Source organism: Pristis pectinata, chromosome 35, assembly GCF_009764475.1.
Source record: "Pristis pectinata isolate sPriPec2 chromosome 35, sPriPec2.1.pri, whole genome shotgun sequence".
NCBI classification, from domain to species: domain Eukaryota; kingdom Metazoa; phylum Chordata; class Chondrichthyes; order Rhinopristiformes; family Pristidae; genus Pristis; species Pristis pectinata.
The window spans coordinates 10,144,200-10,257,726 of NC_067439.1; the positions used below are offsets into that span (position 1 = coordinate 10,144,200).

General features: G+C 49.5%; 2 protein-coding genes across 2 annotated transcripts; both read left to right on the forward strand.

Moving 5' to 3' along the window:
• Positions 1-1,549: 1,549 nt before the first annotated feature.
• On the forward strand, positions 1,550-18,324 carry b9d2 (B9 domain containing 2). The gene is made up of 4 exons (XM_052044291.1): positions 1,550-1,797; positions 5,551-5,642; positions 12,461-12,586; positions 15,752-18,324. The coding sequence occupies exons 2-4, from the start codon at positions 5,555-5,557 to the stop codon at positions 16,063-16,065; spliced, it is 528 nt and encodes a 175-aa protein (XP_051900251.1). The 5' UTR covers positions 1,550-1,797; positions 5,551-5,554; the 3' UTR covers positions 16,066-18,324.
• Positions 18,325-39,309: 20,985 nt separating this feature from the next.
• Positions 39,310-92,240, forward strand: LOC127586254 (transforming growth factor beta-1 proprotein-like). Its single transcript, XM_052044057.1, has 7 exons — positions 39,310-39,987; positions 57,955-58,097; positions 71,033-71,147; positions 74,291-74,380; positions 75,642-75,780; positions 78,450-78,603; positions 85,607-92,240. Exons 1-7 carry the CDS (start codon positions 39,651-39,653, stop codon positions 85,763-85,765), a joined length of 1,137 nt encoding a protein of 378 aa, XP_051900017.1. The 5' UTR covers positions 39,310-39,650; the 3' UTR covers positions 85,766-92,240.
• Positions 92,241-113,527: the final 21,287 nt, after the last annotated feature.

The window sequence follows — 113,527 nt, forward strand, 5'->3', positions numbered from 1 at the left end:
TCTTGTCCCTTCTCCCATCAGGCAGAAGATGCACAAGTCTGAACGCACATACCACCAGGCTCAAGGACAGCTTCTATCCTGCTGTTGTAAGATTATTGAATGGACCTCTTGTACGCTAAGATGGACCCTTGACCTCACAATCTACCTCGTCATGGCTTTGCACCTTATTGTCTGCCTGCACTGCACTTTCTCTGTAGCTGAAAAATGTTATTCTACATTCTGTTATTGTTTTCCCTTGTACTACCTCAATGAAATGATCTGTATGGATGGCATGCAAAACAAAGTTTTTCACTGTACCTCAGTACACGTGACAACAATAAACCAATTTACCGACTTACAAAGATTCAGAAAACTAATTCCTGGGAAGACAGCTTTGCTGTAAGTGGAAACATTGGTCTTGTATTCTCTAGAGCTTGAAAGAATGAGATGTGATCTTATTGAGACTTACAAAATTCCTGCATGGCTTGATAAGGTGGATTCAGGAAGGATGTTTAACCTGGCTGAGGTGTCTAGAACCAAGGATCACAGTCTCTGAATAAAGAAGTTATTTAGGAGACAAGGTGAAATTTCTTCACCTTGAGGATGGGGATCTTTGGAGTTCTCTACGCAGAGGGCTGTGAAGGCTTGGTCATTGAATTCATTCAAGGTTGATAGATTTCTGTATATTAAGGAAATCAAGGAATGTGGGGAGAGTGCAGAGATGGATCAGGAGCAGTTCTGAAGAATGGCAGAGCAGGCTCCAGGAGCCAGGTGGCCCAGTTCTGCTCCGAGTTCTTGTGTTCTGAGGTCAGCCCAGGCATCAGAAGGTCCCACTGTGGGAAACGTACAAACATAAAAGGCAATTGGTAATTGGTTTATTATTGTCACATGTACTGAGATACAGTGAAAAGCTTTGTTTTGCAACGCCATCCAGACAGATCATTCTAAATGTAAGTACATTGAGGTAGTACAAAGGGAAGAACAATAACAGAATGCAGAATATAGTGCTAGAGTTACAGAGAAAGTTCAGTGCAGGCAGACAATAAGGTGCAAGGACCATGACGAGGTAGACTGAGAGATCAAGAGTTTATTGTACAAGAGGTCCGTTCCAGAGTCTTATAACAGCAGGATAGAAGCTGTCCTTCAGCTTGGTGGTGCATGTTTTCAAGCTTTTGTATCTTCTGCCTGATGGAAGAGAGAATAACAGGGGCGGGAAGGGGCTTTGATTATGTTGGCTGCTTTCCAGAGGCAGTGGGAAGTGTAGACAGAGTCCATGCAGGGGAGGTTGGTTAGCCTTATAATCTGTGAGTTTAAATGCATGGAGACAATATATCACTAGCAGGCGTATTTTGTGCAAAGACAGATTGTTGAATCTCGCCGTGCACAAGCACACTTCAGCTTTGCAACCGTGCCCTTGCACTGGAACGCCCCGAGTTTGGGAGCCCTCCAGCCAGGGCTTCCACACATTCCTCCTCCCAGCCTCTAGGCGGCTCACACCAGGCGCCGGATTGGCACCCCCATTTACCAGCAGTTCCTATTGGTTTAAGGCCATAAGCGCTATTAGCCAATTACTGACGGGGTTGTTGTGTTGTCCGGGTTTCAGGCGGCGGGGAAGGAGCCGCGGTTTAAGTAGCGGAGAGGAGGAGAAGGAGGAGGGAGAGGGGCAGTGGTAGGTCGGCATCAGATTGGCGCCGGCGCCATCCCCTGCCGGTGTGCGTGAGACCGGGAACCCGACCGGCAGCAGGGCGAAGAGACCGACGGGCGGAGCGTCGGAGCCTGCGATCTAGCCCCGCCCTCCGGTGCTGATTGGTAGATCGGGTAAGAGCTTCTCCAGCCGCGTGCTCTTATTGGTTGCTCAGCCTGTCAATTAGTCGGAGAGGCGGGGCCAGGCAGCTCGTGGCCCCGCCCCCAGGCCCAGTTTGTTTTATATCTTTAATTGTTTTATATTTCTTTGAAATTTCCAAAAACATATAAATACAGAACGTTAAAATCAACATTTCTATAACAAGTAATGTTACTTCCATGACTTACCCACTTACAAACATAAAGTGACTAGTTCCTGGTTTATTTTACACACACTTTAACTAGTTTGTGTGCAGTGGCAGGAGGGGCCTGAACTGTGGCCCTTCCCCACAGAGCCTATGGATTTTTATTTTAAATAATAACTTATTTTCAATGCTGATAACAATTTTAGATTCATATCTTCGCCGTCCAGGATGCACTTCAGCCCCTGCAGTGCCCACTGGTCCCAGAAGGCCTCCAGAGAGCCATTGGACACCACTGCTCCCTCTGTATGGATAGCCAGGCGTGGACGTATCCTTGGAAGGGGAACAGGTTATTGACTCATGTGGACCCCTTGAAGCCCCGTTGCCTGCACCTGTGAATGGACGCCTCAGGCATACATGGGAGCAAAACGACAAGAGGGTCCTCTAACTGACCCACTTTTCCCCCCCCCCCCCCTCCCCTTGCAGGTGGTGCCCAAATATTAGGAGAATGGGGCAGAAGTACAACCAGAACTTGAGGAGTATACCCTTCAAATACTCAAACCGGGGCAGCAATTTCTCACAGTCCACGTAAATGTGGAACACTGACTGCTCCGGGCCAAAGAAATGACAAGCAGCCTGGGAGTCTGTGAACCAACGAAGACCTGTTGCACAGCACTGCTCTGTGCAAGATTCTCCATTCCAGGTCCCCAATGTAAAAAGGGAGGGCTACCACATAGAGAAACTAACACTGGGAACTTCCCCCACTACCAAATGGCAGAAGGACTGGCTTGCCACATCAGGACGGCAGATGAGGGCAAGGAAATGGAAAGTGTGCAGGAATGGCATGGAGCGTATTCCCAAGAGACAGCTTGTGTTGTGTTGGACCGGCTCCCCAGGAAGGTTTCAGAGCCTGTGCCCAATGAGCATTTCCGGCTGAGCAGGGATCAGTCTGGTTGGGATTGTCCCACACCCCTGAGCCCTCTCAAATTCCATTGTGACAGGACTGCCAGGGGCTTTAGCTACAAGCCCAAGTGGTGTATAGCTCACTCCTCCACTGTCCGATCAGTCCCTGCATCCTGCTGCACGGGCGGGCAGCCAGCATACCTCCCTGCACCGGCAGGGGAGCACTGACTGGAGGCGATCATGAACTAGGCTCCGAATTGATCGTGGTAAAAGACGGGCAACTCCCTGTGGAGCATCGCGAATGACGTTAGTCACTGATACCTGCGTGATGTCCTGAAGCCGATGCTGATGTCTCTTGGGGAAGAAATAAGTCGCCAGCACGCACCATCTTGGAGGATGCTCTGTTATAGAGAGGGCCAACGTTGTGGGTGAATGGGGGAGGGAGCACTTCAGGGGATGTCTCTCTCTGGCAGTCCTCCCTCTTCACACTGGGGATCTGGGATGGAGAGTGTTGTACAAAGCTGTCCTGAGATCAGGCACTCCAAGGTAAATCCATGATCCATATATGTGGGTTTTGGGAGATTGCAGTCTCTTTGAATATTTAAGGGGGGGGGTTTTACTCTAGTCCTGGCTGCATGTCAGCCCTTGGCTCCTGATCTTTGGGCACCCAATGGAAGAGACGGGCCAGTCCAGGGACTTCTGGCTCAGGCCATGTTGGCCATTCACAGGTCCAGGCAATGGTGTGTTGGAGGATCTGTCCATCCCCGTTGCCTGTCCTTCCTCTCTTCTGAGGTTAAGAAGGTGCCTGGATGTCTCTGGTGGAGGACACAATGTCTACTGGTTTGCTTGAGGTCTTCTGCAAACTATGGGTGCTGCAGCAGCTGGCTTGTATTTCTGTTTCTTTATTTTGCATCGTACTCGGGACTTCGTGGGCCGAAGGGCCTTTTCCTGTGTTGTACTGTTTTATGTTCTATGAATGCCAAGGACAAGATTTGAATGTGTTTCATCTGTTGATTTTAGTAAGTTATTTTAAAACAAAACAAAAACTCACAAAATGGAGCCCTGAGTATAAAGAAAATAAGAAGCAGGAAGATTCTTCTTAACTGTTCTATCAAACAGTTGTAGACCATGTACAGCTTGGGTTAGATGTAGAGTAAAGCTGCCTCTACATTGTCCTCATCAAACATTTCCATGAAGGATCGATCTAATTAACATTGTTTATGAAAGTAATTTGTGCTATGTTCAAACACTAAAGGAATATGACTGTTTAGTTCCCACTCTTTAAAAGGTAGAGGTGCGAATTAGCTCAGCCAGAACATCAGTCTTTGATCACCATCGCTTAGATTTAAGGGCACACAGGCTGCAGAAGCTCTCCTCTCCACACAAGCTGGTTAGGGGTGAGTTGGTGAAGGACAATTGACCTGAAAGATTACATCTGATTTTCTTCTCCTCACATGCTGCCCAACCAGCTGAGCATTTTCAGCATTCTCTGCTTTTATTACAGAAGTGGGTTGAATCTGTTTTATGCTGGATTGTTGAAACCTACATGGGGAAGGAGGTGTGAGTGCTCACCAAAAGTTATTAAGCACTTTAAGAATGTACAACTATATGAAAAATATCATTGAATCAAAGAACCGTTATGCCATAGAAATAGGGCATTTAGTTCATTGAATCCATATTGTTTACTGACAGAGCAATCTTTTCAGTTCCACCTCACTGCTGTTTTCCAATAACCCTGCAAACTATTTTACTCAACAGCTTGTTCATCTCCTTTTTAAAAGCCCCAACTGTTCAACCAGACACATAGGCAGTGAGTTCCAGATCGTGGCCTGTGTGTGTGTGTGTGTGTGTGTGTGTTTGATGAGCAAAAGCCCTCAAACTTGCATTGCTGCACATGCCTCACAGTCATGGCTTGTGCGGAGAGGAGAGCTTCTGCAGCCTGTGTGCCCTTAAATCTAAGCAATGGTGATCAAAGACTGATGTTCTTGCTGAGCTAATTCGCACCTCTACCTTTTAAAGAGTGGGAACTAAACAGTCATATTCCTTTAGTGTTTGAACATAGAACATAGAAAACTACAGCACAATTCAGGCCTTTTGGCCCACAAAGCTGTGCCGAACATGTCCCTACCTTAGAAATTACTAGGCTTACCCATAGCCCTCTATTTTTCTCAGTTCCATGTACCTATCCAAAAGTCTCCTAGAAGATCCTATTGTATCCGCCTCCACCACCGTTGCAGGTAGCCCATTCCACGCACTCACCACCCTCCGAGTAAAAAAACCTACCCCTGACATCGAAGAAGCTTTCACAATTTGCTGCAGTGCATTCTATGGAGAGTATATACTCTTTCCAGAGTGCCCAGAAAGTGGAGGGAGTGGATGTTTCAGCAAATGATAGGATTCCAATTCAGTGGCTCACTTTGCCTTGAAGAGTGTGGAGGTTCACAAGTGTTGTAGCTTCACCCATTCAGCAAGAGGAAATTATTCCTTGTTGGTCATAGAAGTTTTAGAAGTAGGAGGGTTCTTTAATTTGGGAAAAAATAGATTTGTCAAAATTCAATTCGGGGTAATTTTCCAAGGTGAAATACCCTGAAACATCTGACCTGGGACCAGTGGATCCACGCAGCAGTGTTCTATCGGGCTGAGCGTGGGCTGTGTTTAAAAGACCAATGTTGCTTTTGTGCAGGAGGATGGCTGAGCTGCACATCATTGGACAGATCGTCGGAGCAAGTGGCTTCCCTCAGCACAGCCTCTTCTGCAAATGGGGACTACACACAGGTGAGGCTTTCATTGGGGTCGGTGGATGTTATGGAATGCAGTTTAGTGTTGATGCAAGCAGGATTTATTGAAAAACTTATTTATTTATTGATAAATTTATTGATAAACATTTATTGATAAAGACGATAATTTCATTTCTTATGGGCTCTTACAATTTTCGGGCACCTGAAAGCTTCTTACTGTCAATGAAATGCCTTTGGAAGTGCAGTCACTGACGTTAGGCTTTGCAGCGTGCTTTGCATTACATTTATATTTCTCAACTGGGTGTTCTAGTTCCTTCAGAACCTCCTCCTCTCAATTTTCCCCCATTTCTGCAGCAGACCACCTCAAGAACTGCACTCCAATTCTAACTGCCTGAATCGTCCCATCAAACACAGTGAAGGGACCATCCAGAAGCAACTTTTGGAGAGGTGGGAAGTTCAGAGTGTAGAGAAAACTTACTGGAATGACCTGTGTCAGAACTGGGGTTGTTCTCCTTAGAATGAAGAAAGTTAACAGTGACATACAGATATAGGGAGAACCAGCTTCCACTTAATTGGCAAAGGAACAGGGAGAAGCAGGGAATTTGTTTGACAATTATGGTCTGGAATCTGCTGCCTGAAGTAAATTAATTGAGAACATTTAAAGCAGGATTGGAGAAATAGCTGGAAAGGTAGAATATAGCTGGGATAAGAGGAGCTACATTGTAGAATTTTCCAGCTCACTACCCCTCTTCCCTCTTAGAGCTTACTTCTTTAACCAGTCTTTCAGTCATGGGCCTTAATGTCTCCCATGTGGCCCAGTGTCAGGATTATCCTTCACTTTACCACCTCTGGCCTAGGCAGGCCTATCCAAAACATGATTTAGTTCTGTGCATTTCTAAAAAACTTCCCAAAGTGGGAAGTTAACCTGTCATTCAGTGGCTGCATTTAATCGCACCCCCCCTCTCCTCTCTCCCCACCTCCTCCCCCCCCTCTCCTCTCTCCCCCCCCCCTCCTCTCCCCCCCCCCTCCTCTCCCCCCCCCCTCCTCTCCCCCCCCCCTCCTCTCTCCCCCCCCTCCTCTCTCCCCCCCCCTCCTCTCTCCCCCCCCTCCTCTCTCCCCCCCCTCCTCTCTCCCCCCCCCCTCCTCTCTCCCCCCCCTCCTCTCTCCCCCCCCTCCTCTCTCCCCCCCCTCCTCTCTCCCCCCCCTCCTCTCTCCCCCCCCCTCCTCTCTCCCCCCCCTCCTCTCTCCCCCCCCTCCTCTCTCCCCCCCCTCCTCTCTCCCCCCCCCTCCTCTCTCCCCCCCCCTCCTCTCTCCCCCCCTCCTCTCTCCCCCCCCTCCTCTCTCCCCCCCCTCTCCTCTCTCCCCCCCCTCTCCTCTCTCCCCCCCCTCTCCTCTCTCCCCCCCCCTCTCCTCTCTCCCCCCCCCTCTCCTCTCTCCCCCCCCCTCTCCTCTCTCCCCCCCCTCTCCTCTCTCCCCCCCTCTCCTCTCTCCCCCCCCCTCTCCTCTCGTCCCCCCCCTCTCCTCTCTCCCCCCCCCTCTCCTCTCTCCCCCCCCTCTCCTCTCTCCCCCCCCTCTCCTCTCTCCCCCCCCCCTCCTCTCTCCCCCCCCTCTCCTCTCTCCCCACCCTCTCCTCTCTCCCCCCCCTCTCCTCTCTTCCACCCCCCTCTCCTCTCTCCCCCCCCTCTCCTCTCTCCCCCCCCTCTCCTCTCTCCCCCCCCCTCTCCTCTCTCCCCCCCTCTCCTCTCTCCCCCCCCCCTCTCCTCTCTCCCCCCCCCCTCTCCTCTCTCCCCCCCCCTCTCCTCTCTCCCCCCCCCCTCTCCTCTCTCCCCCCCCCTCTCCTCTCTCCCCCCCCTCTCCTCTCTCCCCCCCCTCTCCTCTCTCCCCCCCCCCTCTCCTCTCTCCCCCCCCTCTCCTCTCTCCCCCCCCTCTCCTCTCTCCCCCCCCTCTCCTCTCTCCCCCCCCCTCTCCTCTCATCCCCCCCCCCTCTCCTCTCTCCCCCCCCCCTCTCCTCTCTCCCCCCCCCTCTCCTCTCTCCCCCCCCCCCCTCTCCTCTCTCCCCCCCCCCTCTCCTCTCTCCCCCCCCCCCCTCTCCTCTCTCCCCCCCCCCTCTCCTCTCTCCCCCCCCCTCTCCTCTCTCCCCCCCCCCTCTCCTCTCTCCCCCCCCCTCTCCTCTCTCCCCCCCCCCTCTCCTCTCTCCCCCCCCCCTCTCCTCTCTCCCCCCCCCCTCTCCTCTCTCCCCCCCCCTCTCCTCTCCCTCTCCCCCCCCCCCTCTCCTCTCTCCCCCCCCTCTCCTCTCTCCCCCCCCCCTCTCCTCTCTCCCCCCCCCCTCTCCTCTCTCCCCCCCCCCTCTCCTCTCTCCCCCCCCCTCTCTCTCTCTCTCCCCCCCCCCTCTCCTCTCTCCCCCCCCCTCTCCTCTCTCCCCCCCCCTCTCCTCTCTCCCCCCCCCCTCTCCTCTCTCCCCCCCCTCTCCTCTCTCCCCCCCCCCTCCTCTCTCCCCCCCCCTCTCCTCTCTCCCCCCCCCCTCTCCTCTCTCCCCCCCCCTCTCCTCTCTCCCCCCCCCCTCTCCTCTCTCCCCCCCCCTCTCCTCTCTCCCCCCCCCTCTCCTCTCTCCCCCCCCCTCTCCTCTCTCCCCCCCCCTCTCCTCTCTCCCCCCCCCCTCTCCTCTCTCCCCCCCCCCTCTCCTCTCTCCCCCCCCCCCTCTCCTCTCTCCCCCCCCCCTCTCCTCTCTCCCCCCCCCCCTCTCCTCTCTCCCCCCCCCCTCTCCTCTCTCCCCCCCCCTCTCCTCTCTCCCCCCCCCTCTCCTCTCTCCCCCCCCTCTCCTCTCTCCCCCCCCCCTCTCCTCTCTCCCCCCCCCTCTCCTCTCTCCCCCCCCCCTCTCCTCTCTCCCCCCCCCCCCTCTCCTCTCTCCCCCCCCCTCTCCTCTCTCCCCCCCCTCTCCTCTCTCCCCCCCCCTCTCCTCTCCCCCCCCCCCCTCCCCTCTCTCCCCCCCCCCTCTCCTCTCTCTCCCCCCCCCCTCTCCTCTCTCTCCCCCCCCCCTCTCCTCTCTCCCCCCCCCCTCTCCTCTCTCCCCCCCCCTCTCCTCTCTCCCCCCCCTCTCCTCTCTCCCCCCCTCTCCTCTCTCCCCCCCCCTCTCCTCTCTCCCCCCCCCTCTCCTCTCTCCCCCCCCCCTCTCCTCTCTCCCCCCCCCTCTCCTCTCTCCCCCCCCCCTCTCCTCTCTCCCCCCCCCCTCTCCTCTCTCCCCCCCCTCTCCTCTCTCCCCCACCCCTCTCCTCTCTCCCCCCCCCTCTCCTCTCTCCCCCCCCCCTCTCCTCTCTCCCCCCCCCTCTCCTCTCTCCCCCCCCCTCTCCTCTCTCCCCCCCCCTCTCCTCTCTCCCCCCCCCCTCTCCTCTCTCCCCCCCCCCTCTCCTCTCTCTCCCCCCCCCCTCTCCTCTCTCCCCCCCCCTCTCCTCTCTCCCCCCCCCTCTCCTCTCTCCCCCCCCCCTCTCCTCTCTCCCCCCCCCTCTCCTCTCTCCCCCCCCCTCTCCTCTCTCCCCCCCCCCTCTCCTCTCTCCCCCCCCCCCTCTCCTCTCTCCCCCCCCCTCTCCTCTCTCCCCCCCCCCTCTCCTCTCTCCCCCCCCCCTCTCCTCTCTCCCCCCCCTCTCCTCTCTCCCCCCCCCCCTCTCCTCTCTCCCCCCCCCCTCTCCTCTCTCCCCCCCCCTCTCCTCTCTCCCCCCCCTCTCCTCTCTCCCCCCCCCTCCTCTCTCCCCCCCCCTCTCCTCTCTCCCCCCCCCTCTCCTCTCTCCCCCCCCTCTCCTCTCTCCCCCCCCCTCTCCCTCTCTCCCCCCCCCTCTCCTCTCTCCCCCCCCCTCTCCTCTCTCCCCCCCCCTCTCTCTCTCTCCCCCCCCCTCTCCTCTCTCCCCCCCCCCTCTCCTCTCTCCCCCCCCCCGATCCTCTCTCCCCCCCCCTCTCCTCTCTCCCCCCCCCCTCTCCTCTCTCCCCCCCCCCTCTCCTCTCTCCCCCCCCCCCTCTCCTCTCTCCCCCCCCCCTCTCCTCTCTCCCCCCCCCGCTCTCTCCCCCCCCCTCCTCTCTCCCCCCCCCCCATCTCTCCCCCCCCCTCCTCTCTCCCCCCCCCCCTCCTCTCTCCCCCCCCCCTCCTCTCTCCCCCCCCCCCTCCTCTCTCCCCCCCTCCTCTCTCCCCCCCTCTCCTCGCTCCCCCCCTCCATCCTCTCTCCCCCCCCTCCATCCTCTCTCCCCCCCCTCCATCCTCTCTCCCCCCCCCTCCATCCTCTCTCCCCCCCCTCTCCTCTCTCCCCCCCCTCTCCTCCTCTCTCCCCCCCCCCTCTCCTCTCTCCCCCCCCCCCTCTCCTCTCTCCCCCCCCCTCCTCTCCTCTCTCCCCCCCCCTCCTCTCCTCTCTCCCCCCCCCCTCCTCTCCTCCCCCCCCCCTCTCCCCTCTCCTCCCCCCCCCCCCCCCTCCCCTCTCCTCCCCCCCCCCCCCCTCCCCTCTCCTCCCCCCCCCCCCTCTCCCCTCTCCTCCCCCCCCACGCCCTTGAGAAGATGCTGGTGAACTGCCTTCTTGAACCGCTGCAATCCTTAAGGTGTGGCTACACCCACAATAATGTTAGGGAGAGAGTGCCAGGATTTTGACCCAGCAATGATGAAGGAATGCTGATATATTTCCAAGTCAGGATGGTGTGTGGCTTGGAGAGTAATTTGCAGGTGGTGGTGTTCTCTTTAGATGCTGGTGGAGTACTTTCTGAGTGTGCATTTTCTCACCTGGTTTTCTTATTAGCATTGTCAAATTTTTGATTAATGCTCCCTCATGACTAGGATTGAATCAACAAATTAGAGAAAAGAGTTTGCATCCAGTTATTGTTTGTGAGATCTTGCTGTGTGCAAAAATAGCTGCCGTCTTTGTTCAGGTAGAAAGGATTACATTTGAGAGTAATTATTTCACTGCAACCTGCTTTGGGTTGTTTCTCAAGACTTAGGACTATATAAATGTAACCTATTAGTTCTCTGCAGTCTGCACCTTGGGCTACAGCAGTTTAATTATTAAGCTACTTGACAAGTATCTTTTGTTTAAGGGAATGCAGCAACCGTATTTTGAGCAAAGATTTTATGACTTGGCCAAGCTTTCAACCGTAAAGAGTGGCTTGAGAGATGATGGTGATTATTTTTAGGAATTTGGAGGGACTAGAACTGTACTGACAAGTTGTTTCACCTACTGCAGAGATGGGATGTGTCCGTGCCTGAAGCCGAGCAAGCTCAAAACTATTCTGCAGAAATAGTACTTTGTTGTGCATGGTGCCGATCTATAACGCAGGCTTCCTTGGAGAAGCTGGAAGCAGTTAACGATGGTTTTCATTAAAATGCAAATTAAGACCCCTGCAGAAGTGAATACTCTGGGATGTAGCACATAAGTACTGTCATTTGAGGCACATCCTATGAGGAATGCAGCAATTCTTGGGAGAATTGTTCAGCTTTGGATCTTTCCCACAGTCTGGGTGTGTGGCATACAAACTGCGAAATGATCCTCATCGTGATTCAGCATCATTGGAAGTTATTGGAAAATACTCTGGGGGACAAGATTAATCTACACTTGTAAAGGCAGGGAACGATCAGGGATCGTCAGTATGACTTTGGTGGGAAATTCTGTCAGACTAATTTGAGTTTTTGTTTTGCAAAAGTAACTAAATATATTGATGGGGGCAATGCAGTTGTTGTTGTCTGCATGGACTTCAGTGAAGTCTTTGGCAAATTGGAACCAAAGTTGGCTTTGTAATCGGAGACTGGAGTGATGGAAGGTTGCTTTTGTGATCAGAGGCTTGTAATCAGTGGTGTATTACAGGGATTGGTGCTGGAATCATTACTGTTGGTCATTGAAAATAATGATTTGGATATGAACGTAGGAGACATGAGTAGTAAATTTGCAGATGACACAAATGGGTGGTGTCGATAGGAGGGTAGTCTTTGGTTACAGGAATTGATCATTGATAAAATGGGCAGAGCAGTGGCAGAAGGAACTTAGGCCTGATAAGTGTGAGGCGATGCACTTTAGGAGGTCTACTAAGGGTACGACATATACCGTGAAAGGTAGGGTCCTAGAGTATTGAGGAACAAAGTGACCTGGGTCCACAAATACATAAGGTGGTCAATAACGCTTGCAGGTTGCTGGCCTTCATTAGCCTGGGCATAGAATATAAAAGCTTGGAGGTCATGGTACAACTTAAAACTTTGATTAGGTCACAGTTGGAATATTGTGCGCAGTTCTGGCCACTTTGCTACAGGAAGGACATGAATGCACTGGAGGGGGTGCAGAGGAGATTCACCAGGATGTTGCCTGGGACGAAGACTAGATAGGCTGGGTCTGGAGCAGTGGAGGCTGAGGAGGGGACCCAATAGAGGTGTACAAAATTAGGAGAGGTATCGATAGGGTGGATAGAGAGAAACATTTCCTCATAATAGAGATGTCGAAAATCATGGTTTAAGGTGAGGCATAAGAGGGGATCTGAGGAAATTTTTTTTCACCCAGAGGGTGATTGCAATCTGGACACACTGCCTGAAAAGGTGGTGGGGGCAGATAATCTCATAACGTTTAAAAAGTATCTGGATGAGTACTTGAATCACAAAGACTTAGAAGTTTGCGGACCAAGTGCCGGTCAATTGGATTAGTATAAACGTGTTACTTAATGGTCAGTATGCACACAAGGGCCTGTTTCTTGTGTTGTAGGATTCTATGGTTCTATTAACAGGATAGTAAAAGGCCAAGTAGATGCTTTCTGTTTTTTTTTCTCTCTGTGACAATCCCTGTGTTAGCAGTAACCTAGTCCAAATTCTGAGTGCTGTATTTATGATTGATTTCTTTCCCCCTGTAGGGTGTGCTTGGAAGCTCCTGTCTGGTTTAAAGGAAGGACAAACACAGGTGGACAACCCAGTAATCAAGGAGATGACTTACTGGTCCCATCCTATTGATGTGCACTATGCAACCAAAGGGCTCCAAGGTAGGTTTTTTCAAGCTGAATTGTGTTCGTATTTTGTCAACTCTGGGATTAGCAGAGAGCATGCAAGGTGGCTATTCAGCCCATAATAAGTGGCCCTTTGGTCCCACAGCCCTTCTTTCTACCCATGCCCCAGTTGTAGAGTCATAGTCACACAGTGCAGACACAGATCCTTCGGCTCACCTTATCCACACCAACTATCAAGTACTTACCTATACTAATCCCGTTTACCGGCACTTGTTCTGTAACCATCTAGGCAATTTAACTGTTCGTCTAGTTATTGTCAATTATTGTGAGTGTGTCTGCCTCCACCACCCCCTCAGGCGGTGAGTTCCAGATTCCAGTTGCCCTCTGGTTGGGAAAGTTCTTCCTCAGATCCTTTCTAAACCTCCTACACCTTACCCTAACCCTATGCCCTCTGGTTTTAGGCACCTCTGCTATGGGGAAACATTTCCTACCATCTCCCCTATCTATGCTGCCCATAATTTTGTACACCCTTATTAGGTTTTCCCCTGCCTCTGAGGTATTCCTCCAATCCCACTTTAAAAGTTCACATGGAATTCATTTCAGGCAGTGGATTCTTGACCATAACTCACTGCCAAACAAATTCCCCGCCCTTCACCCCTTTGGTTCTATGGACAATTGAATTTGTGTCCTTGGATCACTGACCATTGGAAACTCATTCTCTGTATTTACGCCCTTCATAATTTGTATGTCACTGTTAGGGCAGCGCAGTGGCACAGCAGGGTAGTGCTGCTGCCTCACTGCTCCAGCGACCCAGGTTTGATGCTGACCCTGTGTGGAGTTTGCATGTTCTCCCTGTGACCGCATGGGTTTCCCCCAGGTGCTTGCAAAGATGTGCTGGTTGGTAGGAGAACCCAGGTGGACATGTGAGAGTGAAAAGGTTGCAGGGAAACAAGTGGGGAGATGGGATTGTTCTGAGAACTGGCAGAGACTTGATAGGGTTCATATTTCATTTAAAAAAAAATGAGAAATAAAAATTTCCCCTTAACTTTCTCTTTTCTACTTGGGTCCAGATTCATGGCTGATCTGGACTTGGCCTCTGCTCCACTTTGCTCTCTATTCCCTGTCACTCTCAAGTCCACCAGAGACTAACAGTCTATCTTGGCCACAAATAAATTCAGTGATCTGATCTCTACAGTCCTTGGGGATGGAGAATTCCAAAGACTTATAGACCTTTTGAGGGAAAAAATTCCTCTCACATCAGCCTTAAGGGGGTGAACTTTAATTTAATTTAACCATTCCACTCGATTTCCTCGGTGCCCAGGAATCTAACCATTCTCAGGATTGAATTGTGCTCAAATTTGGGTCAAACGGACTAATTGGACAATTAAAACAACATCAGACTCACAGCTTTTTAGTAGCACTGCAGTGTCAAATGCAGCAATCTGCGTGGAAGTTTTTATCTATTCCCCTCACACTTCCAGTGTCTCATAGTTTGTTGAATTTTCTAAAAGAGGTTCAATTAAACTCATTGCATTATGTAATTGAACAGAGGTTAATGAGCTGTTGTTTAGAAAGGCCTGAGAGAAAGTTTGCAATTATTGCTGCTCTTTTGTTTCCAATTCTGACAGAACAAAACGAGCAGAGAGGAAAAAGTTAATTGGGAAAGACAAAACAAGTGAAGCTTTTACTGAGTTGTAAGTTTTGAAGTTTAGGTCTTTCTGCTTGTCAGAACTATTAGGGGAGAGGAGAGAATGGGAGGGAGAGTTGTCAGGGAGAAGGAAGGAACAGAGGGAAGAAGCTTGCAGTTTGGAAGGGGAAACCTTGTGGCAAATAATGAGGAAAAATGCTCCACGTGTCTCAAAGCATTGCACAGTGAGCTGGAGGCCATTGGGCCTGTCACAGTCGTGCCAACTCTTTTAAAGAACCCACAAATCCCGTTCCCCACTCTTTTCCCTGACCTCTGCATACGTTCCCATTTTAAGCCGAGATTCAGTTCCCCCTTTGGAAATGTTATTGAATCTGCTTCCTCTGCCCAGTCAGACAGCATATTCCAGATCACAGCAACTCCTCACGTAAAATCCAGAATCCCTCCCATACATCCTTCCTTCAAATCCCTGGCTTTTTGGAAAAAAAACTGTGTTCTTATTACTTTTCCCCCTCTGCTGGGATCTGATCAGCTGAAGCTCTGGTCTAGAAGTTGCCCAATGCTTAACATTCTGATGTATGGCGCCTGTCTGGTGGTAATCTGTCTTACATAAGAACCACTGGAAGACCATCAGTACTTTGGGCCCGTTCTATAGTTCAGTGAAATCTTCCCTGGTCTACACCTAACACCTTTGGTCCAAACCCCTTAATTCCAGTTGGTTGACAAAATCTCCCAATCTTAGGTTTAAAATTAGCCAAGTGTTTCCAACTGGGTGTTTCCTAATTTCACTCCTGAAGGACCTGCCTCTAATATTTCAACTCTACCTCCTGTTCCTAGACTCTGTCACCACTTGAAATGATTTCTCTCCACCTGTCTTCTAACTTGTTTACATCTGGAAGAATTTAGTAGTTTGCAGCCTGTTACAGTTGGCTTGGTTCCCTGGGTTAGAAAACCAGTCTGGGGTTCTGTTCCTGATCACCATCGCACTGGCTCTGTGTTGGAACACAGTGATGGAAGGAGGTCATTTAGCTTTTGAAGCCTATTCTGCCTTTTAACAAGATCATGATTGATCTGTGACCTAATTCCAACTATGCATCTTGTCCTTCAGTACCATTGGTTATCAATTAGATTTAAAATTTAAGAATAGACTGCCTATTAATTAGGGAATGTTCCAGGTGGTGAGCCAATGGTGGGGGTGGGGTGGTGGGCAAGGGGTGTTGTATTGTGGGTGCTGACTTCCCTATAAGCATAGAGAGCATTACAGCTGGATGCCCACACCCTTCCCTAAAAGCAGTCAAAGTTTTCTGTGCACATCTCTTGTACCAGATGTGTGATAGGAGAGGGTAGTGATTGGGCTAGGGTGCCTCCTTTTTGTGGTTGAATAGCTGACTGCACCATTGTTATGAGTGAGTGGGGAAGAGCGTGCCTGAGGTTCTGTGTCTCAGCGGCGGTTGGTACCTTTAGGAGGGGCGGGAGCAACAACAGGAGAAAGGAGGAACCCTCGCCATGGGCAGCAAACTGACCCTGTTGCCCTCTCTGCCTCGTGCCTGCCTCAGGCTGGCCCAAGCTTTTCCTGCAGGTCTGGCACCAGGACTCCTTCGGCCGGAGCGAGCTCTACGGGTACGGTTTCTGCCACATCCCCAGCAGCCCTGGCTTCCACCAGATAGACTGCGTCACCTGGCGGCCCCTGGGCACCTGGCAGGAACAGCTGTCCCAGATGTTTGTTGGCGGCGGTCCCCAGCTGAAACACAGTGACCTGATTTACACTGGGGCTGACCGCTACCGGCTCCACACTGTGGCTATGGGCAGCGTCCACCTGCAGCTCAACATCATCCTCCGCAACTTTGACCGCTACGGGGTGGAGTACTGAGTGGTGCGCAGGCACCGCCCCAGGGAGTGGACGTTGACTGGGCACAGGGATCCACCGCACCTTCCTCCTGATGCCTCTCGTCTGTGAGACCATCTTCCTCGTGTGCAAGATCCTCCTGCCAAACACATCTGCTTCACAGAGGTCCCAACTCCACCTCTGCTGCACGGGACTCTATGCCTGTCCATACAGATAAGAAATAACAACAAGTATAGGCCATCTGGCCCATCTAATCTGCTCTGTTATTTGGTAAGATCATGGCTTGTCTGATCTTGGACTCGGTTCCACCACCCTGTCTGACTGCCATAACCCTCAACTCCGGTTCAAAAGTTCGTCAGTCTCCGCCTCTACGGTCTTTGACCATCACAGCTCTCTCTTGGATAGGGAATTCCCGATTCATAATCCTGAGAGAAGGATTTCCTCCTCATCTCCATCTTAAATGGGGGATTCCTTATTCTGAAATTATGCTCCCCCCACTCCAGTTCTAGGTTTCTCCTCAAGGTGAAATATCCTCTCATCCTTAAACCTATCAAACCTCCTCAGAATCTAGTATGTATCATTAATACGCCTCTCGTATTTATGAACTCCCATGGGTATAGGCCCAATCTGCTCATTCTTTATTCATCAGACAACCTGTTTGTCCCAGGAACCGACCTAATCAACCTTCCTTGAACTTTCTCCAGTACAAGTATATCCCTCCTTGGGAAGGGAAAGCAAAACTGTATGGAGTACTCCACGTGCAGTCTCATCGATGAAAATAAAACAAAATGCAGATGCTGGAAAAGGAAAAAATGAGAAAATGCAGGAAACACTCATCAGGTCAGGTAGTATCTGCTGAGAGAGAAACAAAGTTCATGTTTCAGGTTGAAGACTCTTCATCAGAATTTGGATACAGAAAAATAAGTTGGTTTTAACTGAAACTAAAAACTTTATAACTAACTTTATTCTCTGTGTTCCAGTTCTGATGATGATCTTCGAACTGAAATTTTAATTCTGTTTCTCTTTCCACAGATGCTGCCTGACCTGCTGAGTGTTTCCAGCATTTTCTGTTTTTGTGTGTGTGTGTGGTCTCAATGCCCTGTATACTTGCAGTAAGATTCTCTACTTTTGTACTCCTTGCGATAAAAGCCAATGTCCTTTTTGCCTTCCTAATTACTTGCTGTAATGGGTATTGATGGTCCACTAATTAACCTATCCCCAGCATACTAACTGTTGCTGTGGGCTGGGACACATACTTTAAATCGATCCTGGTTCTTTCCAAGCATTGGTTCAATCCCCGGTTGTTGCATTTACTACTGCAAATTGGAATACTTTTTGTCAAATCTTCCCAAGTGCTGTGTTGGCTGCTGAGCAATGATACCGCTTGGGTCTTGACCCTGTTTGGCATCAGAGGGAGCCCACACAGTCTGGAATATCTTGGGCCTGGTGACCAACCCCTACAGAGTTTGTTGCCGGTCTGGGTGCTGATGTTGGGTGAATATTCCCTCTCTTGATCACCAGCAGTTGGCTGTGTGGCTCAATGACTTCCAACTAATGACCTTGTGGGTTGTGTCTTGCTCAGGTTATTGAAAATTCTAAATTAAACAGGGAATTGTGTGATTTTGTTTTTTACAAAGATCTCTCCAGTGATGTCACTGGACTGAGGCCTCCTCCTCCTCCCTTCAACTTGCACAGAGAAAGCTACCCATTGAGGTGAGGTGCATAAATGATGCCAGTGTACTTCATTGAGGGGTGCCCTCTGTGGACACGTACCCCTTTGTTGGGGGAATGTAACATGGCTGCTGATTTGATTTCACCCATGTTACTCCATGTTACTCTACCACACAAAGTCAGGATCTAACCATGGTGTAATTCAGAAAAATTAATCAATGTTGTGATCTGCTAAATAGTAAGGTCGGCTGCAGTGATTTAGTACTTGCGATTTGCCCAAAGCAAACAAGTTCTCTTTCTCTCCCTCCTGGCTCGACTGTGTGCTTTTATCTTCTGCCTCTATTCTCAGGGCTGCATCCTGATTTTCATTTTCGCGCTCTCGCTCTCCCTCTCCCTCCTGCCCTCACTTTCCTCTCTATCCTGTACCGTGCCTCCTCTATTACACAGCACTAGACCCATTGTTTCCATGTGTGACTGCTCTGTGCAGTAGAACTGTATACTGTGTAATGAAGAGTTTTTTTACCAGAAATTTATTACTCCATGTAAATTAATTTTTTAAAACATTATGTTGATGTGTCCATTGTACATAACTAAATAAATAGTCTTTTCTAAAAAAAAAGGATTTATTTGTTGTTTGAAGGATTGAAAGTTCACTTCACAAGTTGTGAAAGACTTGGGGGCACTGCTCAGGTCCAGTGTGAAAACCACCTTAAACTCCAAATTCAAGCCCCAGAAATGAAAATACAGAAGTGCAGCAGTCATGGGAACGCTGGGAGAACAATAGTTATGAGCTTCACTCTTTCCAGACCTACTATGGCCTTTATGCACGTGTCTCCAATTTGCATATATTCTTTGTTTTTCAAAATAACAATTTTTTTGTTGCTTTTAATAAAAATATCCTCAGTGCCCAGGATGCAGTGCAGATGCTCCAGTGCCCACCAGCTGCAGAAGACCCCAAGTGAATCAGTGGACACTGCATGGTACCCTCTCCAGGGACTCCTAGGCATGAATGTAAGCTTAGGAGAGAGGCAGACAGTGGGGATAGGAAGACTACCCTCGCTGCAATAAATGACAGCTTGGACCTGTGAGTGGCCACCTTGGTCAGGCCCAGGAGCAGACTGTTGAGGTCCTCCCAACAACCTACTGCTCCTCCACACTGGGAACAGAAAAATTAGCAGCATGGGGCTTAAATGCAGCCAGAACAGCCCTTTCAAAGACCACGATCAGGTGCAAGCTTGCACATTCCTTGTATACACGAAGCCCTGATTTGTCCTGGCCTCACTGCCTGGGATCACTACCTCAGTATAGCAACACTTTGTGCTACAATGGATTTTTTTTTTGTTCTAACTGTTCTTTCTTGTATAATTTATGTTTTCCTTGTGAATGTTGTGTATCTGATGCTCTGTGCTTGTGATGCTGCTGCAGGTAAGTTTTTCATTGCACCTGTGCACACATGGACTTGTGCATGTGACAATAAACTCGACTTTGACTTCGATCTGTGGATCAGGGTTAAACATCTCGGGTGGAGAGTATTGTGTGGGACTGCTCTGTGTAATACCTTCCACTCCATTTTCAAACAACTGGTTCGCATTACATTCACCTGTTACCAGGAAGGTGTCAGACCCTGGGTCCAACACGTAATCCCAAGTGGGTGGGTGTCAGCTCGTCTCTCTTGATAGCTGCAGCTAGACCACATTTTCTGTTATTTTTTGCCTTAAATGAAAATATCACTTGCAAGCTATGTATTAAATCTTCAAAAGGTAATCTGTAAAAGTTAGTCATTTACTGTTCTATCTTCTAAAGTAGTTTCCCAATCTAGCACAGACCACTTGCGCCTCCTGGTTTCTGACTGAAGTAATTCTCATCCTTTTTATAGAACTTTTGTAGAGTACATTGGTGACCTGGGTTCGATCCTGAGCTCTGGTGCTCCCTGTGTGGTGTTTGCACGCTCCCTGTGACTGTGTGGGTTTCCCCTGGGTGCTCCGGTTTCCTCCCACATCCCAAAGATGTGAAGTTTGGTAGGTTAGTTGGCTGCAGTAAATTGCCCCAAGTATAGGCGAGTTGTAGAATCTTTGGGGGGGTTGATGGGAATGTGGAGAGAATAAAATGCGATGAGTGCAAGGTTAGTGTAATGTGTGCTTGATGGTTGGTGCAGACTCGCTGGGCTGAAGGGTCTGTTTCTGTGCTGTACCCCTCTGTGACTAGAATTCCATCACATTATAGCCCCTCTTCCTAACTCCCAGGTCTGTTCTTACCTCTTTCTCACAATACAGTACTACATCCGAAGTACCTGTTCCATTGTCAGTCTCTCAGCAGGCTGATCTAGAAAACTACATACACTCCATAAAATCATCCTCCACACTATTAGAGCTGATTTACTTTACCCAATCTAGGTGTAGGTTAAAGTTTTTTTTGATCATTGTTTGCATGCACCAGATTAGTAGTCAGTCCTAAATTATCACCACTGCTTGTGGCCTTGCAGATAACTCCTAATGTTTTCTGTTCCTTGCTGGGGTTTTTTTAGCTCCACCTAAACTAATTCTACTTCTGAGCTAACATCCCCGGCACCCCCACCTACTGTTATTCCATTCTTTAACACCAAGGCTGTCCACCTCCGAAGACGTTTTGCGCCTCTCTTCTATGTCTACCTGTCTATGCAATGGTAATTAGATCATACCTATTTATTTCTATTAGGGCCATTAATTCATCTTCCTTCTCCTTGGATAGATACCTTAGTTGGCATGGATGAATTGGGCTAAAAGACTTGTTTCCATGCTGTATATGACTAAATGCTACATGTATTCTAATAGAGCAATTTTCTCTTTGTACTTTATCTCTAGTTCGAGACATACTTTTAAATTTCCATATAAAGCTCCTTCCTGGCAGACTCTGGTTATTATGACCTCAATCCAACACCTTTCTCTTTAACTTCCTAAATTTCCCTTTCATTCTTACTAGTTTGCAGGCGAAGTTTTCTCAGAGGTGGATGGCGGGAGAGTTGTCTCCCAGGACAGTGTGGGGTATCCTGTAGAAAGCCCACCATGTATCTTCCCTTCCCTGAGGACTGAGAGATTGTTAACTCTGCAGAGAGAAGCCCCCACCATGGCCGTCGATGTTGAGATCAGCTATTGTTACCTTCGCGTCAAGAGAACTTTAAGTCCTGTCTCCTCAGCAGCTCAGTAAGGACACCTCGAACCAAGGCACTGGATTGAGGCCGTGTTTGGAGATGGTACAGACACACCAACGGTTGCAGGTTCCCCTGGTCTTTTTAAGAAAGCCCAGAGATCACCAGTGGGGGTGAGGCAGGACATGATCGGGGGCACAAGGGTGTCCACCATCTTACTGGTGGTGAACTCTAAATCCTCCCTGGTGACCCCCAACCTCCCCTGCCCAACCTTGAATCCCTGCTGTCCTCTGGGCAGTCACTGCTGGTAGCCAACACACCCACCCTACACATCTTGGCCTTCTTCAGGCAACCTCCCTCCCTGCATCCCACCCCAGGGCAGGACTGGGCTCTGGGTCGAGGACAAGCCCATTTCTCTTCTTGCTCTTCTCCTTGTCCTGGGCACCCACCCACCCAAAAGGTGGAGGGACACCTAGCACCGTCTCCTCAACAGGGGCCATTTTCACCAAGGATTCCCCAATCCCCCACCCCTTCTCATAGAACAGAAGGCCTCTCCCCAGAGTTCATGGGCATGAATGTCGGTGGTGGTGGGAGTAAGACATTTAGCTCCCTGCGCCTGCCGTGCCATTCAATATGATCACGGCTGACTGCCCCAGGCCTTCTGCACCGCTCCCCATTGCCCTCAGTTCCTCAACCTTTCAAAAATGTATCTCCCTCCTCTTTAAAAGACCCCGACTGATCCAGCCTCCACAACCCAGTGGGGCAGAAAATGCCAGAGACTCACCACCCTCTAAGGAGAAGTTTCATGCACCTCAATTTTCAATCGGCACCCCCTAATCATGTAACTATGTCCCCTCACTTGTGACTCTCCCATTTATGGAAACATCTCATTCTTCTAAATTCCAAAGCAGTTTGTGATGGAACAATCCTCTGATCCCAGGAATTAGCTCAGTAAATATCTCCTGGACTGCCTCCAATGTTAATCTATCCCTTCTTGAATAAAGGAACCAAAGCTGTACACTGCACTCCATGTGCAACCTCACCAACGTCTTGTGCTATTGTAAAAATACTGCTCTATTTTTAAAACTCCATTGCCCTAACAATCAAGGCCAATGTTCATTTGTCTTAATTACTTGCTGCTAATTAATAAAGCAAATGGTATGTGCTTCTTGCACAGGAACTCCTAGATCCCCCTGTGTTCCATTTGTGTGCCATCATCAGATAGATGCGAGGCAAAAAAATCTCTCAGAGGGTGGTGGGTCTTTGGAGCTCTTTTCGCCAAAGGGCAGTGGAAGTAGAGTCTTTGAATTTCTAAGGCAGGGGGAGAGGGGTTCTCGAGAAGTGAGGGGTGTGAAAAGTTACCAGGGGTAGGTGGGAATGTGGAAACGAGGTTATGGTCAGATCAGCCCTGAGGTTAAGTGGCAGAGCAGACTTGATGGACCGAGTGGCCTGCTGCCACCCCAATTCATTCACTGGAGCGAGTGCAGAGAAGATTTCTGAGGACGCTGTCAGGGCTCGAGGGCCGGAGTTATAGGGAGAGATTGGACAGGCTAGGACTTTCTTCCTTGGAATGTAGGAGACCTGATAGAGGTGTATAAAATCATGAGGGGCACAGATTGGTGAATGCACTGTCTTTTTCCCCAGGGAAGGGGAACAAAAAACTAGAGGGCAGAGGTTTAAGGTGAGTGGGGAAAGATATACTCGGAACCTGAGGGGCAGCTACGTTCACTCAGAGGGGATGGGTGTATGGAGGTGCCAGAGTAAGTGGTAGAGGTGGGGTACAATGTCAACATTTAATAGACATTTATACAGCTACATGAATAGGAAAGGTTTAGAGGGATATGGGCCATCTGTGGGCAACTGGATCTAGCTTGGTGTGCACCATGGTTGGCATGGACCAGTTGGGGCTGAAGGACCTGTTTCCATGCTGTGTTACTCTATGACTCTCTCTCCAAATGGTTCGCCTTTTGATTCCTCCAACCAATTTGCATGTCCTCACACTTTCCTACATTAAACTCCATTTGCCAAGGTTCTGCCTATTCTCTCAGCTTCAGGACCCCCTTCTGGGAGACGGCTCCCATCCAATAGATGGGTCCTCGAATATCAGGGGCACCTCGAGGGACACAGAGTCTCAGGGACTCCATCATCAAGGAGGTAACTGTTTTTTCTTGTCATCTCCCAGGGCAGGGACAGCAGGGTTAGATACGGAATAAAGGTCCCTCTACCAATGTCCCTGTCCTACGCTCCCAGGGTAATTGCAAGGTGGCCATTCACAGGTCCAGCCACTGGGCCATTGGGAGGTCCATCCGTACGGATTTCCTGCCCCCTTCCAATGTTATGTCCGTGCCTGGGTGTCCCTGGAGAGGAAGTACGTGATATCTGTTGGCTCACTGGAGTCCTTCCTGGACTGGTGTGTCCACAGGGGCTGGTGCACATCCTGGACAAGCAGGACAACATTTTAAGTTTTGTTGATGCTTTAATTAAACATTTTAAACAAAAAAAAAAACATCCTGTGGGTAAAGGCCAGAAAAAAAATGGGTTCGATAGGACATTGAAGATGAACTCTAACCTTTGGCCTATCTCCGATTTGTCGTAATGATAATTTTAATTGAATGACCTGCCTTGCTAACCCTCAACCCAAAGAGAAAATCATTTTGTATTTCATCATGTTCCATCATTTTCAAAAAATCCAGTCTTTCTTTAACCATTTGTGCTTCCTTGGAAATAATCCCAGTATCCCAACTCTTTCTAAAAAAAACAAAAAGAAACTGGCTAGGATTCAAGTCAGGTCGAGTTTATTGCCATGTGCATAAGTACAGTGAGGTACAGATACGCTGAAGAACTTGCTTGCAGCAGCATCACAGGCACATAGGTGTAGAGGAGACACACTCAAGATAATTGTCTTCCTCTGTGCTTCTTTTCACCCGGATGGTCTCTCCGTTCCTTGCTAACCTCTGGGTCCACTCGGTTGCCACTCTTTCAGTCGGGGCAGAGGTGAGAGACAGCAGCAACACCCTGGGGTGCCGAGGTGGAATTGACAGCCCCGAGCTTGGGACAGCTCTTCTGAGTGCATCCCGCCTCTGTGCAAGTGTGGCTCCATACCCAGTTGGAAGATCAGAAAATGTGACAGACTGTTCCCTAGAAATGGACACCGAAATCTGTATCTAGCCTGTGCCCCGGGAGTGTGTGATGGAACAGTGTAGAGGGAGCCTCACTCTGTGTCTAACCCATACTGTCCCTGCCCTGGGATGAGATGGTGTAGAGTGAGCTCTACTGTGTATCTAGCCCATTCTAAGGTTACTCTCCAGGTTCATAACCTCAGCACCGAGATAATTGTGATATTTAATTGTTCTGAGTTTAGAATTGAAAGGTACAATTGAAAGGCAATATTTCCTATCCCATTCCAGAGACCAGGACACACATTCCGGACTGCTATCTCCGGGCGGTGCTGAGGGAGTGCCACATTGTTCCTGTGGCCTGTATGTGCCCCTGGTGAATGGAAGAAATCCCATGATGCTATTTATAAGAACGGCAGTTCTCGAGGTGGTGTCCCAGACTTATCGCTGAACAAACATGATGAGAAAGCAGACGGACTGGCATTTATCCCATCACTGTCCGTGGGAGCTTTCTATTCTCAATGTTCACCCCATTACAGGAAGGGTGCGGAGGGTGCAGAAGAGGTTCATCAGGATGCTGCCTGGATTAGAGAGCATGTGCTATAAGGCGAGGTTGGACAAACTTGGGTTGTTTTCTCTGGAGCGATGGAGGCTGAGAGGATAGAAGTTTATAATAACATGAGAGGCGTAGGTAGAATAGACAGCCGGTATCCTTTTACCAGGGTCGTAATGTCAAATACTAGAGGGCGTGCATTTAAGGTGAGAGGGGGTAAGTTCAAAGGAGATGTGCGGGGCAGGTTTTTTACACAGAGTGGTGGGTGCCTGGAATGTGCTGCCAGGGGTGGTGGTGGAGGCAGATACAATAGAGGCATCTACGAAGCTCTCAGGCAGACACATAAATGTGCAGAGAATAGAGGGATGTGGGCATTGTGTAGGCAGAAGGGATGAGGTTAGTTCGGCATTTAATTACGTTTAATTAGTTCGGCACAACACCATGGCCTGTTCCTGTGCTGTGCTGTACTGTTCTATGTTCTAAAGTGACAGCCAAGTTTCCTACATGCCAGCAAGGACCAGACGTCACGGTCTGTAAAGTACCTGCAGGATGTGTTGAGGTTGTAAAAGGTGCCGTGTTAATCCAGGTCTCTGGCCTGTGGGAGGTCTCCATCTCCTGGCTGATCCTGCTGGCATTGACTTTGGACCCTGGGAGGAATCTGGGGTGAGCAAAGTCTACGGTAGGGTACAGGGGAAAGTGGAATCCCCAGCACCGTCTCCTTCATCCTGCCTTCCGGGAGGTTCAGTTGGTCTGCCCCTTCACCAGCTGCCGGCCTGTGAGATATTAGAAGCTTCCTGAGTGAACTGGATGGACACAGATTGGTTTCAGAGCTGGAGGGAGAGTGTAGAAGAAAAAACAATTTTCACATCTCCAGTGAAAAACATTTTGAACCACGGGCTTGAAACCAGTAACTGTCCTGAGAAGATTCAGCTTGTCCACAAGGATTCTCCCGAACTTCTTCAGATGTGCTGTAGAAAGTATCCTGTCAGGTTGCACCTCAGCCTGGTACGGTAACTGCTCTGCTCTGGACCGACAGAACCCGCAGAGAGGAGTAAACACTGCCCAGTCCGTCACCGGCTCCTCACTCCCTTCCATCCAGTCCGCCTTCGCCATGCGTTGCTTCAGGAAGGCCGACAGTATTGTCAGGGATTCCTGCCACCCTGGCTGTTCCCTTTTCTCTCTTCTGCCTTCTGGGAGAAGATACAGGAGCTTGAAAACCCAGACGACCAGACTCAAGAACAGCTGCTTCCCCACTTCTGTCAGACTCCTGAACCAGTCACCTCTCTCACACCCCCTTTCCGGTGGGGCTGCCATGTTCTCGGACTCTTAATTATCTGTTATTAATTCTGTTGTCACTTTCGCGTTTCTTTTTTCAGTACTTCAGACTGCACTACAGTCTTTGCACCATTCTGTTGTTTTGCAGTCATCGCTGTATTGTTGTATTTGTCATTACCATGTCCACTGTTTACTCTGTGAGCTTCACGCGAGCAAGGAACTTCATTGCACCCTGGCTCACTATATTATTCTGGCTTTACTGATGTACCACTTTCCCTGAGGGTTCTGCAGTGAGCAGAGCTGCTGCCTCACAGCTCCAGTGACCCGGGTTTGATCCTGACCCCAGGCGCTGTCTGTGTGGAGTTTGCACGTTCTATCTGTGACTCTGTAAGTTCCACCCCACCACCCCCCCCCCCCCCCCGGGTGCTTCAGTTTCCTCCCACATCCCAAAAACTTGTGGGTTGGTTAATTATCCCCTTAACTTCCCCCAACGTGGGTGAGGGGAGTTGTTGGCCAGGTGAGAGAGAAAAACTTACAGGGTTACTCTGAGAGCCAGCATCGACTCCAAGGGCTGAATGGCCTAATTCTGTGTCACATGGAAAATACTGCTCTGTGTACTTTAACTTGCTCTATCTGACTTGCTTGCTCTCCTCTTTCACTAACCTGTCTCTCTCTCTCCATTTTGTTCTCACTCTGTGGAGCCCTCTCATTCTCTGGCACTGTTTTGCTCTCTGTCTGTCTACCCCCATACAGCTTTCTTCCTTTGTCTTGCTGTTTACAAATCTCTCACAAATTTGGAGCCCACAAAAACAAAAAAAAAGCCAGCTAGTGTGGTCTTGGACCTGGACTAGGTGAGACTATTGAGATTGGTCTTTGATGGACTGAATGACCTTTGTCTGTGCTGGACCATTGAACGTTTGTGTGTACATGCCTGTTTTTCCAAAAAGCCAAGGGCAGCCAACTCCTGGGACATTCTGGGAAGGGATCTTTCTTTTGTGCAATAACTTAAAAGAAATGATAGCGAAACAATTTCCTGTTTGTATCTCTGCAGTTATCATTTTCATCTGCACTGATCCGCTATCACCAATCACTCAGTGTTGCACGGTCAAGAGTTCTCCAGATTGTGTCTGGGCTGAGAGACCAGGTGCAGCAAGTCCCAGCATAAACACTAGGGGGCAATCACACACCACAAACCAGGGTGTACCACAAACCTTTCACTTCCTGAAGCCCCAGTTCAGGACATTCACTGCCCTTGCAGGGAAGAAACTTTAAATATTTGAATGAGGGGGTGACCCACGTAGACCCGATCATCAGTTGGTCTCCGTTGTTGCACTATTATGTTCTGCAGAACAGGAGGAGGCAATGAAGTTTAGATTCCAGCCTCCAGAATTCTCACTAAGCAGGTAGTGACAGGCAATTAAAGGGTGGAGAAATTCTGTGATCTCTCTTGTCCCTTTGTGCCCAGTCTGGTCATTGTTCATAACAGCAATTACAGCAGTTCAAGTGGGCAGGAACATAGGAAGCTGCAGAGAGTGGTGGACTCAGCCCAATACGTCACGGGCACGTCCCTCCCCACCATTGGTAGTATCTACAGGAGGCGCTGCCTCAGGAAGGCAACATCCACCATCAAAGATCCCCACCATCCGGGCCGTGCCATCTTCTCGCAGCCACCATCGGGCAGGAGCTACTGAAGCCTGAAGTCCCACACCACCAGGTTCAGGAACAGCGACTTCCCTTCAACCATTCGGTTCTTGAACCAACCAGCACAACCCTAATGCTACCTCATTATAGCGACACTATGACCACTTTGCACTACAATGGACTTCTTTTTTGTTGTTTTAATTCTGTTCTTTCTTGTATAATTTATATTGTTAATTTATGTTTTCCTTGTGAAATGTTGTGTCTCTGATGCTCTGTGCCTGTGATGCTGCTGCAAGTACGTTTTTCATTGCACCTGTGCACACATGGACGTGCAGATGACAATAAACTCAACTTTGACTTTGACAACACTTCTCTTTCCACATAAACTGCTGCTACTTCCACCATCTTCTGTTTTATTTCAGAGTTATGGCATTCAAGAATATTTTTCTGTTGTAGCATGCACACTATTACAGAGTCTATGCACTTCATGCTGTTACAACCCTTGTTTACATTACAATGCACCATGATATCTCAGAAGAGATTGCAAACTCTCCTGAGCTATTACAGTCCTAATTTACAATACTATTACAGCCCTTGTTTGCAATACATTCTAACTTACTACAGAGCTAGTTTATAATGCAATATAGCTAATTACAACTCATATTTGCAATGTATTCTGACCTATTACCATCCTTGATTGTGAAGCACCTTGCTATATATATCCATGTTTGCTCTGCAATGTTACAAATTGAAATAAAAGAAATACAATGCTGGAACTCTGCAATTTGAACAGAGAATGCTGGAAATGCTCAGCAGGTCAGACAGCATCTGTGGGAAGAGAAACAGAGTCAATGTTTCAGGTCAAAGACCCTTCATCAGAACTGGAAAAAGAGAGAAAACAAGTTACAGAGAAAGAGGGTGAAGGATGTTTAAATCAAAGGGAATATCTCCGGTAAGGTGAGGCCAGGGTTGCTGTGGGGATAAGTTGTAGAGGTCATTCAGTTAATGGGTTAATGGGGTTAGACAGAGAGTGAGAAAACGGCACAAAAGCAAAGAGGCCAGGGCAGTTAGTGAGTGAGAATTTAGATAAAGGAATGTGGAATGCAAAATGTAGGGCTGTGGGACGTGCCTAGTAAGTCAGCTATGCTAATGGAGAGAGAAAGACTGAGCTGATATCACAGATAGTTGACTTACTGAAGAAATGGCCAATCCAGACGGAGAAAGCGAGCTACCTGAAGTTGTAGAATTCGCTATTGAATCCTGAAAGCTACAATGTTTGTTTGCAATGCAGTGTGAGCTGTTACAGCCCTTGTTTGCGATGCACTCTGAGCTATTACAGCCCTTGTTTGCGATGCACTCTAAGCTATTACAGCCCCTGTTTGCAATGCACTCTGAGCTATTATAGTCCTTGTTTGCAATGTGCTCTGAGCTATTACAGCCCTTGTTACTACGCCTCATGTTTGCCATGTACTGTGAGCTATTACAGTCCTTGTTTGAAATATACTGTAACTTACTACACCTCATGTTTGTCATGTACTGTGAGCCATTATAGCCCTTGATTGTAAAGCACCATGCTATGATCGTTCTTGTTTGTAATACACTCTGCAGCGTTACAACTTTTGTTTGCAAAACAACCATTGTTTGCATTGCAGTGACTTATTACAATTCTTGTTTGTAATGCACTATGCTATAATGGTCTTTGTGTACAATGCACTGTTAGCTAATACAGTCCTTGCTTGCAATGTACTGTGGGCTATTAATGTCCTTGTCTGCAGTGGACCCTTTCTTTCTGACAGGCTGTGGCAGTGTCCCGATGTAAGTCATTGCTTTGTTTCTCCCCCTGCTGCCATGGGACAGATCTGTGGGTTTTTCTAATGTTTTAATTTTCACTTAGATTCTCTGTGTTGGTCACTTTGTCAGGACCCTGGGAGCTGCAGTCCCGTCTCTAATGCTGGTAGGTGTAACCCCCCCCCCCCCACCAACAAAAAGAGACAGGCCCTTCGGCCCTTCTAGTCCATGCCGACCCGATCTTCTGCCTCGTCCCATCTACCTGCACCCGGACTACATCCCTCCAAACCCCTCCCATCCACGTACCTATCCAAACCTCTCTCAAATGTTACAACTGAACACACATCACCACTTCGTCGGCAGCTCGTTCCAACATCAACCTGGGAGTCCGCGGTGTGGAATCTCAATGGGGGAGGCTGGTCAATGGCTCCTGACCTCACCCTTCCTCAGGGCGTCCGCACAGCCTGTCAACTCAGTGCTGGCCCTCACAGCAATCCCATCAGTTCCATTTTTTGTATGAAGGCAAAAAAAATCCTGCAGACGCTGGAATCTGGAACAAAAATCAGAACCCTGCCCCGATGCAGGGAACATTGACATACCCCTTCTGCCTCCACAGATGCTGCCCGACCTGCTGAGTTCTTCCAGCGTCCTGTTTCTCATTCCCTTCTGACCCACTCTCTCACATCCCCATCAACCCCCTTCCTCCCCTGAGTCCACCGCCACCCACCTTCACAGGGATAATTTACACTGCGGATGATCAGGGAATGTTTTCTCAGTTGTAGCTGTTACTCTGGACACCGTTGGTGAAGCGTGTACATGAATAGAGTGGAGACACACAGAGACCGCAGACGCTGGAACCTGGAGCAACACGCACACTGCTGCAGGAACTTAGCGGGTCAGGCAGCATCTGTGGAGGGGAATGGACAGTTGACATTTTGGGTTGGGATGGAGAATCTCCACCCAAAACGTCGACTGTCATTTTCCATGGATAGAGGGCTCCAGATAAACTGGCATCCTGCTTCCTTCCTACATCCTACTTCCTACACCCGTCTGCACTCTGGGTCTCCCTTTTCTCGCTGACCTCAAGGGGGATATCACCATCACACCCAAACCTTCCCAATGCCCCTCTCTGCACCTTCCCAATGCCCCTCCCTACACTTCCTCTTGGAAACTGCAGGCCCAGTTTTGAAACCAAAGAAGCTCATTAAATTACACTCTCTCTTACCCCCCTCCACCCCCCTCCCTCTCTCTCTCTCTTCCCCTCCCCTCTTCTCTCCCTCCACACTCTCTCCCCCCTCTCCCCCACTCTCCCCCTCTCTCTCTCTCTCCCCCTTCTCTCCCCCCTCCCCTTTCTCCCCCTCTCTCCCCCTCCCTCCCCTCTCTCCCCCTCTCTTTTCCCCTATCCCCCTCTCACCCCCCTCTCTCCCTCTGCACTTTCTCTCCTCTCTCTCTCTCTCTCTCTCTTCCCCCCCCCCCCCGCCCCCCTCCGCTCTCTATCCTTGGAACACCATTTATTCACCTGTAATCTTATATCCTCCTCTGGGTCCAAGTCAGTTATTACCCTGTGAACTATTGTCAGTCAGTTGAAAGTTCCTATATAAATGCAGGTTGTTGGTACACGATTATCACTTCATATTTTTGCTGTTTCTTTATCCTTGCTCTGGCCTTTGGACTCTTTAGTTGAGTTACTTTAGCTGTTGATATATAAAGGATCCGACCACTTCTCATGTTGCTGAACCAGAACTTCCTGCAGCACTCAATGGGCTGCACAGTGGCTCGGCGGGTTCGATCCCGACCTCCGGTGCTGTCTGTGTGTGGAGTCTGCACCTTCTCCCTGGGTTTCCCCCAGGGGTTCCGCTTTCCTCCCACACCCCAAAGACGTGCGGGTCGGTAGGTTCATTGGCCGCTGTGAGTTGTCCCTTGGTGTGTGGGTGAGGAGTGGGAGAAACTGGGGGGAGTTGATGGGAATGTGGGGGGAATAAAATGGGATTTATGTGGGGTTATGTTGTATCTGTCTGGGGCTCTATGATTCTTCCCCTGTCACTTGCTGTAACGACATCTACTTTCACATTATACCTTCTCTGTCACACTTCCTAAAATGCTGCATCTACTTCCTGTAACACTTACCCTGTTCATAATTGCAGTAACATCACACCTACCACTTGTAGCTCCACCACACTTTCTCCAACGTCACTCCTGTTTCCTAGAACACGACCCTGCCACACTGGCTGGAACATCACACGTCATTCTGTGACACTCTCCTTGACCGAGGTGACCAACCGGTACCACAGCACGGAGGTCCCCATTCAGTGTAGGACCAGCGCTCAGCCCCTGTGAGAACACGCTCAGAGCAGTCCTGTCCAGCGCCCTAGCGGGCTGGTGACCTTCGCCTCCAGCTCCTGCCAGTTTGCCGGCCAGGCTTCCTCAGTCACTCTCCAAGACGGAGGAGGGGCGTGGTGCTCCACGTGAGCGGTCTCACCTCCTCCAGCAAGGAGCCCACCCATCACTGACCCACGATGGGTCCTGAACGTTCCTCCCAATTGATCCGTGCAGAGCATGTGCACCATAAAGACCTATTGGTGCTCGCACACGTTCCTGGGGTCAACTATGAAGAGCACAACCATCGATGTAAGCCAAAAGGACAACCTCCACGGCTGGCTCGTGCAGGGACAAACCCGTCAGCTCCACCCCCGAAGACACACAGATGGGACATAGCTGGCCATACATGGGGCATCCCTGCCGCTCTCCTCCTCCAATGTGAAGGGGTGTTGCCAAGGACCCATTGAGTTTATCCAGGGAGTGGACAAACATCGGACCTGGGTGACGGCATGCGGTCTGAGTCCAAGCACGTGCAGTCCTGATAAGGCCTTTCCCTGGCCGAGGGAGAGAAAGGCCAGCTCGCTGGGAAATGGATGTGGTCTTGATTGTGGACTGGCCGGCAACCATGCAGAGCTGGATGGGGTGAATCACTTGGGAGCCCAGATGGTTGACAGCTCCCAGATAAAGGTCTTGCACTCTGTGCCGAGGTGGGAGATAGGCACCGGTTTCTGAAGGGAGAGATCACCCTCGGTAGGCAGCAGGATGATGACCGCCCTGCACTGTGAAAGCAACATCTCCCCAGTCACCAGGTTGAGTGAACTCGGCCTTTTCTCCTTGGAGCGACGGAGGATGAGGTGTATAAGATGATGAGAGTCATTGATCGTGTGGATAGTCAGAGGCTTTTCCTCAGGGCTGAAATGGTGGCCACAAGAGGACACAGGTTTAAGGTGCTGGGGAGTAGATATAGAGGAGATATCAGGGGTAAGTGGTGAGTGTGTGGAACGGGCTGCCAGTAACGGTGGTGGAAGCGGATATGATAGAGTCTTTTAAGAGATTTTTGGATAGGTACATGGAGCTTAGAAAAATAGAGGGCTATGGGTAAGCCTAGTAATTTCTAAGGGCCTGTATGTGCTGTAGGTTTTCTATGTTTTGATACGTTTTTCCCCCAGGACCCGTGTGTGGGCAATCCCCAGAATGTTTCAGAAAGCCCTGAGGAGCTCCACAGGCAGCCTGTTCAGCCCCAGGGACTTGTACCCGGGTAGCTGGCAGAGGGCACTGGTCAGCCCTGCCAACGTCGGTGGCCCTCCAATCGATCGTCACCTCGGGCTGATCATGGGGAGATCCTCCCGCAAAACCCTGCACACGTCCTTGCTGGAGGAAGCTAGCGAGAACAGGACCCCCTAAGCAGACCAACTCTCCTAATCCTTCCGGATCCGTGACGGAAGAGCCGTCGTTAGCCAGCAACTGCGCAACCTGCTTCCAGACACCCTGCCATTTTACTGGCGGGTAGAAGAAGGGCGGGGCAAGGTCCCAATTCGGGCAGGATCTGGACCTGCAACCTCATGCACGATCCTCGGGACCACTCGAGCTGCAGGTCCCTCAGCGCACCTTTGTACGTCTGTCATGGGGCCAGGTCCTCGATGGCTCGACCCAGATGGACTCACCGTCGAACACCTCCTTATCAGACTCCTGCCACCCGATTGACCCAATTCACAGACTCCTGTCTAGAGAACCAAAGGATTGGGAGAAAAGGATTTGAAGAAGGGTCCTGACCCGAAACGTTGACTGCCTGCCTGCTGAGTTCCTCCAGCATCATAGTGTTTTCCTCCTGACAAGAGATCAGCCAACATCTTACCAAAGTCACAATGAGGGGAAGCCCTCCTGCTGTCTTCTCCAGTCAGCCCAGAACCGACAGAATGAATCCCGGTTGTTAAACAAGTCCTTCCACCCACCATGTCCTGCTGACCATCAGCTACCTTTCCGCACTAACCCCATCTACCAGCACTTGGTCCATAGCCTTCTATTCGTTGGCGATTCAAGTGCTCATTCTACATGTTGTGAGGGTCTCCACCAACCTCCCCCCAGGCAGTACATTCCAGATTCTAACCTCCCTCTCTGGATGAAAAAAGATTTCCTCAGGTCCCCTCAAACCCTCTTACTCCCCACTGTAAACAGATGCACTCTGGTTTTAGACTTGTCAGTTATGGAGAAAAGTTCCTTGCAATCCACCAGAAAGACCTTAGGGCTTATGGCCTTGTTTACATGATCGTCCCCCATTGGATAATCACACTGTATCCCAGCCCTAAATTTAACCCGATCTATGCCTCTCCTTACTTTGTACACCCCTATTGGGCGCTCCCTCGGAACGTAGGGAAAAGAATAGCCTATCAAGTCTCTCCTTGTAACTGAAAGGTCCCAGCCTGGTGAATTCCCTCTTCTCCCTCTCCAGTGCAATCACTTCCTATAGTGTGGTGACCAGAACTGTACCCAGTACTCCAGGTGTGGCCTAACCAAAGTTTTATAAAGCTGTACCTTGACCTCCATGCTCACATATTCTTTGCTTGAGCTAATGAAATCAGCATTCTTCTCTTTGTATGTCTGTCCAGCTTATATACCTGTGCTGTCACCTTCATGGATCTATGGACTTGTTCACCCAGGTCCCTCTGTTCCTCAGTACCCCTAGCACCCTGCCTTTCATGGTGTAGGTCCAACTCATATTAAACCTCCCATTTTACACCTATTGGGATTAAGTTCTTCTGGTGGAGATCAAGCGAGCAGACACATTGAAAGAGGCGAGCTTGTATCACACTGGGCCTGGGGACGTACACAATGGTTGTCTAGACACATGCTGAGGTGAAGCCTGGCACAGACTTCTCAACCCTCAAGGTCTCCGGTTGAAAAGTCAGGGCTAACAAGCCACCCCAGTGGAAATCTAACTGTGGTGACTCACGTAGCCTCCCGCTAATCCTCGCCACTCCAGGAGCCAGATGGCTTTGTCTCCTGGGTTTCCTGCAGGAAGCTCACTGCCCATCTCTCTTGAACCTAGAGATTGTGAAGTCTGTGGAGTGACCTCCTGTTGCTGTTGGTGCTGAGGCAGGCTGTGGTGATCAACATGTCAAGAATACCTTAAATCCTGTCACTGACACGCTGTGGAGAGGGAGCGGAGTGCCTTGTTGCCCTCCACTCCCTCAACAGGCCAGCAAGGTGTCCCTTCAACCAGCGCTGCTCGATTCCTGCAACAGTCTTTTGGGGCAGCCACTGTAGTGTAGCAGTTAGCGTGACGCTATTACAGCACCAGCGATCCGGGTTCAATTCCGGCTGCTATCTGTAAGGAGTTTGTACGTTCTCCTCGTGTCTGCGTGGGTTTCCTCTGGGTGCTCCGGTTTCCTCCCACATTCCAAAGACGTACGGGTTAGGAAGTTGTGGGCATGCCATGTTGGTGCCGGAAGCGTGGCAACACTTGCGGGCTGCCCGCCAGAACACTCTACGCAAAAGCTGCATCTCACTGTGTGTTGCGATGCACATGTGACCGATAAAGGTATCTTACCTTATCTTGGAGCCACATCCAGGTCTCTCCCGTTCTTTTGGAGGATGGTGCAGGCACACCCCATGAGCAGCTCCAGTTCCGACCAGCGGTCGATGAGCAGCTGGACTTTATTACGGCAACCCCTGTTCCTCTCCGGTTCCTCGACAGGGGTGAATGAAGTCTTGGGAGGGGGCACGAGGGTGTCCATTGCATGCGTGATGTCCCCTGATCTGGCAGTGTGTGAGAGGACAGTGTAGAGGGAGCTTTACTCTGTCCCTAACCCATATTGTCCCTGCCCTTTTGTCTCCAAGAAACAAGTACTACAACATTACAACAAATCACTACAAACTACAACAACTAAACTTCAGCTAAGTTATAATATTACCATCCTGATCCAGGATGCAATTGGCTCCCTGCGTTGGCCAACGTCTGGGAACACCTCCATGGTGACCGTGGACACCACGTGTTCTTTTTTCCATACTCAGGCATAAATTAACTCCAGAAGTTGGCCGAGCAGTCGGCTTGGGCGGAGCCCTCGGCTGCCCGTCTCCGTGTCCCACGAGTGGCCAGTTTGACCAGGGTCTGGAGCAAGGCAATCCAGACATCCTCCTCCTGACTCGCGCCCCTCCGCACTGGGTGGGGCTAAAATGTAACCAGGAGCAGCCCCTTCAGAGAGGTAAATGGGGTCTGCAACCTCACACGCTCCATGTACATGTGACACACGGTCTCTTCCAGCCTGTGGAAGTGACAAGCGGCTGGGAGATCCGTGAAGCAACTTAAAAACTTGTTACAGGGCACCGCTCCACGTAACACCCTCCACCCCAGGTCCCCAGTGTACAAGGGAATATCCCCGCATAGAGGGGCCTCCACTGGGCACACTGTCCTTCCCCTTTAATTTTTAATTAACCTTATTACAAAATACATTCTACAATAGTACAAAACTACAACAAACACAGAGACAATAATAGTGACTTACACAGTTGCTAACACAAAACAATTTAAATTAAAATATTCCCACCTCTATCAAGGATGGTCCCGGAACGCCTCCGTGGTACCCATGGACACCGCATGTTCCCTCTCCATGGTTACCCGGGCACGGACATAACTCCGGAACATCTCTAGGCAGTTCACCCGGATGGAATTCTCCACTACCCGCTTCCAGGACCCACTGATAGCTATCTTAGCCAGCCCGAGGAGCAAGTTTACTAAGATATCCTCAGCCCTCCTTGCCCCCCTCCTTACTGGATGACCGCAAGTAAATAGGGTGGGGCTAAAGTGCAACCAGAAGGCGAGGAGCAGCCCCCACAGATATGCAAAAAGGGGCTGCAACCTCGCAAACTTCATGTACATGTGGTACACGGTCTCCTTCAGCCCACAGAAGTGACAGTCGGCTGGGAGATCCGTGTACAAACTAATAAACTTGTTACAAGGTACTGCTCTGTGCAGCAGCCTCCACCTCAAGTCCCCAGTGTACATAGGAAGGACACCCCCATAAGGGACTTCCACTGGGGATCCCCTTGCTCCCAGGTGGAAAGACCGACCGCCATGGTGTGTCGGGATGGTGGACAAGGGCTAGGAAGTAGAGGGTGTGGAGCAGCAGAGCATACAGGTACCTCCTACCTGCATCCCTGAAGGGTATGGTTGGTGCCAATGAAAGGTAGCTCAAGTTGTGTGGGGCTGGCTCCTGGATAAGATTCCGGGGCCACTGTTCCTCCCCTGGGAGTCTGTGACGGGACTGTGCAGTGGGAGCTTTACTCTGTGTCTAACCTTTGCTGAGTTTACTCTCCAGGTCGATAATTCCTGCACATTGAGAATGGTAATATTTATTTTAAATGAAATTGAAAGACATGTTTCCCATCCCATTCCAGAGACTTGGACACACATTCCAGGCTGCCATCCCCATGATGAGGCAGCAGTGCTTTGCCTGTGTGTACCCTTGATGAATGAAAGAGATCCCACAGTGTTATCTGGAAGACAAATACCTTTTATGACTCCTAGCCCCTGCCATTGTGCAGAGCTGTAAATCTGATAAAAAGTTGACAGCTTTAGTCCTGCACAAAGATCATCAGGAGACACAAGGAACTGAATTAAAGGTGGTGGAGTTACCCAGTAATAATTAGATGTATTGTTGGAAAATTCCTAATTAGGTGATGTGGTGTCTGAGATCAGATGGCAGTTCAGAAATACACTATCTGGGAGTTAGTGCCATGTCTGTCTCCACTGCGACCCAGTGGGATACAGAGAGGACAGGGATGGTGACTGAAGGAGGGTGGGTGAGGGAGGGCGGGTGAGGGAGGGTGAGCTGGGGAGGGAAGGTGGGTGAGGGAAGGTGACTGGGGTGACTGAGGGAGGGTGAGCTGGGATGACAGACTCGTGTGGCTGAGTGGGGCACAGACACATCACTGAGCACACTGTGAATGTGGCTGAGCGATGAGGCAGGCTGGGCCCCAATCGTGCAGCACCTTCTCCCGGAACCTGTCTCACTGCAGTGTCGGTTGGGCAAAGCTTTAAAACATGGTCCCATCTGATTCCTGCTGAAGGGAAGTCTCCCCACTGCCTGGGCCGACATGTATCCCCCCAACCAACACTTCAAACACATTAACTGCTTCCTGATGCACACTGGCAATAGTCATGGAGAGAGATTCAGCATGGAAACAGGCCCTTCGGCCCATCAAATCCATGCCAACCGTCACCCACCCATTTACACCAATCCTACACTAATCCCGTTCTTTATTCTCTGCACATTCCCAACAACTCCCCCCAGTTACTACCAGCCCCTACACACCAGGGGTAATCTACAGCAGCCAATTAACCTACTAACCCACACACCTTTGGTATGTGGGAGGAAACCGGAGCACCCGGGGCAAACCCACGAGGTTACGGGGAGAACGTGCAAACTCCACACGTCGGGATTGAACCCACATCTCTGGCACTGTGGCTCTACTAGCCCGTGGGATCTTGCTGTGCTCAGGTTAGCCACTGGATTTCCTGGGTATGATGGAAGACTTTACTTTGGTGGGTGGGGAGCAGAGGTTGCCACCGGAGGCTATAGAAATGCATGCTTCTTTTTGTAAGCTTGCTGGGTGTTAACCATTTTACTTAGAGTAGAGCATCAAAATAACAGAATAGCTGCTGAAAAAGAGGATCACAGTCGCTTGTCGGGTTTGATCCGCCAGGGTTTAGCTCTGTTGCACACCTGCTTCTCACATCTGCCCACACCTGGGGATTTTACTGACTCTCCATCAGGGTCTGATGGGATACAGAGGGGGTGACTGAGGAAACCAAGGTAGCTGAATGATCACTTCCACCAACAAGGGAAGCAAAATACTCAGCAAGCCAGGCAGCATCTGTGGAGGGGGAGTTGGGAGGTGGAGGGGAGGCTGAGGAGAGCTGCAGAGGCAGAGAGAGATGATGATATGGTCCTGTGCACTGTTCTGATGGAAGATAACAGACGTGAAACTCTAGAGACACAAAGGACTGCAGATGCTGGAATCTGGAGCAACACACAATGTGCTGGAGGAACTCAGCGGGTCAGGCAGCATCTGCGGAGGGGAATGGACAACCGGGACCCTTCATCTGGACCAGGTTCCAGCAAGGCAAGGAAGGCTGGTAAGTGGGTTAATGTAGATGGGCTGGCAAGGACAGGAAGGGCTGAAGGGGCTGTTTCTGTGCTGTATTACTCTATGTAAGATCTCCCCCGCCAATCCCTCAACCCTGGGATCCTGCTGTGCGCAAATTGCCACTGTGTTTCCCCACGTAACACATCCATCAAAAGCTCCAGGGACCCGGGTTCCATCCCGACCTCCGGCGCTGTTTGTGTGGAGTCCGCATGTTTTCCCTGTGACCACGTGGGTTCCCTCCCACACCCCAACGACGTGCGGGGTCGGTGGGTTAACTGGCCGCTGTAAATTGCCCCCAGTGTGTGTGGGTGAGGGGTAGAATTGGGGGGGGGGGTGGAAGTTGATGGGAATGTGGGGAGAGTAAAATGGGATTGGTGTGAATGGGTGGTTGATGGTCGGCACGGACTCGGTGGGCCGAAGGGCCTGTTTCTGTGCTGTCTGACTGCAAAACAAAACTTCACTGGCTGCCGGCGCTATAGAAATGCTGGTCTTCCGTTAGCCAGCTAAGTTTCTGAACTCGCGTGTTTTTACTCCAGTGCATGTATAGGCTGCAAGGAAATAGCTGTGCAGACGCCGAGCAGTGACCACAGCTGTGCACCCACCCATTTCCTGGGAGGAGCACTGACTGCCGGCTTATAAATTCTCAACTCCAACTCTCCAAAGCTCCGAGACTCGGGGAAGAATTCTCTATCGACCTGCTGGCCGCCTCAGCAGAGCAGAAAAGCGGTGCTGAATGACGCTGAGATCAAAACACCGGCGCAAAGGCAGAATCTTGAGCTGGGACCAGCGAGCTGATCGATGACAGCAGTGTTTGTGTGAGGCAGAGAGTTTCTGCAGCACTCTCTAAACTTAAACCAACTCTGGACTCTGCCGGCGTTCGCACCGTTTATTGAAGTCTTGCTGTTGTAAATGCGATTAATACAACCGGTCACAGAGTGAGGAAGTGTCACTTCCAGTTGTAATAACCCAGGCGAGGATGCAACTCCGGGTCCTCCTCAGTCTGATGCTGCTGTTCGACTCTGTCCCTGTCATCTTCTCCCTATCCACCTGCAAGACCATTGACATGGAGCAGATCCGCAAGAAGAGAATCGAAGCCATCCGGGGCCAGATCCTGAGCAAACTCAAACTCTCTAGCACCCCCAAGGCCGAGCAGGTGACGGTCACGAATGAGGCGCTGGCTCTCTACAACACCACCAAGGAGCTGCTGGTGGACAGGATGGAGGAGGCAGTCGCAGAGACCCCAGCGGACTACTACGCCAAAGAAGTACATCGGTTTGACACCTTGCAGGCAAATGGAGGAGCGGAGAGTGAGTAACGGCGCTTGGTCCTAATGCACTCAGATTAAACCGCCTGGGTCACTCTGCTCAAATGCTTAGTTCAAATTTGGAGTGTTTCACTTTTTATTCTCCCCAGGAGGAGAACTGCCTTTGACTGAATTATCTGCACTAATTCTCCTGGCAAAGTTGAATATTTCCCAAACTTGTCCTGCTCTCCCGTCCCTCTCTATCCCACTCCAGTTGCATTCAGAGAGAAGTTGCCCTCATCCACCTTCCCCACGCTCTGCTGGAGAGTCCTGTATTTGCTGAGTGCCTTCAACCTTCCTTCCCCAGATTTGGCAAGATCATATCCGCGTAGAGGTGCGGACCCGTGTCCCTGTCTCAGGGGTGGGGTGTGTAAATGTTCCCTCTCTCGGGGGAGGGAGGAGTTCCCAAATCCAGTTGGATCCCCATTAGGGTCCACCCCCAACTCTGGTGCTGGGACTTTGAACCCAAGGCCATTCTTCCCCCTCCACCTCGACTGCAGGAGGCTTCACGGTTAATGCCGATCCTGTTTCCTTTGTTCAACGACTCACGATTCACCGAGGGAAGAGGCGCAGAGATTACCCCCTGCTGAATTTCAGAAGCCCTGTTGTTTCCCTGTTCCTTACAATGATTGGTATACCAGCTATTCAGACACAGAGTCAGACAGACAGACAGACAGACAGATAGACACACAGAGAAAGACAGACAAACACTGAGACAGACAGACAGACACAAACTCACAGCAACACATTTGATAAGGAAAGTTACACAGCTCTGTTCCTGTGTGCCCCCCCCACCCCCCCCCCCCCCCCCCCCCCCCCCCCCCCCCCCCCCCCCCCCCGGATCCAGAATCTAAAACTTTTGTTCTACAGCTTTAATGCATAACTGGAGGGAAATATAGAATGTTATCTGAAAATATCCCTTATAATTTAAGCAACCCCCAGTTAAATCAGTGATGTTGTCCAGGACCAGTATGTGCAGAAGTAGGACTCACAAGCATTAAGAAAGTTGTGTCAGCTGCTTGCAGAGTGATGAAGGGTGTGAGGCGAGGCACACAGGCTGGGTATTGTTCTGCTGTATTTCTGGCAGAAAGCCCCAGCCTCTGGGATACCTGTAATTCCTGGGCTGGGCACCTTGATGTGTGAGTGCTTGTGCGGGGAGTGGAGGAGAAAGTCCTCCCCTGGCGGCTCACCCCTTCCTTTCCTACTGACTCCAAGAGTCCTCAAAGTCCCTGCATTATTTACCACAGCTGCTAACCCCTTCAACTCTCCTCACCACCCCCCCCCCCAAATATTCCAGGAAAATGAGATTACTTTCCAGTAGATAACACCCACCCCTCTATAACCCCTCGCTAATCGGGGTTAACACAGTCCTCCCTTCTCGGCTGAGAGGCAGGAACTCCTGGCTGCACTGAGGGTGGTTGGTGGAGCTTTGCTTAAATCTCTGGTAAAAGACTAAAACATTCCGGAGGTTATCTTGTAGTGTTCTATTATGGCAGAGTGGTTATGTTTCAGGGTCTCTGACTAATGATCTGGAGTTCATATCCTATCAGTTTATTTTGTTAATTATGTTCATCTGGCATTAACAAGCTAAGCGTTACTAATGGTGACAAGAAACTACTGTGTTACTGTGGATATGAATAACAAGACAGGAGGGCTGCCATCCCAGCCCTGCCTACTGGTGGTTTACAATTGACAGTGACTCTGAAATGGCCCTGCGATTAAAGACAGGCAATAAATACCAGTGGGGTACACACCTTGTGCATGAATTACAACTCAGCAGGCCGCTCAGCCCATCTTCTTCCTTCCCCTAATTTACGTTCTACTCAATCCTCCAGCCCTTCCAGAGTTATTCGACAACAGTGCATTATATCAGTGTGTTATCAAAGGTGGTGAGCCACATCGGGAGGTACGGGGAGGATTAGAAAATGTGCAGCCAAAGAGGCTGAGAATTCCAAAGGTCATTCCAAGGCTGAAGGGTGGTGCAGCGAGTAGAGCTGCTGCCTCACAGCTCCGGTGCTCCGGGTTCGATCCTGATCTCCGGTGCTGTCTGTGTGGAGCTTGCACGCTCTCCCTGTGGCTGTGTGGGTTTCCTCCGGTAGGTTAATTGGCCACTGTAAATTGGTAAATTAAATTGGTTTGTCACATGTACCAAGGTAGAGTGAAAAGCTTGCTCCTTGTGTAGATGGGATTCAAACTACAACAACTTGCCCTTGGGGTAGTCAGACATGCCGAGCCACATTAGGTGACCGAATCCTCGGTGGGTTTCGAGGAGAGATTTAGGGAGGGAATTGCAGAGATTGTGTGGACCGGTGACTGGGTCCCAATCACCAGAAGGGAGGGGTGAACAGTAAGAGTGCAGCAATCCTGGAGGATTTTCGAGCTGGAGGAGATTACTGAGGTAGGAAGGAGGGAGGCCAGGCAGGGATGTGAAAAGCAGGAAGAGAATTTTTAATTTGCTCCTCCAGGAAGCTTGGGAATGACTGTTGCCTTGAGTGAAGGTCTTTTGTTGTGTGTTAAACACCCATTACATCATCCACCCAGCTACAATCAGGAATAATCATTTGAAAAATATTTGGATACTCCGGATATGACATTCCAAACATTCAGTGGCTGTTGCTTGCCAATTCCGGTGAGAATACTGCAGCCTTGATGGGTGTGTGTGACTGGGATTTGTGTGTTTGAATGCATTTATGCATTAGTGTTCATATATGTTTGTATGAACGCATGTTCAACCATGTAGGCACATCACTCTTAAGTATGATGGTACATCTTTGCTGATATGTGTCTTCATGCAGATGTGGTATTGTTTATATTTGTGTGCGTGCTGTGGAGCATGTGTGGTTTTCTGTCTGTATGACTGAGTGCAGTGGGATTAGTTTGGGATTTGTGCAGGACTTTAGGGAGAGACAAGAGGCAGTGGGAGCTCTGACTGCTCCAGCAGAGAACGGTGCTGATGTGATGAACCCTCCTTTTCATGGCACAAACAACTGTTTCTTATGGAGCTGGGTACCTGCCCTGGGTGTATGTGATAGGACAGTGCAGAGAGAGCTTTTCTCTGTAGTCTGTCCTTGTCCTGGGAGAGTTTGATGGGACAGTGTACAGGGGGCTTCACTCTGTGTCAACCCTGGGACTGTGTGATTTACCCTGTATCTAACCCCAGCTTTACTCTCTATCTAACCCCAGCTGTCCCTGTTCTGGGAGTGGGTGAGGTGGAACAGTGTAGAGGAAGCTTTGCTTTGTATTTAACCCATATGCCCCACCCTGGGAACTCTGCCCCACCTCTCCGTACTCCGGAAGCCAATTTCCCTCTTTGTCTGACACAGAATCCACTGGAGAAACTCAGGGGGTCGAGCCGCATTTGTAGGAAGAAAAGAATCGTCCTTGATTGCTCCTCTTCCCCCCCCCCCCCAAACAGATGCTGCTCGACCTGCTGAGTTCCTCCAGCAGATTGTGTGTTGCCCCAGATTCCAACGTCTGCAGCCTCTTGTGTCTCTTTCCTTGTCTAAACTCTCTCCGACCAGTAGGAACCTCTGACACACCAGCCCCACACCCCTGGAAGGTCAGTCTATGTGTTCTTCTTACCCCAACTTTGCAGGTGACTAATTCTCTCCTCCCGAGCAGGAACCATCTTTGGTTCTTTCACTGAAGAACGCACCTCTCCCTGCAGTGGTCTGAGCTACTGACTTGTTTCTGTCAGGCCCCTCCCACCTTCCCCATTCATTGTACCGAGAACAGTTAATACAGGGTGCAAGTGCTGGAGTGTGGGTTTTTCCATGAACCTGGTACTCCTGGCTGGGTGCCCAGCAGAACCACAAACATTGTCAAACACGCCGAGCTGTGTATCTCACACATAGTCAGTGTTAATAAACAAGTGCTGCAATAACACCTAAAGTACTTAGGAGGTCAGGCAGTGGAAAGAGAAATTGAGATAACATTACATTGTCAGAACCTTTGACTCACCCCGGGTTTGTTCCCCTCATCTGCCCTCCCCACCTCCCTCCCTCGGTTCCAGGCTCCACCTTCCCCTCCTATCAGATTCCATCATCTGCAGCCCTCCACCTCTCACCTCCCAGCCTCTGCCACTGTCCCCACCCTCCCCTCCTCACCTGGATCCACCTATCGCCTGCCAGCTCCTGCCCCACCCCTTCCCCTCACCTCTTTATACCGGCTCTCTCCCCTCTATCTTCCAGTTGAGATAAAGGGTCTCAACCCAAAAAGTCGACTGACCATTACCTTCCACAGATGCTGCCTGACCTGCTGAGCTCCCCCAGCAGTTTGTGTGTTGCTCCAGATTCCAACATTTGCAGTCTCTTGTGTCTCCCTTTTACTGGCCCTGTTTACTACGGCACAGAAGGAGGCCATTCAGCCCATCAGTTCCATGCTGGCACACAACAGGGCAATTCTATCTGCTCTAATTCTGCCCTTGTATCCCTGAACCCCTGCAGTCAGAGGCTGTCAAATCGCCTATGATTTTTTTTTGCTGTTAACCTGCTCCAGATGTAACTTAGTGTCCATTTAACCTGCTGTCCTTGGGATGTGGGAGGAAACCGGAGCACCCGGGGGAAACCCACACAGTCACAGGGAGAACGTGCAAACTCACACACACACACACACACACACACACACACACACACACACAGCGCCAGAGGTAGGGATCGAACCTGGGTCACTGGAGTGGTGTTCCCAAAGCTGTGGTGTCCAGCTGGGGAAGGAGAGGATGGTGGTTCACCTGTAGCGTTCAAATGGGAGCTGGAAAAGCATCTGACAGGAAAGGATTCACAGGGCTGCAGGTCGAGGGCAGGGTTTGGGGCTGGCTGGATCGCTCCTTCAGAGAGCCAGCACAGACTCAGCAGACTGAATGGCCTCCTCTACCTCATCCAATCCCACTTGCCTTGATGTCACGCATGCAGTTAACATGGGCGCTAAGGCCAACAGACCAGCACCTACCTTTCATGACCATCGCTACATGTTACAGTTAATATAAGTGAGCTACACTTCTGAAGTGCAGTTGTAATACAACGACCAACTTGCACACAGCAAGTTCCCAGGTGGACCAATGTGATTCCAAACCAGAAAGTGTTTCAGTGATTTTTTTTGTTTGAGGGATGGCTACCCATCTTGTCTCTGAAGTAGTGATGGGGGAACTTGTGCACTCAGCTTTGGATCCAAATCCCACCCCAGAGGAAACAGTAAGATGCTCTCTGTGGGATACACAGCTTGGCATGGTCAACAATGTGAGCTTAGTGTCCTTGACGCCGGTCACTGGCTGTCTGCGCTCCCACCTCTGGGGGCTTTGTCTCTTCAGATGTGCATTGGATGTCCTCCAGCTCTGAGACGATCAATTGCCTAGACGAGTCGGAGACTCAAGTGCCCTTGTCTCATACAATTACGGGGCCGGTAGAAGCGAAAGACGAGGAGCTCAGTCTCTATATGCAGTGAGTGCCGTCTATCTGTGGAGTAAATAGTGATTTGTGTTATCTGTGTTGACCAAGAGATGTTTGTGGATGGATTTCCCAAATATTGACAGTTCACAGTAAGATTACACTTCAGCACTACAAAGAAAATTATTTAAGAACATAAGAAATAGGAAGAGGAGCAGATGATTCAGCCCTCATGCCTGGTCCTCCTTTCAACAGCCAATGGCTGATATTCCATCTCAGCACCATCTTCCCACATCTCCATACCCCTCCACTATCCAGAAATCTATTCACCTGTGTTTCAAATACAGTCAATGACTGAGTCTCCGCAAACCTCTGGGCTGGAGATCGCCAAAGATCTACCACTCTCTGGGTGAAGAAATGTCTCCCCAGTCCTAACCTGTCTAGAGTCCACAACTCAGAAACAGGCCCCTTGGCCCAACTTGTCTGTGCCAACCAAGTTGTCTAACTGAACTAACTCTACCCTCTTATTCTGAGGCTGTGACCCTCTAGTTTTAGCCTGGATTAGCTCCCTATTTCCAAGCTGTCGAGCCCTCTAAGCACTTTCTGTTTCAATAAGTTTGCCCTTCATTCTCAAAGAATAGAGGCCTAGTCTACCCAATCTCTCTTTAAATGATAGAGCTGCCATCCCAGGAACTAGTCCGGTGAATTTTCACTGCACTTCCTGGCGAGGCCCAAAATTATACACAGTGCACCAGGCCCGGTCTCACCAAGGTGTGTAATTGGAGCATGATATCTTTACTCTTGTACTCAAATCCACTTGCAATAAATGCTAATGTACCATTTGCCTTCCTAATTGCTTGCTTCACCTGCATGTTGGCCTATGGTGACAGGTGTAGTCACCGGTCGCCAGTCAGAGACGAGGATATCGGGTCCCTTTGGGCAGCACTGTCGCGCAGCGAGTGGAGCCAATACCTCGCGGCTCCAGAGACCCAGGTTTGATCCTGACCTGGGGTCCCGTCTGTGTGGAGTTTGCACGTTCTCCCTGTGACCACGTGGGTTTCCCCCAGTGTGTAGGTGAGTGGTAGAATCTGGGAGGTGTTCTCGGGGAAGGTGAGGAGAATAAAAAGGGATTGGTGTTGGTGGTCGGTGTGGACTTGGTGGGCTGAAGAACCTGTTTCCGTGCTGTATGATCTATGAACATTAATGTTTTGAATCTATCTCCATTCAGCAAGTGTTCTGTATTTCTGCTTTTTTCCAATGACGTATAATCTCCACTCTTTTCCATGTTGTACTCCACCTGCCATGTTGTTGCCCACTCATTGGCTCCACCATATCCCCTTGAAGCCTCCTTACATCCAAATTCCCACGACTTGGGCATTGTTCCATCAGCAAGCTTGGAACATTACTTTTGGTTCCCTCAGCTGAATTGTGAATAGTCAGGGCCCTTGAAGTGCTAAACACTTGCCAACCTGTGAAGGACCTGTTTATTCCAACTCTTTGTTTTCTATTGAATATTGAAAGGCCTGGATAGAGTGGACGTGGAGAGGATGTTTCCAGTAGTGGGAGAGTCCAGGACCAGAGGGTACAGCCTCCGAATAGAAGGATATCCCTTTAGAACAGAAATGAGGAGGAATTTCTTTAACCAGAGGGTGGTGAATCTGTGGAATTCATTGCCACAGACGATATCTGTGGATTCCACAAAGTCATTGGGTGTATTTAAAGCAGAGGTTGATAGGTTCTTGATTAGTAGGGGCGTCAAAGATTACAGGGAGAGGGCAGGAGAATGGGGTTGAGAGGAAAAAATATATCAGTCGTGATCGAATGGCAGAACAGACTCAAGGGGCCGAATGGCCTAATTCTGCTCCTATGTCATCTGTTAAGCAACTCAAAATCCTTGCCAGTATACTGCCTCCAATACCACCTGCTCCAACCTTGTTCATCAATCTCCTCTGTGGGATCTTGTTGGAAAGCCTTCTGAATACACCGCATCACTGGTTCCCCTCGTCTGCTCCAGATGCATCTTCAACGAGCTCCATTAGATTGTAGAGCTGCTGCCTCACAGTGCCAGAGATCTGTATGGAGTTTGCACATTCTCCCTGTGACTGTGAGTGTCCGCCCTGCGTGCTTTAGTTTCCTCCCACAGCCCAAAGATGCGCGAGTTGGGACGTTAATTGGCCACTGTAAATTGCCTCTGGTGTGCAAGTGAGTGGTCAAATCTGAGGGGAGCTGATGAGAAAATTCAGGAAGAATAATGTGATTAATGTAGGATTAGTGTAAATGGGTGGTTGATGGTCAGCATAGACTGTGGGCCAAAGGGCCTGTTTCTGTGCTGTCTCTCTGCGATTCTAGAGTTTCCGCTCCAAGTTGGCGCTGCTCAATCATATTACTTGCTGTGTCTTGATATTGCCTCCTTTAGTATAGATTCCATCATTTTCTAACTACTGAAGTTAGACGAACAGGTTCGTAGTTCCGTTTTCTCGCTCTCTCTCGCTCTCTCCTTTCTCAAATAGAAGGGTCCCATTTTCTTCCCAGTCTGCAGAAACCATTCCAGAATCCACAGGATTTTGGAGGCTGTTAACCAAAGCATCTGCTATTTCCATAGCCCCTTCTTTCAGTATTCTGGGATGTTAATCATCAGGTCCTTGGGGCTTATCAGTTTTCAGATTCATTAACTTCTCCAGTAGGATTTCTTGACTAATATTAATTTCTTTTATTTCCTCCTTTCCACTGTATCCTTGGTTTTCCGGTATTTCTGTGTGTTTTTTTTTGTCTTCTTCTATGAAGATGGACACCAAGTATTTGTTTAATTCCCCTGCATTCCCCATTTTAAACTCTCCCATCTCAGAATGGGAGGGCTTCACGTTTCCCCACACTAGTTTTTCTCTTTATTTGCCTACCTATGGAAACTCTCTCAATCTGTTTTTCTTCCTTTGTTAAACTTGTTCACCTGTTTCTGGGAGCTTCTCGGTCATTTATGTAGCTCAAGATGGCTGATCCATGCTGCCTCACCATCCCGTTATCCCCTCTCCCTGTCCTGGGACAAACCCTGGCTGTGCATGATTCCAGCTGTAGATCCGGGACCTTGTCCGATTTTGTCATTCTCAACATGGGAGCCCAGATGGCTATTTCACAATGGAGACCTTCGTAGCAAGCCTCCTGCCTGTGATCATTGTTTTCAGAGCAGTGTACCGGGTGGGAATTGAGCCTGTGCTGATATTTCTTCTTCACCCCCCCCCCCACCTCCCCAAACCCAAGACCACAAGAGTGTGTAGCAGCCCTTTTGAATCCTCCTTCCCCACCTCCCCTCAGCTAGGGCTACTCTTTGGGATCCCTCTTGCCTCAGGGCTAGAAGATTGTGGGTTCAAACCCTACTGCAGAGACTTGCTCTGTAGTGCAGTACTGAGAAAATGCCGTACTCTCCATGGTCATATTTATAGGAGGCAGCAGGCATTGCCACTGGCTCACAGCTCCAGAGACCCAGGTTCGATCCTGACCTCCACTGCTGTCTGTGTGGAGTTTGCACATTCTCCCTGTGACCACGTGGGTTTCCCCGGGTGCTCCAGTTTCTTCCCACTTCCCAGTGGGTTGGTGGGTTAATTGGCTGCTGTAAATTGCCCCCAGTGTGTGGATGAGGGGTAGAATCTGGGGGGGGAGGAGTTGATGGAAATGTGGGGAGAATGATTTACAGGGAAATACATGAGGAATGGGATTGCTCTGAGGAACAGCATGGACTTGAAGGGCCAAATGGCTGGTGTTGTAAGGAAACACGAGAATTACTTTCTGAGGTGACTCCCCACTCAGCTGAAGGAAAAAGACCTTGTAGCAGCATTTTGAAAAACAATGGAGGGACTGTACCTCCCTCATTCTGCCCATTATTTGGCACTCAGCCAGCCACACTGAAGTTTACGGGAGCTTGCTGTGCGCAAATTGGTCGCCACATTTCCTACGTTACCGTGGTGGCCACATAGGTGCTTCATTGACTGCAACACATTTTGGTACTCCCCGAGGTTGTGAATGGCACTATATAAATGCACATTTCTGTTTTACTATTGATCAAACTTGATCAACCTGGACAGGATTCGTAACACAGCACTAGTCGGGAAGGTGGATGAGGTGACGTGTGTGTGTGTGTGGTGGGCTGACCTAGTGATAACTGAGGGGGTGGGGGGGGGGTGAGATGAATAAATATGGGAAAACTCTCAGCAGGACGGGCAGCTTCTGTGGAGAGAGAAACTGAGCTAATGTTTCAGGTTGATCACCTTTCAACAGAACTGAGAAAAGTCAGACGCAAGGTGTTGAGGAGGGGGGTGGTGTTGGAGAGGATAAAATGTCTGGGTGGAGGGTGAGAGGGATTAACTGATAGAAAAGTGGTGATGCTGCAAGAGAGAAGTAATGAAAGGTCAAAAGGTCAGTCACGGAGGTGTCATTTGAGAAATGGAATTGCTATCTGACAGGATCAAAAGGAGAACATTACATACATTAAACATAAATCTAAGTAAAAATGCTGATTATCTGAAGTTGTTAAACTCAGCGTTGGGTTCAGAGAGTTGTATTGTCTCCAGTCAGAAGATGAGGTGCTGTTTCTTGAACCTAAGTTGAGCTTCGCCTGAACATTGTAGGAAAGCCAATGATAAGATAAGATCTTTATTAGTCACGTGCACATTGAAACACACAGTGAAATGCACCTTTTGCATAGAGGGTTCTGGGGGCAGCCCGCAAGTGTCACCACGCTTCTGGCGCTAACATAGCATGACCACAACTTCCTAACCCATACGTCTTTGGAATGTGGGAGGATACCCATGCAGACATGGGGAAGATGTACAAACTCCTTACAGACAGCGGCCGGAATTGAACCTGGGTCACTGGCGCTGTAATGACATTATGCTAACTGCTACACTACCGTGCCTGCTCTGAAATGGACAGAGTTAGAATGAGATGGCCAATTTAAAATCTCCTTACACTGTCAGCCTTTTATCTCTACCTTGTTGCTGAGTATCCTTGGAACTTCTAGAGAGGCTGAGGATTGCAGGATAGGAACATTAATTGGCAGGCAACTGCATCCCTGGGATATCCTTGTGATTGAATAATGGACACCCAATCTTCTTTACTTTGTACAGCACAAGAAGGCCATTTGGCCTATCAAGGCACTGAGGTCAAGAGTCAGGAAGTTATATTGCAGCTTCATAAAACTCTGGTTAGGCTGCATGTAGAGTATTGCATTTACTTCTGTCCACCCCATTATAGGAAGGATGAGGCGACTTTGGAGATGGTGCAGAAGAGGTTCACCAGGATGCTGCCTGGATTAGAGGGCAGATGCTATAAGGAGAGGTTGGACAAACTTGGATTGTTTTCTCTGGAGTGGCGGAGGCTGAGGGGAGACCTGATGGAAGTTTATAAGATTATGAGAGGCATAGATAGAGTAGACAGCTGGTATCTTTATCCCAGGGTCAAAATATCTAATACTAGAGGGCATGCATTTAAGGTGAGAGGGGGTAAATAAAAAGGAGATGTATGGGGCAATTTTTTTTTACATAGAGTGGTGGATGCCTGGAATGCACTGCCAGGGGTGGTGGTGACTATGAAAAACAGGCACATGATTACGCAGAGAATGGAGGAATATGGATCTTGTGTAGGCAGAAGGGATTAATTTAGGCACAACATCGTGGGCTGAAGGGCCTGTTCCTGTGCTGTGCTGTACTGTTCTGTGTGCTGTCCATGCTAGCCCTCACCACAGCAATCCCATAACGTTTATTCCACCCCCCCCCCCTCTACCTCTCCAACTTGCATCCCCTCTACCTCTCTCTCACATTTCTATCAACTACCATGTGGTTCTGTTTGTCACTCACCAACACTAAGGAGTAATTTACAGTTGCTAATTAACCTTCCAGTTCCGTGACATGGATGGGCAGGGGGGCAGTGATGGTGGTGGGAGGAGCCCAGGCAGTCACAGGGAGAATGAGTAACCACCACACAGACAGCACCGGAGGACAAGGTGGAAGCCTTCTCACTGGACTTGAGGCAGCACCACGCCTGTGTTTGCTGCCCCCACTGTGGAGAAGGTCACATCTGACTGACAAACACAACAGCCTCATCTGATCAAGCGAAGGACCCCGTTAAGGAAAGCACCTTTTTAAAAACTTGGAGAGTTTAGCCGCATAATAAATGAGAGCAAGTTCTAACCGTGGGGGAATTAATCCCTGACTGGTAGAGTTTCCTGAATTCTCAACAAATTTTCTTTGGTTTCTTAAGGCCGAGAGTGGTGAATCAGCTGCTGAATGAGTGACGTGTCCCAAGAGTGTTGCTTCCTTTTCTGGAAGCTTCTTGCTGCCTCCTTTGACAAAGTAGCTCAAATTCTCAGATCTGCTCACAAAGGAAGCTAACTGTGCACCAGCTCTCCACAGCTGTAACAATAAGTGGTTTGTGTTTATATAGCACCTTTTCAATGTAGTGAAATGTCCCAAGGTGCTTCACTGGAGTGGCATCAGGCAACATTTTGACCCTGAAGTACAAAAAAAACTGCATCCAAAGTAAGGTCAGAAGTCGGTGGTGGGGAAGTTACAGGATCTAGCAGAATTTGGATAGACTGAGTCTGATTAGAAGGAGTCAGCATGGCTTTGTGTGTGGAAAATTGTGCTTGACACATCTTTTAGAGTTTTTTGAAGAAGTAATCAAAAAAGGTAGATGAGGGTAGGGCCGTGAATGTTGTCTGTTTGGACTTTAGCAAGGCTTTCGACAAGGTCTTAGTCTGGAAGGTTAGGTCCATTGGAATCCAGGGAGAGCTAGTTAAGTGGATTCAAAATTGGCTTGAAGATAGGAAGCAGAGGGTGGTGGTTAAAGGTTCTTTCTCAGAATGGAGGCCGGTGACTAATGGTGTGCCACAGGGGTCGGTGTTGGGGGCCTTGTTATTCGTTATTCATATGAATGATTTGGATGCGAATGCACAAGGCTTGATCAGCAAGTCTGTGGATGACATGAAATAGGAGGTGTTGTTGATGGTGAAGGAAATTATCGAGGGGGATCTTGATCAGTTAGGGGAGTGGGCCGAGGAGTGGCAAATGGATTTTAATACAGATAAGGGTGAGGTGATGCATTTTGGAAAGTCAAACCAGCGTAGGACTTGTACCAACAACAGTAGGGCACTAGGGAGTGTAATAGAACAGAGGGACCTAGGAGTACAAGTGCGTAGTTCATTGAAAGCGGCGTCACAGGTAGACAGGGTGGTGAAAAAGGCATTTAGCATGCTGGCCTTCAGTCAAGGCATTGAGTACAGGAGTTGGGACATTATGTTGCAGTTGTATTTGGTAAGGTCGCACTTGTACTGTGTATGGTTTTGGTCACCCTGTTAGAGGAAAGACGTGGTTAAACTGGAAAGAGTGCAGAGAAGATTTACGAGGATGTTGCCAGGACTCGAGGGCCAGAGTTATAGGGAGAGGTTGGCCAGGCTGGGTCTTTATTCCTTGGAACGAAGGAGAATGAGGGGCGACCTTGTAGAAATGTTTAAAATTATGAGAGGCATAGATAAGGTGGATGATAAGTCTTTTCCCCAGGGTGGGGGAGTCCAAAACTAGGGGGCATGGGTTCAGGGTGAGTGGGGAAAGATTTAAAAGGGACCTGAGGGGCAATGTTTTCACACAAGGTGGTGAGTGTATGGAACGAGCTGCCAGAGGAAGTGGTTGAGACAGGTACAATAGTGTCATTTAAGAAGCACTTGGAGAAGTACATGGAGGGGCGGGGCTTGGAGGGAAATGAGCCAAACACAGGAAATTAGGACTAGCTGGGTGGGCACTGGCTGGCATGGGCTGGTTGGGCCGAAGGGCCTGTCTATGTGCTGTATTTCTCTATGACTCTAACAAGGAGAGGAAAGGTTTAGAGGGACATGGGCCAAACACAGGCAAATGGGACCAGCCTAGATGGGCACCTTGGTCTGCATGGACCACTTGGGCCGAAGGGCCTGTTTCCATGCTGTATGACTCTGTAACACTCAGCAGGTCAGGCAGCATCTGTGGAGAGAAAGAGAGAGAGAGTTAATGTTTTTAGGTTGATGACCTTTCATCAGAACTACCAAAAGGTGGAAAACAGCTGCGGAGGTAGGCTGGGGAATAAGAGAGACTGAATGGCAGAAGTGGTGGTGCTGTCTGGGAGAGGGTGGGGAAGCTCACTAATTGTCGCTGATCTGACCAGAGGAGGTGCAAGGACGGCTGAGGACAGAGCAGAAAGAGGAACAATTCAGTATTGAAAACCATGAGGTTCAGAGCACTCAAAATCTAAAATAAAACTGGCTGAAGATGCCCATCTCCTCTCATTGTCACCTCCCTTGGTGTCAGCACTCCCTCTGACTGGTCCAGCTGTCTGGTCTTGGATAAACTGGGTTTTTCTCCAACGAAACGTTTGGGAATTCAGAACCTGTTGTCTTCAACCCCATTGCGGATTTTCTGAGGGAGAGATGGTGTGGATAGGTCTCCCGTCTTCCTCCCGGACCCTGCCGTCCGTGGTCGAACCTGTGCCACGTCCTGACATCCATCACCCCCGCTGACCCCTCCACTGCCTTCCCCGGAGGGAAATCCCACCATTTAATAACGTTTCTAAATCCCTCTGTGTCACTTCCCTCTCCCCATCCCTGCAGCCTCATCTAATCACATCGCTTCCTAAGATCTGTGTTGAGTGAATTCCATTTGCTGCTTTCTCCACCACTGGCACCTGTACCCTGAGCTCTGAAGCTCCTTACTCGAGTGTCTCCTCCCTCACACTCCTTGCTGCTTGCATCATCCGTCCTTGTAGCACCTTGTTTGTGCTGGTGGCCAAAATCTATCTGCTAAAATTCCCATGAATTGCCTGGGATGATTTATCACTTTAACGGTGCCTTATTAACATGTGTTATTTTCATTCCCAGTGAGTCTGTTACATCCTTGGGAACTCCCAGCAGAAATCCCTTAAGCACGATGGTGGTTAATTTCCTTTATTGTCCAAGATCATGCTCTGACACTGGTGGCACTCCACAGGAAGGGTGCAATTTTATTAAAGTAGTTGCAGGGGAGGCTTACAAGGAGGTCACCAGAACTGGAAAGCTTAGCCACGAGGGACTAGGCTGATGTAGTCTTCTTTGGAACAGGGAGACCGAGAGGAGAGGGGATTGAAATGTACAAAGAAAGTGGACAGAGAGGACCTGATTCCTGTAGGAGATGGCAGGGAGTGAGGCCGGAGAACTGGAGGGGTGTTGAGGCCATGTTTGTGTGAGGTGGGGTCCAGAACTCACTGCCTGAAATAGTGGTGGAAGCAGAGCCCTTGTCCCATTTAACAAGGACCTGAATGAAGCAGAGTAACCTGTACTGAGAGTTGGCGTGTAGGGTTGGGCTGGTGTGAACAGAACGAGCCAAATGATCTCCTCCTATGTTTCTACGTTGGGTGACGAATGGGAGCTGGAACCCTGAGTGTGTCCCATCTCCTCCGCTCCAAGGCAGCAGTTCCACAGGGGTTGTCTGGGCTGCGATCTTACCTTGGAGAGACGTGGCTCAGATGAGGGAGAAAGCAGCAGTGGACTGTGTACCGATGGGGTGAAGAGAAATGAGTTGTGAGGAGGCTGGCATGAAGCAGAGAGTAATTGTGCCATCCTGTCCTTTCAAAGCTGTCCCTGGGGGCAGGCTGCGGTTTGAGATGGTCTGTGAATGTAATCACTGGGCATTTCCATTGCTGATCTTCGGTTTGCTGCTCAGAAGTTTTATTCCTCACCAGAATATGTGTGGCAGGCAGCTAGGCTGAGAAGCAGTGCCGGCCTCTGGAGAGCTGGCTACACTCAGCCTCCATGTTATCGTGGATCACATTACTTCTCCTTTTCAGTGAGAGAGAAGAGAAACAACGCCCAGATAATGTTCAACCTTGTTTTTCAGGCAAGGCCATTCCCTGTTGGTGGGGTGGGGGGGGGGGGAACTCAGGAGCATAGAACATCGAACAGTAAGTCACAGGAATAGGCCCTTCGGCCCACCATGTCTGTACTGACCATGATGCCATTCTAACGAATGCTACCTGCCTGCACATGGTCCGTATCCCTCCATTCCCTGCCTGTTCACGTGTCTGTCTAAATGCCTCTTAAACGTTGCTCTTGTATCTGCTTCCACCACCTCCCCTGGCAGCACATTCCAGGCACCCACCACTTTGTGCCTGCGCATCTCCTTTTAAACTTCCCCTCACCTCAAATCTATACCCTTGAATATTTGACATTTCCATCCTGGGAAAAAGACTCTTATATCTACCTTATCTATGCATCTCATGATCTTATAGACTTGTCTCAGACTCTGATGCTCCTGAGAAAACGGTCCAAGTTTGTCCAACCTCTCCTAATAGCTAATACTCTCTAATCCAGGCAGCATCCTGGCGAATCTCTTCTGCACCCTCTCCAAAGCCCCCACATCCTTCCTGTAATGGGGCGACCAGAACTGCACACAGTACTCCAAGTGTGGCCTAATCAACTTTTCATACAGCTGCAACGTGACTTCCTGACTTTTGTACTCAGTGCCTCAACCAGTGAAAGCAAGCATGCTTTATGTGTTCTTTACCACCCTATCCACTTGTGTTGCCACTTCTGGGGAGCTATGGACTTGAAATTTTACTCTGTTTCTAACTTGTATTCTCTCTGCCCTGGGAGTGTGTGGTGGCACGGTGTAGAGGGAGCTTCACTCTGTGTCTAACCTGTGGTGTCCCTGCCCTGGTAATACGTGACTGCTCAGTCTGGAAGGAATGTTGCCTTGAGGCTGTGAAGGTGCTAGAGGAATGCAGCGTGCTGTAGGGCCAATTGTATATCTTGGAAGGTAGGTCACTTTTGAAATCTGCAACGAGCTACCACACACAGTAATTATAAGGTCAGATAGTGCTGTTGTGATTTCAGTTAATCATTGGGCCAGATATTAACAACCCTAAACTCTTCTCCAAAATAACATCATAAACCCCTCACGAGGACAGACAGGGCCTTGATTTAACATCCCGCTCCTCTGGTGGTGTGGAACTCCCTCGGTACAGCACCAAAGTGTCTGCCTGGACTTTTATCCTTTGTCTTCTGCAGTGTGACCTGAAAGCCCGGCCTTGGAGACGAGGGGGTTTCCCACTGAAGTAGAGGATGGGTGGTGGGGAGATAATTGGGGTAGTGATGGAGGAGGAGTGGTGCTTTAATGGACTATTGTACAGTTTCTGTGAATTGTGGTGGGATGGGTAAGGAAACGAATGGGAGGGAGAGGGGGTCTCTGTTGGGATGGTGGGGCTTGGAGCCAATGTCTCTGCTGGGGTGGGAGCTGCTGTCTCTGCTGGGGTGGGCGGAGAGGTAGGGAGCCAGAATCTGTTTGGAGTTTGGGGTGGGGTGTCTCTGTTTGGGTGGGGGGGAGGGGGGTGTTGAAGCCTGAATTTGTGGAGTCATGGTGGGGGAGAGCCACTATTTCTGTTAGGAACCGGTGCTTTGCATCGTTAACTGACACTGGTTTCACTTCTGTGCCATGGCCTTCCTGTAAACCACCACAGGAAGCAGGGGTCTGTCATTCAGTGAGAGCTGTGATTAACAAATATGTTGTGTGAGAGGGAAGTTGCTGGGTTTTCACTTCCGGGACAGGGGTTAAGGCAGCTTGGTATTGTTTTGGTTTTAGACTGTCCCCACCCTGTCAGTGAGGAAGCCAGTTCACAGAGTCACCCCTGGGGATCTTTGGTAACAGAGGACAGTTCCTGGAGAGACTCGTCATAAAACTTTGGGACAGAATGATATTAATAGGACAGTGTCGAGGGATTTTCACAATAACCATTTATTTGTAGACCTTTATCACATTCATATCTTGGGATATTGTTACATACACAGTGAATATCGTATTTGTCTACCCGATAACAGTGATTGCAATTGGATGTCATGAACTAAAAAAACACTTGCCCCATTTTAGAGTCCTGAAAAGTGGGATGTCTGTCTTAAAATAATTTCCACATTAGTTTTTTCCCCATGTATTCAGCTGGTGCCTCTGGTGCAGATACTGACCCCGTCCCGGGAGTGTGTGATGGGACAATGTAGAGGGAGCTTCACTCTGTGTTTAGGATAAGATAAGATATCTTTATTAGTCACATGTACATCGTAACACACAGTGAAATGCATCTTTTGCATAGTGTTCTGGGGGCAGCCCACAAGTGTCGCCACACTTCTGGCATCAACATAGCATGCCCACAACTTCCTAATCTGTACATCTTTGGAATGTGGAAGGAATCTGGAGCACCCGGAGGGAACCTACGAAGACACGGGGAGAACGTACAAACTCCTTACAGACAGCGGCTGGAATTGAACCCGGGTCGCTGGCGTTGTAATAGCGTTACGCTAACCACTACACTACCATGCCTGCCGTACCAATCCTGGGAATGTGTGGTGGGACAGTGCAGAGGGAGCCCCGCTCTGTGTCTAACCCCCCGCTCTGTGTCTAACCCCCCGCTGTCTCTGCACGGGGAGGGTTAGGTAGTGGCACTGTGTAGTGATCACGAGCGTCCCCGGATGACAAGGAGAATGAGGTTCCATTTCTTGCAGTGGTGATGTTATAAACTGGCTGTTGTGCCGTGATGTGAGCCACCTCTCTGCTTTCCTGTAGATGAGACCCCGTTCAAAATCTACAGCTTCAACGTCACGCTAAACGGCCTAGACGCATCGTCCCTCCATCGAGCGGAGTTCCGACTCTTTCGAATGCTCAGATCCGATGCAGCTGATACCGAACAGCGGGTGGAACTCTATGAGGTAATCCCAACCTGTGCTTGGCCGTGGTGGGAATTCTGTCATCTCCTCCTACAGCAATCTGAATTCTGGAACTCTTCTGCAGTTTTATGTGGTGTTGGGAGCAGCGTGTTGTACTAGGGAATGAGCACTCCGGGCAGGGTTATCAGCTCTCAGTGCACCTATTCTTGAACATTCCTTGAGGCCTGTCTCTCTGTCTGTCTCTTTCCCCCATTGCATTGCATGGCATGACTGGTCTAGGCAGCATCACTATTCTGTCATCCTGGGGATCCAGATTCGATCCTGTGCCTGTCACTGAGTGATCAGAGAGCTGGTGCACGCGAGAGTTTCACAGCATGTGGGCACCGTTTGGCCCAAGTGTTCAGTGATAGCACTCTCCACAAAGGGAAGTGGGGCATATCTTAAAAATAATGGGGTTGGGGAGTAAGCTACGGAGAGTGTGGAGACCTGTGGAAGGGACACTGTGACGGAGGACAACAGTAGAACTGACCAGTACTTGCACTGCCTTTGTGAGGGAAGGTTTCTGGGGGTTGTCTGGGCACCAGGCTCATTAGGTTCCTTAACCTCCCAAAAATAATGATCAGCAGAGTCCTGCCCATCAAGTCTATACCAACTTTCAGAGCAATCCCATTCTCCCACTTATTGCCCTATAACCTATCTCTCCCCAAATTCCCATCAACTGCTCCCTCTCGCTACCCCGCACCCCCCCCCCCCCCCCGGATCTCCCCCTCACCCACACACTGGGGACAATTTACAGCAGCCAATGACCTACCGACCCGCACGTCTTTGGGATGTGGGAGGAAACCGGAGCACCCGTGGGGGAAACCCACGCGGTCACGGAGAACGTGCAAACTCCACACGGACAGCGCCGGAGGTCAGGATCGAACCCGGGTTTCTGGAGCTGGGAGAAAGCAGCACTACCCGCTGCACCATTCTGTCATTAAATGTTACTGGAGGTTTTGTTGTCCTGAGACTTCCAGAAGCAAATAATTTCTTGCTGCTGCTTCTCAGCTATTTTGTGTCGCTTCAGTCAGTTCTTGTTATTAGCCCCTTTCTCGCTGACTCCCTTGAACTTCATGTCAACCTTGTGAGTTGTGGCTCAGTGCTTCACCTCAGGGCCAGCTGGTGGTGAGTGCACTCCAGAGGCTTGAGCACAAAGTTCTGGTGTGATGGTCCAGTGCACTACTGAGGGAGTGCAGCATTGTTGGAGGTGATGTTAAAGTGATCTGCCCTCTTTAACAGGGTACAGCTGGTAGAGCCACTCCCTCAGGGACCTGGGTTCAATCCTGACCTTGGGTCCTGTCCGTGTGGAGTTTGCACGTTCTCCCTGTGACGGCATGGGTTTCCCCCCAGGCGCTCCAGTTTCCTCCCACGTCCCAAAGACGTGCGGGTCGGTGGATTAATTGGCTGCTGTGAGTTGCCCCTGGTGTGTGGATAGGTGGCATGAGAATTGGGGGAAGTTGATGGGCTGGCGAGAGAGAATGTGTCACAGGGAAGTAAGTGGGGGGATGGGGGAGTAGGATGTGATGGGATTGCTTTAAGAGCCAGCATAGACGATGAGCTGAATGGCCTCCTCCTACCTCATAGGGCAATATCAACCTGGCCACTATTTTAAGAGGATTGGGAAGATTCTCTCTGTGGCCAATGTTTATCCCTCCGCCAACATCATTTATAATGGGCACCAGTTATTGTTACAGTACTAACTCTGGGAGCATGTTGTGCCGGCTGCATTTTCTCCTGCGCTTTGATTGGCTGTGAAGGCCTTTGGGACATCCTGAAGTTGGGCAAGGCACTATAGAAGTGCACGTCATTCTCTCTGTTGGAGCGTCCAGTTAATTCTGTTTGGTTACCTGGACAGATTTGCCTTGTAGTTTTGACCTTCTCTGTTGGATCACCTCTGAGGCCCCCTTTCTCTGGTAGGAAGGAGCCCAACTCGATGCCCAATGGCCTCTGAGGTCAAAGGGTACCAAGATGACTGAAGTGTCAAGAGGGTGGGGGCCTGTTTGTGTTCTTGATGCTATTCTGCATTCTGTTATTGCTCTTCCCTTGTACCACCTCGATGTACTGATGTGATGAAATGATCTGTATGGATGGCATGCAAAACAAAGTTTTTCACTGTACCTCGGTAAATGTGATGGTAATAAACCAATTTACCAACTTAATTTGGCTTAATCACGGCTTCCAGTCTAAGAGTTAAACATATAGATGACTGTGCGATCCTAACACAGGGCGTTGGCTTCTGTAAAACTGCCTCCAGCCTGGAATTTGTACAAAATGTATGGAGAAGGTCTTGAGCTCCACCAGTGATGGGGGGGAGTTGGAGCAGTCCTAAAGCACTACCCACCTCAACTAAGCTGAGCAGTGCGCGTCGGTGTCGAGGGCAGATCCACGGGAGCTGGACGGGAGCCCAGAGACAGGGCTGGATCACGAAACCTTGGCAACAATTAGAAAGGCTCCCGTGAAAACAGTACGTGGGCGCTGGGAAAATTGGGAGGGTGTTTGACAAGCAGCCTGCAGTCAGGACTCAACCTGTCCCTGAGGAATTTTGTTCCAAGACTTCAATGTAAAGAGCAGTAGGGAGAGGGTCGGGTTTCTATCACTGAAGAAACATAAACAAAGCAACCGATGACTCAGTTAATGATTCCCCATTGCAGCATCAGTGACGTTACTAGCAACTTGGGGTCAGTGGAAATTTCACTGTCAGCCTGGACATGTTCGAGTTTGCTGCTGTGTTTTGAACAATTCACTCTTGTCTGGTACTACACAGGTTGTGTCTGTCTCACTCCTATGGAGAAAGGGGAATGATTCACTCTAGTGCCATGTGTCATGCACATAAGCACTAGAAGGTAAAAGGGAGTGATTCCTCCTTACTGTTACTGTACTGTGTGTGTGAGGGAGCTCCTTTATAGCACAAGAACTTAATTCTTTTTATTTGTCATTGGGATGTGTCCGTCACAAGTTGATCAGCATTTATTGCCCTTGCCTCAATTGCCCCAGGATCTTGTGGCTTGTTCTGGCCTTCCAGAAGTGCCAACCACATCGATATGGGTCTAGTGTCCCAATGTGAGGCAGACCGGCTAGATGTAGAACATGGAACACGGAACAGTACAGGAACAGGTCCTTCGGCCCACAACGTCTGTGTCAAACATGATGCCAAATTAAACTAAATCCCACCTGCCTGCATGATCCATCTTCTTTTCATTCCCTGTCTAAATGACTCAAACACCACTATTGTATCTGCTTCCACCACTATCCCTGACAGTGTGTTCCAGGCACCCATCATTCTCTGTGTTTTTTTAAAAAAAATGTGCCCCACACAGCTCCTTTAAATGCCCCCCTCTCACCTTAAAGCTATGCCCTCTAGCATTTGACATTTCTACCCCAGGGTAAAAGATTCTGACTACCCTATCTATGCCTACCCTATCTATAAACTTCTATCAGATCTCCCCTCAGCCTCTGACACTCCAGAGAAAGAAAAATCCAAGTTTGTCTGACCTCTCCTTATAGCTCATGCCCTCTAATCCAGGCAGCATCCTGGTAAACCTCTTCTGCACCCTTTCCAAAGTCTCCACATCCTTCCTGTAATGGGGCGACCAGAACTGCACACAATACTCCATGTGCAGCCGAACCAAAGTTTTATACAATGATGTCCCTCCCTGAAGTTTGTTAATGAACCAGTGGAAGTAGGGTTTCCATGAAGATTTGGTAGTTTAGATGATAGATATCTTTATTAGTCACATCAAAACGCACAGTGCAATGCATCTTTTGCGTGGAGTGTTCTGGGGGGCAGCCCGCAAGTGTCGCCACGCTTCCAGCACCAACATAGCATGCCCACAACTCCCTAACCCGTATGTCTTTGGAATGTGGGAGGAAACCGGAGCACCCGGAGGAAACCCACGCAGACACGGGGAGAACGAACAAACTCCTTACAGACAACGGCTGGAATTGAACCTAGGTTGCTGGCGCTGTAATAGTGTTACGCTAATCATCATCCCTGATCCCAGTATTTATTCATTCCAAATTTATTCAATGTTGCATTTATCATTGGAGGTGGGCAGGGAGCACGGACAGAAAGGAGTCACTGGCACAGCGGACTTCATCAATTTTCCCAGGAGATGGTCTATTCAAGGAGGGGGGGGGAGGAAACTACAGCAGCTTCTCCCTGTTGAAAACCGGGTCATTTCCCCCACAGAATTGGTGGGAATGGAGAGAAGAGGGATGTAAAGGATGTGCGGTGCATAAAATTGGTCTCAGTGCGGTCATCGAGCCGGGGAATTATCCAATCATTTGCACCCTGGTAGGAGACAGCGTTTGTCAGTAAGTGCAGTCTTTACAATCCGTTCTGGAGACTGGTGGCTGATTGAGCAAACAGGCCTCACCGCAGATTGGGATTCCCGCCCATACTGGCTCCAACCGACACAGGCTAAACTCCCCTGGTCTGACAGTTTTCAATCACTGGGTGGGGTCTCTGCCAATCCAGGCTCTATATATAGCCCACACACGGTGCCTTGGATAGAATCTGTTCCCTGCAATCCCTGACTGATGATTACTGTAATCTGCGTTTCCCTGTTGTCTTCATCTGAGCTTCTGTGGAGACTGCGAGACTCTGTACAGAAGCCCTTGGCAAAGATCCTATGTTGGAACAAGCTGGGTTTAGAAATCCAACTAAGATGTACGGTGCCAGGTTTGGTCGGTGTGAAGCCAGCTGACGTCAGCTGGGAACAGTTGTGGCTTCACTTCAGAGGGATGCACTGCAGAAGGAGGCAATTCGGCCCATTGTGGGTGTGCCAGCTCTAGGTCAGGAGTCAGGGAGAGATACACCATGGGTACAGACCCTTCAGCCCACCGAGTCCTTGCTGACTGTCAAACACCCAAGTAGTCTAATCCCATCAACTACTCCCAAATTCTACCATTTCCCCTACACACCAGGGGCAATTTACAGCGGCCAATTAACCCGCCAACCTGTATGTCTTTGGGATGTAGGTGGAAAGCGGACCAACCAATGGCAGCCCACACGGTCGCAGGGAGAACGTGCAAACTCCACACAGACAGCGCCAGAGGTCAGGATTGAACCGGGGTCTCTGGAGCTGTGAGGCAGCGGCTCTACCCGCTGTGCCACATTGCCGTCCCCTTTCAAAACGATTAGTTCCCACTCCTCTTCCAGCTCTTTCTCTGTGTGTTGAGCCAGTTTCCATTTGAAGGTTACTGTTGCTTCTGGGCCCGGTGTTCCAGATCATAACTCACTGAGTAAATCAGCTTGTTCTTGGGGCCCTTGCCTTCAGTCTAGTCCTTTGGTTACAGTGTACCATGGCTGGCAAATGTTACGGTTGGCATCCACTGAGGGACAGTGGATCAGCGGACAGTGGCTGCAGTGTGCACCATCTACAAAGTGGAGTTTCTCACCCAGGCTATTCCTATGGTGCCTCCCAAACCCACCACCTCAACCTCTGAAAAGGACAGCAGGTGCAGGCAAGTGCCACCCATTGCTGGTTCCCCCCACACCTCACACCATCCTGACTTGGAGGTATATCATCGCTCTTTCATCATTGCTGGGTCTAAATCAGTACTCAGGGTATTATTACTGCAGTGCTTAGAATATTATTGGATACCTAGAACGTGGTTATATCAGGGAGTAGGTATTATCACTCTTTAGGACTGCAAAATCCAGAGGGATATCTGGCTGGTAACACCACCTTTTAAGATTTCAATCAGTGCATTGTGAGACTAGGGAAGAGAACATAAAAGTTACACTACAGCAATAAATGCTCTGTCTATTCTATTAAAATATTGAGGCCAATCTGAAATGTTTTTGTTCAAAAGCAGCTTTTAGTAATTCTTAAAAATGGATAAAATGATTACTTGTACAGCAAGGTAATGTAACTGCACTGTGTAATGAATTGACCTGTACGATCGGTATGCAAGGCAAGTTTTTCACTGTACCTCAGTACAAGTGACAATAATAAACCAATACCAATACCAAGGTGCCGCAATGCTACAACAGGTAGAGCTGCCACTCACAACTCCAGAGACCCAGGTTTGGTCCTGACCTCGAGCACTGTCTGTGTGGAGTTTGCACGTTCTCTCTGTGACCGTGTGGGTTTCCCCCGGGTGCTCTGGTTTCCTCCCACATCTCAAAGACGTGCAGGTTGGTGGGTTAGTTGGTTACTGTAAATTGAGGCGAGTGTAGATGAGTGGCAAGTAAATCAGGGGCTGGGGTCAGGGAAGTTAATGGTCACGTTAAAGAGAATGGGTGATATGGAGGTAAGTAGGGTAATGGGACGGATGGGAATGGACCCACGGACTCGGTGGATAAAATGTAAGAAATATGAATAAGATTGAAACATAATAAAAATGGACAAATTTAGGGAATAATTTATTTTTGGAATTTCCAACTGAAATGTGACTGATCTGGGATTTGTGATGTTAGGATGGGGCAAGGCTGGGATGTTGGGTGGAAGGTGAAGGGGCAAAATTCGGCTCCTGTTTCTGGCTGGACTGATTCCCCCATCAGTCACACACAATGTAACTGTCCTCCACTAACTGCATTCCTCTGGCACAACAATCCTTTTACTGGGAGATGTTGCTGCAGTTTCATTTATCAGCTGCAGTTCACAGAGACTCTTCAGTGTTGTCTGTAGACCATGTAGTTCATTAACATGGTTTATTATTGTCACATATACCGAGGTACAGTGAAAAACTTGACTTGCATACCGTTCATACAGATCAATTCATTACAACAGTGCATTGAGGTAGTACAAGGTCAAACAATAACAGAATGCAGAGTAAAGTGTTACAGTGACAGAGAAAGTGCAGTGCAGGCAGATAACAAAGTGCAAGGCTATAATAAGATAGTTTGTGAGGTCAAGAGTCATCTCATTGTATTAAGGAAACCTTCAATAGTCTTAACAGTAGGATAAAAGCTGTCCTTGAGCCTGGCGGTACGTGCTTTGAGTAAATTCTGCTCACTGATTATGTCGAACTTGTTGGCTGGGTGAGTCCCATCCAGCCTCCAACTCATTGGCTTCAATGGGCAGTCTGCTCACTTGTTACACGGAGGCTGGTGTCTGGTGGTTATTCCTTTGCAAGGTTTCTGGAAAACAATCAAAGGAAAGTCTAAATTCCACTTCTGTTGATGTGTCTATTACTCCCTGTAGAGTGCTTGTTGCCCAAGCTCAGTTAGTGGAAGGGGCAGAACTTGTATAATGGGGGACTCACACAAACAGTCTATCTCGCAGCAGACAAAGTCTAGTTATTCAGTGCACCTGAGCAAACAGCCTACAGAGTCTATTCACAGAAGTTAATCCCTACAAACTATTTTTAGGGATGACACGTTGTATAAAACATTGGTTAGACCGCACATTGTGTATTGAGTATTGTGTATGGTTCTGGTCACCACATTACAGGAAGGATGTGGTAGGAGGAGAGAAGAGGTTCACTAGGATGTTGCCTGGAATGGAGGGCTGTAGTTATAAGGAGAGATTGGACAGGCTGGGTTGGTTCTTGCAGGAATATCGGAGGCTGAGGGTTATACAATTATGAGGGGCATGAATGAGATATTCATAACCTTTTTCCCAGGATAGGGGAGTCTCGGACCAGAGGGCACAGGCTTAAGGTTAGAGGGGACAAATTTAAAGGAGATCTGAGGGGTAAGTTTTTGACACAGAGGGAGGTGAATATCTGGAACGAGCTGCCAGAGGGGGTGGTGGAGGCAGATACAATTACAATGTTTAAAAGGTGTTTGGACAGGTACTTGGATAGGAAGGGTGCAGAGGGATAGGAACCTAACATGAGCAAGTGGGATTAGCGTAGATCGGCGTCACATTCGGTGTGGACGAGGTGGGCCATGAGGGCCTGTTTCTGTGCTGGATGATTCCAACTACAACAAACTGAACTTGGCATCAACAACACTGGCTTTGGACTGTGGGACAATTGTGGGATGAGAGTGAGGGTAGTCAGTCTGAAACTATGGTATCTGATACTCCGATTGTAAACCAGAGAAGAAAAATGGGGATAGCAAACTGTGTTGCGATGCTATCGAGAAAAACTCCCAGCAACTGGTAATCTTCAGACTGAAGATGACTCTGCACTGGCCAAGGCAACTGGAACAGGAGTATTGGGAGGCCATTCAGGACCTTCAGCCTGTTCCGTTAGATCACCCCTGCCCTGTATCCTAACTCTGTCTACCTGCCTTGCTTCTGTAACCCTGAATATCTTTGCCAAGGGAAGGGGCAAAACTGAAGGTTCTGCAAATCCATGTAAAATCCCAGAATACAATAGGCAAAACATATGTGTCACTGAAAATTCCTCTAAAGCTGCTGACAGCAAACCTATTAAAGTATGAAGTAGCAAAACCACTACAAATAACCACAAAGGCAAGAATCCTTGTTACAGTTGCCATAACTGTGGATAAATTAATGCTCCTTAACCAGCTCCAAATGTAGGATTACAATGCAACCAGCGTCTTTGGTATTTCTCAGTCTGTGTAACCACAGGAGAAACTGGAATACATTTACTCTTATTTCCAACAATGATCTGGCTAAACTTGCCCAGCGCCCTCATCCTCTTGTGTGTCATGTGATGGCGTGACCCATCAGTGCTGGCGTCACACGGGGCTGCGAGGAAGTCATCCATTGTGTACGTTTAAACATTGCATTGAAGACAGTGTCAAAGATTTAGTGATGTTGTCTGAGGGACTATTGAGATGGTTCACCCGTAAAGCATTGCTGCTCACATTGGTTTCACATGCATAACTTACTCATAACTGTCCTCCACTTACAGTAATTTTCTGACCAAAAAATAGAGCTATAGAGTTGTACAGCATGGAAAAAAGCCCTTTGGCACATATGGCACCATGCTGACCAAGATGTATATTCAGGATAACCCCATTTCCCAGGATTTTGCCCATATCCCTCTAAACTCTTGTAATCTGTACCTGTCCATATACTCCTTAAATGTATCTGGTGTACCTGCCTCAATCACTCCCTCTGCCAGCTGGTTCCATGTATCTACCACACGCTGTGTGTAAACAAAAAGTTATCCCTCAGGTTCTCATTAAACCTTTCACCTCTGACCTTAAAACCACGTCCTCAAGTTTTCAATTCCCCAACCCTGGAAAAAAGACGCCTCATCCTACCTATGCCCCTCATGATTTTGTATACCTCTAAGAGTCATAGAGATATACAGCACGGAAACAGGCCCTTTGGCCCACTGAGTCCGTGCCGACCATCAGCCACTCATTTACACTAATCCAATGTTAATCCCTCTCCATTATCCCCCCCTCATTCCCATCGACTTTTCCCAGATTCCATCACTCACCTACTTTTACGGCGTTCCAGTTAACCTCTCAATCCGCACGTCTCTGCAGTGTGGGAGGAAACTGGAGCTCCCCGGGGGAAACCCACGCGGTGACAGGGAGAATGTGCAAACTCCACACAGTCAGCCCCGGAGATCGGCATTGAACCCGGGTCTCTAGAGCTGTGAGGCAGTGGCTTTACTGGCACCATTTTAATGGGGTGTTGCTGCAGTTTCGTTCATGAGTTGTGTTTGCTGTAGTTCGTCAAGACTCTTCTTAAATAGATTCTGTTGACTTTTCGCTATTACGCACTCAGTAGGTTTTACTGAGGTAAATAGGCCTTTATTGTTGAAAATAGAGGAAATAGACCTTTATTGTTGCTGAATGCTCAGCCTATGGAAACTTGTGAGATGGTACATGGAGTCTCAGTGTAACACCTCATCCGAACAGAGGAATTTCAAACACTTCAGGATTCCCTCAGCATCATATTGCCTGAATTTTATTTTCTGAAGCCTGTGGAATGTTTGTGGCTGGGAGGTTATGGAATAAGTCAGCAGAGAAGTGCTGGGAACGACTGTGGGAAAGGGTTGAGGAGGATTCCAGAGAGAGGTGTCAGGGAGGTTGGGTGTTGTCAGATGTGGTTCAGCTTTCAACTTGGCTCCAGGAGGCTGTGGGTATTGGTACTGGTATTGGTTTATTATTGTCACTTGTACGAGGTACAGTGAAAAACTTGTCTTGCATACCGATTGTATAGGTCAATTCATTACACTGTGCAGTTACATTGGGTTAGTACAGAGTGCATTGATGTAGTACAGGTAAAAACAATAACAGTACAGAGTAAAGTGTGTTTCGAGACACCTAGGATGACTCTTATGTAGGGCTGAGGAACTGCCATACTCTCAGAGATGCCATCTTGTAGTTAATTCTTCCTTCTTTTGAAAGCTGGTCCAGCTAATATTTACACTTCAATAAATTAACAACATCAGTAAATTAACTGATCTGATCATTATCACGTGGCTGTCTATGGGAGCTTGCTGTGCACATTTCCCCACCTTGTTTCCTGAATTCCGATCATGACCAGATACTTTCACTTGGTTGGAGAGCACTTCATTGTCCTGGAAGTCACTTAATCCTTTGTTTCGTTAGCCAGGTGTTGGTGAGTTCTGCAGCTGGATCTACAGGCTGCTTTTTTTCTCTTCAGCTAATAAGACTGGAATGCTTTCAAGACTTGGGGGAAGGATGCCTTTATGAGTAACTGAGGTAGATAAACTGGTCATGATGCAAAATGGAGACACAAGAGACTGGAGATGCTGGAACCTGGAGCCACAAACAATCTGCTGGAGGAACTCAGCTGGTCGAGCAGCATCTGTGTGGGGGAAATGGACAGTTGACGTTTCAGATCAAGATCCTTCATCTGGATGTGATGAAGTGTCTCGACCCGAAACGTCGACTGTCCATTTCCCCCACAGATCCTGCTCGACCTGCTGAGTTCCTCCAGCACCTCGCTTTTTGGTTGAGATGCAAGATCACTTTATTCATTTGGAAGAAATTATGAGGGAATGTGTCTGTGTATGTCTTAGAATCATAGGGTCATATAGCATGGAAACAGGCCCTTCAGCCCCTCTGGTCCCTGTTGACTGCCAACCTCCCATTTTACACTAATCCCATTTTATTCTCCCCACATTCCCACCAACTGCCCCCAGATTCTACCTCTCACCTGCACTCGGGCAATTTACAGCTTCCAATTAACCCACCAACCTTTTGGGATTTTTGGGCTCTGGGAAGAAACCGGAGCACCCGGAGGAAACCCACGCGGTCAACGTGCGAACTCTGCCTTGACAGTGCCGGAGGTCAGGACCAAACACGGGTCTCTACAGCCGTGAGGAAGCTGCACTACCTGCTGTGCTACTGTGCCGTGAACATCTCATTGATGTGTGGAGGAGATCAGTGGGGTTTTGACCAACAGGAGCCCTGAGATCATTAAATTTTACAAAGTGGATGAATTGGGCTGAATGTTGGCATTTATATATGTATGGCAACCTCCCTCAAACCACTTCTTAACTATTACTTGATTCCTTGATCTACTCTCCATCCAAGACTCGAACCAGATTCTGTTCATCCATCGCCTCTATGTTTGATGCTCCCAGTTAATCACTTCTTATTGAAACCTTCATCCTTATGTTCAGAATCCCTGCATAATCTCACCCCTCTGTATCCCTGAAACCTCCCTTTGAGACCTCTGCACTCCTCCAATTCTTGCCTGTCATTCACCCCGAGGTTTAATTAAAATCAGCAAATGCTGGACAGACTCATCAGGTCAGGCAGCATCTGTGGAGAGAAACAGAGTTAATGTTTCACACTGAAGACTCTTTTGACAGAATTGGGAATGAGAGAACAATAAGTTGCTAAGAATGCGGCAGGAGAGATGGATAGAACAAAGGGAATCTGTGATGGTGTGAGGCCAGGGTTGCCTTGGGGATAAGTTGTTCAGGTCCTCCTGTTAATGGGATTGTCAGAGGGTGATAAAACAAACAGTGAAGTGTAAAGTTTTATTTACTCACCCACTGCCGGCTGTGCTTTCATCCACCAAGACCCTGGGACCAGGAGTTCCCTCCTTTTCCTGACCCTCCTCGAAACCATTTGGTCATCTGCCCCAACGTTGACCTCTGTCTCTTTCCCCATGCTTTCCCCAGAGCTCCGCCAAGGTACGGACCACGTACGGGTAAATGGGATTGGTATAGGTGGGTGTTTGATGATCGGAGAGGAGAGATAGGTCGAAGGGCCTGTCACTCTGCTGTACAACTCTATGGCTCCATAACTCTCTGTCCCTGAAAAATATGAATGATAGAGAAATGGGGGCCTATGTGGGAGGGAAGGGTTAGATAGATCTTAGAACAGGATAAAATGTCGGCACAACATTGTGGGCAGAAGGGCCTGTACTGTGCTGTAGTGTTCTATGTTCTGTTTTACACTGCTGCTCTCCTTGTCAGGACTCAGTCACAGTTGAAATCATTTTTTCTCACAACTATCCCAAGGAATAATATTTTCAGAAGCATCTTGTTAGGCTGAAGAGGAAAGTGGAGAAAATAGGAGCAGGAGTAGGTAGACCCTTTGAGCCTGCCCGTCATTCCGTATGTTCATGGCTCTGTTGCAATCTCTCTCAATGTGTTTTACGTCTAGGTATGTTCAGTTACTTGGCCTCCTGTGCCCAACTGGATTAGATTATTTGGGTTATTGAGTCATGGAGAGATACAGCACAGAAACAGGCCCTTTGGCCCATCATGTCTGCACTGACCATCAGCACTGATCCTACATCAATCCCACATTCTCATCAATTCCCTATATTCTACCACTCCCCTACACACTAGGGGTAATTCACAGTGGCCAATAAACCTATCAACCTGCACGTCTTTGGGATGTCAGAGGAAACTGAAGCACCCAGGGTAAACCCACCCGGTCACAGGGAGAATGTGCAAACTCCACGCAGACAGCACCGGAGGTCAGGATTGAACCAGGTCTCTGTGGAGGCAGCACCTCCACTGTGCACATATAGTAGAGCCTCTGTAAAGCATGATTAACCTGGCATTGTCTGACTGGGACATTTGAGACAATGATTTAAATAATATGCATTTACTGTTTACCTCAGAACCATTCAAACGTCAGCATGTATCTGGACAATCGTCTCCTGAAGACCAGGGGCAATGATGAGTGGGTCTCGTTTGATGTGACAACGACAGTGAAAAGATGGGTGACAGATAAAGGTAAGATGGTTACCAGTCAACTCCCATTTTCAGATAGAAAGACTTGCATTTCTACTGCTTCGTTCCTGCCCATGGAGTTCCCAGTCAATGGAGTGCATTTAAAAATTGAGACACAAGGGACTGCAGATGCTGGAATCTGGAGCAATACATGAGATGCTGGAGGAACTCAGCGGGTCAGGCAGCATCTGCGGAGGGAGATGAACAGTCGGCGTTTCAGGTCGAGACCCTTCATCTGGATTGGCACACGGTGGGAAAGCTGGAGAGGCGCAGAGAGCAGAGCTCCCTTCGAAGAGAGAAGGAAAACTTCTTCAAAGTCGCGCACCTTGAAGAGACTTCACAGTAAAATGGAGACACGAGGGAAGGCAGATGCTGGAATTTGGAGCAAGTCCAGATGAAGGGTCTTGACCCAAAACGTCGACTGTCCATTTCCCTCCGTAGATGCTGCCTGACCTGCTGAGTTCCTCCAGCACTTTGGGTGTTACTTTTAAAAGAAATTGTAGGGTGACTACTGGTGAGTTGGAGTCATGATTGTGTATCATAGCTAGTGACTACTATATGACCAACAAAGTCAACTTAATCAGAAAACAAAGGAAACAAACTTCTGATATAAGTATGCTGATTTCTCCATGCGATGAGTGAGCATAGTTACATTCAAATTACTTGCATCTGTTATGGTAGAGGAGTCACCGTACTGAGATCTAGTCCAGATATATCTGCCCTCCAAGTATTTGATGAGATGATGTAGAGGGAGCTTTAGTCCTTGTCTAATCCATGTGAACAAACCTGCATTCTTGTAGTACCTTTCATAACCAAGGGACCTCCCAAGAGTTTTTGCGGCTAATGAGTCCTTTTCGAGTGTAATGTAGCAAAGCCAGTTTGTACACAGCAAGCTCCTGCTATTGGCAGTGTGGTGGTTAGAATGTTATTGGTGTTGACGGGGATTTTCCATTGGCCAGGACTTTGGGCACAGGTCCTCTGCTTTGTGTCCAGTACATGAACAGTACAGCCCTTCAGTCCACCCGTGTCTGAACCAACCAATCTAAACTAATCCCAACTGCCTGCACACTGTCCATATCCTTCCATTCCCTGTGCCTGTCTAAATGCCTCTTAAACCTTGCCGTTGTATCTGCTTCCACCACCTCCCCTGGCAGCACGTTCCAGGCACCCACCACTCTCTTTAAAATGTCTCATACATTTCCTTTAGCATCTAACTTCCACTTTGATATTTCACAATCTCAGATCCAGCGGGGTTAGTTGTTCAGGAATACTGGACCCCGGGATTTGCCCCAGAGGAGATGGTCAGATCAGATCCCAGTTGGTGCGGAGCAGAGGGAGTGCTGCACTGCCAGAGGTGCTGTCTTCCGTTATGTCAAGGCGATGCATTCTCAGTGAACCCCTCAGACTCCCCATGGGCTCACACTTACTCCTGCACCTTAAACATCGGGCGAACCCCCTCATCCCACACTAAGCTGTGGGCCAGTGTCAGAGGTGCCACCATCCTGAGGAAGAGACGGCACATCTCCTCAGTTTCCGGGCCATTACTGATTCCACAAACAACGCCATTGGAACGGGCCAGCTAGTCACCTGTTCATTATCAGAATGCTGCTTGTGGGATCTTGCTGCACTTAAAGTGCCAGTCACACCTCCTACCTTACAACTGCATTGTAGAACCGACTCATTTCTGTAAAGTACCTTGGGACGTCCTGAGATTGTGGAGGGAGCCACAGAAACACAAATTTGTTTCTTTTTCTGGTCTATAAATGGTAACCTTGAGGGTTTATTCAGATGCGGGAGTGAGCAAAGGACTGTGCCATGAAAGTCTTGGGTTCAATCCTCGCCCCACGCTTATCGCCAAGGTAGGAAACCTGGGTCCGCTGAATTTGAAGACCAAAGCTGTTTGGCCAACACTGGGTGATGTTGATCAGGGTCACCTGGAATATTAGTGAGTTCCAGAAAAGGAAGATTCATTTGCTTCTGTGGAAGGTCAGTGTCTGAGTCTACATTCAAGGGTTTGAAAGACCAGGTGTATTCAACTGGTCTGTTCCTCACTGAAGGAAACAGACCTTTAAACACTGCCTCCCGAGTCATTCATCAGCTGCTTTTGAGAGAAGTCCATTCCATTTTGAGTTATGGTTGCCCTTCTGGATAGATATCACCCTAGGAGATTGATCACCTTCCAACTGCCCTGCCCAATGCTCTTGCCATTGGTTGCCCAACACGCCCATCATTTCAGCGCCCTGCTTTCTCGAAACCAATTGGAAAATGAAGAGAGACTTCACGATCAGTCACTCCAATATTGAAGGCCAGGCCTTCAGCTTCTTTCCCCAACATTTGCATTTTTTAAATTGTGTTGAATGTTTTTTTTAAGCCCAGATAATTATTTGTACAGGATTTTGGAGATTAATTTTCAGGTCCTGGTGATTTCATCTGTAGTGTTGGTAACTTGTTCCCCCTGAGGCCAAGAAATGATTGAAGGAGATACGTAGTTTATCTTAGATTGTGGTGTGGTTTTGAAAAGCTGCTGATTAAGCTCATCGGAGAAGCGCTCATGTCCACACTCTGGTGTAAGCACTGCGGCATTAGCTACTGAGGTCTCCCTGTCGGGTTGCCAACCTACTGTCACCAGGAGTTGGAGACTGATATGAAAAGAATTGGTAGTGGGCCATGAAAAATAGGTACGTTTGTTCACTTCTGTTGTGTGTGAGTCATAAAAACATGGGAAATGGTATTTCTGACCCAGTGGAATGGCTGGACGTATGTTCAGAAGAGTTATTAGGTTAATCAGCCACTGTAAGTTGCTCTGAGTGTGTAAATGGGTGGTAGAATCTGGGGGGAGTTGATGGGAACATAGAATTAATAAATTGGGATTAGTGTAAATGGATGATGGATGCTCAGCACGGAATCAGTGGGCTGAAGGGCCTCTTTCCATACTGTATGGCTCTATGACTCCTTGAAAGTGCTCAGCTAGAGCTGGTAATCCCCGTGGTGTGTCACTAGGTGTGGTCCAACCTGAATGTAGTCTGCACCCTGACACCTCTCAAGGTAGGCTCCGGTCTTCGAGTCAAAAGCAGTGTGCCAGCAAGTCAGGATGAATCTTTCTTGGGGGGAAAAGCCCGTCCACCTCATGGTTTGTTTCCTTGCAGTGACCGACCAGCAGCTGAAGATCAGCGTCCATTGCCCGTGTGAAGCCGGTGCTTCCAAAGAAAGAAAAAATCTCCAGCTAAAATTTTTCGGTAATGATACCACCCTGTCTTCATTGCAATGTTACCAGAATTAAAATGTTATTTTATCTTTCCAATCATCTCTTCCTCCAACAGTGGGTGTCTGGAAAATACCCGTCATCCACTGAATAAGGGGTGAGGACTATATTGAAACAAAAAATACTGCAGATACTGGAAACCTGAAATAAAACATTGAGTGCTGGAAACACTCAGCAGGTCAGGCAGCATCTGTGGAAAGAGAAACAGAGTTAATGTTCCTGGCCAAAGTCTCTTCATCAGAACTGGGGAAGAGAGATAAAAGAGAAGGTAGTTTTAAGGGGGTGGGAGGGTGAAAGGGAAAGGGGAATATCTGTGAGAGGGTGAGGCCAGGGTTGCGATGGGGATAAGTTGTCCAGTCAAATGGGTTAAGGGGATTAAGTAGGTAGATAATACAAACTAGGAAGCATAATGTGCTGTGACATTCAGGGCTGTGGGACTTGTCCAATAAAATCAGCCAATATTAAGGCAGTTGGACTATTTTGTTGGCTTATTGGAGAGGGTTGTTAGCATTCTATCTATAAACTCCCCACAACCCAGGGACCACCTCATCATTACTCCTCAGTTAGATCCCAGACCGTATCTGCTTTGCTACCCTAAAGCAAACCCCCCCGAACCCCTGGATCAGATCCCAGCATATAACTCACTCCTGGATTATTGTTATTCTGTATATAAACCCCCGAACCCTCGGATTAGATCTCAGCCTGTAACTCACTCCCAGTCATGTTATTCGATATACAAATTACCTGAACTCCTGGATTAAATTCCAGCCTGTAACTCACCCCTGGGTATCTGTTAATCTATATATAAACACCCGAACTCTTGATTAGATTCCAGGCTGTAACTCACTTCTGGGCACCTGTTATTATATATATATATGTAAATACCTGAACCACTTGATTAGATTCCAGCCATTCCTCACTCCCAGGTTTCTGTTATTCTATATATATATAAAAACCCATGGACTACTGGAGTAAATGCCAGCCTGTAACTCACCTCTGGGTATCTGTTATTCTATATATAAACTTTTAACTTTGCTCTGGGATTTGAACAATTCAAGGTTTTGGTACGGGCCAGTGCCTGCTGAAGGTTCACTGTGCATTAGTCAGTGGGGATGGGCAGGAGAGAGAAGGGTCTGAGCAGGGGGATGTCGGTGGACTGGGTGGTTGATGCAGGGGGCGGGCTTGTCTCGGTGGGGTCCCGTCATGGCCTTTAACTCCTTCCGTTTGAACCACAGGATCGGCGCGGGGAGATATGGCGGCTCTCTCCCAGAGGAGCCAGAAGGTGCCGCACATCCTCATCATGTCCACCCCAACCACCAGGGCAGAGACACACAGCCGAAGAAAGCGCAACGTCAACACTGACTACTGCTTCTCGTAGGTGAAACCTCCTGATATGGTGGCCCATTACTTAATCCATCTCCTGGCTGACCTCCTCTGCTCCAACCCCTGACCTGGGAAGCCATTCAGCCCTTCTGTCTCTGCTATCCAGTTAGAACCATATGGAGCAACTCCATAGCTCCCTAGAAGTAGCACCAGAAGGTAGATAGGGTGACACAGAAAGCGTATGCCATGCTTGCCTTCATCAGCCAGGGCGTTGAGTATAAAAGTCGGGAAGTCATGTTGCAGCTGTATTAAACTTTAAAATTCAGATCCCTAAAGGTGGCAGCAGAGGTGGTGAAGAAGCTGTCCAGGGATGCTTGCCTTCATTAACCAGGGCATAGAATACAAGAGCAGGGAAGTTATGGTACAACTGTGTAAATCATAGGTTGGGCCACAGCTGGACCTCTGTGTGCAGGTCTGGTTGTCACACTATAGGAAGGACATGATGTCTCCGCCCGGCTGGGGCGCTGGTCAGGTCTGCTCCGGGCGATCTCGTACCGGGGCAGGGCGCTGGTCATCAACCAGCTGGTGGCCTCCATGCTGTGGTACCGGCTGGCCACCCTGGTGCCGCCCAATGTCTTTGTCGCCACCACCCAGAGGAGGTTGACGGACTTCTTCTGGGGCGGCCGGAGGCACTGGGTCTCTGCGGCGGTTCTGAGTCTGCCATTGGCGGAGGGGGGGTCAGTCGCTGGTGTGCGTGCGTACCCAGCTGGCGGCCCTCCGCCTCCGGGCGCTGCAGAGATACCTGTATACCGAGCACCCCCCGTGGTAGCATGCGCTGGCCACCTATTTCCTCAGCTGGGGACGCTGCCTCCAGGAGGGGGCGCGTCTCCTGGCGGCGGGCGGCGGCCGTGCCACTCTGTGGGAGCTGCCCGGGTTCTACTGGGATCTGATGCGGGTGTGGGGCGTGGTGTTGTGTGGCGAGCGCGTGGCCACTCCCCCTCTGGTTGCGGCGGGCGCCGGAGGGGGGGGTGGGGGGTCCTGGCTGCACCGGTGCCCGCCCTGCCGGAGTTGCTGGTCGGGCCCAGGGCCCGGCGTCTCTCGCAGGAGGCAGCGCGACACGACCTGAGCCGCCTGGAGGACACACCGAAGGTGCCGTTCCACAAGGCGCTGAGGCATTTCTTGTACAGGCCGCTCCTGCACACTTTTCACTTCCTCACCCTGCTCTGCCAGCCGGACACGCTGTGGCAGTCTGTCTTGCCGGCAGGTGGCGAGGGTGGTCCCCGGTGGAGGTCTCTCTACACGGGAGTCCTCCCGCTGTACATCAGGGACCTGGGGTGGAGGGTGTTGCACCGGGCTGTGCCGTGCAACCGATTTTTGAGCCAGTTCACCGACACCTCGGCCATCTGTCACTTCTGTGGCCAGGAGGAGGCGGTGTACCACGCGTACGTAGAGTGCGAGAGGTTGCAGCCCCTCTTTGCATATCTAAAGGGGCTGCTGCTCAAGTTCTGGCTGCACTTCAGCCTGACGCTGTTGGTTTATGGGCACCCAGTGCGGCGCGGGGCGGGGCGTACGGAGGATCTCCTGGTGGGTCTTCTGCTGGGCCTGGCCAAGCTGGTCATCCACGGGACGCGGCGGTGGGCGGCCGACGGTACCAGCTGGTCTGCCTGCCTGCCTGTCTTACGTGCTTACGTGCGCACGCGGGTGTGTTTAGAGAGGGAGCACCTGGTTTCCGCGGGCACCCTGGCTGAGCTCCATGCTCGGTGGGCCCCTCAGGGGATCGCGTGTGTCGTGGACGGTACAAACGCGACCCTTATTTGAAGTGTTGCGTGTTGTGTTAACGGATGTAGTGTTGCGTGTGTGTTTCATTAGTATTAGTTTGCATTCTCTACTGTAGTATGTCGTTGCTTAGTTTCTTTTCTGTATTAGATGTAGTGTATTGACTGGTTGTCTTTTTGTAGTGCTGTTAGTGAATAAATGTTTATATAATTAAAAAAAAGGACATGATTGCACTGGAGAGGGTGCAGAGGTGATCCACCGGGATGTTATGCGGGATGGAAGGTTTCAGTTATAAGGCGAGACTGGATATGTCAGGCTTACTTTCCTTGGAGCAGAAGAGGCTGAGAGGGGATCTGGTCGAGGTGTACAAAAATGAGGAGGGGTACAGACAGGGTTGACAGTCGGAATCTGTCCTCCAAAGCAGAGGTATCTAAAGGGTCTGGGTTTAGGGTAAAGTGTAAGAGGTTTAGATGGGATCTGAGGAGGAATTATTTCACCCAGAGGGTGGCTGGAATCGCGAGCACACTGCCTGAAGGGTGGTGGAGGCAGAGACTCTCACAACAGTTAGAAAACGCCTGCTCACGCACTTGAATGGTCAGGGTATTGTAGGCTGTGGACCAAGTGCTGGGATATGGGATGAGTGTACATGGATACTTGATGGTTGGCATGGACAAGTTGGGCCAAAGGGCCTGTTTTTGGGCTGTATGACTCTACATCTTTAGTTGGAGAGTACAGGAATCTGTGAGGTTTGTTGGGTTGTGGAGATGACGGGAACCAGGTGGATCCAGGCCAGCAGAACTGGTTAGGATTGGTCTTACCTGCGACACAAATGTTGAGTGATTTATCCAGCCCAATGTCGAGGCTCAGGGTTGAGCAGGTTTGTGAGTGCAGTTGCCTTGTTGAGTGCTCTGATGAAGCCTTTCTATTCTGATCCATGCCAACAGTTCCACTGAGGAGAACTGCTGTGTCCGCCCCATGTACATTGATTTTCGGAAGGACCTGGGCTGGAAGTGGATTCATGAACCCAAGGGGTACCAGGCCAACTTCTGCATGGGACCCTGTCCGTACATCTGGAGCACAGATACCCAGCATACAATGGTAAGGTACAGCAGTGTCACTAACAGTCGCGCACCCTGCCAAATATTACTCTTCGCATGATGCACTTTACAACCCGCGCTGTCAACAGTGATGTTAACACAGGATAAAGCATTTCCTCAAACACTCTCATTTCAGGAGCACAGTGTCTGTACAAGAGCTCAGGGCAGGGAGAGCATGGTTAGATCCATGGTGAAGCTCCCTCTACACTGTCCCATCACACACTCTCACGGCAGGGTCACCACCAGTTAGGTAGACCGTCCCATTGCGCATTCCTGGGGCAGGGTTACCACCAATTATGTAGAGTGAAACTCCTGCACTGTGCCGTCATGTACTCCCAGGGCAAGGATGGCACAGGTTAGATATAGACTGAAGCCTCTACACTGTCCCATCACACACTCCCAGGGCAAGGAGAGCATGAGTTAGATCCATGGCGAAGCTCCCTCTACACTGTCCCGTCACGCATTCTCAGGGCAGGGACAGCACAGGTTAGATATCGAATGAAAACTCCTTCTACTCTGTCCTATCAAACACACCAAGGGCAGGGTCTGAATGAGTTAAATACAGAGTAAAGCTCTCTCTACACTCTCCCATTGAGTACTGCAAGGGCAGGTACAGCACAGGTTATAAACGGAGTAAATGTCTGAACTGTTTGGAGTGAGATGTCTCTGATATGTTCTACAGATTTGTTGGACATGACAAATAACTAATTAGTTCTGCCTCTCCTTGGCTTTCAAAGGCAATCTGTACTTCCCTCAATCCTTTTATTCCCCAGCAATATGTCTGCCTGAACTCCAGACCTGTCAGTATTTCACACCGGTTGGTGAATTTGTTCCCTGAAGCTGCAGTTCTTTCGATTTAGCAGAGTCACTAAGGTGATTAGCACGCAGGAATTAATCCTGTTCGCCTGCTGTCATCCTCTGCTCACACCCACCATCCGTGGGGCTGAGCAGGGAATGTCATTTGCTTAAAGAGGGGTTGTTTAACCACATACCTCATGCAAACACACTAGCTCGTGAAGCAGAAGTGGTTTAATCTCCCTGGAGGGTCCCGAACTGGGGGGGCGGGGGGGTGGTGTGGGGGGCAGAGTCTCCATATAAGGGAGTCAGTCATTTCAAACTGCATTTTTTCTCTGTAACTATAACACTACATTCTGCATTTTTTTTCTTTTGTACTACCTTGATGTACTTAGGTATGGAATGATCTGTCTGGATGGCATGCAAACAAAAGCTTTCAGACCATAAAATGAGGCCATTCGGTCCATCGAGTCTGCTCCGCCATTCAATCATGACTGATCTTTTTTCTCTCAACTCCTATTCTCCTGCCTTCTCCCCATAACCCCTCACCAATCAAGAACCTATCAACCTCTGCCTTAAATACACCCAATGACTTGGCTTCCACAGACCTCCGTGGCAACGAATTCCACAGATTCACCACCCTCTGGCTGAAGAAATTCCTCCTCATCTGAGTTTTAAAGGGATGTCCCTTTATTCTGAGGCTGTGCCCTCAGATCCAAGACTTTCCTACTGATGGAAACATCTTCTCCACGTCCACTCTATCCAGGCCTTTGAGCATTCAGTAGGTTTCAATGAGATCCCCCCTCATCCTTCCAAGCTCCATTGAGTACAGGGCCAGAGACATCAAACGCTCCTTCACTGTATCTTGATACATGTGACAATAATAAACCAATTACCAATTAGAGGGTTGTAAATTTTTGGAGTCTACTCCAGGATTCTGGAATGCCAGTCACTGTTTATATCTTTGGACACTTTGAGGATCAGTCAGGACAGAGGTTTGAGGACATAAATGATCTTGGTTAATAAGTGTGAGGAGCTAATTACGTATATTCACCGGGGCCCCTTTGTGTGGCGTAAGGTTTGGTACTGGGCAGTACACTAACTGAGGCCTTCCCCTAACCATGGTTTTAACCATAGAACCATAGAACCATACAGCACAAAACAGGCCCTTCGGCCCACTGTGTCGTGCCGTCCATCAGACCACCCTCACACTACCTAACCCCTTCCTCCTGCCTATCCCTCTATCTCACGTTCCTCCATATGCCTATCCAACAAGCTCTTGAACCTGTTCAATGTATCTGCCTCCACCACCACCCCAGGCAGTGCATTCCATGCACCAACCACTCTCTGGGTGAAAAACCTCCCTCTGACATCTCCCCTGAACCTCCCACCCATAACCTTAAAGCCATGACCTCTCGTCTTGAGCATTGGTGCCCTGGGAAGGAGGCGCTAACTGTCTACTCTATCTATTCCTCTCAATATTTTATATACCTCTATCATGTCTCCTCTCATCCTCCTCCTTTCCAGTGAATAAAGCCCTAGCACCTTAAGCCTCTCCTCATATTCAATACTCTCCAATCCAGGCAGCATCCTGGTAAATCCCCTCTGCACCCTCTCCAATGCCTCCACATCCTTCCTATAATGAGGCGACCAGAACTGAACACAGTACTCTAAGTGTGGCCTAACTAGAGTTTTGTAAAGCTGCATCATAACCTCGCGGCTCTTAAACTCAATCCCGCGATTTATGAAAGCCAACATCTCATTGGCCTTCTTAACTGCTCTTTCCACCTGTGAGGCAACTTTCAATGAACTGTGAATATGAACCCCCAGATCCCTCTGCTCCTCCACACTGCCAAGTACCTTGCCGTTTACCCTGTACTCTGCCCTGGAGTTTGTCCTTCCAAAGTGTAACACCTCACACTTCTCCGGATTGAACTCCATCTGCCACTTGTCAGCCCAGCTCTGCATCCTATCAATATCCCTCTGTAAGCTCCGACAGCCCTCCACACTATCCACAACACCGCCTATCTTAGTGTCGTCCGCAAACTTACTAACCCAGCCCTCCACCCCCTCATCTAAGTCATCTATAAATATCACAAAAAGTAGAGGTCCCAGAACCGATCCCTGCGGGACACCACTAGTCACTGCCTTCCAATCCGAGGGCACTCCTTCCACCACAACCCTCTGCTTTCTACATGCAAGCCAATTCCTAATCCACACAGCCAAGCTTCCTTGGATCCCTCGGCCTCTGACCTTCTGAAGAAGCCTACCATGAGGAACCTTATCAAATGCCTTACTAAAATCCATGTAAACCACATCCACCACACTGCCCTCATCAATATTCCTCGTCACCTCCTCAAAGAACTCTATCAGGCTTGTGAGGCAAGATCTTCCCTTCACAAAGCCATGCTGGCTGTCCCTAATCAGTCCATGATTCTCAAGGTGTTCATAAATCCTATCCCTTAGAATCCTTTGAGGGAGCCTCCTTATCCCGCTGTGAAACTGTAAACAGGCGTGGTGTTCTTGGGAGGAGTCCAACACTCATCCTGAAACCTAAAGCACTGATCAATGGTGAGCACATGGGGCTCGCTGTGAGCAGCAGCCATTAAAGAGAAGTTGTGTCACAGCTGGAACTCCCCCTGTTGATTCATCCTGTAAGTGGCTGGGTGCTGGGTAGCAGATGTGGTCATGGAGAGCAGAACTGAGCCGCTGAATTGTTCAGTTAGGAATGATTAGGTCGGGTTGGGAATTCTGTTTTGTCGGAACCTGACGGAGGGAGGGAGTGGGATGTAGTTCACAGTGGTAAGACGGGTCACTGATGGTGACACTGTACCCCAAGATAGGTACCTAGTGCACAGGGGCCCATGTACACCTTGCAGGGTTACACTCTCTCTCTTTCTCTCTCTCTCTCTCTCTCTCTCTCTCTCTCTCTCTCTCTCTCTCTCTCGCTCTCTCTCTCTCACACTCTCATACATGCATTCTCTCACGTGCACACCCTCTCTCTCTCCCTCTCTCTCTCTCACACACACATACCCACATACTATAGGACACACACTTTCTTACACACTCTCGCACACACGTATTCACTTACAGATACTCTCTCACACACTAACAAACACACACACACCCTCTCTCTCGCACACACACACACTCTCTCTTGCGCACACACACACTCCCTCCTTTGCACACACGCTCGAACATACACACACTCCTACTGGTGCACATACACAAATGCACATGCACATACACATGGGAACATACTCAAGCATGTCTACATGCCTGTGTGCATGCACACACAGGCATATACACATGTCCACACTCACACACACACAAAGTGGTACAAACACGTGTGTGCACATCGTTGCAGATACCATACTGACATCAGTTTACATGCACACACACACACGTCCCACCAGTGAAGCTGACGGCCCACGTACTTCTCTCAGCCCACCCGTGTAATGGAGAAACTGAATGTCCTGCTGAACCCTGACGTCTTTGTTCTGGCGGATTGGGTGACAGGATGTTGTGCTCCCACCTCTGCCAACCGCTGACCAGACCCTCTACCTTCTGGTCAGTGTGCTGACTGCAGTTGGAGATCAGATTCCCCGACACTGAGCAGGCTGGGCTTCCCCACACCGGAAACCAGGGGAGATTTCTCAGCCTTCATCTTCCAAGATCTGCTTGGCTGGGGATTTCCTTGCTTCTCGCTGAAAGTCCTGATGGGGCTTCCCGTGTGAAGAGGGGGGCAGGCGTTCAGCTTGCCCACACCAACCCATCTGTGGTGGCTGCCTGTCCTTGAACCACTAACAGTGGCTGTCCACAGAGTCTTCACCTGACCCTCCACCAGGAGGCAGGGGGAGGTGGATTACACTGCAGAATGGGCAGCTTTACTTTCAGATTGTGACAACTTCCCACGGCAAGGACAGAACAGGTTGGATACAGAGTGACGCTCCCTCTACACTGTCCCGTCACTCATTCCCAGGGCAGGGACAGCACAGGTTAGTTACAGAGTGATGTTCCCTCTACACTGTCCCGTCACATAGTCTTCTAATACATTTAGAGGGCGTGCATTTAAGGTGAGGGGGGTAAGTTCAAAGGAGATGTGCAGGGCAAGTTGTTTTTTACACAGAGAGTGGTCGGTGCCAGGAATGTGCTGCCAGGGGTGGTGGTGGAGGTAGATACTACGGAGAGGTTTAAAAGGCTCTCAGATAGGTGCATGAATGTGCAGAGAATGGAGGGATATGGACGTTGCGTCAGCAGAAGGGATTAGGTTAGTTAGGTGAAAAACACGACGATGCTGGAGGAACTCAGCAGGCCAGGCAGCATCCGTGGAGAAAAACAGGTGGTCAACTTTTCGGGCCAGGACCCTTCCTCAGGACTGAAGATAGGAAAAGGGGCTTATTGGGCTTCCTCTTTTCCTATCTTGAGTCCTGAAGAAGGGTCCTGACCCGAAACGTTGACCGCCTGCTTTTCTCCACGGATGCTGCCTGGCCTGCTGAGTTCCTCCAGCATCATTGTGTTTTTCATCTCGATTTCAGCATCTGCAGTCCTTTATTTCTCTAGGTTAGTTAGCTGTTTAATCATTAGTTTAGTTAGTTCAGCACAACATCGTGGGGTGAAGGGCCTGTTCCTGTGCTGTACTGTTCTATGCATTGCTGTAGACGTAATTCTTCTGCGCACTGTCCCATCACACACTCCCAGGGCAGAGACAGCCTGTAGTAGATACAGAGTGAAGCTCCTTCTACACTGTCCTGTAACACATTCCCAAGGCAGGGATAGCCCAGGTAAAGCCTCCACTCATATGATTGGACCCAAATTTAGCTGGGCATCTCCTCCTTTTCCAGGGTAATCCTTTTTTTTTCTTCTTGTTTCCTTTTCCAAAGGACATTAATTCAGTGATTACAGAATCACATTTACACTGCTCCACGATTCACACTATTTACAGTTTCAAATTATAACATGGTCATCACGATCCAGAATGCAGTCGAGCCCCTGAGGCACCCACCGGTCCCTGGAATCCCCCACTGTACCTGTGGATACAATGCTCCTTCTCCAGGGACACACGGGCACAGACATAACCCCGGAAAAGGGGGCAGGCAATCAGCTGGGGCAGAACTCCCAACTGCCCACCGCCGGGACCCGTGAATGGCCACCTTGGCCAGGTCCAGGGGCAGACACCTGGGTGCCGGACATCCAGTGGTATCGTGTGCTGACAACTGGCACTCCATTGGGTCTGACTGGGCATCCATACCACCTCAGACACAGGCCAGTATCCCTAATTACCTCTCCCAGCTGTGCACCCCATTACACCAAGGCCACTCCACATGAGGGATAAAAGCTGAAAATTAACACGGAGTTACCGTTTTGAAATTAATTTGCTCTTTGGGCTGGGATAAAGGTTTATTGTCCAGTGAGCCTGTATCCTGTCAGTAATGATTGGGACCAGAATAGTGCACTGCTGGTGAGTGATCAGTGTTCCTGATTAGTTTAATGTAACAAAAGTGCAGTAATGATGTATCGAGGAACATCGAGCCCTGTGTTTGCCCATCTTTTTCACACAAACTCACACACTCACATTCTCATGCACTCTCCCACGCACACTCACACACACTCTCATGCACTCTCACACACACTCTCACACACACACACACACTCACGCATACTCTCACACACCCTCACACACACACACTCACACACACACTCACTCTCTCATGCACTCACAAAAACATACACGCTCACTCTCTCATGCACCATCACACACTCACACTCTCACGCACTCTCACACACACGTTTTATCTCACACACACTCACACACTCTCACGCACTCACACACACACTCTCTCAGATACACACTCACACTCAGACACAGTCTCTCACACACACACACACACTCTCTCTCTCTCACACACACACACACACACACACACACACACACACACACACACACACACACACACACACTGATATCTGGAACGCGCTGCCAGAGGATGTGGTAGAATCCGATACAATTACTACGTTTGGGGAATTGATACAGACACTTTGATAGGCAAAGCATGGAAGGATATGGTCCTATTGTGGGGATCAGTGTAGGTGGGCAAAAGGCCGGCATGGACATGGTGGGCCGAAGGGCCTGCTCCTGTGCTGCACTACTCTGTGTGCATAAACATATAAAACTAACCATGTTGCCACCTCTCTCCTCCCCTCCACAGGTCCTGAGTTTGTACAATATGCACAACCCCGGAGCGTCTGCATCACCTTGCTGTGTCCCCAAGCTCCTCGAGCCCCTGACCATCCTCTACTACGTTGGACGGCAGGCCAAGGTGGAGCAGTTGTCCAATATGGTTGTGAAGTCATGCAAGTGCAGTTGAGGCCCAGTGATGGCCCAGTGCTGGCAGAGTCTTGAGTCATAAACAAAAGCAACTCAAAGGCCTCCTGACGGGTTATATCTGAACGGATAAAATCAGCACGTGGTAACTGTGAGAAAGTGGAGCTTTTCTTCATTTGTCCTTGTTTGGAGACTGGGAAAGATCATCTACTCATTCCCAGTAGAGACTCTGAACCCGTCCGACTCGCATCTGTATAGCTTTAGCCCACAGAGTGCCAGCTCCGATGCATATCTGAAGGCTAATTTTAGTGTTTTTAATATTTTTTTAAATGACAGAGATTCCTATAATTTATAAATTGAGAACTGTATTTGAACTGGTTTATTCCGGAGCCTGTCTAACATAGTCCCATGAGTTTGACACATTCCACCCCAAAGTGTTTCTCTCCTGAGCCTTAAAAGCCCCTATTGACTCACTGACTAAGAGTCTCAGAGAAATCTTCAACACTTTATCAATGCCTGGAGAGTCCCATTGAATTCCTGCAATGCTTCATACTGAAACGATTTTCCTAAGTGTGAAAACTACGAGCTTCTGATTGGGGATCAGGAGTTTGTGCAGCTGATGGATCGTTCTGCGGGATAACAGGACCAGGCCTGATTTCCCCTTCACAGCCATTCAGGCGATCAGCTCTAAAGGTAAAACAGACTTCCACTCGAGGAATAAATGCACCAAACATCTGCTTGTATGTGATAATAGAGCCACATCACACATACAGATATTGCATTGACATTTCGAAAGAAGGTTTATAGATCTAATAACACAACTGAACATAGTTTGGGCTTGAAGTTGAATCAAGGCCCTTTTCCTTCCCAACCTAGTTGGGTCGTTACTATATATTTCATTGGAATTCCTGGGCCTTTAATTGCAACAGGGCCCAAACTATACTGAGATGTAAAATGCTGGCATTTCTTGCTAAACTAATGTGGATCTACTAAATTAATTGAGGTGGCATGGTGGTGCTATAGGAAGGGTGTGATTAAGCTAGAGAGGGTGCAGAAAAGGTTTACAAGGATGTTGCCGGGACTGGAGGGCTTGAGTTATAAGGAGGGACTGGATAGGCCGGGACTGTTTTCCCTGGAGTGAAGGAGGCTGAGGGGTGACCTTATAGAGGTTTATAAGATCATGAGGGGCAGAGATAACCACAGTCTTTTTCCCAGGGTAGTGGAGTCTAAAACTGGAGGGCTAAGGTTCAAGGTGAGAGGGGAATAATTTAAAAGGGATCTGAGGGGCAGGTTTTTCACCCAGAGAGTGGTTGGTGCATGGAATGCCCTGCCTGGGGTGGTGGTGGAGGCTGATACGTTGGTCAAGTTCAAGAGGTTGTTAGATAAGCATATGGAGGAATTTAAGATAGAAGGATATGTGGGAGGAAGGGGTTAGATAGTCTTCGGAGTGGTTTGAAGGTTGGCACAACATGGAGGGCCGAAGGGCCTGTGAGACCTGGGTTCGATCCTGACCTCGGGCACTGCCTGTGTGGAGTTTGCACATTCTCCCTGTGACACAGGGATGTGGGTTTCCACCCCCACCACCCCCCCCCCCCCCCCCCACCCTGGGTGCTCTGGTTCCCTCCCACACCCAAAGATGTGCAGGTCGGGAAGTTAATTGGCCGCTGTAGATTGTCCCTCCTGTTTAAGTGGGTGGTTGATGATCAGAGCAGACTTGTTGGGCCGAAGGGCCTGTTTCTGTGCTGTGTAACTCTATGAACGTTCTGCCATGGTCCTCTGTGGGAGAAGAGGTCGGGCCAAGAAGTTGCTGAGGATGTTCTGAGCAGGGGGGGAAGGTTAAATTGGCACACGGCCCACTTGCGCACAATCTTAATCTTCCCCCTGCCTGCAAGGCTCTATGTGTCCAGGAAATGTTAATGGCATGATTGAGCAAAGGTTGAGTGGGCCTGATGTAGGCTGTAGGTCAGGTGATAATGGTAACTGCCTGAAGGCTCAGATCCACCGTGCAGCCACCTGTGGGTTCTGGAATGCTACAACCTTGACTTGTCCCAGAGGAAGGTGGAAGGTCCTATTTCCTGCTTTCTGCCTCCATTCCCCAGCCTCGACGCACAAACAGCAGCCACTCCTGCGATGCCCAACGAACTGTCTGTGCGTTTAACAGAGCAAAGCCCAGGGACTGCAGAGACGTTCACACCGGGCCTGGCCTCATTTGATGGTTGAAAGTGTAGCTTTCAGTGATGCAGTGATGGACAGGGGAACCAGGACGGCACAGTGGCACAGCCAGTAAAGCCGCTGCCTTGTAGCTCTAACGACCCAGGTTCGATCCTGACCTCAGGCACTGTCTGTGTAGAGCTTGCACGTTCTCCCTGTGACTGCGTGGGTTTCCCCCAGGTGCTCTGGTTTCCTCCCACATTCCAAAGACGTGCGGGTTGGGAGGTTGATTGGCCACTGTAGATGGTCCTTGCAACTACGGGGGTTTCCCCAGGGTGCTCCAGTTCCCTCCCACATCCCAACGAGCTGCTGGTGGACCAAGCGGCTGCTGTAAATTACCCTTAATGTAACTGGGTGGCAGGGGAACCAGGGTTGAGTTAATGAGTCTGTGAGAGAGAATAGAACATGGAACATAGAACAGTACAGCACAGGACAGGCCCTTCGGCCCACCATGTTGTGCCGACATAGCTAATCCCTCCCACCTACAGAATACCCATATCCCTCTATTTTCCTCTCATTCATGTGCCCATCCAAGCCCCTCTTAAATGCCCCCAATGAATTTGCCTCCACCACCCTATCAGGCAATGCGTTCCAGGCATCCACCACTCTCTGAGTAAAAAACGTACCCCTCGCGTCTCTTCTGAACCTACCCCCCTCACCTTAAGTGCATACCCTCTGGTATTGGATGTCTCAATAATGGGAAAAAGATATTGCTTGTCCACCCTGTCTATGCCCCTCATAATTTTATACACTTCCAACAGATCACCCGTCAGCCTCCCCTGCTCCAGAGAAAAGAGCCCAAGTTTGTCCAGCCTCCTGATAGCACATGCCCTCTAACCCAGGCAGCGTCCGGGTGAACCTCTTCTGCACCCTCTCTAAAGCCTCGACATCCTTCCTATAGTGAGGTGACCAGAATTGCACGCAATGCTCTGAACATGGCCTAACCAGAGTTCCATAGAGATGCAATAGGTTGCAGGGAAACAAATGGGGAGATGGTGGGATTGTTTTGAAGGCTGGTACAGACTTAAATAGGCCGAATGTCTTCCTTCTATAACAAAGAGATGGAACTTCTCCTCCAGCTACAAGCCATTGCAAATGTCCTCACCTTCACTGCCCTTCCAGAGGGTGAACTCCCAGCTCTTGATTTTTGTCCAAAGCATCCAGAGGGCATCCCACTGGTCTAAAGTTCCCCGAGCTTGGGTGATGGACAGAAGGTGTGTTGGACCAGGCCCAGGATGGTTCCTGACCACCAGAGATCTCCGCAGCAAGATGGCATCTTGCTGGCAGCCATTTCCCTTCCTCAGTCCGATTAGGTGCAGCGGAACGGGAAAATGTTAGACCAGAGGTTATTCCAACACTGCTCAGCATCTCCCTCGAAGTGAGGGCCTTTCAGCCTTCTGAGGGTCCTCAATCAGAGGGGTGGGGGTGATCAGGAGATCTGACCACAGCACCGTCCACCCCTCAGCCCTTGGAATCTTTGTTAGTCACCCGGCAACAGGGGACGGAACCAGCTGATGCCCCTCACTGAGGGGGCGCCTGACACCAGTGGGTATCAAGAGCCCTGGTATTGAGAGCTGGCAGTTTGTCCTTTGGGAGGGCAGGGAAAGGGAGAGAGAGTCATGGAGTAATACAGCATGGAAACAGGCCCTTCGGCCCAACTTATCCATGCCCACCAAGGTCCCATTTGACGCTGACAGGAGTGACTGGAGATGCTGGAATCTGGAGGAACACACAGTCTGCTGGAGGAACTCAGCAGGTCAGGCAGCATCTGTGGAGGGAGGTGGACAGTCAATGTTCTGAGTTGAGATCTTCATCTGGACTGGGAGGTGATACCGTTTGGACATTAGCCAGTTGGAAGTCATGTTGATTTGTAAATAGGGAAGGTGTTCTGCCTATTAACTCCTTCCAGCCCCCTCCCCAGAGCCTCTCCTTATTTCCCTCAGCTTTAACCCGCCGAGAGATCTCAGCCCCTCCCATTCTTGCTTGTTTTTGACTTTAATCACCAGTTCCAAAGCCCCCATCTCTGGAATTCCTGCTCCCATTGCCCACTGACTATCTCTCTTCCCTTAAGCTGCTTCCCAAACCTGCCTCCTTGACCAAACCTTTGGTTATCCGTTCAAATCTCACCCTGCGTGCAGCCCAGAGTTTTAAACAACAAAGCTCCCGTGGCATTTTTTTATGTCATCGGTGCTATGTAAATGCAAGTTGTTATTGTTGAGTGACACCACTGGTTGCTGAAAGAGACGATGTTGTGGGATTGCAGGATTTCTTCTGGGGATGGGATACACCCACCATGACAGTCCAGATGTGGATTCAACTCCTGAACTAATGAAGCGACAAGTGTGAGAGAGGGGAAAGTTGTAGAGCTGCAGGAAAATAAGGGAAGGGTGTGATGGGATTGCTCTGCTGGGAGCTGGCATCGACACGATGGGCTGAACGGCCTTCTGTGTCGCGATTAAGTCAGGTCTTGCTTGCTGAGATCCAGTCTCAGACCCCTCTGCAATGAAACTCACTGCTTCTTTAAGAGGCCCCTTAACATCCATCTCACTGACTGAGCCTTTGATCATCTGTCCAAACCTTGCCTCTGAGGAGTGGGGTGTGGTGTTGTTCTTTGGCGAGGCCTCTACATCTAGGATTCTGAGAGCAAGAGGACCCTTAAGTATCAAGGCCAGTCGCTCAATAAACACACCGTTCAGGGACACTGTGTCAGGAGCAGGGATTAGCCACCGTGTAATTACTGGAGACGTAGGAGACTGCAGATGCTGGAATCTGGAGCAGCTGATAACCTGCTGGAGGAACTCAGCGGGTCGAGCAGCATCTGTGGGGGGAGAGGAATTGTCGGCGTTTCGGATCAAAACCCTGCATCAATTCCTGCTCGACCCACTGAGTTCCTCCAGCACATTCTTTGTGGCTCTTGTAGTTACTTCTGACTGTCCTCCAGCAGTTTTTAGGAGTTCAGTCTTTGGCCCAAAAATCAGGGTGGTACTGTGGAGCAGGGGGTAAAGCCGCCGCCTCAGTGCCAGAGACCCGGGTTCGATCCCGACCTCCGGCACTGTCTGTGTGGGGTTTGCACTTTCTCCCTGTGACCGCGTGGGTTTCCTCCCACATCCCAAAGACGTGAGGGTCGGGTTAATTGCCTCAAGTGTGTAAGTGAGTGGCAGTTGATGGGGAGAATAAAATGGGATCAGTGTAAATGGGTGTTTGATGGGGAGTGTGGACTCATTGCGGGGGTCACTGGGCCTTTCCCTGTGCTGTATGATTCCATGATTCACATCTGGAAGTACTTGGTCAATAGCACTGATGTGTCAGATTCATAACGTGACAAGGGTTAACTTTCCGAATATCCCACGCTGGGGCCTTGTCGGAACGTCGGCTCTCTCATGTTCCATGGGATACAATAGTGCAGTAGTGCATCCGTCCTTCATGTCGCCAGGACCCTACAGCTTGGACATCTTCTCCTCTGCTGGGAGAGCTCACTCCCTGTGTCCGTGGCTCAATCCGCACACAGTATTGACCGCAAGGAGAAACAAGAGGAAACCTCACTCTCCTGTACCTGACAGCGCTGGGCGTTGTTAGGTCAGACCCTCCCTATTGGGTGTCTCGCACTTCACTGGAGTGAAGTTCTAGTTATTTTAGAATTGCACTATAACATTTTGGACATGATGTAATATTTTGAAATGAGGATAATCTGAGACTATATGTAACGGTGTACAGGTTTCTTGGGTGGTGGAGTGCATGTCTGCGTGCGTGCGTGCGTGCGTGTGTGTGTGTGTGTGTGTGTGTCTTTCTCACAGTACTTTGAAACATAGGAACAGGAGAAAGTCCTCAGTCCCTCAGCTGTTCTGCCGACCACTAGGAGTAGCACTGATCTACAACATTTGTTCACACACCTTTGGCCCACAGAAGTATATCAATCTCTGATTTACAACCAACAATTGCACAGTAAAAGGGGGTGATTTATGATATTGCGTGCCAAGAGTAAGCCAAAGGCAAAATATTGTATCAATAATACATTGATAGGCTCCCCAATGAAGTGTGTTTTCAGTTGTGTAAAAGGTGAGATTCCAGGAGCTCCACGTAAATATGTTTGAATTTCCTTTTTTATGCTACTGAACCGTAAAATACTGTTTCACAATGAAATGGCAAACATTCTCCCTGGTTCCTTGGCTGCTGGGTAACCAATCTCTGGTCTCTATTATGTGTTGATTCAGTATTATCAAAGGTGATGTTGTCTGGTTAAAATGCACCCTCCACCCCTCCATGTTTTGATTATTTCAAATGTATCGAATCACATTTGTAAATAAATTACCAAATTTTACAAAGCTCTCTGGAATGTCTGTGCCTTGATCTGCCTGCCAGAAGTTGTACATGGTCTTGGAGTCATAGAGTTGAATAGCAAGGAAAATAATCTCTCAGCTCCTTGGATGGATATGGCGCAATCTGCTCAGCTTTTTCCCACAGGAATCAACTTCACGCCACGAATCAACCCAGTGAACCTTCTCAGAGCTGCCTCCAATGCAAGAACATCCCTCCTTAAATACGGAGACCCAAACTGTATACAGTGCTTCTCACAGAGGGCAGGAATCTCTGGAGTTCTCTCCCCTGTAGAGGTGTGGAGGCTTTGAACACTGGAGGTGTTTAAAGAGGTGGTAGATACATTTTTGAAAGATTGAGGAATTTAGGCCCTGTGGAACTGGGACAGAAGAGGAGTTGAGAGCCAGGGGAGATCAGCCATGATCATATTGAATAGCAGGACTGGCTTGAGGGGCCGAGTGGCCTACTCCTGCTCTTGTATTCTTGCCATAGAGTTACACAGCACAGAGGCCCTTCAGCCCAACTCATCCATGCCGATCAAGTTACCTTCCTGATCTAGTCCCATTTGCCTGCATCTGGCCCTTATCCCTCTAAACCTTTCCTATCCATGTACTTAAGATAAGATACCTTTATTAGTCACATGTACATTGAAACACACAGTGAAGTACATCTTTTTGCATTGTGTTCTGGGGGCAGCCCGCAAGTGTCACCACGCTTCCGGCGCCAACATAGCATGCCCACAACTTCCTAACCTGTACGTCTTTGGAATGCGGGAGGAAACCGGAGCACCCGGAGGAAACCCACACAGACACGGGGAGAACGTACAAACTCCTTACAGACAGTGGCGGGAATTGAACCCAGGTCGCTGGCGCTGTAAAGTGTTACGCTAACCGCTACACTACCGTGCCTGCCCTGTCCAAATGTTTTTTTAAACAATGTAATTACACCCACACCTACCACTTCCTCTGGCAGCTCGTTCCACATACCCACCACCCTGTGCCTGAAAAACTTGCCCCTCAGGTCCCCTTTAAATCTTTCCCCTCTCACCTTAAACCTGTGCCCTCTAGTTTTAGACTCCCCTCTACCTTGGAAAAGGACTGTGGCCATCCACATTATCGATGCCCCCATGATTTTATAAACCTCTATAAGGTCACCCCTCAGCCTCCTTCGCTCCAGGGAAAATAGTTCCAGCCCTTCGATTTCTCTCATAACTCAAACCTTCCAGTCCTGGCAACATCCTTGGGAATCTTTTCTGCACCCTCTCTGGCTTAATCACATCCTTCCTGTGGTGTGGTGACCAGAACTGCACACGCTACTCCAGGTGTGGTCTCACCGATGTCCTTTACAGGTGTAACTTGATGTCCCAACTCTATTTTTTAACTTTTCCAAAGGAAATTCATTCAGTGATTACAGCATCACATTATTACAATATTACAGTGCTCCACAATCCACAATATTCACAGCTTCAAATTATAACACAGAGTTGTCTATCCAGAGCCCACTCGAGCCCCTGTGGTGTCCAGCGGTCACGGAAATCCCCCATTGTACCTGTGGATACCGTGTGCTCCTTCTCCAGGGACACACACGGGCACGGATGTAACCCCAGAAGAGGGGGCAGGCAATCGGCTTGAGCAAACACCCCAACTCTTTGTACTCGATGCCCCATCCGATGAAGGCAAGCCAGCCATACGTATGCCATTGTGTCCTGCAGTGTTAAAAACTCCCTTTAAAGTTTGTAGCATGACTTCCCGTTGAAGAAGGGAGATCCGTTAATGTCCTGGCGTGGTTCATGGGCACACCACCTGCTCCGAGGATTGTCAGTGCAAGGAAGTTCATGGTCTGCATCTCAGATTTGGGGCATCCTCTTGCTCTCTGCTTTGTTGCCCGTCAGCATCAGGGGTGAGATTTCCGGAGTGGGGGGTGGTGACAGAATGGGGATTGGGATCTGAATGCTCTTTCTCCACTCTATAATCTGGTTGTAATCACATCGCTGATTGTGGGAGCTTGCTGTGCATAAACAAGTTGCCTGTATTCCTGCACACGGAGGCCTTGCATCAATGGCGGAAGGAGTGCGCCACCTTACAGACTGCCCACTCACCCTCCCTGTGGGGACGTCCTGCCCCATCTGCAGAAGAGTCTTGTGGGTCCCACACTGGGTCCATCTGCCACCCGAGGACCCACAGAATCAGCACCAGAACAGGAGTAGGCCACTCAGCCCCTCAACCCTGTCCTGCCATTCAATAGGCCTGATCTACACTGGCCTCAACCCCTCTTCTGTGCCAGTTCCCCATAACCCTCGATCTTTCTAAAATGTATCTATCTCCACTTTACAAACGAAAGATCCAGTTTCCATTGGCCTCTGGGGTGGAGAATTGCAGAGGTTCACCACTCTGTGGGAAGAAATTTCTGCGTACCTCAATTTTAAATGGCCAGCCCCCTATTTTTGTAACTACATACCCTCTGCAAGACTCTCCCACTAGTGGAAACATTTCAACACCTACCCTGTCAAGCCCCCTCAATATCTTATGTCTCAATAAGATCAGCCCTCATCCTCCTCACCAAGGAACACAGACCCACCCTGCTTAGCCTCTCTTGATAGGACAACCCACTTATCCCAAGAATAAGCCTGGTGAGCCTCCATTGGGCTGTCTCCAATGCTTGAGTAAGGGGACCAGAACTGTGAACAGTACTCCAGCTACAGCCTCACCAACACCCTGTACAACTGTAACAAGGCCTCCCTATTGCTAAACTCCAACCTGTTTGCAACTAAAACCACAGTGTCATGTTGGAAGTAAGTTATCCTTGAACTTGGGGGATTGTAAAAAGAGGAGCAGAAATTTCCTGCAGGTAAAGTCTTTCATTTGAGGTGAAATGCCCCGTGTGGTTTGGGGGCAGCTTAAAGTGTTCCATTGATGTGAATTTCTGTTTTTAATTAGTCCAGTTCAATTCCTTACATTTCTGAAACTTGTTCCCATTCTTTCCAGACTCCGCTCTTATACATCTGTTGGATAAACATCGGGCTAAGAGAGACTTTTTAGAACTTAGAAGAATCTCTGTCTATGGAGATGGAGCAGGAAACTTGGAGATGAGGCTCAGATCAGAATCAACTGAGATCTTATAGAGTGCTGGGGCAGACTGCTCCTGATTCATCATCACCAAAGGGAGACCAAAGCATTTTCTGTGAGGCCGTGTAATATGTCTTCAAATGCATCGAGGCTTTGCAAATATGAGTCCAAAGATTTACGAGAGAGCACACAGTTTGGGTCTTTATCCCTTGGCGCAAACAGGATGTCTATGGGAGGAGAAATGGCAGATGGAGTTTGATCCAGACAAGTGTGAAGTGTTACACTTTGGGAATCAAATGTAAAGGGAGACTACCCCCAGTTAATGGCAGGAGCCTTAACAGAGTTGATGTAAGGAAGGATCTTGGGTTCCAAGTCCATAGCTCCCTGAAAGTGGCTGCACAGGTTGATAGGTTGGTGAAGAAAGTCTATGGCATGCTTGCCTTTATTAGTTGAGGCATTGAGTTCAAGAATCAGGAAGTTATGTTGCAGCTATATAAAACTCTGGTTAGGCCGCATCTGGATTATTGCATTCAATTCTGGTCGCCCCATTACAGGAAGGACGTGGAGGCTCTGGAGAGGGTGCAGAAGAGGTTCACCAGGATGCTACCTGGATTAGAGGGCAGGTGCTATAAGGAGAGATTGGACAAGCTAGGGTTGTTTTCTCTGGAGCGGTGGAGGCTGAGAGGAGACCTGATAGAGGTTTATAAGATTATGAGAGGCATAGATAGAGTAGACAGCCGGTATCTTTGTCCCAGGGTGGAAGTGTCTAATACCAGAGGGCGTGCGTTAAGGTGGGAAGGGGTAAGTTCAAAAGAGATGTGTAGGGCAAGTTTTTTACCCAGAGAGTGGTGGGTGTCTGGAATGTGCTGCCAGAGGTGGTGGTAGAGGCAGATGCAATAGAGGTGTTTAAGAGGCTCTTAGATGTGGTGGGATATGGACCATGTTCAGGCAGAACGGATTAGTGTAATTAGACAATAAATTTGGCACATTATCGTGGGCTGAAGAGCCTGTGCTGTACTGTTCTATGGTCTATGAAAACTGTAGCGTTGGTTGAGAAGCAGACACACCGAGTGACCTTACGATCTAGCAGGATTGCAGTGTAAACACACATGGGTGCAGAGACTCCCGTTAGAAACTGAATGGATGAGAACTGTTGAGGTTACCGTGACAAGCCCTCTCTTTCGATGATGTGGGATGCTGAGGACGCTGGGAGAACTCAAATTAAAATGGAGGTGAGGAGGAATTTGGATGCAGATGCTGGAGTCGGCTGCTGCAGGAACTCGGCGGGTCAGGCAGCATCTGTGGAGGAAAGTGGACAGTCGACGTTTCAGGTTGAGACCCTTCATCTGGACTGGAAGATAGAGGGGAAGTGGTCAGTGTAACGAGGTGAGGGGAAGAGCTGGCAGGTGATAGGTGGATCCAGGTGAGGAGGGGTGATGGGCGGATGGAGGAGGGGAGGGTGGGGACAGCGAGAGGTGGAGGTGACAGAGGGCTACAGATGGTGGGAATCTGATAGGAGGGGAAGGTGGAGCCTGGAACCGAGGGAGGGAGGTGGGGAGGGCAGATGGGGACCAGTGAGGGAGGGGACCCAGAGGGAGGAGTGTGTGGGTGACGGGCAGATATGGGAGAGGAAAGAAACAGGGTGATGGGGGCTGGGGTGGGTGTGAGAGGAACCAGTTAGATCAGGAGGAGAGAGAAAAGGGACAGAGGGGGAGCAGGTTACTGAAAGTTGGAGAATTCAATGTCCATGCCGTCAGGGTGTAGACTCCCCAGGGGGAATGTGAGGGGCCGTTCCTCTAGTTTGTGTTTAGCCTCATCCTGGCAGTGGAGGAGGCCGAGGACAGACGGGTCGGTGTGGGGATGGGGAGGGGAATTAAAATGGCTGACAACCAGGAGCTCCAGAAACTCAAGGCGGATGAAGCAAAGCAGTTGCCTCGTCCGTGCTTGGTCTTGCCGATGTAGAGGAGGCCACATCGGGAGGTTAGGGGAGCTGCAGGTGAATGCCTGCCTCACCTGGAAGGGCTGTTGAGGTCCCTGGATGGTGGTGAGGGAAGAGGTGTAGGGACACGTGTTATACCTCCTACAGTTACAGGGAAAGTGCCTGAGGAGGGGTAGGGATGGGTGGACGGGGATGAGCAGAACAGGGAGTCACGTAGGGAGTGGTCCCTGAGGAAAGCAGAAGGGGGGTGGGGAGGGGGAAATGTGGGTGGTTGGTAGCTGGCAGAACAGTCGAAGAATGAGGAGGAATTTCTTCACTCAGGGGTTATGAATTTGTTGAATTCTCTACCCCTGAGAGTCATTGAGTTTACTTGTCCAAGGCCGGCAGATTCCTTTGTCAAAGGAGGCGTCAAGGCTTATGGGGAACAGGCAGGAAAATGGAGCTGAGGCCAAGGTCAGGTCCACCATGATCGTATTGAATGATAGTACAGATGCAATGGGCCGAATAGCCCACTCCTGCTCCCGTTCCTCCCTTTCTCAGCACTTCCTGTGTCTGCACCACTCAGAATCAGAACCAGAATCAGGTTTATTATCACTGACTTATATGACGTGAAATGTGTTGTTTTGCGGCAGCAGTACAGTGCAAAGACGTAAAATTACAATAAATGATAAAATAAGTAAATAGTGCAAAATAAAAGGAATAACGAGGTGGTGTTCATGGGTTCATGGACCGTTCAGAAACCTGACGGCAGAGGGGAAGAAGCTGTTCCTGAATCATTGAGTGTGGGTCTTCAGACTCTTGTACCTCCTCCCTGATGGCGGTAGCAAGAAGAGGGCGTGTCCCGGGTGGTGAGGGGTCCTTAGTGATGGATGTCGCCTTCTTGAGAAACTGTGAGAAACTGGCTAACTTTGGAATTGCAGGTGGAAACGTCACTGCCAAGTTCTATCTCTCGGAGAGCCAAGACAAATATATCGAGGATTTCCTGCAGGAAGCCATCCAGCAGGTTAACAGGAGCAGCTCAGCTCCATTCTGCGTCCCGGGAATATTTCCCATTGATATCATGGTCCAACCCCATGGGAAGTTTTCACTCTTCCTGACTTCAACCACCCCGACTGGAAGTAAAGAGCCAGGGATGATCCGTTACATTATTCCCCGTTTACTTCACCCAATGACATCTCAACTGCTTTAGGACAAATTTGCAGCTAATTCAGACTGCTGCAGACAAAAGTCTAATTAATATCCGAATACCTTGGGTCTTATTAATATTTAAGAGTTAAGCATAATTAATATTTAAGTATTATTAATACTTAAATGTTGTGGTCAAATTAACATGTTATCACAAACCTAATTAACATTTAAACATAATGACCCTAATTAATATTTAAATGTGGTGGATCTAATTAATATTCAAACATTAGATGCATAATTAATACTTAATTGGAGGGGCGATGATGTGGTAGATCTAATTAATATTCAAATATTAGCGGCATAATTAATACTTAATTGGAGGGGTGATGCTCACCGCTGATAGGGGCGATGATGCCCAGGCACAGATGAGGGAACGCAGGGGGTGGCAGACGGCTCCAGGCCGAGACTAGAATGCTCCATGGTGACACCTTGGCCTTTCCTAAGTCCAGGCTCCTCCCCTCAACAAATTACAAGATCACAAGACAAAGGAGCAGAAGCAGGCCATTCGGCCCATCGAGTCTGCTCTGCCACTTCACCATGAGCTAAACCATTCTCCCATCTAGTCCCAATTCCCGGCCTTTTCCCCATATCCCTTTATAACCTGACTAACTAGATACCTATCAATCTCCACTTTAAACACCCCCAATTGATCGGGCCTCCACAGCTGCAGGTGGCAACAAATTCCATAAATCCACAACCTTCTGGCTAAAGAAATTTCTCCGCATCTCTGTTCTAAATGGCTACCCTCTAATTCTAAGACTGTGCCCTCTCGTTCTGGACTCACCCACCAAGGGAAACAACTTAGCCACATCTACTCTGTCAAGTCCTTTCAACATTCGAAATGTTCCTATGAGGTCTCCTCTCATTCTTCTGTCAATGAACACAGTCCAAGACCCGACAAACGCTCTTCATATGTCAGCCCTTTCATTCCGGGAATCATCTTTGTAAATCTTCTCTGAACCCTCTCCAACATCAGTACATCCTTCCGAAGATAAGGGGCCCAAAACTGCACACAGTATTCCAAATGAGGTCTCACCAGTGCCCCATAGAGCCTCATCAACACTTCCTTACTTTATACGCTATTCCTCTTGAAATGAATGCCAACATAGCATTTGCTTTCTTTACCGCCGACCCAACCTAGAGGTTAACCTATAAGGTATCCTGCACGAGGACCCCTGAGTCCCTTTGCTCTTCCTGAATTTTGAATTTTCTCCCCATCTAGATAATAATCTGCCCATTTATTTCTTCCTCCAAAGTGTACAACCGCACATTTCTCAACCTTGTATCTCATCTGCCATTTCTTTGTCCATTCTCCTAAACTGTCCAAGTCTCTGCAAGCTTTCTGTTTATTCGACATTTCCTGCTCCTCTGTCTATCTTTGGTGTCATCTGCAAACTTAGCCACAAAACCATCTATTCCATAATCTAAATCATTGATATACAGTGTAAAAATTACAGCAGGTGTACCCTCAGATCTGGTGCCAGTCTGTAGCCCCTGGTCTGGCAGGCTGGGCGTTTAACAACTTGCCTGGTAGCCAGTCTTAAAGGTGACTTGCTATCCTTAAAGGGGAGGTGTACATGTTCAAAGATGGCCGACAGGTCAGAGCAGGCTAATTGTCCAAGATTACCACTGAGTCTTCAGGGTAACGGAGGAGCAGCAAGAACGTGCACTATCTGTTGTATAAGGAGAGACATTGAGGCAGGAGCTGGCCATTCTGCCCCTCATGCCTACTCCAACATTAGATAAGATCATGCCTGATCTTTTACTTCAGCGGCCCGCACCTTTGCTGAGTGTCTTGAACATGATAGAGCTCAGGGTCCCGAGAAGTTTGGGCAGGTGATGTCCAGAGAAGGGAGTGTTGGCAGACCGATAGCAGAAACGTCGGTCTAAGATCACAACTTGGGCAGCACCTCGGTGGGGAGCTCGCTAACCTTGGGTCAGAAGGTGCTGGGTTCAAGACCTGCTCCTTAGGCTTGAGCAAGGATCCGTACTGAGCACTGTTGGAGGGGTGCTGCACTGTTACAGGTGCTGACCTTTGGGTGAGATGTCAAACTGTGGCCTCAGCCAACTTCTCAACTGGACAGTAAAAGGCAATGGGTGAAGTTCAGGTGATCTGGGCATTATTGTTTTGCTGTTTGTGGGAGCTTGCTGTGCACAATTTAGCTGATGTGTTTCCTGCATTATGACAGTGAGTACGTTTCAATTCCCAGTGTAACTCTCAAGACATCCTGAGGTCGTGAAAGGTGCTATAGAAATGCTGATCTTTCCACAGGAGTGTGGTGTGTGTGTGTGTGTGTGTGTGTGTGTGTGTGTGTGTGTGTATATTTGTGTGTGCATGTGTGTGTGTGCGTATGTGTCTGTGTGTGTATTTGTATGTGTGTGTGTGTGTGTGTTTGTGTGTGTGTATTTGTACATGTGTGTGTGTGAGTGTGTGTGTGTACGTGTGTGTTTGGTGTGTTCGTATGTGTGAATGTGTGCATGTATAAATTTTGCCTATACCAACAACAACAGGCATTCATACAGTGACTTTGGAACAGAACAGTGCTGACCTCGGGTGCTGCCTGTGTGGAGTTTGCACGTTCTCCCTGTGACTGTGAGTGTTCTGGTTTCTGCCCACATCCCAAGGACATGTGGGTCAGTGCGTAAGTTGCCCCTGGGGTGTAGGTGAGAGGTACAATGAGAGAATGGGTTGCAGGAAATAAGGGGGGAAATGCGATTGATGGGAATGGTCTGAGTGCTGGCATAGACCAGATGGGCCGAGTGGCCTCCATAAGAAATATGGGAGAATGACACGGTAAGGTGTCTCGAGAAAACCTTCTGCAGAGCCGTGTGAGGGTGGTTGGAGAAGTGACCCACGGTTTGACCATAAGACCATAAGACATAGGAGCAGAATTAGGCCATTTGGCGCATCGAGTCTGCTCTACCATTCGATCATGGCTGATGTATTTTTCCCTCTCAACCCCATTCTCCTGCCTTCTCTCTGTAACCTTTGACACTCTTACTAATCAAGAACCTATCAACCTCGGCTTTAAATACACCCAATGACTTGGCCTCCACAGCCATTTGTGGCAATGAATTCCACAGATTCACCACCCTCTGGCTAAAGAAATTCCTCCTCATCTCTGTTCTAAAGGGACGTCCCTTCTATTCTGAGGCCGTGCCCTCTGGTCCTAGACTCTCCCACTACTGGAAACATCCTCTCCACGTCCACTCTATCCAGGCCTTTCAATATTCGGTAGGTTTCAATGAGATCCCCCCTCATCCTTCTAAACTCCAGCGAGTACAGGCCCAGAACCATCAAACGCTCCTTGTACGTTAACCCTTTCACCTTTCATTCCCTGGATCATTCTTGTAAACCTCGTCTGGACCCTCTCCAATGCCGGCACATCCTTCCTTAGATATGGGGGCTCAAAACTGCTCACAATGCTCCAACTGTGGTCTGACCAACGCCTTAAAAAGTTTGCTGAAGGAGAAGAGAGTGCTAGAGGAGCAGAGGGAAGGAGCATCTGAGGGAATGTCCAGGCAGCTGACGGCAGTGGTGGAGGGCGGAGGCTGGGGGGGTGGGGCGGTGGGGGAGGTTGGGGTGGTAGTAAGTCACCAGGGAAGGCTGCAGGGAATGAGGGGGTTACAAGGTGAAGGACCAGGAGCTGTGAGGTAGGACACAAGAAGTGAGCTCCGGATGCAAGGCAGGGAAGCTGGCAGCTCACTGGGATGGCCAACACTGGGGGTGACAAGGAGCAGGGTTCAGGCAGTGACCGAACTGGGGAAGGGCCACAGCCAAGAGGGGTCACAGGCAATGGGGGACACTTGCTAAAGTGCTTCTTGGGGTTTGATGGGACATGAACGGATTCATCCTGAGGGAGGGAGCTGGGACAGGCATGGAATTACTGGTGAGGGGTCTGCGGCAGTGACGGCTTTGCATTGTCCCAATAATTGGGAATTTCTGTGTGTGTGCGTGCACACAGGCATGCCTGTTTGTGTGTGCATGTATGTATCTGTGTGCTCACGTGAATGTGTCTGTGTGTATACATATGTGTGTGCATGTTACAGTGTGTGTGCATGTTACAGTGTGTGTGCATGCACGTCTGTGTGTGTTTGTGCATGTGCATCTGTGTCGTGTGTGTGTGTTGTGTGTATGTATGTGTGTGTGTCTGCATGCATGTGCATGTGTTTGTATGTGTGTGTGTTTGTGTATGTGTGTTTGTGTGTATGTGTGTCTTTGTGTGTTTGTATGTGTGTTTGTGTATATGTGCGTGTGTTTGTGTGTATGTGTGTCTGTTCATGTGTGTGTGTCTGCTCGTGTGTGTGTGTCTGTGTGTGTGTCTGTTTGTTTGTGTGTGATTGTGTGTGTGTGTGTGTGTGTGTACCTGTTATTGTGATAGGCAGTGCTTTTTCTCACCTCCAACCGTCTGTGCCCTCAGCACATTCTGATGTGCTGCTGACAAGTTACATTCTGACGCAGAACAGGTTGCTTCTTGTCAGACGCACTCACTGACACAATGTTTGCTTGGGATTATCCCAGCCACAGCCCCTTGCATCATCTCCGTGCGATCCAGGGCTCTCAACTATCGCCTGACCAATCTGTATTTCAATCATCTCTCGGGATTTAACCCTTTCTGCTAGCCTTTGCCCAGCAAGGTTACAACTTAGTGATTCATTCTGTTTGTGGCAAAAAGCTGTATTCTTTGGAGCTGAGAAAATTGAGGGGTGACCTTATTGAAGCCTGTAAATCCTCAGGTGGTTTGACAGGGCAGGTGTTGAGATGTTTCCACTGGTGGGAGAATCTCGAATAAGGATTCAATGAAGACTGCGACGGGGGACGGCAGGGCATCTAAACTGAGGAGCGTCGGGACTCCTCACAGAGAGTGGTGAATCCCTGGAATTCTCTGCCCCGGAGGGTTGTGGAGGCCGGATTCCTGCGGGGTCTTTAAAGAGGAAGAAGATAAATTTTTGAAAGATCGGGGAATTGAGGGCTCTGGGAACTGTCACAGGAGAGGAGCTGAGGCTGGCATCGATCAGTCATGATCATATGGAATGACAGGGCAGGTTTGAGGGGCTGAGTGGCCTACTCCTATTTCCCTTGCGTTGTGTTCATGCTGTTCACCGTGAGGAAACTCCGTCCCAGGATCGGTGACCACCGGCCCATCGAGGGGCTGGGAAGGACTGGGTTATTGCGGGACACCTCCCGGGCACAGGACTCAGCCGGTGACGGCTGTACACGGGATGGAGATGCTGCAGATCCCAGCAGCCGAGTTGGGATCCCTCACTGAGCCCGTGGCCGTCCCGTTGCCATGCCCCGGCTGACCCCTCTCATGCAGAGGTGAGCAGCGAGTGGAGTGGCTCGGCCAATCCACCGCGGTGGATCCATCAGTGCCAAAGAACCATAGAACAATACAGCACAATACAGGCCCTTCAGCCCACAATGTTGTGCCGACCTTTAAACCTCACCTATGACTATCTAACCCCTTCCTCCCACATATCCCTCTATTTTAAAGTCCTCCATATGCTTATCTAACAATCTCTTGAATTTGACCAATGTACCTGCCTCCACCACCGCCCCAGGCAGCACATTCCATGCCCCAACCACTCTCTGGGTAAAAAACCTTCCTCTGATATCTCCTTTGAACTTCCCACCAATTACTTTAAAGCCATGCCCTCTTGTATTGAGCATTGGTGCCCTGGGAAAGAGGCGCTGGTTGTCCACTCTATCTATTCCTCTTAATATTTTGTAGTTGAGAACTTCAAGTTCCGAGGAGTGAACATCACCAATAGCCTGTCCTGGTCCAACCGCGTGGACGCCACGGCCAAGAAAGCTCACCGGCACCTCTACTTCCTCACACGGCTGAGGAAATTCAGCATGTCCCCGTTGACCCTCACCAGTCCAGATGCAACTGCCCTGCCCAAGACGGCAAGAAATTGCTGAGAGTTGTGGACGCAGCCCAGTCACAGAAAACCAGCCTCCCCTCTATGGACTCCGTCTGCACTTCCTTCTGCCTCGGGAATGCTGCCAAAATAATCAAGGACCACTCCCGACTTGGTCATTCTCTCTTCTTCCACCCTCCCATCGGGCAGAAGATGCAAAAGCCTGAAATCACGTACCACCAGGTTCAAGAACAGCTTCCATCCCACTGTTGGCAGACTCTTGAACGGACCTCTCATATGGTAAAGGATGAACTCTTGAACTCTTGATCTCCCAATCTACCTCTGCTCGGCTCTTGCACCTTATTGTCTAACTGCACTGCACTTTCTCTGTGACTGGAACACTATACTCTACAGGGAACATAGAACAGTACAGCACAGAACAGGCCCTTCGGCCCACAATGTTGTGCTGCCATAGCTAATCCCTCCTACTTACAGAATGCCCATATCTCTCCATTTTCCTCTCATTCATGTGCCCATCCAAGCCCCTCTTAAAAGCCCCCAATGAATTTGCCTCCACCACCCTATCAGGCAAACGCATTCCAGGCATCCACCACTCTCTGAATAAAAAACGTAGCCCTCACATCTGTTCTGAACCTACCCCCTCTCACCTTAAATGCATGCCCTCTAGTATTGGATCACCCAATAATGGGAAAAAAGATATAGTTTGTTGTTGCATCCTGTTATTGCTTTTCCCTGTACTACCTCGATGCACTTACCGGCATGCAAAAACCAAGTTCTTCACTGTATCTTGGTACATGTGACAATAAGAAACCAATTGCCAGTTAGAAGAGTGGAGATCTGCCCACAGAATGAGACACGATGCCTGACCCTGTGAAAACTGCTAATCAGAGAGGCCCTGGTGGAATCTGTGAGAGGAGACTTATTGTTGGGCATGTTCTTGCTTCTTGTGTCAAGGTCCCTGACCCATCCTGAGAGGCTGGATTGGACCCAGCGATGCCTCCAGTAACAGGGCAAATCCATTCCAAAAGGTTCCCAGCCTTCTTTTCAAAGTACCCCAGCTCCTCTCCCCCTCCCTCCTGCCCCTCCCTGCTCCAGGAACGCCCTCTGGCCCGACAACCCTCCCACTTCCTGTCCTTATCCATATAATGCAGCCCTGCTTTCTGCTACCTGGATCCTGAACTCTAGAGTTCTTTCCCTGGACCTCCCTGTCCCTCTCTCTTCCTTGAAACCTTCCCTGGTTCCTGAGTGTTTGTCCCCTCCCTTCACATCATGGGCTTCAGTTGGTTTTTGTTTGTAATGCTCCTTTGAAGCTTCTTGGGACATGATAATTAGAGTCATAGAATCATAGCACTGAACAGGCCCTTTGGCCCAACTGGTCCATGCTAACCAAAATGCCCATCTAAGCTAGTCCCATTTGCCTGTGTTTGGCCTGTATCCCTCTACATCTTTCCTACCCATGTACCCATCCGAATGTCTTTTAAATGTTGTTATTGTACCTGCCTCAACCACTTCCTCTGGCAGCTCGTTCCATAGACGCACCACCCTCTGTATGAAGAAGTTACCCCTCAGGACCCTTTTAAATCTTTCCCTCTCTGAGCTTAAATCTATGTCCTCTAGCATCTGATTCCCTTTCTCTGGGAAAAAGACTGTGTGCATTCACCCTCCCTAATGCTCCTTGGGATTTTATACCCCTCTGTAAGGTCACCCCTCAGTCTCCAATGCTCCAAGGAATAAAGTCCTAACCTGCCCAACCTCTCCCTATAAATCGGGCCCTCAGGGCTGCACACGTTCTGTTTGTGCTTTACACAACTTGCTTTAGCGTGTGTTGCAATCGACCCAGCAGCACGCACGAGATGTTCGGCGTAACAGGGCTCCACTCTCTGAGGGTTATGGGGGTGGTCTTAACTCTTGGTGGTGCAGGCTGGATTACAGAGCCCCCAGCACCAGCCGTCTACCTGTTGAGACACCACATTTGGGAGATGTTGCCTGGAATCCCACAGACGCAGTGGATCTGGTCTAGTCTTCATTCGTGATGTAGCTTAAAGGACCCAACCCTTCCTAAAACTAAAAGTGGCCAAAGCCGTTGCTCTTGGACATTGAGCAGCTGGTACTGCAGACAGTGGGCATCAGCAGTTCGCCAGGGACGGGCGATCACAGGCAGTCCATTGCGCCTTGACTTGAGAGAGGAGGGGCCTGTATTTGTACGCACACACAGACGCACACTTCAAACACAAAGCGCAGGAGGAACTCAGTGGGTCAGGCAGCATCTATGCAGGAGACAGGCAATTGACGTTTCGGTTTGAGACCATCCATTTCCCTCCACAGATGCTGACTGACCCGCTGAGTTCCTCCTGCACTTTGTGCTGAGATTCTGGTGTCTGCAGTATCTTTGTGTTTCAAAACATATCTCCCTCAGTTGTGCGTAAGGAGGATCCCACTGCTAGGTGGGGGTGTGCAGTCCCCACTCCCCCACCTCACTGGACATGATTCTAGCTCCCCTGAACTGAAGGAAATACTCCTGTTTTGGCCGGTTGTTTACAGGAGTCATTTGTTTAGTAACCAGTCAAGGGATTGGCATCCAGTGGAGACTTGTCGTGTGATTTGCAAGTGATGAGTGTGCCTGGGTTGTTTTCACAGCATCGCTGGTAATTACCCCCATTACTCAGTGGGCGTCACAGAATGGGCCGCAATGCTCCACTGACTCCCAAACCTGTTGCAGCTCCACAATGACAGGGAGGAGGATTTCCACCACAGCAAGTGTTTGATGCCCCATCCCACTGATCCTGGGGTACAGGCGGGCGCGCGGGGTGTCTGATGCCTGTCACCAGGATTCTCTTCAGGACCAAGCCGTTGGTGCTGGGGAACAACCCCACCTTGGGGAGGGTCTTCGTCGATCAGGCAAGGACTCCCCTCGTATCTTCACCTGCTCTGATCTCCAAAAGGAGAGGCCGTCCCCTCCCCCTCCACACCTTCCCATTTCCCTATTCTCCCCCTTCCTCTGGAACCACCCCTCCTCCAACTCCCTCCCTCTCCCCTATTCCTCCTCTCCCCCCTCCCAATCCTCTCTTCCCCCAAACCACCTGCTCCTCCAACCCCTCCCCCTCCCATGTTGTCCCGATCTACCCTCCCCTTCCCTCCCGATCCACCCCTCCTCCACCCCCTCCCTCCCCTCCCTCCCTCCCCAATTCTCCTCCTCCAGCTCCCTCCTCCTCCCCATTCCCCCTGACCCACCCCTCCCCTCCCCTCCCCTCCCCTCCCTCCCCTTTCCTCAACCCATCTCACCCCTCCCCTCCCCATTCCTCCTGACCTACCCCTCCCCTCCCCTCCCCATTCCTCCTGACTCACCCCTCCCCTCCCCTCCCCATTCCTCCCGACCCACCCGTCTCCTCCCCTCTCCATTCCTCCTGACCCACCCCTCTCCCCCCCTCCCCTCCCCTCCCCTCCCCTCCCCATTCCTCCTCTCAAACCCTTTTCTCTTCCCCCAAACAGCCACTTCCCCCAATCTATCACCTCCTCCCACTGCTCCCCTCTTCGCCAGTTCCTCCTGTTCAAGCCCCTCTTTCTCCACCCCCCTGATCCATCCCTCCTCCAAACACTCCCCCACCCCCATTCCTCCCGACCCACACCCTCCCCATTGTCTATACTTGACTTTGCCCCAGCAGATTCTACAATTTGACCCTTGGCCAGCAGTTAAAGTCACCAATGGGCTTTGAAACTGTCCCCTGATTGGGTCTCCAGTCCTGGATCACCAACTGCCCCTTCCCACCTTTCCCCCAGTAACCGCCCCATTGACCTCTCCCTCCATTGACCCCTTGCCTCCAGGGAGAGCTGCCCACACACTGTCCTCATGCGGAATGTTCCTGGAGACACTGGTTAACAATCGATGAGGGGGTTGGATTCATATCCCCTGCACTGACACACCAGACTCTGTCGAATTCCTTCCCTGACACAGACCTCACTGGGCAGTTGGCAGCCACAGTGCTGTCTCTCATCTCCTTCTGTGTGTTCTCTGACCCAGTCCAGCTCTTCACAAGGATCTCAGCTCACCAGGGCAATGGATGGGGTACCAGTGGTCAGCTGCTCTTTACTGCCTGTCCCTAACTTGTTGGGGCACTTCAGTTTGGCGTCGCTGCAATTCAGGGTGAGGGTCATTGTGTAACTGTACATTGTCGCGGTTTATTCAGGGTGAGGGTCAGTCACCGTGTAACTGTACAGAGTCGCTGTTTGTTCAGGGTGAGGGTCAGTCACCGTGTAACTGTACATTGTCGCGGTTTATTCAGGGTGAGGGTCAGTCACCGTGTACTGTACAGAGTCGCTGTTTGTTCAGGGTGAGGGTCAGTCACCGTGTAACTGTACAGAGTCGCTGTTTGTTCAGGGTGAGGGTCAGTCACCGTGTAACTGTACAGAGTCGCTGTTTGTTCAGGGTGAGGGTCAGTCACCATGTAACTGTACAGAGTCGCTGTTTGTTCAGGGTGAGGGTCAGTCACCGTGTAACTGTACAGAGTCGCTGTTTGTTCAGGGTGAGGGTCAGTCACCGTGTAACTGTACAGAGTCGCTGTTTGTTCAGGGTGAGGGTCAGTCACCGTGTAACTGTACAGAGTCGCTGTTTATTCAGGGTGAGGGTCAGTCACCGTGTAACTGTACAGCTTTTCTGTTGATTTGGAGCTTACCCCACCAGCCAGTTTCTGCACCTGCCCCACTGTGATCATAGTCCATCCTCGACACCATCGTCACTTTCCCGCCATATCCCACGATTCCCTTGTTGTTTGAGAAGCTGTCGATCTTGACCTATAACCTTCTCCCTTAGTGTGCACCCTTGGCCCTGTACGATGGAAAATTCCCAATGTTCACAATCGCCTGAGTGATGGCAGCTCACCTCAGTCCTGACTGACATCCCCTCCGTTCTCAACTCTCTATCCAGAGGCAAATCACCTCTTCTTGGGCATTTCCCTGGAGAGTCAAACATGTCCCAGTGAGATCACCTCTCATTCTCCCACGCTGCTGTGAGCATTGGCCAATGGTCTTCAGTCTCTCAGGGCAGCTTCTCATCCCAGGAGGTCACCCGTGAGTCCACATTGTTATAGAACACACAACATGGAAGCTTGACGTCTCCCATCAGTCTCGACTTCCCCCTCATCCCGAACACAAGCCAGCTGCCAATCACCTCGCGAAAAGAGGGGTCAGAGTTCAACAGGGAAGGCGAGGCGAGTATGTTGCAAAGACAACTCAGCCTCAATGTGTGCAGTGATTGTCCTGTATCCCTGCTCCAGCTGAGTTTTTCCTCAAGATCTCTGGTCCCCCCGCAGATTCCGGAGACTGTGGAACTAAAATGTCACCATAACAGTGCTAGGATCATAACTAACTATAAAAAGATTCTTTTCTCTTCTCCCCTACCCTCCTCTCCTTCTCTATCTCTCTTTGAGTCTCTTTCTCCTCTCTCTCTGTCACTCTCTCTCTCTTTAATTCTCTTTTTCTCTCTCTCTTGCATTCTAACTCTAACTCCCTATCATTTCCTCTCTGCATTTAAATCTCTTTCCTGCTCTCTGCATCTTTGCTTCCATCTTCCCTCTCTCGCACTGTCTCCCTTTCCCGATTTCACTCTCTCTCTCCCTCCCTGTGCCTCTCTCTTCCTTTCTCTCTCCCTTTCTCTCTTTCTTTGTCTTCCCTGGTGGTCTTTAAGTCAAATTCCACACCGTCCTCAGACGCATGCGGTGCGATGGGAATTGGTGTGCGCCCACTGCACAAGTTGTCACGGTGGGATGGTTTTGAAAGGCCTTCAAAACCGCGAAACTATGGTCTCTTATCGCTTGTCTATACCTGACCCAGGCTGAGTCAAACCAGCATCTCATGTTCTTGTTATAGCAGCTGCTGGTGTTTAAACACTGGGATTGATTCTGACTGAGATAGGGTATTTTGCAGTGGGGTCTAATTCTCCCTTCAGCATCCGGCTGTTGGTTCTATGTACTGGGTGGGGTTTTCTCTGGTTCCTGACCGTGAGCAACATCTCATGGTGGAGGGAAGAAGATCCCAATGTAGTTACCACACACACAGGGACCATAGAGTTACTACCCTGAGAAGCAGGCTCTGAACCGCTGGCATTCCTTCAGCACATTATTCTGATGCCATGCTTGATGTCCATTAGATGTTCCTCTTGAGTATCTTTTCATGTACAGGACTCCTTGTGGTGTTTCCATGCTCCCTCACAGCCTCTCCAACCCTCCAAGATCTCCTCCAGTTCTGGCCTGTTGATCATTGCTGATTTCTACCTGTCCATCACTGGGGTCGATTCTTTAGCTTCCTGGCCTCCTGTGCTCTGGGAATCACCCCATAATCCTCACCGTCTCTCTGTCTATGGGCAGGCACGGTAGTGTAGCGGTTAGCGTAACGTTTTACAGCGCCAGCAACATGAGTTCAATTCCGGCCGCTGTCTGTAAGGAGTTTGTACGTTCTCCCTGCGTACCACCGTCTGCGAGGTTTCCTCCGGTTTCCTCCCACATTCCAAAGACATACGGGTTAGGAAGTTGTGGGCGTGCTATGTTGGCGCTGGAAGTGTGGCGACACTTGCGGGCTGCTCCCAGAACACTCTACACAAAAGATGCATTTCACTGTGTGTTTCAATGTACATGTGACTAATAAAGATACCTTATCTTATCTTATCTTCTCCCTGAAGTCGCTCCATAAACCCAACTCCAGGACCAAATAGTAGGTGACATGTTCCAGGGCCTCCAGCGTTTAGTTGACATTACTGCTTGTTGGTTTCATTGAATATGATATACAAATGAAACATACATAATCCTTACTTGGTTGTGATCGGGGTAGAAAATGGGCAGGGCATTTCTCCTGGCTGTGGTCTCCAGAACCAGGGGGGTCACAGACTCAAAAATAAGGGATTGGCATTCAGGATAGGGATGAGAAGAAATTTCTTCAACCAGAGGGCGATGAATCATTGGAATTCTCTGCCCAGGAGGGTTGTGGAGGAACAGTCCACTGAGTAGATATAAGACAGAGATCGATAGAATTTTAGATCAAGGGGATCAAGGGATGTGGCGTTAGTGCAGGAAGGTAGCGCTGAGGTAAAGCTCAGCCAGGATCTTATTGAGGGGGGAAGCAGGCTCGAGGGGCCAAATGGCCTCCAACTTCACTTCAAAGCTCTTGTGTTCCTTTGGAAGTTGTTTCTTGATTTCATATAGAGTCCATAACAGCGTGGAAATGGGCCCTTCAGCACAAACCGAGTCCACACCGATCACCCGTACCGCTTTTTTAATTCTCCCCACGTTCTCCTCAACTTCCCGCCTCCACCTGTCCCGTCCGTGAAGCTCAGCGTCTGCCTCGGAGGTAGGCACCGCGGTCAGTGAGGGGGTTAAAAGTGGCAGGGCCGAGGGCTTTGAAGCGGCCAGTGGAGGGGTGGAGGAACACTGGACAAGACATACCAACTTCCTTTGCAGTGCATCGGTGCCCGTTCCAGGTACCTGGGCGGTCAGCATTCCTTCGGCTTTATAATCGAGCAAAGGACCAGATCTCCTCACCCAACTGCCCCCTGGCACCACCACACCCCCCCCCCCCCCCCCCGCCCCACACACTGTGGTGAGAATGATTAACCCAAACCTTCACCAATCATTCAGAAATCTCCCAAAGAATGTTACGATAATGGGGAGTAAATTGAGGGAATTGGGGAGAAGTCCTTAATTGCAGAGATGTGGCTTGGTGATGCTGAGATGCATGAAGTCTTTGCACACACAGGGTCTCCCAACTACGGGACAGCAGATATCTGCACGCTTCCTGCCTGATCCTGCACAAGGTTATACCTTCAGCTGTCACTATAGAGATAATTCCAAATTGTCCTTCAAATCATTATTTTTACCATCTGCCTCTGATGATCAACACAACCAATTGTGGTTCCAGTGTGTAATCTCAGCAAGACACCCAGCGCAGGGAGTTCAACCTCCAGGATCCCCGTTACTGCCATGGTACAGCTATTAAACCATTTAAATTGATGATCCAATGAACAGTCCCTTTAAAGTGACAGGATCCTTTCAACGTTCAACTCCAACTGAAGGATCCTTTCATGGGGACATAATCCTTATAATGTGACAATAAAAACACCTAAAAAACATTCCAACCATGACAATCCCTTTAAAACAGCACCCTGACTAACAGCAAAAATTAAACTGGTGGAGGAATTCACTGGGTCCCTCTGAGTTCCTCCAGCAGATTGTTTTTTGCTCCAGATTCCAGCATCTGCAGCCTCCTATGTCTCTGACGTTTAAAGAAGGAACCGTCCATTTGGAGCCTGGTAAAGTGTGAGCTTCCCTTTACGGCAAATTCACAACAACAAGTGTGGGATCTGATTGAGCTGAGCCGTAATGTGGAACAGATCAGATTAAAAATCTGGTCCAGTACAAGTCGTGAGGGGCTTAATGTCACCTCCCCGATTCTATTTCTTATGTTCTTATTGGTACGTAGTTGTACAAGACGTTGGTGAGGCTGCATTTGGAATATTGTGTTCAGTTTTGGTCACCTTGCTATAGGAAAGATGCGATTAAGTTGGAAAGAGTGCAGAGGAGATTTCCGAGGATGTTGCCCAACTCGAGGGACTGGGTTGTAGAGAGTGGGTGGGCAGGGTAGAACTTTATCCATTGGAGTGTAGGAGAATGAGGGATCATCTTGCAGAGGTGTATGAAATCATGAGGGACATAAGATTTCTTTATTAGTCACACGTACGTCGAAACACACAGTGAAATGCACCTTTTGCGTAGAGTGTTCTGGGGGCAGCCCGCAAGTGTCGCCACGCTTCCAGCACCAACATAGCATGCCCACAACTTCCTAACCCGTATGTCTTGGAATGTGGGAGGAAACCGAGCACCCGAGGAAACCCATGCAGACACGGGGTACGTACAAACTCCTTACAGACAGTGGCCGGAATTGAACCCGGGTCACTGGCGCTGTAATAGCGTTACGCTAACCGTTACGCTACCGTGCCTGCCCAGAGATAGGGTGGATGCACACAGTCTTTTTCCCAGGGTTGGGAATCAAGGACCAGAGGGCATAGGTTTAAGGTGAGAGGGGAGAGATTTGGTAAGAACCTGAAGGGTAACTTTTTCACCCAGAAGGTGGTGGGTATATGGAACGAGCTGCCAGAGGAAGTGGTTGAGGCAGGTACATTAACAGCATTTAAAAAAACATTAGGACAGGTACATGGATAGGA

Excerpts from the sequence above, each read along its gene's own strand:
- b9d2 (XM_052044291.1), top strand. The coding sequence starts at position 5,555 with ATGGCTGAGCTGCACATCATTGGACAGATCGTCGGAGCAAGTGGCTTC. Across the intron at positions 5,643-12,460 it reads CAAATGGGGACTACACACAG|GGTGTGCTTGGAAGCTCCTG; the intron begins GTGAGGCTTTCA and ends TTCCCCCTGTAG. Across the intron at positions 12,587-15,751 it reads TGCAACCAAAGGGCTCCAAG|GCTGGCCCAAGCTTTTCCTG; the intron begins GTAGGTTTTTTC and ends TGCCTGCCTCAG.
- LOC127586254 (XM_052044057.1), top strand. The coding sequence starts at position 39,651 with ATGCAACTCCGGGTCCTCCTCAGTCTGATGCTGCTGTTCGACTCTGTC. Across the intron at positions 39,988-57,954 it reads TGGAGGAGCGGAGAGTGAGT|ATGAGACCCCGTTCAAAATC; the intron begins AACGGCGCTTGG and ends GCTTTCCTGTAG. Across the intron at positions 75,781-78,449 it reads AACACTGACTACTGCTTCTC|TTCCACTGAGGAGAACTGCT; the intron begins GTAGGTGAAACC and ends CCATGCCAACAG.